The sequence below is a fragment of the Typopeltis vanoorti genome, chromosome 8 (assembly GCF_054136105.1).
Source record: "Typopeltis vanoorti isolate ZY-2024b chromosome 8, IOZ_Tvanoo_1.0, whole genome shotgun sequence".
Lineage (NCBI taxonomy): Eukaryota > Metazoa > Arthropoda > Arachnida > Uropygi > Thelyphonidae > Typopeltis > Typopeltis vanoorti.
In genome coordinates this window covers 104,792,680-104,936,858 of record NC_143556.1, presented here as the reverse complement: position 1 = coordinate 104,936,858, position 144,179 = coordinate 104,792,680, and the positions used below count along the sequence as shown (strand labels likewise).

The window sequence follows — 144,179 nt, the reverse complement described above, 5'->3', positions numbered from 1 at the left end:
TTCAGCTGTAATTCCTGTCACATGATGGGGAATAGCTTTTTTCAACATGGCCAATGACGTCGGTCGATCTCTGTACACCTGTGACTTCAAGTAGCTCCATAACCAAAAGTCACAAGGTGTAAGGTCTGGAGATCTTGGTGGCCATTCGTGCGGGAAAGAGCGACTGAGGACACGGTCATCGCCAAATGTCGATCGTAGCAGGTGCTGGACAGGATCTGTAATGTGCTGAGGTGCGCCATCCTGCATGAATGTTACACTATGGAGCGCTTGCCTCTCTTGCAAGGAGGGAATGATGCTGTCTCTTAAAAGCGTTGCATAACACTCGCCTGTGACAGAAACAGTTCGAAATGTACTGCTGTGGACTTCCTCAAAGAAAAAGGGGCTTATAATTAATGACGCAGTGAACCCACACCATGCTGTCATCTTTGTCTGATGCAAAGGGGTTTCCACAATCGCGTGTGGGTTCTCTCTCGCCCAGATGTGGAAATTGTACGCATTTACACTTAGGTTAAGTGAAAAGTGCGCCTCGTCAGTCCACAGGACATTTGACAGCCAGTCCGCATTGTTTTCCCATCTGTTGAAAAGCCCAATTTGCAAATTCATGACGTCTCTCGAAATCGGTTGGTTTCAGTTCCCGTACGTGTTGGATTTTGTAAGGATACCTCTTGAGGATGATCCTGAGTGATCGCCACACAGTCCCGTACGAAATGCCAGTTCGTCTTGAAATTTCACGCGCACTGCATTCCCCATGTGCAGAAGCTGTCGATTGTATGTCGGTCTCGTGCACAACTGCAATAGTTTACAGTAATGTCTTTGTAATGTCCTACAATATGGACATTACAAAGAAGAAGAAATCATTATAATCTAAGGTTCTACTGCCATTATCGATTTGATGTTTATAATTTTCAGGAAAATATTTGTAACTATCTCTGAGCACTAGCCGCTGTAATATTACAAACTAGGGAATGTTTATGACCATTTTTATAAGTCTTTATATTTTATGCTGAAATAAAGTTATATATAAAAACTCTATTAATTTTTTTTTCGTAGTGATGGCTTCGAAGTTATGATACTGAAAAGTGTTAAGTTGTTGTAAACTATTTATATTACCCGGGCATCCAGAGCTATAAACAACTGAAACTTAAACAGATGGAAAATCTGAGATGAAAGGCCCTTTTCCGATAATGATAGCAGTGCATTTTATCTTTATAGTCTCATATGAAAGGTGTCATTTTTCAGTATTAATATTTATATTTCAATAATCAATTTCCAAACTTGAAGGGGAAGTAATAAGTATGGACATCAGCATCTTGTAGCTCAAAAGTTTCGACTCTAGATAGTTTTCACCCCCACACACACTCCGTTTTTTTTTTCTATTTTTTTATATTATCATCAGTAAGGTTGCAAACCTATGTAGATTATTACTGCTAAAGGCTACATAGTCATGAAAATTTCCTAGAGACCAAACATGGAAGCCAGACGAATCTGACACGAGGGACAGAACTGATCTATATGCTAAAAAAAACATTCACAAAAAATATTTATATCCATTAACAGTGAAATTACAACCCACAACATGCTGAGTAGAGAGCGAAGGCACTATTCATTCGACCAGCAAGCATAGCGTAATTTAATTAAGTAATGCATTAACATGAAGTATTAATTCTTAATCCTTAACTCTTTACACAGATGAGATGGAAGAAGTATTAATACTTTTCCCAAGTTTAGAGAGGGAAAAAACCTGCTATTTCGATGTACAATTTATCTAACCGTGCCGAAATAAAATGTCTGACACATTTCTCCTCACCATACCATTAAGACAATAAAGCTATATCACTGTATCCTAAATAATGACTGAGGAGACCATAAATATTGTTCTTTTTTTTGGAAAGATGGAAATAACAGCTGAGAGTCCAGGAGTTAAAACTGTTTCACCCTCAATAACTGGATAACTCATATTCAACTGAAAAGCCTTTATAACAACTGCTTACATCTCAAACGGGATTCGAACTAAGGGCTTTTCAAATAAACGAAACCGTCTTTATCGGTTGTACTAATGCCAATCTGAGCCAAAGTTCTCTAACAGCGATGGTGATCTAAATACATATGCTTCACAGCTATTATAAGATTTAGAATTAGCTTAGTTTGGCATTATCAGAGTCGGTAATGAATGCATTTATGCCAATCCAATCTTCGACAACCGAAACTACTGTTTTCATATTCATGACAGGGAGAACATTTCTGAAGACCAAGCTAATAAGTTTCAAGATTTAGCTTCTTCATTTAGGGAAGAAGCCAACCAAAGAGCGAATAAAGAAAAAGACAAATTGAGGTGTGGGGCCTGGTGGCACTCCAAGTACAAAGTTTCTCTAAAGATATGCAATAGATAGGGGTAAATTTGAGAATTCACGTTTCCCAGTTATATGATAAATATAGCTTATTCTCTGAAAGCCTTGTGGATTCCAATTCACACTCTGTAGAATGGAGAGTGGAGACACTATCAGGGCCGGCGGAAGCGAGCATGCGGGCGCCGCTACGATGGGGGCGCCGCCGCCAGGGAACGGTTCATAAGTTAATTTTTAAGAAACAAAATTTTTATCATAAAAACAAAAAAATGAGGCCGTATACACTGAATAAAAATTTTAAAAAAATGTATATTGCCGCCTCTTTGATCAGCCGGCTGTTTACAATTTTGCAGCTAGAGTAGGCTAAATGCTTGCCTGCAGAATGTTGTGTCTACTGCAGTTTATCTAAAGTGAAACGGTGCACAGTTTTTATGCGCAGAAACGAATTTTCGTACAAAACATTTGTTGCTAGCTAACCAGTCATATGGTACGCATCTCAGTAGGCTACTGACAGTAGCGCAGTACGGACTATTATGTCGTCTCTGTGTCGTGTTGTGTAATAATTTCTTGTGGGTATAAAATAGAAATGGAATCAAAAATTAAAAAAAAAGTTATCCGGTGCACAAAATCATATGCGTCACGCTGCGAAAGAAGCAGATATTAAGAAACAAACTGGCACTCTTAATAAATTTGTTAAAATATTAAAATATTCTGATGCAGATTGTAACCAACTCGATACATCAGAAATCAGAGTTGAAGAACCGTGCACATCATCCAGTTTGCATGAAGGTACTATTGCAACTATTGAACAAGATAATTGAACATGATTTAAGTGAAAAATAGTTAGGATTTAGTCAACTACAACAAAATTTAGTTGTAGTTGACCACGAAACTAACACATTGTTAGTCTCTGTGAATTTTGAAGATCCAGGTGAACGGGGAAATATTGATGAAAAATTACGAGTTGTTTTAATTGAAATGGGTCCTGTTCAAAATAAAAATATAATATATCCCAGAGATACATATGGTCGTAAATTTGGAGACACGTATTGTAATGGAAAAATGGAAAACGGGAGCTCGTGCCAAGAACATGGCGCATTTATTCCGAAACTTTAAATTCTGTTTTTTGCTTTTGTTGCAAACTTGTCGCACCTACTGAATCAACGATATCACCACTGAGTCTTGTAGAAGGTTATAACGATTAGAGAAATGTAAGTACAACTTTACATAGACATGAGACTAGTTTAACTCACATGAAAAATTTCTTAAAATGGAAGGAACTTGATAAAAATTAAAAAAAAAAAAACTACTATTGATTTCCAGACTCAAAGCATGTATGAAATGGAAAAGAAACATTGGACGAGTGTTTTAGAACGCTTGATTGAAATTATAAAATTCCTTGGTAGCTGAAATTTAGATTTTCGCGGATCATCTGATAAATTATATGAAAGAAATTACGGCAATTTTTTAAAATTAGTCGAACTGTTTGGGAAGTTTGATCCCATTATGGAAAATCATGTTGAAAGGGTCTTACAACGAAACAATAGGGTACACTATTTGAGTAAAGACAGTCAAAATGAAATATTGGAAACTTTAAGTAACGCAATCAGGGATACAATTTTAGTATCAATTCGAAAATCTAAATATTATTCCATAATTTTAGACTGCACACCTGATGCAAGTAAAACAGAACAAATGACCATTATTATTCGCTTTGTTTCCTGTGACAATGGAATTGTCAAAATCAGGGAAAACGTTTTAGGTTTTGCAGATATATCAGATTCCACAGGACGTGGTTTATGTGCAACAATGATGGAACAACTGGAAAAATGGAACATTCCTATTGAAGACATGCGAGGTCAAGGGTATGACAATGGGGCAAACATGGGCTCCAAAATTTGCTTTTGAACAAAAATCCTGTAGCTTTTTACGTGCCATGTGCTACTCATACGCTAAATTTAATCATTAGCGATGCAGCCAAAGCGAATGCAGATGGAATTAGTTTCTTTGCAATTATTCAAGAAATATACAATTCTTTTCATTCTCAGAAACGCGATGGGAAAGTAAAATTAATGCAATCCGCCCTCTACGATATCAGTTAGGAGAAATTTATGATGCACTTTTTGAAATTTTAATTAATGAAAATTTTAATAAAGAAACTCAGCATGAAGCACAAACATTACGTGCTAAAATAAAGGACTACAAATTTATTTGCTCTCTTATAACTTAGTTTGATTTACTTAACAGAATAAACCCTGTGAGTAAAATGCTTCAAGACAAAAATATGAACATTACACTTGCTTTAGAATCTATAGAAAACTTAAAAATATTCTTACAAGAGTATCGATCAGATACAAATTTTAAAGAAGTTCTAAAAACGGCAAAATAACTGAGTGAAGAGGTGAATGGAGAACAAGAATTTAAAACTGGTACGGAAGTTCGACGATGAAAGAAGACACGACAATTTGACTACGAGCATCAATAATCAATTTCCAAACTTGTGACGATTTAGATTCTCTTGAAGGAATGCGATAATAAAAACGTAAATGCAATAGAACTATATGACGAGTTATGTGCTTTTCGGGATATTTTTCGGATCGATAATTTAAATATTCAAAAACCCTTTCGATATTCTTAATTTTATTGTATCCAATAATTTATCTTTCCCTAACTTTTCAATTGCTTTAAGAATACTAATAACTTTAACTGTTGTTAGTGTAGCGAGCGGTGAACGTTCCTTTTCCAAGTTGAAATTGATTAAAACCTACTTAAGAACAAGTATGTTACAAAAAAGGCTTATTAGTTTGGCGTTAATAGCTATTGAAAATGATATATGTGCGGAATTAGACGTTAAGACCATTATTTCTAATTTTGTGAATATGAAATGAAAAACATTTCATTTTTAGGAACAAGTCGAAGTTGCAAGGACTCATAGCCAGTGAATACGGAGGATGTTCCAATACTCCTCACTGCCACCTGTCCAACATCTTTATCACCAATTGCAACACATGACACTGTGTATTGTCGTGCAACAAACACGTGGAGAACCCATAAAAAATGTGGTTGCTTTCTCTTTAAGGTCCTACACAAATGATGCTCCAATATCTTCGATAGTACTGTGCGTACTATCCAAGATATTGGATAGTATGCACAGTACTATCCAATATAGTACTGTGCAATATACTACTATCCAATATAGTACGCACAGTACTTCGATAGTACATTCTTCATCATGCTTTGCCCTTAGGGCAAAGCATGATGAAGAATGACATCTTGAACGTCGTAAACGACTTTCAGCATCACTAACTTTGCTGGGTTCCTGGCGAAGTTTTTTCGGACGGGGTGATCCTGAATGGCGCCATTCGTTGGACTATCTCTTTAGTTTAGGCTCATAAGCCCCTTTCCCAAATTCCATCAATGGCTACGATACGATTCAGGAATTTATCCGTTCATTTACGTATCGTTCTAGATAGAAATCAGCAACCGCGTACCTGTGCCATTTTTGCATCTGTCAAGTCAAGGTTTTACATCTCACTTGACTGAGAGATGTGGAACCCAACGGATTAAAATTTTATACATACGAGCCTCTCTTTTAGGATGTGTCAAATACTTTAGTGGTTTATCCCAGTTTCCTGGGCCAACTGGTGTACAGCCCAGCACCGATCAACCGCGAGGAGTCCCCTAAAAAGTTCAACGTGTTCATCTGAAATGGTGGGTAGTGCTGCACGGTGATTATCATCCCCGTGATCTCTCCCTGTGCAAAATTCACTGACTCATCTGCGACAGTCCGGTATGGTAGGGCACTATCTCCACAGGCTTCCCTAAGGCCATGATAATAGTCGCTCGCAGTTTTACCTCGTGCAACCCGGACCTTAATTCTAATCTTGTGAACATACCTCAGAGCGTTGCACAGTGAGACGTTGACTTTAACTACTTCTCTACAAAATAACACTATCTGTCGAGAGTAATATTTGAGTTACCAACTCTCCTGACAGTGTTGCCACTACCTTATTTACAATCTTCGTGGTATTTTGCCGATCTAATCAGAAGTCGAATAGATTGTGATTGTATGAATACTGGATTAGGAAATTTTAGTAATTATTGCTTCGAATGAATATTGCTATTTTCTAATTTATTTCTAATTAATAATCTAATTTTTAATTTTTAATCTAATTAATAATAAATATGCGGAATAACACATTAGGTATAGAAATTTTTAAAAGATTATTATCAGATAATTACCATATAATTATTTTCTTCTTTATAATTTTCATCTCTAGATCAATTTTTGTGGGTTTAAGTATGTATTCGCTTCTTCCACTTCTGTTCCTTTTTCCAATCGTGATTACATTCTACACACTAAAAACCATGAATACAAATACACAGCACGTCCGTGTTCAGTAGTAAGAGTGGAAGGGACAAAATAGTTCCTTTGCATTAAGGAGGATCAAATACCGGTAGAAAATTATGAATCAATCACTATCTCGGAAGTGGTGGCAAAACTATTGAAAACGTCGATAGATAGAGAGCTGAAGTTCAGATGGTACATTGCTAAAGTGTCCAAAGTAGCTCATAAGATTACTTAATTATTGAAGAACACGTTGACATGCAGAGATAAAGAAGTTATCATTCCTCTTTATAACGCCTTGATACATCCATATCTGGATTTTTATGCTCAGGTTTGGTCGCCTGGATTTCTTGGAGGATGAGGAAGTGGTGGAGAAGATTCAAAAGGTAAGTGACCAACTTGGTGAGTAGACTATGGAATGCTCCCAATGATGAGAGACTAAGGGTTTGTGGGTTGCAAAAATTGGTTGATAGGCGGAAAAGAGGAGTTATGACAGAAACGTTAAGTTACTAAAAGGGTTTTATAGGATTAACGCACGGGAAATATTTCAGCAATTGTCTAGAGGTGGAAGAACAAGAGGTCATAATCAAAATTGAGTAATAGTAGTTAAGGGTGTGAGGACTACATTTTAGATGGAGAGTAGTGAAAGAGTGGAAGGCGTTGCCAGATTCAGTTGTGAGGGCTTCTTATATCAACAAGTTCAAGGAAAGGTATGATATATATTATGTGGATAGTTTGGGTCTCCCAAAAATGAGTCTTCGGACTACATGGAGGCGACCATATAATAATAATAATTATTATTATGTTACTTATTTACTTGTTTTAAAAGTGCCAGCATAACAATAACAATAATCTGGCCACATGATACAGGATATAACGTCACAAAAGCAAGGAAGTGATAAATTAACAGTTGTAGGACGGATACAGAATTTATTGGTTAAGGAAGGAAATCTCCTTGAAAAGTGAGAATCCCTGTTAAATGATATAAGAAGTATAATATAAGAAATAAATCAAAATTGTATTTTAATACTTTTTTTTAAAATCCCACTTAATAAAACTTTGAAACTTTAATTTTAATTTCTGAAAATTGAGATTGAGAGCTGGCCTCTACCTACGTTATCAGAGTTCGGTTCAATTTCAGCAACAATTTTAGCTCTACTGGAGACAAGAGTACAGAAAACAACTGTCCCAGCTCGTTTTTCCTAAATCCATATGACTATTCTACGATTAATTTTCCTGGGATGCAGAGTCAAAAAAAAAAAAAAAAAAAAAGAGTTTCCGAGAGAAAGAGGGAGAGAACTAATTTCCTTCGCCAGAGATCGACTAATTCGGGATCTCTGCTAAAAGGAGAGAGAGAGAGCAGAAGTACAGTCACTCGCGGTTGTTTACTGCGGTGGCGGTAAGTATACACAACCTAAGGTTGACTGCTATTGTTTTGTGAGAGTTTTATGGTTGATTTATTCCGAGTTGCAGAGTTAAACACCAGCTTCTGGAGGAAAATGCTACTTACCTACAAATGATCGGCTAACTTGGAGAACGACTGCAAAAAAGGCATAGAAAAAGTTCATCTGGGCGAGACAAATTCCAACTGTATCTTTTGGCTAATTACCACTATGAAAGGCACCATACGGCTACATAGTGGTCCATCCTACATCATTTGAAATCAATCAATAAAGCAAAATAACAGAAGTCGTAGCATATCCCTTTCAGAAAAAAAAAAAAAATCACCATTCATATGCAGTAAATAAAAGCAGAAAATATGCTTTTTAGTATTGTGTAAAAAGGAAAACATGAGCACGAGTGTGATTTTTAAAGTGAGAATGTTTTTTCTTAAAAATTCATAAAATCTAATGTCAGTTTCAATACTCATCAATTGTCCTTTCCTGAAAAATCCTTACAAATAAATGATGACGAAAGAAAGCAGATACACTTTTAAAATAAAGTATTACGTATATACATTAATCATTCAACTCAAAATTGCTGAAACTTGTCAATAGCCTGTCTCTTATCCAAACCGCTATTTCTTATCTATACCTAGTCGGACTAATTTAAATAGCAAGCTGCGCGATAACCCTAAATATTCTTGCAAACTCAACGTTAACACGGTAGACGCATCTCCTCTGAAAATGTAGCTGTCACCTTATTGTGAAATGTAAATAATTTACTAAAACATAACCCCTCTCCTTGATACAAACTTCTACAGTGAATCAATCCGATCCTTATCCTATCAAATCCGGAACTACCCACGCATGTAGTGTATACCGGTGAGTAACGAAACTGCGACGGCTCGTCACACGACTGGCATAAGTATTCATCGAGTACTTTGGACACACCTCACTTTCAATATAAGCCCTCTTGTGTGACTTTGCAGTACATTGTAGATTTGCTACTGAAACTAGTTATTAATTATGTGTATATCTTTAGCAACATTTTCTGGTGAAGTAGCATACAAAGCAGCTTCTGTGGAACCTGCTCCCAATGACTTCTACTATAAAAACCTCCCCCCTTTTCACACGGAGAAGAGGAGGGGAGTACTATACTGTATATGAGGTGGACTGAAAAGTTCTGATAAACACCTAGAACGAAAAGGACCGGTTTGTGCAACTAAGGAAAAACTTTTTCTCAGAGGATTGCAAATGATGTAGCAGCGTTGTAACAAGTGTGTAACACATCGTGGGGAATATGTAGAATAATATGTTAACATAGTTCTTCTACCTCAAAGTTCTACTACAATTTTTTCATGGTGATTATCACAACTTTTCAGCACACCCTCGTAGAGTTGACGGCAGCACTGCGAGCTTGAAGAGCAAATATCACGACATGTTTATTATTTCTCCTTCGGATGGAAAGCCCTATGTTCAAATCTCATGTAAGACATGCAACTATCGTCTCAGAGACAAAATCAACAGTTATAGTCCAAGTTTAAGGAAATATAATCATAACGCGAGTTATATCAACTTGCGAATCAAGTGCAACACCTCAAACACTGGAAATTGATGGCTTCCATTCACTATGACAAATTATCCTTCAGGAATCAAGTTAAAGGGTGTTAAAGATTTACCTCTGCATAGTCTTTTTTTCTCAAATTTTTATACTAATCAATATTAACACCAAAAAGTATCATCGTCGATTCTTCCTAACGTACACTCGTGTACGTTGGGAGTGTTCATGTCATCATCCCAAATTTTACATTACATGTTTGTATTTCTTAATTATGTACGCTCCGCCCCTCTTCTGCATAATTTTTAAATTGAATAAATAATGAAGTGCTATCCATGTGACTTCCATAACCTTGGATCAATTGAAGGAAGAGCTTTACAGATTCGGTTATAGTCACGAACTAGATGCTGTTGTTTTGGTTTACAATTACGGCCGAAGCAACTAAGGCTGGGAGAAGAATTTTCTGTCTGTAAATTGTGTGTGATCTTTAGGCCAGTGTGCTGTTTTCTTTTCCTTTAAAACTACACTTTCCGGGAAAAAAAAAAAAAAAAAAAAAACTTCCACGTCCTTTATGATACTGGCTAACTCACATTCAGATAGCTGCCAACTAGAGAATTTTTTAGGCCTTTTTTATCCGGTTTCGAGTTAGTCACTCTTCGGCGCAGGAAAATGATTTATTCCTTCCAGAAAGGCTGTTTTTAACAAGCAACAAAAAAAACCACAATAAATCTCACAGCATTACGCACATTAAAACGTGTTAGAATTATAAATACGAGATGATGGCAGCTGCTTAGCGATGATCTCATCACACTTAAGTATTATCTTACTAAGTATATTATTTCCACCTTGCTCAGTGGTCTATCACAGCCAAGTAACTTGGCTTCCTGAAATGTTCTGATAGGGCGGTTAATTTTATCTACCCAGGGTATTATTGCTGTCAATTATGTTTCTGACCGGCTTGCAGAGGACCAAAAAACTCGAGTTTCGAAAAGGAAAAACCTGCCATACCCGTATGACACCCAATAGCTCACCGACAACTGAAAAGACCTGATGAAGGTTTTTCGCGTCCTGGACGTTTTTTTTTTTTTTTTTTTTTTCATCCAAAGAGCATCAGTGAAACCGACTGAGCTACGGAGGCTCTTCTGAATCTATGAAATGAAATGAACTTCCCAACTGATTATAAGAAGAATGGAGGCTGGCTAGCTAATGATTTCCAAAAGTTAGTTCAAAAGAGTTCCACTTACTCCCTATGAAGAATGAAATGATGTTCAAAGATAAAAAAAATACAATATAATATAATAATATTATAACCAATATAATATAATAATATTATAACCAATATAATATAATATAATATAATAATAGACCGCGCGGTTAGCCTAGTGGCTTTGCGCCTCGCAACCATATGCCTGGGGAAGGAGTGTCCCAGTTTCGATTCCCGTTGTAGACGTGAGGAATTTGAGGATCTTCCTCAGGCATAGCCAAGTTAGCCGGTCTTGGGCGCGGTCAGTAGGGTTTTTTCCGCCAGTTTATCTGGCGTTTTTCATCTCTTTTAACCGGCCCCGTGAACATACACCTCTACAGTCAAAAATATATCCCCCCCCCCCAGCGGCAGACCAGGCGACGGGTCGGTTGGGAGTAGTACTAAAAAGAAGTCGCATCTAAAGTAACACGCGGACCCTGCATAGGAAGCGGGAATAACGCGTAGAAGAAGATAACCAATATAATATAATAATATTATAACCAATATAATATATATATATATAATTATTAGAAGTAAGACATCTTGCCCATCGTGTAAGATGTCTTGCTTCCACAGAAGAAGACCTTCAAACATAACTTCCTGAAAAACACCTTCTTAAATAATAGATATTCATCTCGTAACATCTGTAAACGTTTGAGAACACGCCAACAACCTCAACAAGAAGATGAATCCAACCTTACCCAAAAGTATCTAGGATTATGAAGATATTCAACATAAAGACCGACTATGCAACTCTGCCAAAACTTCGTTCTTTTCTGAGTCGACCAAAACACAACCAACTGCATTTTCCTGGTGTTATAAAGTTATGTGCGACTGTGGTCGACCTTTTTTTGGCGAGACAGATAAATCTATTTCACCTGAGGAACATAGACGTGACATCTCCTACAGTAGAACACGAGCGAGCGCCTTTTCCAGTCATGTTCTTTTCTCCGCCAGTTCTAACCTCGAAGAACGTCAACACCAAGTTGATTGGGACTGCACAACCAATTTATATATATGCAAGGATGAATTTGAAAGACGAATTATAGAATCCAAAGAAACAGTTCTGGACCCTTTACACATGAACAACAATCTGAGCTACAATTTGCCCCTGATTCCCATAGCGCAGTAATCCAGTACTGGCGCTCTAAAATTAGCTGTCACACACATTCAACTCATGCTAACAATAGCACGTGGTCACCTATTGAAATATGACTGTTACTATTCTTCTTCTTTTTATTAAGCTGGAAAATCCATGTTTTTTACCTTGTTAGTTTTTATAAGTTTTGTGTTATTTCTTACTCACCTGAAGAAGTCGGGACACATAAAACTAGTTGTGATTTATTAAAATTTGTGTTATACTTTCTCCGGTTCTAGTCAGTTAAATATTAATTTTATACATGTATACATCCCGAGTCAATCCTAATAACAATATATATATATATATATATATCAGAACTTTTTCAGCTTCCCTTCCCGTATATACACTACAATAATAAAAGTATTTGGACACCTTACTTGCCATGCAACTCTCGGATCTTACAATATGCAAATATTCAGGGAGTGTCTGTGCAAGTCTGCTAATAAAAAGGTGGGATGTACAGCATGTTTTGCACTATACTCGATATCAAAATGCCACGTGCAGCCAAAATTGCAGACTTCCAACGTGGGATGGTAGTTGGGTGTTACATCAGTGGTTTTTCTGTCTGTAATAACATTGCAACTCGTTTCAGTATACTAAAATCCCCTGTTGTTTATGTCATTCGTAGATGGAAAGTTGATAGTGCTACCACAGCAGAAAAATACCCTGGGAGGCCACCGACACTCACTGACCGAGATCGACGAGCTCTATCTCGGAATGTTCGAGCATCCCGCACATCACCAGCGCGGACCTCCAGTCAACATGGAAAATGCAGCAGGGACAACTGTCAGCGGTAGGATGCCCGCAGAGAGTAGCATGCCTTAGGTTACCACAGCAGAGCTGCTGCGAATAAGCCACACATAACCCCCACACCACCACCACCACTAGACGACAAACGACGTTTGGACTGGTATCTTTTACACCGTTCCTGGACCATAGATGACTGGAAAAGGAGTGTGGAGCGACGACGAATCGCGCTTCCAAATGTTTCACTGATGGTCGTGTTTGGATCTGGAGATTATCCAGGAACGGTTCCAGCAAGACTGCATCATTCCTACTGTCAGGTTTGGTGGAGGCTGGGTAATGATATGGGAATGTTTCAGTTGTATGGGGCTTGGTCCATTGGTAGACGTGCCAAAACCACAACGACTACCTGAACATCCTGGGCAACTTCATGCTTTCGATGCAGTGGAAGTACTTCGACAGTGATCCTTGCATGTTTCAGCACGACAGAGCTCCATGACATATTGCACTGCATGTCCGAGACTGGTTTCCACAAAACAACGTTGAAGTGTTTAACCCCCCCCCCCCATCAAATATCTTTGGGACGAATTAGAAGAATATTCCTGTTGCGACGTATAAGAAATTAGTTAAAAACATTTCCCAAAGGGTCGATGCTGTCATTCAGGCCAAAAGGTAGTCCCATTTGATACTAGAAATGTAATTAAAATACTTTTTTTTTCCTTTTACCACAACTAGGTGTCAGCATAGTGTATATAAGAGCGAGAGAGAGAGAGAGAATTTAGCTGCTATTCATAACTGGTGGCCATAACTTTCGGGACTTCATACCTGTCCTACAGTTAAATTGTAGGACAGGTATGAAGGTGTTAATTTTTTTTTTTTTCTACATTCGAATAGATATGTAATTATCGTCAACTAACTGGCATTTGTTTATATCAAATTCTTTTGATATCTCATCAAAATAATTTGAAAGATATCAGGAACTGAATCTGAATTTGGTTCAAATTGCAGTCGAAGCAACTAAAGATATTAGACCAAGGTGTGTGTGTCGAGATGAAACCTAGAGTTTACCTCCAAATGAGACCAGCTTACCTTCAGCCGAAAAACCGTGATTAAAGGTGCTGATTAAGACGAGAGTCTTAGAGGATTCGAATCTGTCTTTCTAAGCAAAGGGCATCGTAATGAAAGTTCCTGAAATTGCTCTCCAATCCTCAAAGATTATATTTCAGAATTAGAGGTCATAATATATGATAATCTTACAAATTCGATTTTAGTCAAAGTTTTTTAAGCTTGATACCTAGTTAGCCGATCTTTAATGGACCGTATGCTAACCAATTTCCAGAACAGGCTAGAAAGTGCTCCCTATTCATATGAAGAAATAAAGGAGTAGAGGATCTATTTTATATAGGTATTAAAACATTTTGCATTAAAATGTCTAAAATTTAACATAACATATTAAAACAATATATAGGTGCTAAATAATGTTCAGCACGTGTTAGCGAGATTTAAATTATGTCCTGATTTAGTGCTTTTGCTTCCAAAAATTTGAGAACCGCTCTATACAGCAGTCCCCAGCTTGATATGGGGACTGCTGTATAGAGCAGTTCCCTATACAGTTCTTGATAAAAGATATGGAAAATCAATATAAATTTCTTCAGGAATATCTTACCAGAAGGATAGGTAAAAATATCTGAAAATGGGAAGCTTCGCGTTTTTTTATTTTTTTTTTATTTCATATAATATAACGCCTATGTTAATATTTAAGCATGTCAAACAGGATAACAGTAATCCAGGGAGGACTGAAATGGGTCAAAACAGAATAGGTTTAATGGAGATCTGACCCCCCCCCTCCACCGTAAAGACCTCATATCTATTTTATGAATACTTAATATTAACACGACAAACGATAATGTATGATAATTTGTCGTTTTGGAGTTTCATAATGAAAGGAGATCGATGCAACATAATAATGGTGCATTTACGTACACTATTTGCCATGTTTAAAGTTAACTTAATATCAGTTTCGAAAACATTATTAAAAAAACTAGTGGGAAAAAAATATATTTCGCCCTTAGGTTAAAGCAACTTAACGTCCACTCTGAACATAATTCATAAAATGAGTAATGTCACTCAAGTTCACCTTTGTAAAATTAATAATATTTATTTAAGATTTATAAAAGTTAAACTACTTACGCGATTCTGGTTTTCTAATAAAGTATGTTGCGTCATTTCGTCTTCTTTCATTCCATTTACCATATTTCCTGAAAGGTAGTTGGGGCTTGTAGAAATCACTTCATCGTGCAATTTGTTCATATTGGCCACTTCCATTTATAAACTGTGCTAAATTTCCCACATTGTGCAACTGATAGCCTGAAGTTTAATTCAAGTCCAAGAACAAGTCGCACAACACTTTTATATATAACAGTACAAAATTGACAACACAACTGCGTTCGAGATGATCCGCCAACAAACACCGCACTATACGTTTGTTTTGTACGCTTTCTTATATGAGGGGTTCCCAGCAGGGCATGGTTTAGACGCGTCTGCTTAATGTTTACAGATACAAGCTTTACGCTACTGGTCGAGTGACCTGCAAGGGAACTCTTACGAGTCGCATTTACGGCGCTATATTCGTAGTAATAATTCCTGGTGTCGCAAACGCTGAGCACAGGGAAGCCAACTACTATCTGCTAAAAGGAAAGAGGGAAAACGTAGTTTCCAGTATTGCAAAACAACGGTTTCTTATATAACCCAAAAAACTGTACACACTTGTTATAGTTGTATTAACATATTTTCATGTTTTTATATTTAAAAAAATGTTGATAAAAATTATATTTCAAAAACTTTTCTAACACTTATGAAACCTGAATTAGGTTTGTTATAGCGTATTAGAAAAGCATAATCAATAATCTATGATGCCTATTTCTGATCTGTTACCTATAAAGGTTGGTCGATTGGTAAAAAAGTTAAGCAAGTTTGAGCGCGGTTAGTAGTTGGAAGGGTTTCAATCGTTCGATGCTGTTGACACACTTTCCCTCGATAAGTCGTTGGACTCCCTGGAGGGTCACATAATAATATTTTGAAAAGTTATCTACAGATTGGATGGTTTCAATTAAAATGGTGTAATTGAGATATTCATTATTTACACAGACATTGATATGTTTTCTAAAACACGGAATAAAGCGTTTAAAGTCCCTGATATTTCCTCCATTTTTTTTTTTTTTTTTTTTTTTTTTTTTTTTTTTTTGAAGCACTAGATGAAACTTCACCCTGAAAGCTGTAATTAAAAAAATCTACAGGCATATCAGGAGCATAGCGTACGAATTTACTACCTGTCACGAATGGCTGCCTAGAGAGCTTTCAGCACAACCTTTTCAATTACGTAGTAGAAGTTTGTTCTAGATAATGTATGATAATCAGCTATCATCCTTTAAATAATAATTTATTTATTTAATACTATTATTATATATTAATTAATATTATTCTTGAATCAAAGAATTCTCCAGAGAGAAATTTTATGCAAGAATTTTATGATATATAGTGACATGAATATCAGTGAAAACTAATGGAGGGACCTTGCCTTAAAAACTGAGCTTTCCTTACCTAATATTTAAAATGAATTGGAAGGCCAGTTTTCTTTTTGACCCATGATTAATCTCTGAGTGTAACTGGGTGTAGTAATAAGATTTATGCCATACTGATTTTCAACTTATAGGAGATATGGGTAAGGATATACTTGTTCTGTAAGTTTTTTTAAATGTGAGTAAATTACTAAAATAAGACTTTCCCTTAAGAAAGGCAGGATGTGCCCAGTAAGGTATTATAACCTGGCATAATACTCTAGTAACTTAGCTATAATTGCCCCTTCCATTCTTGCACCATCCTTATGCAAAAATAAAAATCATTCAATACATAATGATAAAGCAAGGGACCCAGATATGATAATGAGCAGGGAGTGAAGTTCAGGGCACAATGAGTTTAGGTGAAATATATATATATAGTAATTATCTACCACTGAAAGATAATCACAAACATCCTTACCAATGGCAGGATTACTATGATGCTAAGAAAGACACTAAAGAATATCAATAAAGAAAGCTTTCATACAAATCACTTTTATACTCAGGCAAACCAAATCTGTTATGAACAGATTTGGTTTGCCTGAGTTTCTGCACATAAGATGAAAAATGCAGAGAGATTACCAAGAAAATATTAGTACCGTGAGGAGCATTAACTATGCTATGCTCACATGAAAGGATGGCATATAATACCCCTCCCTCCCTCCTTCACTTAAGAATGTCACATATTTTTCTGCACACGAAATCCAAATACTAAAATGACAAATTATCACTGTTATTCTGTCAAAGTACAGCACTGTATTGAATCTTTTTTGCTACTGTGTTACTGCTGTGAAGATAGATTTAATGGCTGCAGTTTTCCAAATTTCACAAATAAGCAGAAAAGTAGAGATAACATAGAGACATATACATTAGTGAAGGATTTTTATAAAAAAAGAGAATTTTCAATATATGGCAGAAGGGAAAAAATTATCCCTGAAAGAGAAGTTAGTCCTGTAACCCCATAGAGTTACCTAAATAATGTCACACTCATCCTAAATTTATGAAATCAATCCTCACAATGAGATTGTTTCTTAAGAAAAAATTCATAACTGAACATTGAATGCTTGTTATGTCTTATGTAATTTCTTCTGATTAGTGCACAAGATTAAAACAATGTCTATTATAACTCATTTTGTTTAATTAAGATGGTGTTTACACATCAAAACAAGAAGTAAAATACTTCCAAAAGATAATGAGCAAATACTACTATAAAGTGAGAGCGAGTGGAATTTTGTACATCACTAATTCTGGTTACTGTTTTATCTATGCAAAATTTGCTTACACATGAAATGTTTTTTTGTTCATTCTACAAATGGTATGCTTTGTAAATTGAATTAAAACTACTTAGAAGATGGAGAGATGATATGATTGAGACTTTTAAATTGTTGAGAGGTAGTTACAGGATTGACACTGGTGAGTTCTTTCACTTAGTGGAATAGGAGGAAGGAGCAATGACAAGGGGCCATCCCTGGAAGTTGCAAAAGGATGCTGTGAGCAAGAGGGTAAGGAGTGGTTTCTTTACATGGAGGGTGGTTGAACCGTGGAATGTATTGCCTGATAGAGTGGTGAGAGCAAGAATGGTCAAGGAGTGGTATGATAGACTTTGTGTTTCCTAGGAAGGACCTCCCACGATGAGTCTTTTGACTCCATCAAGGCCTGAATAATAATAATAATTATTAAAAATATGTTTCATTTTAGTGAAAATTCCTAAATATGGACTTTGGGTATAGAAGAATATATGTAATAAATGTTACTCTAAAACATGGTTTAAATTTTTAATATTAAACAGTTTGGTAAGCAGTCTAATTTTTAAATTTACTCTGTTTTGATTCACTAACCTTTTTTTAAGATAACAGCTAATGCACATTCAATGGTTTAAATATGTATATATATATATATATATATATATATATATATATATATATATATATATATATATATATATAAACGGAATGGAGGCACAGTTTTGCTGTCTGCTTCAGAGGAATATCTTGTCACAAACCTTTTTTTTTAACCACCCGCAAAAATTTATAGATCTGTAGCACATCAGTATCATGAGTAGATAGAGGATATTTTGTTTGTTTCTACTTTTATTAATTTTATATACTTTTTTCGTGCTTTTTAACTTATTTTTTACTCTGCTTTAGAGACCAAATGTGGAACTTTTTTCAAGCCACTTTAGGCCAATAACTGCAGTGATGATCTCACATTAAATGGTGTGAGACCATTACCTGGTGGTCTCACATCATTTCACATTGCCTCTGTCATACCTAAAGACAATCGCAAACATCCATGTCCATGGCAGAATTCAAACCCACAGGCTAGTTATAGAGCAGATATGCTGACCACTTGGCCAACTAGGCCAGCCACTGTACACCCACAGATGCAAGACCCTTCGACAGGAATTGATTCTCCAGAAGAAGCAGAATCAATTCCGATAATAGGGTAATCAATGTGTTTTGTGGGATGAGTGTTTATTATTACATGTCAGAAAATTAACTTTTCTTTTATAAACATTGTAGTTTTTATAAAGTGGTAACTAATTTGCTTGTATAACAGTTGGAAAATTTTATGTATAAAGCAAGTGATTTCGCATGTTGGTGAACAATTCGTACATCCTTTATTTCTTTCTACCCTTCAGCATGAATTGACCCTTCTTGGCATGTTGCCAAACTAGGGTCTCGGATATGTGGTCAGAGTAATTATATTAGCTCTGCTTATTGTATTGTATATTACATACATACATCTTCAAGGCCCACCTTTCCTAATTGGGTTGTGGGGGGCAACAGCTGCAAGAGAAACTTCCAATGGTCATGATCCTCTGCCACCAAGCTCAGGTGTTCTGGTGGGATTCCCAAACGTGTCCACCCAAGGTTTTGGATATAATCTATCCAGTGAGTCCTTGGCCTTCCATGTGGCCTCCCACCCTCTGGCCTGGCAAAGAGGGCCTGCTGAGGGTCTCTCTTGTGGCATTCTGACCAGGTGCCCGTACCAACGTAACTGGGATCTCTCAACACGGAGAAGCAGCGGTTGAGTATTGAGGGTTTCCCGAATTGCAGAGCTTCTGACTCTGTCAAGTCTTGTCAGCCCCACAACCCCTCGAAGGAACCTCATTTCAGCTGCTTGGATTCGTGTCTGCATTCTTTCGGTCATTACCCAACTCTCATGACCATTGGTGAGGATAGGGATATAGACTGTATTGAAGACAGCCAGCTTTGCCTTCTGGCTTAACTCCCACTTCAATACTACTGAACGGCCAAGCTCCTGCAATATTGAGCTTGCTAAGCCAATTCGAGTATCTAGCTCTACATCCCATTTTCCATCATTCGTGAATATGGACCCAAGGTATTTAAACTTCTCCACCTGCCTCATTGGGACTCCACTTACATGTAGAGTGCACTGGGATGGTTGTCTTGAGACCACAAATGTTTAGTTTTGGCCACACTGATCTTCATTCCGATGTCTGCACAAACAGCTACAAACCTATCCAGGGTCTGCTGGAGGTCATCTGTGGAAGAGCTAAGCAGAACTAGGTCATCTGCAAAAAGCAGACGTCCAATGCTACATCTTCCAATTCTGACACACTCACTGCCTCGGCTGTGCCTATCAATCCAGTCCATAAATATTATGAAAAGGAGGGGTGACAGAACACACCCTTGGCAGAGGCCAACGAAGAGTGTGAAAGGTTCAGACTTTGTGCTGTTTACCCTGACACAAAACTCTGCGCATTCATACAGGGACTTGATGGCAGCTAATAGTTGGCCATCCACTCCATACTCCTGTACTACTTGCCAAAGCTTATCCTGAGGAACCAGGTCATATGCCTTCTCCAAGTCCACAAAACATGTGTAGACATTCTTGGCATATTCCCAAGATTTCTCAAAGACTTGCCTTAAAGTGAAGATTTGGTCAGTCGTGCTTTTACCAGGACAAAAGCCACATTGTTCTTCCTGGAACTTTGACTCAACTATGCTTTTGCAACGTCTTTCCAAGCACCTAGCATACACTTTCCCAGGCAGACTGAGCAGAGAGATGCTACGATAGTTACTGCAATCCTTCTGATCTTCCTTCTTGAAGACTGATATTATTATGCCTGTCTACCATTGCTTCGGTGCTCGCCCAGATAATCCAAGCAGCCTGACACACCCGAGTCAGCCAGAGAACACCGTCTCGATTTAAGGCTTTTAGCATTTCGGGCCAAATTTCATCATCGCCAGCAGCCTTGCCCGATTTTAGCGATTTTATTGCTAAATGGACCTCTTCTGCTGTGAGACTAGTCATTGCCCTGATCTGCACCTCTTGGATGTCCACAACTGCTGGGCCACCCAGGTTAAGAAGGCTCTCAAAGTATTGCCTCCATCTGTGGAGGATATCCTTCTCGGTTGTTAAAAGTGCACCATCAGAGGCCTTAATCACCCTTGCTGTGCACGCTTTCCTCCCTCGAAGGTGGTGGATGATCTGCCAGAATACTTTGTTTGTATTTGCATAGGATGAGTCTAATCTTTCTCTAAAGGATTCCCAAGCCTTCTGCTTTGCTGTCTTTACTGCCTCAGCAGCAGCTTTTCGTGCCTCAGCATACCGCAAACGCATCTCAGGTGACCTGACCCTAATCCATGTTAGGGTCAGGTCACCACTCCTTTTTTGCCCGGACAGTTTTTTGGACTTCTTGGTTCCACCAAGGTGTCCTTTTCTCACTGCCCGTTGCCATGCCGAGCCACTTTCTGCCACAGCATGAGAGTGCAGAGGCAGTGACAGCTGTTCTGAACAGCTTCCACTCCTCCCCAACATCTGCAGTATGCTGGGGAATCTCTTTGAAAACTTGGAGGAAATGTCATCTGCAAAATTCTTCCTCACAGCCTCATTTTCCAACGTCTCCCATTTCATGCAGTGTAGCTGCTTAGGCCTACCAGCATTGATGGTAGCATCTGGTTTCTGAAGCCGTAGAGTGCACACAACAAGGTGGTGGTCAGTTGACAATTCTGCCCCTCTTTTCACATGAATGTCCAACACTGAGGAAAATAGGTCTGCTGAGACTATAAAGAAGCCAATCAGAGACCTTTGTTCTAGTGTATCCCTATACCAGGTATACTTATGGACTTCTCGGTGATGGAAGAAGGTATTCATTATGGACAAGCTGTTAGTACAGCAGAAGTCCAATAATTTCAACCCATTCACATTAAGGTCAGGGGCGCCGTTCCTCCCAACCACACCCCTCCATGTTTGGTCATCTGTTCCAACATGTGCATTGAAGTCACCCATTAGCAGGACTGATTCCATGTCTGCCACCCTGTCAAAAGCAGCATCCACTTCCTCTAGGAAGTCAGAGTATTCTGACTCCAGATTAGGTGCATAGGCTTGCACCACAGCCAAATCGTGGTTTTTCATCTGAAGCCTTAACACACATACCTGTCCCCCCAATGGGATCCACTCAGCAACACAGTCTGACAGCTAGGGGCTTGTGAGTATCCCCACACCCACCTGAGCAGACATTGTTGGGCTCACACCAGAGTAGTAGAGCTTCCACCCCTTATCCAGGTCGACAGTTCCAGAGCCTCTCCGCTTGGTCGAAGAAAGCCCGACTATGTCTAGCTGGTAGCGCTTGGCTTCCTTAACCAGTTCCAACTCCTTCCCTGTCAGAGAAAAAATGTTCCAGTTGCCTAAAGCCATAGTCTGGTGCCATTGTCGTTGCCATTTCCATTCTTTTGCAGAACCATTTCTTTGTGCTGCCCTTAAACACCTCCCCAAATGGGTAGCAAACCCATTAATGGAGTTTCCTCTAGCAGAGTGCTGCTGAGGAGTTGTGTCTAAGGGAGACTTAACATATTTTTCGAACGGGTCCCTCTGCCTAAAACCCAAACGCGTCCCTTGGTAACCTGCGTGACAGACGATGCAGTATGAACATTTTTTGATGGCCTGATCATGTTACAGTGTTTGATAATGTCCTGTTAGCACAAGACGAAATGACAGAGCAAAATAGGAAAGATTCCCCTCGAATACTCTAATAGCATTCGGGGGAAGGAGCAAGAAGAGAAGAAAGAAAGAAGCAAGGGAGGAAGAGGAGGGACCAGTCTACAGATAATGTAACAGATGTATATTACATGAAGTAAGGCATGGTCCAACATCAGGTACCTCTGGTTTGCCACACCCATACTCACTAAAGTGAGCCCCTGAGGAAGTATTGTATTGTATATTTAATTTGACACCTTCACTAAAATAGTGCATAAACAGCTGAAATATTTTAGTTCTTCTATAGGTTCTCCATTCATGATGTAGTCGATACATTATGTCCCTTCCTATTTTCACAGTTTTTGTTTTTTTTATTACTGATTTTCATGCTATATTTCTTACAGCAGCATTCAGTTTAGCTAGGGAATTATGCAGACTTAAGAGTAAGAGTATATCATCATTAAGAATTATTTTAAACGTATATATTTCTCAATAAAATATATGTTATGTATAAATTCTCATACTCAAATTGTGATAACTGCTTCATAGTTCACAAAAATTCGCAGGTGAATTTTTGTGAACTATGCAATGAATGTACATTGCAAGCCTGCAACAACGCGAAGAGCATACGATAGTGACTAATTAATAAATAATTATATGAATCAGTGGTGCACTCAGGATTTAATCTTGGGGGGGGGGCTGAGTTGAGTAGACGATTTGAGAATACACACTATGCATTGCATTCGACCTATGACTGAGCATCTGCAATGACTGCTAATTCATAAGTAGTATAGAAATAGAAGACACGACACAGCATAAATAAATAAAAAATGAATTTTAATTAGGAAAAGATTCTTGGAAAATTTTCTAGTGTTTTTTCCTTTTTCTTTTGGAGGAGGCCAGGGCCCCTTTCCCCCCCCCCTGGGTGTGCCACTGATATGAATCATAGTAACAATAGTAGGAGTAAGATGGATGAATAGTATTATTAAGCAGGAGTTGCAGATGAAGTTAAGGTTGTGGAGGAAGTATAAAGAAAAAGGTGATCAACATACCCTGAGCAGTACAAGGTACAGGCAAGGAGGGTGATTTGTGTGGTAAGGAAGGACAAAGCTAATTATGAGAGAAAGCTAGCTGATGAGTCCAATATGGAAGGATGACTTTAAAAAATATCCAATGAGAGTCTAGAGATAGAAGAAATAGAGGTTCTTAGTATATTTAAATATATTCTGTAGTCCCCACAAAAACTTTTTTGAGGTAGTTTCTATTAAAAATAAAGCAATTCTTTTTGTTTACATGTACATCTAAATTCAAATAAGATAGACATTTACAATGAAACATGCTTTTTTATTTTATTGATTTATTTATTATTATTTTGATAAGGGGATACACGGATATCTGAAGTTTGAGAAACATTGCTGTAGAGGGTCCAGAGACAAGTTACTAGGACAATATCAGGACTGTGAACTGTTAGCTATGAAGAGATGTTGAAGGAATGTGGATTGCAGAGTTTGGTGGGTAGGAGAAAAAGAGGTGATTATGATAGAGATGTTTAAGTTGGTGAGAGGATTTTATCAGATTAAGTAGGGGATTATAAAAAGAGTAGAAGGCGAGAGGAGAATAACCAGAAGTTATCCTTGGAAGTTGTGTAAGAGTGTGGTAAGAAAGGTGTGAGAAACCAAATTTTTACATGGAGAATTGTGAGTGAATGAAATGCATTATTAGAATATGTTGTTAATTTCTGCCATAGGAAATGTTAAGGATTTTAAGATTCAGCACAATAAATATGTTGTCAGTTGAATGAACCTCCCACGATGAGTCTTCTGGCTCCATGGAGGGCGTAGTAATTAATAATAATAATATAGACTATATATATTCTTTGTATAATGTTCCATTTATACAATATAACACTATAATTTTTAACATCTTTTCCAGATCTACAAGACTTAAACAGATGCTTATTATATTATCAAGATTTTTCTGAATTTGTCTTAAAGTCGAAATCTGATCTTGACAACTATTATGTAGCTTGAACAAAAGTTTTTCTGTCTTTCTCTTTCACAAGTTTTCTTACCTCCTCTTCTCAGATATGCTTGCATACATCTCACCTGGAACACTTAGTAGGGGAAATTCCTCTATAATTCTCATATTCAGTTTTATATCTCATATTAGATATAGGTACTATGAAAACCTTCATATTACTTATCTGTAAGTTTCTCATCTCCCCAAAATTAAGCCAAGCTATGCAGATTTAGTTTACTGCATTTTCTTATGTATCACAATTCACATCAAAACTGCTCCTTAAATCCTTTTACTGTTTCCACATCCTCATGTAATTGACTCACACACCACTCTTCAAAAAAAAAAAAAAAAAGTCAATTACTTCTCCCTCATTCAACCATCTGAGATGCTTTCTTATTTTCTCTCTCTCTCCACTCTATAAATAATCCCTTTCAGATTAATTTCTGTTAATATTTATGTATAACTTCTTTTCTTCCTGTCTAGTATTACTAGACAGGAAGAAAATACTAGACCTAGTATTACTCAATCACAGCTGTTCACTTTGAACAGCTGTGATTGAATCTGCATACTGTAATTCATATATTCATATGCAGACTGCTTATCACTGCAGAGTGGGAAATAACCTCCTCATTTCTACTCATCATTGCTGTAATCCATTATGTTCCTCACAATTCTTGCAATATATCCTTCCATCATTTCTCTTCCATCACATTCAGTACATTTCTGCCATTTGAATATGTTACATTCCATCCTTTCATTATGAACTATAAAATCTTACATCCTGGTAACATTGAATTAGTACCCTATCCATCTCTATTCACATAAAATTTATTCAGTCTCCTCTTGAGACAATGAACTGGTACTCCTTTCCTCTTTACTCACAGAAACAATCTATGTAATAACCTCCTGGAGTGCAATAATATAAGTTTGACACCTTATAATAGCTTATTCCATTAAACTTGCCAATAAATTATATTCTTGTTTAATACTTTATCCAAATGTAAGCAAACAAAGTTTGTGCTTGAAGTATCTTCACAGACATGAAGATACTTCATGTGCAATTAAAGATACTTTTATTATTATTACGGGCAACTCCAAGGAGTCCTTAGACTCATCGAGGGAGGTCCTAAACATCATGTCAAGAACTATTCAGCATTCATTCCCCATTCTCAAAGTAAAAAACCTAGTTCTAACACCCTTCCTAACTACACTCTTGCTCAGTTTCCATGGATGGTCCCTAGTTCTCCCAGCACCAGACCTGTTTGGAAAAATATCCGCTGAATTAATCTTGTATAAACCAGTAAGTATTTTGAATGCCTCAATCGTATCACTCTGCTTCCACCTGTCAACCAATTTCTGCAACCCACAATTCTTCAACCTGTTCTTGTAAGGTTCATTCCATAGACCAGCTATCATCTTGGTCACTCACCTCTGGATCCTCTACCTCCTCACCATCACGAAGAAATCATGGCACCCAGAGATACGCACAGTAGTCAAGATGAGGTCTTATCAAGGCTCAATAAAGAGGGAACAATAACTTGCTTGTCTCTGCTCATCAAAGTATTCTTCAGTAACCAAGTGATTTAATGAGCTGATTTAGCCACTTTTGCTATGTGCCCCCTAAACTTTAACTTCCAATCCACCAGCACTCCCAAATCTCAGGCTTCATCAATCTCCTGGAGTATGGTTCCACCAATGTGGTATACTACTGATAATCTTTTCACCCCAAAATGCATAGCCTTACACTTTGCCACATTAAACTGACATTCATTCTTCTTAGCCCAGTCTGCCAATCTATCCAAATCATTCTGCAAAATTTTGACATCATGTGTATTCACTATTGCTCTACCCAACTTGGCATCATAAGCAAACAAGTGAACACTTCCTCTCAGATCCTTTCCTATATCATTAATGAACAAATTAAATAGCAGTGGTCCAAGAACAGAACCCTGTGGTACACCACTAGTCACAGTCCTTCTTTTGGACTCTACTCCCGAATAAATTACTCTCTGATATCTCTTCATCAACTACCCGCCTATCCATTTCACCAACAGTATCCATCCCCATGTGCTGCATCTTACTGATTAGAATGCCATGCAGTATCCTGTCAAAGGCGTTTACAAAGTCCAGCATATCACTGTAAACTGTAAACTCTTATCCAATTCAGCCATCAGTGTATTATAAAACGTGAGCAAGTTACTGAGGCCGATCGACCCTTCACAAAACCATGTTGCCCCCCCCCTTCCTATACAGTATCCAATTTCCATCCATCCATTCCTGTATTTTGCTCTTGACCAATTTCTCCAACACCTTGACAACACCTTGAACACCTGATCAGTCGGTAATTTGCAGCAGCAGTCTTGGAGCCTCCTTTATTCAATGGAACTATTTTCCCCTCTGTCCACCCCCCTCAGAACTAACTCAGAGCTGAGACTTAAATTAAACAATATGGTCAAGGGCACTGACAATTCCTTTGCAGCTTCATGTAAGACTTGAGCTGGTATACCATCCAATCCCATACATGTATTCACATGTTCTATAATATGCTGTTCACCTTAATTTCATTCACATCAGTTCCTGTATAAGCCACTGGTTCCCTGATTCCTGCAATATCACTGCCTGGATGATATACTCTTGCAAAGTGTTCACTTAGTAATTCTACTATTTCAACTGATTTAGTTACCTCTCTACCATCAGCATTCCTTAAAATCATTCTGCAGTATGCATTTTTCTTTTACTTGCTGCATATTGAAAGAACTATGGGATTCTCTTTAGCCTGCATTGCTAACTTCCTTTCATAATTTGCTTTTCTTACTATGCTAGTTACCCTCTGGCCTGTGCCTTGTACTGTTCATCTGCCTACAGGTTACCTTTCTCCTTAAATTCCCTCCACAATATTTTCTTTTTTTGCAGCTCAAGCTTAATAGTGTTATTCATCCATTTAACTCCCACTTGATTTACTCTCCTGACTCTAGGTATGCAGTCAGCCATTACCTCTCTCAAACACTCCTTTACCACCTCCTGTTCACTATCATCATCATCCACCTCTTGCAGTTTTACATGCTATGGCACTGATCCAAGCAATCTCCTATGCTTGTCATACTTAACAGCCTGGTAATTCTACATATACCCTTCCTTAACTGAAATTTCACACATTTAGCCACCTTCTCATCACTCTCACCAATTGGTGGCAACATGGTCATATTCATTATAGTCAAATTCTCAGATGCAATTACTACATTCCACACTCTCGAACCCCTGGTATATTCCATTACATGCTGTCTCAGGTAATTATCCCTTAGTAAAGACCCACTTTAGACCTTATTCGAACTGAATTTGATCCGGATATCTCAATCCTATTCAAGTTTACCATGAACTCAAGCTATTTCATTTGCCAAGGAAGAGTCTATAATCAAATAGAGGGAACAGCCATGTGCTCTCTGCTTTCTCCCCCTCCACTCCCTGACTAACCACTTCAAGGAGACCTTTGAAGAGAAAGCCTTAAATGCTGCCCCACAAAGACCCCACTGTTTGGCTATGCTTTGATGATGATGTGTTCTCCATTTGACTACATGGCTTGAATGTTGTCAACATTTTTATAACACATCTAAACAATCTATATCCTAGGATCCATGTGTTGAGGCTAAAGTGCTGTGAAGAATTCATGTTGGAGGTTTAATGGAATATTATCAGCACTGAGAAAGGATTAAAATTAATTTTAATACTTCCAATATTTCATCTCCATCACAAAGACATCTTCAGGGATTACAAAAAAACTTTTGGTAACAACACACACACACACACACACACAAATATAATACAATAGTGAGTGACACTGAAGTCCTATCTAGGTGGTGTGCCCTCTATGGGCATTTGCAGGTGGCCTAGGATGTAAAGAGGGATCTCTGATAATTAATGTTTCCCGAATTTTGGGAAGTATAATGCAACCGTATTTGTTTAAATTCGGTTGATTCCTGAGTGCAGATGCAGATTCAAAGAATAGTCTTTCTTTCTTGAATTTACTATGGTGGAACATGGTGGTTTTTTTCCAGGAGATCCTGTGGGTTGTATCCAAAACATTGTCTGCAAGGCTAGATTGACCATAATTGTGATTGCAGTTGTATGACTTGTGTTCTAACCGGATGGTTGCTGATCTGCCTATCTGTCCGAAGTAAGCCAGTTTACAGGCACAAGGTACTCTATATACTCCAGGCACTGAGAGAGGAGGCAGCTGGTCTTTGGTGGAACGGATAAGGGTAGCAAGTTAACGGTAAGGCTAAAAAACTGTATAAAGGTTGTACTTTTTAATGATCTGGCTAATAAAGCCCTCCGGATGTACAAACGTGGTAGTCTGGCACTATTACGAGAACAGATTACCGCAACTCGTGCCAGCCTCGCTACGACAAACGCCACCATTGGCTCGTTACAATCAGAGCTCTCCGCTATTCTCAATCCTGAACTTTGGTCCATTCTCTTTGGCATCTCAGAAGCTTCCTCTCAGAAAGAATTCCAAAAAATAAGCACATCAAAAAGTTTAATGACCTTTGTAAATCTAAACCGCTACCTCAAGTTCAACCGCTCCATATAGTAGTCAACCTATCATCTAAAAGACTCAGCGAAGACACCGTTAGTGCCCTAAGCCTCGGACACAATTTTACCGTCGCGCCTAAAGAAGTTCCGGTATTGGATATTATGTACAACATCGAATGCAGAATCTGTCACTTCACTCCAGAAACATCAGACTTGATGTAGCTAACATCCTCTCCTGGTCATCACCTCCAAAAATTATTTTATCCTCCAGACAACTCTCTGCCCTCAGAAAATTACGGAAAGAAAAAAGTATTGTCATCACCAGAGCTGATAAGGGTAATGCCACAGTTGTTCTTAACACCTCAGAATATAATCAGAAAATGGATATTATGCTCCATGATTGTGCTACCTACATACCACTTGAACATGATCCCACAAAAACTCAGGTTAAAAAATTAAAAAACCTACTTAAAAAAAGTGTCCTCCTTGCCTCCTGACATTAATGATATTTGCTACACTTGTAACAAATATGCTTTTGCAACCTGCTGACATTAGCATCATATTTGTCCATATGGCTAAAATAACTAAACAGAGTGTATTAAGTTGGAATGGACTAGAGTACTGTTGCATTGAAAGATTTTTCACTTGGTTATACTATTAATTAAAGATACCAAGAAATTATATACTTGATTGAATCCTTTATCCAAGCGTAAGCAAACAAAGTTTGTGGCTGAAGTATTTTCAGGACTGGGGAAACTCATATAAGGAAGCTAAGGCTTCACATCACTTGCCTTAGTATTATCCCATAATGCAAAACACATCTCCTTGCAGACATTTATAATGCTATGCATTGTGGGAAGGGTCACTACCCAGATTGATTTCAACCTTTATTGAGGTCTCTTCAGTGGGAGCTAGACCCAAAGGTGATACTAAGGTTGAGGTAATGCAGAAGTAATATTTTCATATATGAGTTTAATTTATAGCAATATTTCAGTAGAGACATTGTCACATTGGAGATATTACTAAATAAAATAAGTGACAAGTATGATTTGTGGTATAATTTGTTTTTACGGTACATTCAAAATTATTGACTGTAAATTTGCTGGCCAAGTGGTTAGCGTGTCGGCTTTCCAGTCAAAAGGCTGTGGGCATGGATGTTTGTGATTGTCCTAAGAAATACTAGTAGTGGTGGCCGGCAGTAGATGGCGTTGGTGTAGTTGCAGTCAGTTGGTGGATTGAGTGGCGGAGATAAAGCTGTAGAGCCCTCTCTCGATGAGTCTTTGGCCTCCCTTGAGGTGTCTAATAATAATAATAATTAAAAATTCTGACCACAAAAATTTTCTGCATGCATTTACTAGGCACATGCGCTCCCTTTATGACCAGAATTTGTGCACACTCCCCACTGAACTTGAACACATTCACAAAAGCTTCTTAGTCAATGGCTACAATTCCCACCATATCCAAAAAATATTTTAAAGCACACACCCTTCCCCCCCCCTCCAGAACAAAGACTACACCAAAGCTATCACCATTCTATATATCTAGGACACATCTGAAAGACTATCTAAATTCCAAATAAATAAAAAAAAATACAGCCTTACAACTACTTACAGACAATATAAAAAATTGACATCCCTTATCTGCTCCACCAATAACCAGCAACAATCCTTAGATCTGCCAAGTTCCTTGCAGTTCTTATTATCCTTATGGCTAAACAGGCAGGACAGCCAACATCAGAATCATAAGGACTATTCCATTTCCACCACTACAACTACTTGGGACCTGCTAACCATGCTTTGGACAACAGCCACAGGATATGCTAGAAGAAGGCAACTCTACCCCCCCACACACCCCCACCCCCACAGCAAATAAAAATACAAAAGACTATTCCTTGAATCTACTTCTGCCTTAAGAAATTACCCTAACCTCAACAAATTTGGGAAGCTCTCATCCTCCATACTTCAGCCCAACACTCAAGGGCACCATTTTAGCCCACTAAGGACTTCAGGCTTATGTTTAGTTTCCATGATTCAGCATCATTATTCAGTGTAGTGCCTACATGCACATATCATGTTGCATTGTGTTCCCTGATGATGGAAATTTGACTTGCTGAAAATAGTGAAAATATTAATTAAATTTATTATAGTTAATATTAGTCTATATCAGTGGCAGCCAGTGAAAATTTTAAGTGAGGTGCTGCATATACAAAATTTTTTAAAAAAAATTATTTTTTTCCTAATCAGTAACCAATTTATTAATAAATAAATTTACATATTAAAAATTGCTTTATTAAAAATATTTCATCCTCACCACGAACACACACCAATAATAAAAGTTTCGCATCCCACAGAAATAACATGCACAAGCATACAATTTATCTGTAGCGACACTGCTCAGAGAGCAGTGTCAGATTCACTTATTACGTGCAGTGACAAGTGCAAACGAATATCGACGAGTCTAGCTGCAATTGGCTGAACGCGATAATTCCGACACTGCCTTAGATCGCGTGCATTTGTTTCATGTAATGATAATTTTTCATGTAACGATAATTGAAAAAATATAATTCTTTTCATATTTTCAACAGTGACTCTCATCATAATTCAGCCTTGTATCCATAATAAATAAATAATTATATGACAGAATAAAATAAGATTTAGTCAAAATATTTCACCCTCACCACACACCCACCAATGATGAAAGTTTCGTATCGCACATAAAATTTATCTGTAGCGATACCGCTCAGAGAGCAGTGTCGGATTCACTTGTTACATGCAGTGACAAGTGCAAACAAATATCGGCGAGTCTAGCTGCAATTGGCCGAACGTGATATTTCTGACATTGAGTTAGATCGCAGTGCGTTTGTTTCGTAATCTAAAGCATAAATCGAACAAATCCAATTATTAACTATTCAATCAATGTCGAAACATAAGCTGTAACCTTTAACATGTATTGTGTTTATATAATGTTGTAAGCATTGTAATTATTTATTAACACAAACAAAATTTAATTTTTTCATTTTTTCCTTGGGGGTGCTGCAGTATTGCAGTGCTTATGCACAAGCCGCCATTGGGCTATATTGTAATTTTCTTAAAAACTAGTTATGAATAGCCAGTGTATAAATCTTACCGCCGGACTCTCTGAATAGCACCAGCAAGTTGGTGTATGATGGAGAATTGTCTGAAAAAAAGAGTGAACCAGTGGTGTACATTTGGGTCCTGTTCTTGGTTCCACTGCTGTGTAACTTATTTGTTAGTGATATTTCTTGTTATAAGGAGCACTTCTGATATCAGTTCCCTCCAGGTAGATTTCAATAGGCTTTTAACTTGGACAAATGAGTAGGGTTATGGTTTTAATATTAATGGCTGTCAGATGTCTGGAGCACAGAGATCTGAGGCTATATTAATGGAGCTGTACAGGAAGTGGATGGGTTCAAGATCTGGAGCTGATAGTTGACAGTAGACTGAAGTTTAGAAGGCATGTTGCAAATGTTGCAAACACCGCATGTCAATTGATGGAACTGCACTCCAGGAAGTTGTTGAAGCTAGAGATTTAGGGGTGGTGGCAGACAAAGAGCTAAAATTTAGAGGACATATTGCTAAGGTTGCTCATTAGATTACTTGGCTATTGAAGAACACATTAACAAGCAGAGATAAAGAGTTGTTTTTCCTCTTTATAGAGCCTTAATACATCTACACTTGGATTACTGTGCTCAGGTATCTCCTGCATTTCTTGGGGATAAGGAAGCAGTGGAGAAGATGCAGAGATGAGTAACCAAGATGATCAGTGGTCTGTAGAATGTTCCATATGAGGACAAATGTGTGTTGATTACAGAAGTTGATTGATAGAAGAGACTCTTGGGGGGGGGGGGGACCCTGTAACCTCTAGAGAGCACGTCCCCTGGGTGGTGGATAGGGAAGCCCACCATGTGTGTGTGTGGTGGGGTAGTCCAAACATACTGAATAAGGACTTGCAGACAAACAGGGCCATAAGGGGCAATCATCTTGATTGTAAGGGAAGTGGCACTCCCATGGACCCCTAGCTGGATCTATCCTCTTCTTCTTCTACTACTTTGAGTAAGATCCACATACTTTAATCTTTCCTATAAGACCTTATCAGCCAACTCTTCTTATTTTATGATCCTTATGCTATTAGAGTACTCGAGGGCCATGGGGTCTTGTGATTTCTGGCCTTACAACTATGCCCTCTCTATAATCCTTACTATAATTCTTCTATAATCTACTCTTCCCCCCGTTTCAATATACCCTATTCCTCCTATGGGTTTGAATTTGGAAGAAGGCTAGTTCAGAAGCCTTCTGTGGTAGCAGCCCTACCACTGAACTATTCCATTGTCAGGCTAGTCCCCTGACATGGAGAACATAATTCTACTTGTAAGCTGACAGAAAAAGATAATCGGATTGAAGCTATGGAAAATGATCCTGGAATGGAAAAGGTAAAACAAAAATGGAAATGACAAAATATAATACACATAGCAAATTGGAATGTAAAAGGAATAGCATATAAAGAAATAGAATTAGACCAACTATTAAATGAAAGAAATTTTAAAATAGCAGTAATCACTGAAACAAAAAAGAAATTAAAAGGAACTATGAGAACCGAAAACTTTAATGTGTATACAGTGGAGTCGGCAGAGACCAAAGAGCACAAGCAGGAGTCATGATTTGTATTCATAACTCCCTTTCAAAACAGTTAAAACATTATAAATTATGGAATGAAAGAATAATAGAAGCTAGAATAAAAATAGAGGCTATTTAACAATAATTGGTTTATATGCCCCAGAAGAAGGAAGAGAACAGGATAATATTGATTTTTATAATCAGCTACAAAACATATATAATAAAATAAATAAAATGATTATGTAATTTTAGCAGGAGACTTAAATGCAAGAATTGGAAACATGAAAATTAATAATAATATAGGAATACATGGAGAACATGCTCTAAACAGGAATGGTAAAAAATTGATTGACTTTGTGGTTTATAATAACCTAAAAATAATGAATTCCTTCTATAAACATAAAGACATACATAAATATACTTGGGCAGCAAGAGAATGGAAATCAATATTAGATTATTTTATATTAAATTAAAAGACATCAAAATTTTCACTAGATGTTAGAGTTCACAGAGGATATGAAATAAGCAGTGACCACTTCCTTGTTAAAATAAAATTAAGATTACCACCAAATGGCTACAAGTAACAAGGACAGAAAGAAAATTTGAAACATTTGTTTATAAAACTAGACTATTGAATCACACAAATGAACAATGGCTACATGAACAAAGAATTAACCAATATCTAGATAAAACAAAACAAAATGAAGAAATAGAAATAGAAAGGCTTAATATAAAAACGATACTAAATGCAGCAGCAAATGAAAGCTTAGGAAAGACCAAAAAATTCAATAAAAGGAAAAAACTGAAGAACTGGGATGATACAATCAAAGTCAAAGTTAATAATCAAAAAGAAAAAAGAAGCCTATCACAAATGGTTAAGCAGTAAAAGATCAGAAGATGAGATAGAATATAAAAGAATAAGAGGCATAGCTAAAAGAGAAGTCCAAAAAAGACATAGAGAATCATGGGACAAATTTGTTTCTAATTTAGAACATGATTTATATAAAATAAGACCCAATGTATATAAGATTTTGAAACACTACACTTAACTGCAGATACCAAAGAAAACAAAATTAAACACCGAATTGAAATTATAAGAATTTCTAAATTACTACACAGAATTGTGGACAGACAAATAATTTAAAAAAGATAACTGGCAAACAATTAAAGAAAATGTAAAGGAAATAACTAAAGAAGAATTAGAAATCAGCCTGAAATAAACAACAAACGGAAAATCACCTGGAGAAGATAAACTAGGTTCAGAACTATACAAATACGCAGGAACAAGATTCAATGAAAGGCTCTTATTATTTTTAAATAAAATGTATTCAACTGGTATCCCCTCAATAGAATGGAAAAAAGCAATTGTGATTCCTATCTTTAAAAAAGATAATAGAGATGATCCTAAAAACTATAGAGGTATCAGTATACTAAATTCCTGTTACAAAATATATAGCAGAATCTGAAATAGCAAACTAATGAAATATTTCGAAAACTTTATTTTAGAAGTACAGAATGGATTTAGAAAAGGACGATCATGTATAGACCAGACCTTTTGCCTAAAATTAATAATAGAGAAAAGAAGAGAATACAATTTAGAAACACATATTGCATTTATTGACTTTAAAGAAAAGCATTTGACAAAGTTAAAAGAAACATATTATTTAACATATTAAAAGAAAGACAAATACCAAATAATATCCTAAAAGCTAACACAAATATATATGAAAATAATCAAATACAAATAAGATTAAATCACGAGCTATCATATACGAGAGATATAAACCAAGACGTCCGACAGGGATGTCCCCTCTCAGCAACTCTTTTTAATATCTGCTTAAATGAAATAATAATAAAATGGAATAAAAATTTACATCAAGGAATTAAACTTTCTCCTACAGCAAACTTAAACACTCTCCTCTTTGCCGACGACCAAATAATAATTACAAATTCTGAAGATAACTTACAGAAAGCTATTTTAGATCTAAATGAGATAGCCAAAGATTATGGTATGATAATATCAACAGAAAAATCAAAATCTATGGCCTTTAAAGGATAAGATCCAGCAAGAACTAAAATAGTAATAGATAACCTTAGAACAGGTGAATTCAACTACCTAAGATGTATGATCACATATGAAAATGAAAAAGATATAAACGTAAAAATTACAAAATATTTAAAAGTAACAGGTGTAATTAACTCTATATTTAAACCAAACCTAGTTCAAAAACAAACCAGACTAAAAGTATACAATACATTAGCCCTACCAATCTTAATGTATGGAAGTGAAATCTGGACAATAAAACAAAAAGACAAACAAAGATTAACAACAGCAGAAATGACGTTTATGAGAAAAACTGCAAAGTATACCCTATTTGATCACAAAAGAAATGAAGAAATTGTGAAAGAATTAAACCAAGAACTACTAATAGAAAAAATTTAAAAAATATAAACATAAACAATCGATGGAACACGTTCAAAGAATGAAAACAGAAGGATTACCAAAACATGCCTTAAAGTACAAGCCATTAGGAAAAAGAAAACCAGGAAGTTCTTTTAAACGATTCAACGATGACTGCTAAGGCTGGAACAGGCCACATTAGGCCTAAATCCTTGATACGCATGATGATGATGATGATTGATAGAAGAACAAGAGAGGATATTATAGAAACATTTAAGTTGCTTAAAAGATAATATTAGGGGATTGATGCAAAGGACATGTTTTAACACTTGGCTAGAGGTGCCAGAATAAGGGGTCATCCCTGGAAGTCGAATAAAGGTGTGGTTAGTGGGTTAATGTTAAAGTGGTTAATGTGAGCGCTATTTTTTATTTATTTTTTTTTTTTTGCTTGGAGAGTTATGAATGAGTGGAATGGGTGAGTGCCTTGTCTGTTAAGCTTGCTTTAACCTCGGTATCACTTCTGGCTCTGGCTCCCACTAATAAGACCTCAATAAAGGTTGAAACAGATCTGGATAGTGGCCTTTCCCATAATGCATGCCTGTAAGGATATGTGCCTTGCATTATAGGATACTAAAGCAAATGATGTGAAGTCATTAGCCTCTATATACAAGTAATCCAGTCTTGAAGTTACCTCACATGCAAACTTTGTTTGCTTACACCTGGATGAAGGATTAAACCAAGAATATAATTTTTTTGGTATCTTTAATTTATATTAAAAGCTTAGATTAGGGCTGGTTGTCTCTGCCTATCCTTGTTGAGAAATTAAGAAACTCAGATATATCACTTTGGATTGCAAAAGTGTTGCTTAGCGGAAGTCCGCGCAGTTAGCCTAGTGGCTTTGCTCTTCGCAACCATATGCCTGGGGAAGGAGTGTCCTAGGTTCGATTCCCGTTGGAGACGTGAGGAGCTGAAGGATCTTCCTCAGCCATAGCCAAGTTAGCCAGTCTTGGGCGCGGCAGTAGGGTTTTTTCCACCAGTTTGTCTGATGTTTTTCATCCTGCAAGCAGGCAAACTGGCCCCGTGAACACCACAGGGATACAGCCAAGAATACCTTGAGGCATAGGAGTGACCATTCTATCCTCGTATTTCGGTTACGAAATCCAAGCATGCTTGGAAGGTTGTGGGCCTTAAAGGCCTATTAAAATCAGTGGGATAGATAGATAGATATATCACTTTGGATCACAAAAGTGTTGCTCAGCGGAAGTGGCACTTGGTTGCTCGAAGTCAGACTTGAACTTAAGTCTGAAGGAACTTTTTGTAAGCCTCTCTTCGACCGATTCCCTAGTTAGTCGATCTCTGGCACAGGCAAGCAGGTTTATCCTCCTGGAAACTCGGGTTTTTTATCCCGTAAACTCAAGAAAATTGACTGTAGTACTCACATTATTTCAGACAGTAACATATCTTGTTAGGGTTAGGTGCCAATAGATGGTAGCACTTGTTGCCAGCCTCTTCATCGGTGGCTCTATAATTAATTAGTGATAGATGTGGGCCAGCTATCTCTGATTGGCTACCGGTGGAGATTGAACTGCCCACTCAATCTCCAAAAGCTAGATAGGGTATAAAGGCCTCGCCTACTCCCTATAAGGGAATAAAAGACATTAGCGGATTTTTTTTTATTTATGAGTGCCAGAGGTCAATAATTTTTTTTCTCATAGGCAAAGATTATTTAAATAAAATTGGTTATATGGTTGATGAATTTTACATACCCCTCACAAGCAAGTCCAAATAAATTTGTTTTCGACAGTTACCATGGAGTTTTCTTTCTTCTGGATATCTGTACTGTTTTTGTGGGATGAGGTTATTTCCAAGAGGCATAGTTATTTTGACTAGGATATCACTATTATTAGTGATTGTGAGTTCAAGGACTCATTCAGGAAGGGCACCCCACTACACACAATCCACCATTTCTACTAATTAATATTGAAATCGATTTTTTAATCGGTGTTTACTAACACTGGTTAACGAATTTACTTCGCTAATGTTTATACCACTCCTGCTTCATAGTATATAGGAAGAACTTTGAGGTGGCGAAGAAGTATCTAATTCAGGGGTCGCAAATTGGCATGACAGGTGGGATAACAACCTGCGAAGGCTTCGTATTTGGCCCGCGATCTTAATGATTTCTTTTCTAAAAATCAATGTTTCTATCATCCTGTGGGGATTAAAACAGAAAATATTCAAACTTCTAGATGTTTTATGACAGTTTTAAACAAAAGTAAAACTTATTACTACAATTCTTTGTACCATGTTGCTATCATCGAATGTTGACAACACTGAATGAAAGTTACTTGTCATGCAGCCATTTTAAGCCATGTGTTACAATGTTGATAAGTTACAGGTTACCATTGTAATATGATAGTGTGTTCATAAAAAGTTACCTCAATAACTTATATTTTTTTGCCCATAACAATGTCTGAATTTAAAATTAAAAAAAAAAAAAAATAGATCAAGAAGGCAGAACTTTTCAAGAAAAATTGGAGAAGGTACATTTCTTTGTGGAAGTAAAAAATATTTCAGCATGTTTAATATGTAGACGAAGTGTTGCCGTGGTGAAAGAATATAACCTAAAACGGCATTATGAAACAAACCATAAGAACTGTGATAAATATACAGAAAACATGCGTGATGACAAACTTAAGGATTTAAAAAATGAACTGAAGTTTCAACAGAGGATATTTTCGAATGTTATCGCAACAAGTGATGCTGCTGTTAAATGTAGTGACATCATAAGTGAAAAAATTGCTCAGGCTTCGAAACCTTTTACTGATGGGGAATTTATTAAAAATTGTATTTTAAATAGTCGAAATCATATGTCTGGAAAAAAGCAAGCATTTCAAAGTATAAGCCTATCAGGAAATACAGTTGCGGATCGTCTTGAAGATATAGCAGAGAACGTCCAACATCTGTTGCGTGAAAAAATAAAGTGTTTTGTAGCGTTTTCTTTTCCGTTGCAGTTGACGAATGTCCAGACATTATTAATACTTCCCAGTTAGCAATACTTATTCGTGGCGTTGATGACGATATGAGTGTGACTGAAGAACTATTGGATATAGCCTATGTCAGGAACAGCAACAGGAAATGACTTATATTTGTGTATTGAGAAAAGTCTTGAAAATGCTCATGCGGACTGGTCAAAATTAGTAAGTGTGACTACAGATCTTCTGCTATGGTTGGTGTTAACGTCAGACTTGTTACAAAATTTCAAATGAAAAACGAAATGTTGCGCAAGGACAAACTTATATCGTTTCATTGCATAATACACCAGGAGTCAGTTTGTGCTCAAAAACCAAAGATGAAACACGTCATGAGTTTAGTAATTAAAACAGTAAACTGGATTCGCTCTCAGGCCTTGAATTATTGACAATTCGATGCTTTGTTCGATGAATTGGATTCACAATAAAGCAGTTTGCTATATTATACTGAGGTTAGGCAGCTTAGTCGTGTTTTAAAAATATTTTTTGAACTCTTAAAAGAAATTGACATGTTTCCTTCATCCAAAGGAAAATTGATTCCTCAACTCACCAATGAAGATTGGTTAGTTGACATAACAAGCCACTTAAACACGTTGAATACTGCTCTGCAAGGACGTGAACAGTTGATATGTCAAATGTAGGATTCGTTGTTTCAAGGATACTTGCGACATAAGACTGAATGATATAATCACGTAATCACAAGAAGGATATTTATTTAACCAAATATTTCGGTCTGGAAATAGCAGACCATCGTCAGTGGTATTACAAGAACAGTTTAAAAAATACAAGCTAGAATACTAACAATAGATCGTTAAAATTAGAACACGCCGCGTGATGTTATATCACTAAGTATGAAACGGAATATTTTGAAGTAGAAACACGATTGAATTTGCAATTAAAAAAAAAAAAACAGCATCCTTTGGTCCAGGACTCGCCTTTTACATAGATCCCGTTATAGGTTCGAACGTTTGTTCAAGGAAAGCGTGGAGGCCTTGCTCCATCGCCCCAACCTGAATCGTAATGATTATAATCCAACCAACAGACAACTAAAGAAATTAAATTCTCTCCTTGATGAAGTCATCAGTTTGGATAAAGACACAATTGAATGACTTAAAACTCATTTTGCAAGACCTCCTAGATTTTATGGCCTTCCAAAAATCCATAAGTTTGACTATCCTCTTCGTCCAATAGTAGATTGTATTGATTCTCCTACTTACCGTATAGCCAAATATCTAGCTAAATTATTGAAATCTTACATTGGCAACTCTAATTCTTTTTTAAAAAACTCAGATTTCTTAGAAAAATTAAAAAATGTCTCATTACAACCTATGGATCATATGGTTGGTTAGTTTTGATTTAGAATCTTTATATACCAATGTACCTCTCAAGGAAACTTTAAAATTAATTGCTGACATCTTTCCTCAAGATATTATAAAACTATTCGATTTCGTAATACATTCTGGATATTTCGTATGTCAAAACAAATTTTATAGCCAAGTAGAAGGAACGGCCATGGGAAGTCCTCTTTCTCCGGCTTTAGCCAACTTTTATTTAGAGCATTTAGAAAAAAGTCCTCTTCGCATCTATTTTCCCTCAACCATCTTTTTGGGTAAGATATATAGATGACATATTTACTATTTGGCCTCACAGCAAAAACGCTTTACCTTCCTTTTTAAACAGTATTAATTCCTTGCATCATCGCATAAAGTTTACTATGGAATTAGAAGAAAACAACCAGTTATCTTTTTTAGACGTTCTCCTCATCCGATCACCTACAAATATTCTTACAACTACAGTATACAGGAAACCAACATTCACAGGTCGTTATATTCTTAAAGAATCAGCCCATCATCCATGTCAAAAAACAGGAATTATAAAATGCCTCATCAGAAGAGCCAAAACTAATTGTTCTACTTTTGATTATCTACAGAAAGAACTTTCTACTATCCCAACAACACATGAAACTCAATGGCTTTTCTGAAAAAAGTACTCAAAGTCTTCTCAATTCTTATAATCCTCCACAAAACAACAAAGTTTCAATACGTCGAGTGCCTATTCCTTATATCTCCGGTATTTCAGAACCTATCCCAAGAATTTTAAAGAAATATGATTTAACAACTACGTATTCACCTATTCACAAATTGTCTTCTCATTTTCCTTCTCCTAAAGACAAACGCTCAACTTTATCTCTCCCTGGAGTTTATCAAATTCCGTGCAACTGTGATCTCTCTTATTTTGGACAAACTGGACGTTCTCTTCAAAAAAGAATCCAAGAACATCAATCCTCCATTCTTCACAACAAACCTGAAAAGTCTGGATTGGTTCAACACGGGATTGAAACTGACCACAGCATCCTTTGCTCCAGGACTCGCCTCTTACATAGATCCCGTTATAGGTTCGAACGTTTGTTCAAGGAAAGCGTAGAGGCCTTGCTCCATCGCCCAACCTGAATCGTAATGACTGTATATCTATATCAAAAATCTGGGAAAGTCTAATCAAGATTACTCATTAATTAATTTTTTTTTAATAGCAAATTCATCATGTTCCTATTTCAAAATATTCCGTTTCATACTTAGTGATATAACATCATGCGGCGTGTTCTAATTTTAACGATCTATTGTTAGTATTCTAGCTTGTATTTTTTTAAACTGTTCTTGTAATACCACTGACGATGGTCTGCTATTTCCAGACCGAAATATTTGGTTAAATAAATATCTTTCTTGTGATTACGTGATTATATCATTCAAATGTAGGATTCAATTATGTCATTTCTGGCAAAACTCTATCTTTGGCAAACCCAGTTGGCAAAGAATAATTTAGCCCACTTTCTTACACTTAAATCGATTTCTGGAAATAATAATGATGCTGAAAATTACATTTCTCAAATTGAAGAATTGGAAATTGAATTTGAAAAAAAGATTTTCTGATTTCAACCAGTTTGAAAATGAATTATATTATTCAGTTCACCTTTTTTAATTAATATTGAAAATGTTGACGAGGAACTACAAATGGAAGTTATTGAACTCCAGTGCAATAATGAACTAAAAAAATAAATATAACGAAGTTGGCATACCAAATTTTTATAAGTACCTCTGCAGTAAATAGCATAAATATAAAATTTGTTGTGCAGAAATGTTGTCAATCTTTGGAATCACCTATGTATGTGAGCAATTATTCTCAATTGTGCACTTAATAAGTTAAAGTTCCGCTCAGGGGATAAAATATTCTATATTAAATGCAATACTTCATACTGCAACACGAAACGAAAAACAGATATTAACATGTATATAGAGGAAAAGATGTCAGGTTTCAGGATCAAAACAAATTATAAAAAGGACTCGTAGATGAAATCTTTATTTTTGTAAGCCAAAATGATGTGTTTAAATAAGCCTCTGTAGCTCAGTGGATGTGGCGTTTGCATACCACGGTGCTGGGCCGCACGAAGGAAGACTTAATTTCGAGTCTAGTCGGAGACTACAGGAACTTTTTCTAAGCCTTTTTTCGACCGGTTCCCGAGTTTGTCGATATCTGGCACAGGTAAGCGGGTTTTTTCTCCAAGAAACTCGGTTTTGTTGTCCCATAAACTCAAGAAAATCGACCCTAGAACCCACACTATTTCAGACATTAAATATATTGTTAGGGTTAGGGACCGCGAGATGGCGGCACTTGTTGAACCGTCTCTCTTCACTGCGTGCCGCTTAATTAGTGACAGCCTTGGGCAAGCTATCTCTGATTGGGTACCAGTGGAGATTGAACAGCCTACTCAGTCTCCGAAAGTTAGACATGGCTAAAAACGACCTCGCCTACTCCCTATATATACGTGAATAAAAAGGCGTTAGCTGAAGTACGAATAAAATGTAATTGAACTTATATCTTCTAAACTCGTTATATTTAATTTTTTTTAAATTTAAAAATAAAAATGGTTATAAATTTAAAATTTAAATGGTGGTGGAACTGTTACGTAAGTCATAAAGGCCCAGTAACAAAAGGGCCTTTTTTAGAACCTTTCTTTTTTTTAGTTTATGTTGTGGTTCACAGAATAATATTAAATACGTCCCGCGTCTGATACATCTAATTAACTGGCTCTTTGCTGCGTTTGAGTTTGAGAGCCCTGATCTTATTTATGCCTGCATTATAAAACACGATTTGTCTTTTCACATAAGCATGAAAAAAAAATACTGTATTCATTACGAAATATGTTAAAAATTATGTTATTATATTCAACTATTCAATTTTATATTCAGTTATATTCAGAACACACGCAATTTACAGACATAGAATACCAGTTGTGGTGGAGGTGGGTGGGAGATGGCGTTAATTATTATTATTATTATTATTCCTGATACCTCCAAGGAGTCCGAAGACTCATCGCGGGAGGACACCTACAACTGTCTCTACACCTAACCTCTACTACAAATCATCTCCATCAACCGCCCACCTGCAATACCACCACAACTAGTAATTTTTTTTGTCTGTAATTTGCGTGTGTTCTGAAGGGCCGATTTGTATGTATGCGGGATGAAAAACCCGAGTTTCCGGGAGAAAAAACCCTGCTACCTCCGTATGAGATCGGCTAACTCACCTTCGATTGAAATCGACCAGATAAAGATTCCTCCCGTCGCGACGAGAATCGAACTTAGGCCTATTCCAATCGAAGGGCGCAATGTACCGTCGTTCTTCCAATTGCGCTACGGAGGCGCTTAGTAGATAGTAGTAGATGTTCGGTGTAGTGGTTGAGACAGTTGTAGGTGTCCTCCCGCGATGAGTCTTCGGACTCCTTGGAGGTGTCAGAAATAATAATCTTCTTCTTCTTCTACGCGTTATTCCCGCTTCCCATGCAGGGTCAGAATGTTACTTTAGATGCGACTTCTTTGTTAGTACTACTCCCAACCGACCCGTCGCCTGGTCTGCCGCTGGGGGGGGATATATTTTTGACTGTAGAGGCGTATGTTCACGGGCCGGTTTGCCTGCTTGCGGGATAAAAAACGCCAGATAAACTGGCGGAAAAAACCCTACTGACCGCGCCCAAGACCGGCTAACTTGGCTATGCCCGAGGAAGATACTCAAATTCCTCACGTCTACAACGGGAATCGAACCTGGGACACTCCTTCCCCAAGCATATGGTTGCGAAGCGCAAAGCCACTAGGCTAACCGCGCGGTCGTCAGAAATAATAATAATAATTTTCTCATGTGTGTATGCGTGTTTTAAATAAAACAGTAAAATGACATAAATTCGGAAGTAAACTTTCACGTAATAATAGATGGCGGTGTTGTCTTGCATCACAAAATATAGCGGTTATTTTAACATGGAGGGAACATGCAGTTCCGTACAGAATTCTATTACTTTAAAAGGATCAGCCGATATTGTCACTGAATTTTTCGGTAAGTATAGTCTAAAAAGTGAGTTATCACAGGGTGAGCTTTATTTGTTATAATGTAAATTTTTCACTTAGGCAGAGAAGCAAGTAATAGATAAACCGATATTGATAAAAGTTCAAATTTGGAAGTCAACTCGTTTTAGAAAAGGTAATTAATGACTGATTTTTGAACTGCTACATAATATTCATAAAATGTTTTAAACGGTAATATTGACTGTAAGAGAGGAGATTGGCCTGGAATAATTATTATGCACACCTATTGTAGATAGTCGATAAAGCATTTCACTTCACGGACGTCATGAAATACCAACAGTTATTACTCTTTGTTGTGGAACGTAATTAATCATTGTAGCATCACAAAGTTGAGAAATGTTTCACATAAAAATTGTGAATATTTGTATGAAAAAAAAATAGAACTTTGAATTTGACAAATGTTAAAAGGGATGTTACTCAAAGATTACTCATGAGATGCATTGTAAGAAATTGCTGGAGTCCAGTGTCGATCACTATTCTTGTTGCGAAAAGTCGTTTCTTTGCTCCATTGATGGCCATACACCCATGATGTGGCCTGTTTTCATTGGGTGAAATATCTCTTTGTCGTGTATGCGTCATGTAATTCCCAGTTTCAGAGCCACAAACCAGTGAAAAATCATATACATGCTTGAATTGATATCATATACTACGTTATTAGAACTGAGACAGTAGGTTCAAACAGACAATATACTTTCATTGGTTGTCATGTCATAAGTTGACAACTTCCATAACTGCAATCACTTGATTTCCTATATACTTTGGTTTACATCCAGCTGCCTGAACAGGCAATTGAGCATAGCTACTCTATGCAGATTGTATAAATTTGGCAAGAACCAAATATTAAAAGTAAATATTGATATTATAAAATAATACATTAATTTTGTGGCAAGGCCTATGTGTAAATCCCCCTTTTTTTTTATTAAACCAGCACTTCACTAGTTTGCATTTCAAATTTAATCAATAGAGAGGATCCAAAGATGAATAACCAAAGTGATATCGGGACTGTGGAGTGTTGGTTATAGAAAGCATTTGAGGGAAGGTGAATTATAGAGTTTGGTGGATAGGAGGAAAAGAGGAGGTGTGATAGAGACCTTCAGGTTGATTATAGGATCCTGCCAAATTAATACAGAAGGAATTATAAAAAGAGTGGATGGAAAGAATGAGAGGCCATCTCAGGAAGCTGTATAAAGATGTGATGAATGGTGTGAGGAGTATGTTTTTTACATGGAGAGCTATTGATGAATGGAATGCATTGCTGAAGTACATTATGAATGAAAGTGTAAAAGAGTTCAAGGTTCGATATGATAGACATGTTTGCTGATTGAGTGAGATTTCCATTATGAGTCTACCGATGCCATCGAGGTTATTAATAAAAATATTTAAAAGATGGTTATAGTAATCATACGTTTTGACTTGGTTTAGTCTTTCTATTTCAGCCTTTATCCTGTGGTTCATTTTGATATGTAGACATCATATGTGATCCCATAGGACATTGATACTGGACTTCTGATTTCTCTCATCTGGATTCCTTTCAGAAAAGTTTCACTGTTGATATTGTAGTGTAATACTGAATATGATCAATTATGATCACTGGATACAGTGATATGCTTAAATCTATTCCAATATATATACAGTGAGGAGGAATTTGAGGTCAAAGAAGCAAAGGCACCACAACTAAATAGAGTGAGATTAATTTATTGAATGAAAGAAGAGTTAAAAAACAGAAAATTGGGTGGGGGGGATAGAAAAGATCAAAATGATATTTAAAAAGAAAAATGGGTGAAGGTCATTGTGCATTACTGAGACTGATATTACGTATCTAGCAGATTAACCCCATTTTAGGGTCATCCCTATGTTCTGAATATAGGAAAACAAAGCAGCAATCAAAATATGGGTTACACCATTCATTCACATGGCATTTCTTTTTTTATTGATTGTGCTCTGTTACTGTGTGTAGTTTTCTGTGGTTGCATATGCTGGCATATTGTTTGTTTTATTTTATTTTTTATGCAGAGGTTATTGAATAGGTGAGAAATAAAACTTGGCAATCCCTATAATTCTTGTGAACAGAGATTTTATTGAAGTACTGTATACGGGAACTTGCATCTAGCATGGTTGACCAAGTGGATAGGCTCCACCCTACCCATCCCTGCAGCCTCTAGGCATGAATGTTTTGTGAAATTAATGTGTTAAATATTTTTCATCACCTGATAAGAAACCGTCAGTTATTTTGCTTATTAAAGACCAGAAGTTGATGGAGAAATATAGAGAGATGCAAGTGGATCTGTACATGGTGTTTATAGATCTGGAAAAGGCATACGACAGAGTGGCCAGGCAGGAGGTATGGAAGTGTATGAGGAAGAAGGGGATGTCGGAGAAGTACGTGAGGTTGGTGAAGGAGATGTATGAGGGAACAGAAACTCAGGTCAGTTCTAGTGTCAGCATGACAGACCTATTCTCGTAAGGCTACATCAAGGGTCAGCTCTGAGTCCATACCTCTTTGACCTGGTCATGGATGTACTAGTGGAGGATGTCAAGAAGGAGGCACCATGGAGCATGCTGTTTACCGATGACATTGTTCTATGCGAATCATCCCGAGAGAAGCTTGAAAATACCCTGGAAGAGTGGAGAAAGACATTGGAGGAGAGCGGCATGAGAATTAACCAGGTGAAGACTGAATATATGTCAGCGGGGAGTGACGAGGATATCGTCATACGACTCCAGGGTGAAAGGCTAATTTCAGGGAAGAAATTCAAATACCTTGAGTCGGTTGTCGAGAGGAATGGTGACCTGGATGAGAAAATACAGCACCGAATAACATGCGGTTGGATGAATTGGAGGAAGATGAGCAGGGTCCTGTGCGACGAGAGTGAGTTGTAAGAGGAAAGGAAAGCTCTATAAGATGGTGGTGAGGCCGGCTATGCTGCATGGTGCGGAGACGTGGCCTATAACCAAGGCACAGGAGAGGAAGATGGAGGTAACGGAGATGCGGATGTTGAGATGGATGAGTAGTGTGACAAAGAAGGACAGGATAAGGAATGACTACATCAGAGGGACGGTTAAGGTGGGACCAATTGGCAAGAAGATACAAGAAAGTAGGCTGAGGTGGTTTGGACATGTTGAGAGGAAGGGTGAGGAGTATATTGGTAAACGAGTGGAGTATATGGAGTTGGAGGGAAGGAGGAAAAGAGGCAGGATCTTAGAGAGAAAGGATGGAGTCCGAAGGATGCCCTGGACCGGAGAACTTGAAAGAGGAAGGTTAAAGATTTGTGCGCTGACCCCGTTTAACATGAGATAAGGCAGAGTGAAAGAAGAAGAAAGACCAGAAGTTGCTTGAAAAATCTGATGGTTGAGTAGTATGTCATTACCTACAGTATAAAAGTCATTACATGTTTTATATTCTCATGACTGGGTATACAATCTAATACTGCTTTTTACAAACATCTCTTGACCATCTCTCATGCACTGCTTACATTTCTCCTCCAAATTTTTGTGCCATGGCACTGCTCAAAGTTGACTCCTCCATTTAATTAATTTAAAGTTTGCTCAAAGTAGCTACCTGTATATAGATGCTAGTGACTTCATATTAATTGCCTTATTAGTATCCCATAATGCAAAGCACACATCCTTTAAGTTATGCACGATTATGGGCTGAAAAGTTCTCGGCCTAACAATGAAAAAATGAATTTATAATTTCAAAATTATTTTTATTTTTCAACATAATCTCCCTTAAGACTAATACATTTACTCCAGCGATGCTCCAGTGCCATTATCCTGTCCTTGTAGTGGTTCTCAGTAAGATCTGCAAAATACCCCTCTACAGCTGCAATCACCTTTTGATTCAAAGAAAAATGCTGATCAGCGAGGAAGAGTTTGTTTTGGGAAGAGATAGAAGTCAGAGGGAGCTAAATCTGGGAATAGAGTGGATGTTCCAACAATTTATACTGCAGATCCCTTAATTTTCCTATTGCCAAAACACCTTTGTGGGCAGGTGCATTGTCCTGATGAAAGATGAATTTTTTTCCTTTTGTAAAACCAGATTTTTTCTCACAAATTTTTTCATCTAGTCTGGTTAAAAGATCAGAATAATATTCCTCGGTTATTGTTTTACCCTTTTCAAGATAATTAATAAACAGAATGCCTTTAGCATCCCAAAACACCGATGCCATGACTTTTTCTGCTGATGGAACTGACTGCTTCTTTCGTTGAATAACCAGCTTCTGTCCATTGTTTTGACTGCTGTTTGGAATATGGCGTGTAATGGTGAATCCAGGTCTCATCCATAGTAATAAATCGATGCATGAAATCAGTTTTATTCTTGTTAAAACGCTCCAAGCACTGTTCAGAAATTTTCTTACGAGTGTGTTTTTGATCTGCTATGAGCAAGCACAGCAGATCGTACATTGTGCATCTTGTGCAAAGTTTTTTCATTTGCAATTCTTCATGCAAAATATATCCTACATGTTCTTTCGAAATGTCTTAGCAATTTCATGCACTTTGGACTCACCAGTCATCTAATACCATATTGTGCACTTGATCAATGATTTCTGGTGGTAGTATACTTTTTGGACGTCCTTCGCGTGGATCATCTTCAATGCTGGCACAGCAATGTTTACACTCGGCAGCCCATTTCTTAATTGTTGAAAACGAATGAGAAGAGTTCCCATAAACTTTTATGAACTTCGAATGAATTTCTTTTGGCATTAAACCTTCTTTTACAAAGAATTTTATAACCACACAATACTCAATTTTATTAATTTCAAGGGATACAGACAACACTTGATGAATGACTTGCAATTTTACATGGATGCTTATGACAGATGTACCAACTTTGAAAAAAAATCTTGCCGATAGTGTTGCCATCTATGGTCAAGGCCGAGAACTTTTCAGACCACCCTTGTATAATGCTATGCATTATGGGAAGGGCCACGACCCAGCATGGCTTCAACCTTTATTCAGGTCTCATCAGTAGGAACTAGACCCGGAAGTAATGCAGAAGTCATATTTCTCATATACAAGAAGTGAAAAGGTGTCGCTCTTTATTTTTAAAATACTCTGGAGTAGAACTAGATGTTGAAAGTTTTTCAGTTCTTGTAATCATGGTCTACTATACCACCTTCCCTGACTAGGCTGTTTTAATGATTACACCTCATTTCTTGGAAGGTGCCTAAGGTGTGGAAAGAGGACAAAATAGTTCCACTACATAGGAAGCTCCAAGATAGTAGCAAATTATAGGCTAGTCATTTTTTTTTTTTAGATACTTACACCATTGTAATGAGAGCTATGTACATGTAGACAGTAATATATAATTGAAACACATAAAGTAGAAACTTTTATTTGCCTAATTTTTCAACCTGAGATATGTAACAGAGCTTCAGTGGCAGATTAATATGATGTAGAACATTAACAGCAGATTATTTAAAAAACAATGTAAGCCACATGATAGTATTAAGAGCAATGTGTGATGCATATGAGATGTAGTGTTTAATATGTAGATGTGTGCTGGGGAACTATTGATGGCTGATGAGAATGAGGCTTTCCTTGACTTTTGGCAAGTAGAGGCAGTTATTGCAATTCGGATTAGTTAAAGAACAAAGTGCTAAATAGGGTCTTAAACGTAACCTCAAAAAGACAAAAGTTGGTTATGGCAACATGTGAACTTAATGATTTTGAAATAGATGGGGAGAAAACAGAAGCAGTTAACAATTTTGTGCTCCTAGGATCCCCAATTGATCAAGATGGTTATTGCAATGAAGAAGTTAGAAGATTATTACTCGGAAAGAAATTTAAGCAAGATCGTTAAAGATATTAGCCTCGCAACAAAAATCAGAATTGTGAAAACAATGGTATTTCCCTGTGGTACTGTATGGATGTGAAAGTTGGACTCTGAGAAAGAGTGAAAGAAAGTAGATAGATGCATTTGAATTATGGGTTTGGAGATGCTTACTAAGAATACCATGGACTGCAAAGCAATCAATAAATCAGCGATAGACAGAATAAAGCCAGATTGCTCCCTCGAAGCTATGATCATCGAGCAAAAATTGTCATACTTCGGACATATTATACGAGCAAATGACAGTCTGGAGAAGACGATGATGCTTGCTAAAGTTGATGGAAGCAAGAGAAGAGGAGGACCAAGAATTAAATGGGTGGATGGAGTTAAAGAAGCAACTGGAATTACTATTACTATTATATCGCACCTCCAGGGAGTCCAAATACTCATCGAGGAAGGGCATCAACTCTACAACTCATCGGCTCACTACTCCACCAACCTTCATCATCTAACACCAATGCCGACTACCACCACCACCACTAGTGCTTTCACAGACAATCACAAACATCCATGCCCATGGTGGGATTCGAACCCACAGCCTTTTGCTGGAGAGTGGATAAGCCAACCAGGCTGGCAAAAAAATTTGTCAGAAGTGGGATTTGAACCCATGCCCAGAAGACTGGACTGCGACCTGCGGAATGTGCTTGGAAATTCTGAAAGGTATGGCCAGGGACAGATCTGAATGGAGAATGTATGTTCCTAGAATCACCAGGAGTCGAAAACGACTCGATGGAACATAACAACAACAAACAAAGAAGAAATCACTGCCTTATATAACATGGGGTATGCAAAAGGGCAAAAGTCTTGAAATTGATTACATTATAATGAATAGAGAAATCATGTCAGAAAAAATTATTCACATAAGAGTTCTAATATCAGCAGACATAACATTTTCTTCTAGGTTAGATATGTGGCATTGTTGAAGTAGCTAAACCTTTGCTATTATTTTACACTAAAATGAATGGGCATGTTCCCTGAATGATTTAAGTTTGTAACAGTTGTCTTGCAAATGATTTATAAAATAAGTTCTCTGAAATAGGTGCAGATTGATTAGGTCTATATCCTCCTCCTTCTCCTCCCCCCCAAAAAAAAAGATTATGAAATCATATGCACCTTTTCTTTTAAAATAATTCAAATCCTCTTTTTCAAGATAATTGTATCAAATAATTTATAATTTTTCGATAATAAAAGTGAAACTGTTTATTATAAATTAAGAAATTATTTTGGCATAAATAACATATCCGCATGTAAAAGAAATGTCAGTATTTCTGTAGGATATCTACTAATCAACAATTGAAAAGGAAACATGACATTCTTGATGTATTCTGCATTACAACTTGAGGCACTTTAGTTTTTCTCTCTTCTTTCTCAATAGCAGTGAGAGTAATAAGACTTTAGCTTTTCCTCCAGCTAAGAGGATGTTATCAAGTATTTCTAAGATGTAGATTATTTCAGAAATAGCAACCAGCAGTAGAAGTAATAATATTTAGATTTTTTTAAGAAAAACAAACAAATAATACTATTGAACGTTCTTTTGTATGGTATGCATATAAACAGTTTTGCATGGAAAATATAGCATATATTGTTTCTGAAATTTCAAATAATTTCAGCGGACAGTAGAACAACTGATTTTAGATTGCAAAGAAATACTACAGAATTAGCTTCATGTTATATCAATCTTATTGCTATATTTCTTTTGTCAAAACGGTAAAATTAAGTAATAGATTTTGAATACCGTCGAGAAAAGCTTTCAAACCTGTAGAAATATTGTAGTTATGCAATTGAGTTCCAGAAGAGGATTAAGGGGAGAGGAGTAAACATTAAAAAATCTTCAAAATGAGCAAAAATTTTGAATCATTCCGTATATGATATCTTGCATATTATTATATTTTCAACATATCTATGAGGATGTGCACTGGATATTATCGTAATATGCATAATACGGAAAAAAAAAAGACTAAGGCGAAGAATCACTGCTAAAATATCATTGGATATAAATTTTTTGATACCAAAAATTCTCACAATCGGAAACAGAGTAATGCAATTTAACATTTGTTCATAAAGACAAAACAAATCGTTTCTAATGCTGAAATGTGATGATCCATATAATGGTATTTTGCTAGGAAAGAAAGCAAAAGGTCATAATTATTTCAATAAATATTTGATATAATATTTTCAAAGCAAACATTTGAAAATTCTCAAAAAAAATTGTTTCTATGTTATAAGTAAAGTGAAAGAACAATCACTGCAACTCTTCCTGTGAACTGATTTGAAGAATAAAATTAATTAAATTTACTACCTGGTGTATAGCAGGTCCCTTGCAGCTGCAAATTGTCCTACTTTGGCCAAACAGGCAGAACAACAAATATCAGGATTTCAGAACACCAAGACTACATCCGGTTTCACCAGTACAGCCGCTCTGGGCTGGCAGACCATGCCTTAGATACCCACCATAAAATTCGTTGGAAGAAAACAAAAATAATTCATCGCAGCAAGTTTAAATACGAAAGATTATTCAAAGAATCTTCAGCAGCTCTAAAAAACGTTCCTAACCTCAACAAATTTGGGTGCATGAAACTACCCCAAATTTGGGAGACTTACATTATGAGAACTTCAGCGCAACTGCCAAGACTACCAAATTAGCCCACAAGAGGGCACCATTAGGACTTTAGGAACAATATTAGTTTCTTGCTTTCTTCCTTATTTGCTTTGTGTTAGTGCCTGCGTGCACATACCATATCTTTATGTTCCTGAAGATGGCAATGTGACGTTGCCGAAATATAGAAGTTATTCATTAAAGTTACCTTTAATTAATATACTTTATATGCGTTGTTAATTCCGTAAACTAATTACCAGTTATGTCTGACCAACGTATAAGCCTTGCTACTAGTATCACTAAATAGATTCATTGCAATGGCTGATCCGTGGTCATTTCAGGATTGATTATTTTTACACGTGAAATTTGTTTCAATTTTTGGGAAGAGACACAATAAATCATTTTAGAGGCAAAAAAGGTCAAATATCTTAAGACGGTAAAGGAAATTCCAAGTAACACAATAGACGTAAATACAGGTGACACAAATGTCACTCACCAACAGTTAATGCACTAATAGCTCTAGAATAACCGTAATGGGATTAACGGCAGAGGAAGGTAATGGCATGATAAAAGGTAGAATGCCGATGAAGTTTTGATCCATGAAAAAAGCTAGGGAGGTCTGGCTATTTCATCCACCTCAGCTGGTTGGGGGTTAATGTACTATAGGTTTACAGAAAAGCCTTTCATGAGCGGAAGCTACATTTAAAAAAAAAAAAAAAAAAAAAGTTGAATGAAGAAAATCCTACTGATTAAGACAGTAAAGGAAATTACAAGTAACACAATAGACGTAAATACAGGTGACACAAAGGTCACTCACCAACAGTTAATAATCCACTAATGGCTCTAGAACAGTGCTTCCCAAACTTCTGGACGTCAGAGCCCCCTTTGCAAAAATTAAAATATTTCAAGGCCCCCCCCCCCCTCGAAAAAAAATCGTAATAGAGAGATATATTATTATAATATTTATTGTATTTATATTCAATACAAAACATACACGGCGAATATTGCAAAAATCAAATGCATATATTACATTTTTTGCCTTTTACCATTTGGTTCTGAAGACGATGCGGGCTGTTCTGGTAAAATATGAAATACTGTCATTTTTTTTGAGTCTGTTTCTGCTTCTTCTAATTGTTTGCAGGATTTTTTTTTTATTTTTTATCAGCCCCTTATCCATCTCAGGGTTAAATTTTTTAACATAGAATAGATCAAATAATATCACCACTTACCAATACTGGCACACCACAAACTGATAACATGAAATTAGTGAATATTACCTGAATAAGGGAATCTCCGGATCAGGAACATTTTTCTCTTTTGTGACTTTTCTCCCTTTACGGTTATTAAGCCTAATGCGAAACAGACAGCAAAGGCAGGTTATGAAAACGTGCATATGATTAGTGCGGTATTAACAAAAGATCGCGCAACCGAAAGATAAAAGCATAGCTAACAATTGAGTTGAAATGCTCTCTTCAACCGAATTCCATATGTGAAACTTCCATAACGTTCATTATATATATATATATATATATATATATATATATTACTTAGTTTTAACACTTTTATGAATTTTAACACGTTCGGTTGAATTTTATTGCTGCCTTGGGAAATCGAACTCTCACGCATCTAATTAATAATAATACTTTTTAGTTACTGTGTTTGTCCATGCAACGTATGGTTTTGTTTCAGTCTATACAGCATAGTTTCTGTATGAGGGACATGTGATTCATTAATTAGTGTTTTTATCCCAGTTGTCTCTAATTGCACTATTTGTTGAGAAATATATTACACAGACTCCTCATACCTTATTCTAGCATAATAAGAGTACTTGTTTTTATTGCCTCTGCAGTATAGTGGCTGTTAGGGAGGGCATGTTGTTTACCACTGCAAGGGAGTTACTATCTTCCCACATGAACTTGTTTAAGCTTTTTTTCATGTGTGAAGTATATGCGAAACTTTTATTGGTAACAGAAAACTAGCTCGGATGACAGTGATAATATAAAACGAGTTTTGATATGTATATAAAGTCAATATTAACAGTACCTGATTACAAACACGTGATGAAAGAGAGAGGAAGATTTGGAGTTTTCCTGGAGAGCATTCGAAGTAAATACAATACCACTGCTTTGAAATGAAACATATGAATAAGCAATATTTACTAATATTCATTAAGCGCCGAAATACGCAGGAAGCAAAGTTTGTGAACCAACACCAATGTGTGAATTTTTCCATTAAAATATAAAAAATAACAAAAAAGAAATAATAAAAGTTAAATATGTTATTTTTAAAATAAAAAAAAACTACTTAGTCTTAAAACATTTTAAATTTATTTTCATTATTTCACGATCCCCAGTTTGGGAAGCGCTACTCTAGAATAACCATAATGGGATTAACGGCAGAGGAAGCTAATGGCATGATAAAAGGTAGAATGCTGATGAAGTTTTGATCCATGAAAAAAGCTTGGGAGGTCTGGCTATTTCATCCACCTCAGCTGGTTGGGGGGTTAATGTACTATAGGTTTACAGAAAAGCCTTTCATGAGTGGAAGCTACATAAAAGAAAAAAGTTGAAGAAAATGGCTACTGACTGATATTACCGGACTCTTCAAAGACACTTGAACAGGTACTTACATGAAATTTTGTTGCATAATATAGAAAATGGGGATAGATATTAAGCTGCAACCGCACATCTGCATTCTCCCTGTCTTTTCAAGTTCTCTTGCAAACTAACTACATATCATCATTCATACATTTCTTGATATCAGTAACATAAAAATTAAACGGTAACACCCCCAAAAGAGACTACCACTAGCGACTTCCCACAATGCCTATCAGACAGCTAGTCTCCAATAAAGCACACTGATCTTCTATTTAACTGATCCATTCAGATTTCATTATCACTTGTCATGTGGCAATCTGCCAAATTTGCAAAATCTAAACCACTGTGTATGTATTTCCCTCGTCCAGTTCATTTGTCACCTTGTTATAATAAGTAGATTACTAAAATGTGATCTTCCTTTAGTAAACCAGTGCAATCCATTGAAGAAATGCTGCTGTTGTCAACCCAGTTCTGAATTTTATCCTAATTACTAACTTCTATTAACACTTCTAGCCACAACTCCAGACAGATTTTCTTGGAATTCAAAGCCTTAGCCCTATCGTTTATTTTATGAAGCTGAACAGTTTTTCTCTCTTTCCACTCCTTTGGAGTTTGGCCCAATGTGAGATATAAAAAGGTATGCCAAAGCTGTTGTTAACACCGTGATATATCATCAAGCCCCTATAGCATTATTAACATCAAGTTTACTCTATTCGTGATATACTTCCTACTCACTCACCATCAGTGCCTCTTCCTCAGTTCTCACAGCAGTCAAGTTCTGTCTGATGTCACATTCACGAGAATGAAATACCTTTATGAATTGCTCTTTTGATATCGCAATTGTATTCTCCCTGGAGGTTATCATTACACCATTTTTACTAAACAGTATCATACTTTCTCCTGTTAGCCATGTATCAAAAGAACTGCCTGCAATTTTTTTGCCTATTAGCTAACTGCTGCTTATCCTGTACTTTTGCTACTCCTTACTAAGCTAGTCGCCTTCTCTTTGCAACTGATTATGCAACTCATCTTATGATATTTCCATAATGCCTTCTTCCAGATTGCATGCCTCATCTCTTCATCTATTTCACGCTTTTATTTAACCTCCTAGCCTTTGGAATACATTCAAACATTGTCTTTGCCAGATAATTTTTGAGTAGGATGCAGGCAGCATTGACCTCCTTTCCACTCAATTCCTCATTCCATAATACAGCTGCAAGCTGTCTCCTTGGTCACACTACTAGTCTTGTTGTACTACATATATCCTTTCCTCACAGAAGTCCTCAACATGACTGGCCTCCACCAAAGTGATTGCTTATTTCATCGTCACTCTTACCAACAGGAGATGAGGTTGACACCTGATTTCTAATATCATCTGATAAAATGATCAAATCCAAGACCCCTTGATCCTCGTGTGCCCTCTGTGTGTTTTCTCAGAACTTGAGAAATTCATTCTCTTTGCTTCCAAATGCCATCTTTTCATTCTGGTCTCTATTACCATAATTAAAATCACCCTTTCCTTATTTGCTAGGCTAATTTGCCTTATACATTAATACTCTCCCACTCCTTACAATGCTTCACTTTACCACAATCTGCTCATATAGTATTTTTCAATTATGAATAATCTCATAATTGAAAAATCATAATTCTGCATAATCTCATACAACTCTTTTCAGTTATGATCAATGCCCATTTATGCGATGCTGCATTTCTTCATATGATGGTTTTAGCAATGTGATGCTCCAGTGAATCAACTGATGCATAGTTTTTGCGAACTGTTTATGACGTTGATATTCACTGCATCTCTATATGATGCTGTGGATTATGAACTGCTTATAATTATTTTATTGTTATTAATAATGGCAGATAAAATTCAAAGTGAAGGTGCTGTTGCTTTGACTGAAAAGATGATAACATGTTAACCTTATTACATTAAAATTATTAAATTTAATAACAATGGTGTAACAAATACTGAGACACAAAGATAAATGAAAAGTGATACTAGTTAATATTACAGTTGTCTGTAAACGTGACAGTCTTATTGCTGAATTGGAAAAACTTTTAATGGTGTAGGTTGACAACTAAACTGGCTGGTGTAGTCCCTTAAATGAAGTTATTCAGAATAACTTTCACATTTGTGAAAATTGGTCTAAATTTTTCATTTGCATCTATGAGGGGGTAGAGAGGATGTCTCTACCTCTAACTCATTATACTGCTTGAAAACAGCTGTCACAATATGTCCCTTACACCCTACCTTGGATGAGCATAAGTCCTCTGCAATCATTGGTAGCCTTCTTCCTCCCCTCCCATCTGCCTTTACGAAAAACATCTCCTCTTCCATTTGTGTTCCTGTCATGATGTCATCCTCAAACATCCATGTCTCACTTATTCTGCCATTTTAGGGCAAATGAAACTCTACTAATTTCACAATTTCATTTCCCTTATTTTGGATACTGCTGGCATTCGTAAACAAATACGACTCATTTCTGGTTCTATAGCAAATCTTGACTGACACTGCTTCTCAGATATGACTCCTGCATTCCTCTCTCTCTCTCTCTCTCTCTCTCTCTCTCTCTCTCTCTCTTGCATTCAGTGGCCTCAATTCTCATGCATTATCTCTGAACCCCCCCTCTCCCCTCCCCTCCCTGCTTTTGAGATGCGAGGCAAAAAGATTGTAATTGATGAATGTATAGAAAATTTTTAAAGGGAAGTTTGAATGTTTAAAATAGGTAGACTATATATGAATGGATTTTGTGTTGGAAATGTGAAGTGATTGCTGTTAGGTGTGAGAAAGAAGGCAGATGCTGCTAGATATAGTGAGTAGGGGCAAGGATCATAGTGAGACAGACAACATGAGAATCATGTTGTGCAAGGACAGGTGAATATAAGAGCAGTGAATATGGCAGAGTAGAGTAATCGAGGTAGTAAGATTAAGTAAGAGGCAATACTTAATAAATTATTCGTACCAAACTTTCCATCCCAAAAAAAAAGTGCTCGCCCGATATCACCCTCATTTTTTTTAAAATGATATATCCAATTAAGTCAATATTACAGTTGACCTTCCAGATGAGTCTCTGACTCCATGAGGTCTTGGGGTGGTAATAATAATAATAAGTCAAGAGTTCCATAAAGTGATTATTTGTTCTGCATCTGTGTTTTCTTAAAAAGATTTATTTGGAAATTTTTTATTAAATAAAAAATATTCTTTGTCAGTGTAGTTGGCCAAATCTACTTGCTACGTGTGAGTGGACAAGCATATTTGTTAAGCCCTAGTAATAGGGATATGGGAGTGGACAGAAAGAAGTATCACATAGTCTTTTGTGACTGGAGCGATAAGAAAATTAGTGAATTGTGAGATAGTATAATAAGCATGCTTTCTGGAATTTTGCCACAGACTATTATGTTTCTATACTAATGCAAGGGATTTCAGAAATAAGGATGCTGAGTATTTTGCATTGGTGTTGGCATCCCCAAGGATTGTTAGGTTATGTTCAAGGATTATTCAACTAATAATATACAGATGGAAATAGAAATATTATTATTAACACTAGACATTTTCATGAGAAGATACATTACAGGAGACTCCATTAACCATTATTCACATAATGCCTATCACCTCTCTTGTCCAGTCTTTCATTTCAGGTCATGGTGAATGGTTTATTTTCATCAGATTTTTTTAATCAATGCTGGTATACCCCAGGTTTCTGTACTTTCTCTTGTACAGCATTGATCTTCTCTCTCTCTCTTTCTCTCTGACGTGCAATCCTATTTATAGTTTGGTGATGATAGTACCTTCCACTCTTTCATTTCTGAAACCTTGTAGTGCTCAGGTAATTAACACTTCAAGATCCATGTTAACAACGACTGTTGTTAACATGGATCATCTCCCCATTCTCAAATGGGGGTGAGGATAACCAGGTGACGTTAATGCCACCAAAACACAATCAGTCTCATTCTCCTTAATTGTGACAAAGGATGCCTTCCAACCAGGATCAGTTTTCTCTTCTCGGGTTAAATTTCATATCTAACTTATCCTGGCATAATCATATCAGGTCCATAGCCTCTGCAGCCTTCAAAAATCTGTTTTTTCCTTGACAGTTCATAAAGCTGAAATCCACCTGACATTAGAATACTGTTCCCAACTTTGGGGTGTGCTCCTAAGACCTCCCTCAGAATGCTTGATTGTATTCAGAAGTGAGCAATTCACTTAATTGATGACCCCTTCCCAATGACTGCCAGAATTTTGCTTCTCTCTCTCTCCCCCCATCTCCCCTAAGTAAAACTTCATTGAAAATTTGATTTTTAATCAAAAACAAAAACCATTTCTACAAATTCACCTCACAACAGTAAAATATAAGATGCAATTGCGCTAACCTAGAAACCTGTTTTTTTTGGGATGGTACAGTGAGATGTCTAGTGTTCTAAAAATTCACCATTGCTTAACTGAAAATGATAGAAATGCAGAAGAAATATTATTGATGAAATCTAATAGGTAATCTAATAGACAAAGATGTAACAAGATACTCATCTAAAAATAAAGATAAGGAGGAAATATGTTTGTTGTTATAAAGACCATTATAATGCTATAGAGAAAGAATAAGAGACAATATATTCAGGATGGTTTCTTACACTGTCTATTCATTTTGCAATCTATCTAATTAGCAAAGATTTTAGATAAGATTCTTGATATGGGATTTTTTTCAGTTGAAATTGAGTTAGCCAGTCTCATATGGAGATAGTAGAGATTTTCTTCTGGAAAACTATGGTTTTCATCCAGTGTACAGCACATTTGCAAAATAACATGCAATTAACAGAAAAAATACTAGTGAGTCACAGTTGACATACCTGTATAGATGGCAATCAGTGGTGTAGACTGTCCTCTTGCTATGTGTTCTTGTACTTGTGGAAGGATGTCACATTATAATAAATATGCTTAAATACATCTTGTTTTCATTATGTGTTTAAATTTGACTGGATTTAGATGCAGAATGCTGAGTACAGAACTTAACTATACCACATTTATCTCCAAAATATCAATTTATTTTATATTTCTAAGTCCCTAATAATTGATTTAGAAAAAAGATATAAATTTCTATATAAATAAACAGTAAATAAACACAAAGATGAAGTAAATCTGTCTTATAAGTTATTAGTGTTAAATCATTATTATTATTATGGGCAACTCCAGGGAGTCATTGGACTCATCGAGGGAGGCCCTAAATCATGTTCATCACAACTATTCGACATTCATACAGTATCTATCATACCTTTTCTTAAACTCATTCACTGCCACAGCACCCACCACAGACTCTGGCAGCCCATTCCACTCATTCACCGCTCTAAAAGTAAAGAACCCAGCTTCCATGAATATCTCCTAGTCCTCCCACAACCAGCCCTGTTCTCAAAAATATCTTCTGAATTAATTTTATAGAAACCCTTCAGTAATTTGAATGTCTCAATCATATCTCCCCTCCTCTGCCTATCAACCAATTTTTGCAACCCACAAATCGTCAACCTGTTCTCATAAGGTTCATTCCACAGACCTGCTATCATCTTGGTCACTTGTCTCTGGATCCTCTCAACGTCCTCCCCATCATGAAGAAACCTAAGTGACCAAATCTGGACACAGTAGTCGAGATGGGATCTTATCAAGGTTCGATAGAGAGGAACAATAACATGCTTGTCTCTGCTTGTCAACGTATTCTTCAGCAACCAAGTGATTTGATGAGCTGATTTGGTCACTTTTGCAATGTGCCCCCTAAACTTCAACTCCTTATCCACCAACACTCCTAAATCTCGTGCCTCATCAATTTCCTGGAGTAGAGTCCCACCAATGTAGTAAACTGCTGCTAATCTTTTCACCCCAAAATGTATAACCTTACATTTTGCCACATTAAATTGACATCCATTCTCCTTAGCCCAGACCTCCAATCTATCCAAATCATCCTGCAAAATTTTGACATCATCTGCATTCACTATTGCCCTACCCAACTTTGCATCATCTGCAAACAAATGAACTGTTCCTCTCAGATCCTTTCCTACATCATTAATGAACAAATTAAACAGCAGTGGTCCAAGAACAGATCCTTGTGGCACACCACTAGTCACGGGCCGTCTTGTGGACTCTACTCCTGAATAAACCACTCTGTGATATCTCTTCGTCAACCACCCTCCTATCCATCTCACCAACCCTATATCCATCCCCATATGCTGCATTTTACTGAATAGAATTCCATGTGGTATCCTGTCAAAGGCCTTAGCAAGGTCCAGTAGAATCATTGTAAACCCATTACCCTTATCCAGTTCAGCCATCACTGTGTTATAATACATGAGCAAGTTACTGAGGCATGACACCTTCACAAAACCATGCTGTCCCCGATACAGTATCCCATTTTCATCTATCCAATCTTGTATTTTCCTCTTGACTATTTTCTCCAAGACCTTGATAACGATTCCTGTTATGCTGATTGGCCGGTAATTTTCAACAGCAGCCTTGGAACCACCTTTATGCAGCGGAACTATTTTCCCCTCTTTCCTCCCCCTTGGGACTGACTCAAGGGGGTGGAAAGAGGGGAATGTCTGACTACATCATCCAAAATAGTATATGTGATCTAAGTAAGCTGATAATGAAATAAAAAGGAACAAATATTTTTCTCTATCAACCAAGTTCTTCATAAAATGTCTTGCTCCTATATATTTGAGTAAAACTATTTAAATAATTATATATATATATATATATGTTAAGAATACCAAGTAATTTTTTTAAACCTGGTTTTACTCCTTTTATAAAAAAATTACTTGGTATTCTTAACATTTATTATACCCAAGGTAAAATACTTTCTACATATACAGGGTGTTCGGGATAAATTTGACAGTTTTGTAAGGAAAAAGAAAATCTTCTTTGTATCTATTAAATTTAATGAATTGACAAAAAAACATTACAGGCAGAGTTAATTACAATACTATCAACAAGATTTACTCAAAATAACCACCATTAGCATCGATCACAGCTTCAATTCTGCTTCGGAACCTCGAACAAGCTGATGCTACAGTCTCCCTGGGAAGGGCCGCAAAAACTGTTTTAATTTTATCCATTAACTGGGCTTTTGTATTACTGGAAGTGCGATTGGTGTCTTTTTCAACTGCGCCCCATACAAAATAATCCATGGGGTTAAGGTCTGGGGAGTTTGGAGGCCAAACATTTGGACTGGTGAAGTCGTAGAAATTTTCAGACAACCATTTTTGACTTTTCCCAGAGGTGTGGCAAGGGGCCGAATCCTGCTGCCATACATACGGCCTACCATTGGCTACCCTTGTTATCCAGGGCTTGACTACAGTTAGCAACTCCACGAACAAAGCCCGAATTCCAATGCCAGGGTTCTTCAACACCTGTTCCTGCAGATTTGCGAGGAATTCTGCTGTACGAACGCAATCAGATCGTCTGCTAGGGATCTTTCTTCTTGCTACATCCTCGTAGTCACCATTGCAAGTCTCTAGTTCATGCCTGATTGTTTTTACTGTATTCAGGGAGCATTGGGCAGCAGTCGTAATATCCTTATTTTGATGGCGGGCACGAATCATCATGATACAAGTTATTCTCTTCCATGATTCAGGTGGGTTCCAGCTATCCATCCTTTCTGACATCTTGTATATGAATGAAGAAGGGTCCAAACTTTTAAATGAAGAGAAGTGTGTGTTAATACATGTAACTTACGGAAAAATATAATTAATTATAAATATGTCAAATTTATCCCGAACACCCTGTATATATATATATATATATCATCATCAAATTCCTGATATACCCTCAGTTTACAAGGGGTGTGCGAGATATGATAGTACTACATGAAAACTTACATCATTACCAACTTTCTATCAACAATTTTCCTCCAATCAGTCTGTTACCTGTCAAGACTCCAGCATTATCAGATCTTATATTTCTATCTTCTAAGGCACTTCTTACTATATCAATCCACCTATATCTTGGTTTTTCACTGGGTCTTTTTCCTCCCAACCTGGCAGAGAACAGTTGTTTTGCTAATCTTTCCTCTCCCATTCTGTTTAAGCGACCATACCACTGAGATTAGTTCTGCTAACACATTCCTGGATGCTAATAATGTCAAGTTCTGAACAGTGTTCCAATGACTGTGCGTCGGCAGATGTGGTTCCAAAACGACGGGGCTCCAGTCCATTTTGGCATTTCTGTGTGTCAGTATTTGGACAGGTCCTTTGGGGCTCAATGGATTGGGCGTGTTGGACCCATCGCATGGCCCATGCTTACCTGATTTATCGAACATTGATTTCTTTCTGTGGGGACCTTTAAAGCCATGGTGTATGAAACACCTGTTGCCTCTTATATGGAACTCGTGGCAAGAATCTACATCGCCACTGCTAATATCCTGGAAACTCCAGGTATTTTCGAAAATATACGGCAATCAATGAGTTGTTGGTGTTGGGCATGCATCACTGCTAATGGTCGTAACTTTGAGCACCTGATGTAAAACCATATTATGTATCCTACTATTATTGAACTGTTTAGTTAAGCCTAATAAAGTTTTTTACACTATTTACTGCCTTGTGTTATTTCTGTATCTTTTGTGTCCCTGTTAGTACCTTCCTGTGGCATTTCTGGTCATGCTTTCTGTGTGAATAAGGTTTATTTTGATTTTATCTACCTCCCCTCAAAGTTTGTATGTGGAATTTTGAACCACCCTGTGTGTGTGTGTGTGTGTGTGTGTGTGTGTGTGTGTGTGTGTGTGTGTGTGTGTGTGTATTAGAGGCGAATATTAAGGGTGTGCTAGGTGTGCTGTGCTCATCCACCGATATTATATTTTTGCATTTATTCCCGTTAAAGACTCCCCCAGTTGTTTCCATACTTCATGATTCCTAAAAGTAAACACGATATCCTAATGCTTCATGAAAAGGACACTTACCGACACGTAAGCAGTGCATCACATTCGCATTAATAGCCAAGGTGTGCATACAAATAAATACACCTTTGAAAAGATGGTGCCATCTATACAAAGGAACATCTTTGTATAGATGGTGCAACAGGTTTATATATATATATATATATATATATATATATATATTTACAGAGATGAATATTCAGGATGTATAATGCTCATCCACCGAATAATATCACTGATATTATATTTTTTCATTCATTCACGTTAAAAACTCCCCTGATTGTTTCCAGACTTCGCATGATTCCTAAAAGTAAACAAATATACTAATCTTCATGAAAAGGACACTTCTCGACACACAAACATTGCATCACGTTCGTGTTAATAACCCGGGCATGTGTCGTTCAAAATAAATACACCTTTGAGCCCTTTGAAAAGATGTACAAATGGTGCAGCGGGACAAAATTCATAGCTCTACAAGTTTTAAACCACTTAGGACACAAGGCAGGGTGAGCTCTGAGACAGTATCACCTAGAGGCTGTGATTGGTTATTGTGTCAACCAATCCAATTGAATGTTGTCATTTTTCATGAGTTTCATCTGTTTTGTGTGCATGAAGTGTGAACTGACATGGTAAGCAAGTTTTAATATATATAATATAGACAAGTTTTTAATATATAATTCTCGATAAATGTGTAGCTTTTTTGCCCATATTTACAATTGGAAACTATATTGTAGTTGAATGAGGTATGCCTTGTCCTCCTTCCAAATTTTACATCTTTTGAGTAATTCAAATATACCATCCAAATATAGCATTCTCCTTCATTATTATTTTCTAATATACAGTATCTTAAAACAAACACATTATCCTCACTCTGCACAAATTTGGCTACAATTAATTGATAAAGTATTCAAAGTTATCCTACAGTTAACTGCATTATACCAATTAAGATGAGCACTGATGCGCTATACATTCTTAGAACTTCCATACATCAATAAAAATGCCATCATACGATCAAACTAACATGAATTTTGTAGCATGGGTTGTATAAGCTATGACAGTACACTCAACTAAAATGGGCACGCAATGCCACTAGTGTGTGTGTTGTTTTATTTTTGGTTTTGTTGAAGTATGTAGCATGTTTCATCATGGAACAGTCTAGTTTTAATGGAAATGATAGTGTTTTGTGATTAGAGATTGGCCCTATAAAGATTGTTTTTATACTCCAAGTGTGAGTATTCACAAGGATTCAATTTTGATTTGTGTAATGACTTTTAATTGTTTCTTTTAGAATCCAGAAAATCACTGACTCAAGACCAAATACAAAAAAAATACATATTCAATAAAACTAAAACAGTATATACACTTTAAATAAAATTACATAACTACAAAATACTGGATCCAAGGCCTTCTAAAAGAAATCTATGCTTTAGAGATTTTCTTATCCAAGAATATTAGACACCCATTCTCTGATTCATTCTATTACTGGATTGTTTAACATATACTTAAGTAGACATATAGACATAGTCTGGTAGACATGATATGTCTACCAGACTAAATATCTTGTTTTCACAATAACAAAATGTTCATAGTCTGTTAAAGCCTTTTTCCGAAAATATAAAATTTTCTTCTTTTCTGTAGAATACTTCTTTTTCCCTCATTTAGCACACAATATTATTTCTCCTGTCTCACTGATGTATAAATATTGTTACCTCTTGCAGTTTAATTTGACACACAATTTACTAATTTTTGTATGAGAAAAAAAGTTTCTTTTACTATATAAACATCTAAGTTAAGCTAATTCTGTCGCCTTTTCCATTACAAATAACAAACAGATCGGGCGTCTTTAAGACGGATGAAACTTTCCAATCAGCGTTTCCTCGAACATCCAATTAGAACATTGACTGCGATATCTTCTTTTATTTACTAAATATTCATTGACGGTCTCAGCTCCTCCAGTTTAAAGACGCACAGTTCTGTGATTCCTTTTCAGCATCTTCTATTAATATTCTTCCAACTGTCAGTAAAAATTTAAACTGCCTAAGAACGAAATTTCTGCGGTCTGCGTTCTTAAACTTCCATTAGCTCTCTCTTGTTTTTCCCCTCACTTCAGTACCGAATGCTCTCTCTCTGTCAGCTGTCAATCACCCATCAAACTCCTTGGCAAGCATGCACGCTCCATGTAAAATGGAAAGTGAGAAGTTACTTATAATGGCTGACATGTCTCCGTTAGCATGTTATTGTAATTTAAAATTTAAATAATTTTAAATTACAATAACAAAAAACTCAAATTATTACAAATTATCAGATTCTAGTAAGTACATAAATTTCAAATGGTTTGCATTTCATTTTGACAATAATATCAAAAATGGTACATTGCAAGTGTCAATATACGTGTTACGAAACCAAAATTAATGATTACAGAATAGAGAAACAATTGTAAAAAGATTCATAATGATAAATTACGATTATTTTTACTATATGTAATATGAATATATAAGAAGTTGGAACATCGCTGGGATCATAATGCGCTCTGAGTAGTCTTCTGTTTGACATATTATTTTGTAAATTATAAATTTATGAAGATATGAAATGTAAATTATATTTTCTGCAATAGTTTCTTAGTAAGGAAGAAGTTACAAGATGTCACGTTTTATCAGAATTGCTTATTATGCATAGGGTTTCTGAAAAATCCTTATGCTATCCAGTTCCCTCTAAAATATTTTTTTGGAATCAGATTTTGAAAACATAAGTTATTTGCATTTAGCTTTATTCAGTAAGTTTAAATTTGTTAGTCTGTTATCAGCAATCTTGCCTATCAATATTCATTCTTCTCTCTTAGTTACTGATTATTTGAAAATAATTTCGCTTTCACTACTAAAAGGAATGGCATTTCTAGCTTTAGAGATTTCTTCTACTTCTTATTATTCTAATCATCACCACCCCAAGACTCCTGTGGAGTCTGACTGATCGCTAAAGATCTGTCATACACAGAGCTCATCATACCATGTCTTAATTACCTTCCAATTCTCTGAAGATACCACACTGTTAGGCAATGCATTCCAATCATTCACAACTTTCCACGAAATAAAAACCTGCTTCTTACTCACATGCACACATGCTCCTTATACAGCTTCCAGGGATGACCTTCTGTTCTCCAACCATTTTAAGTAAATTTTTTGACCATTATGAATCAAATACGCATCCTCATACATTCTCATATGCATCGTATCCATCATGTATTTCAATGAAATATCAATGGTATATTACAATTTTAACATGCACTTCACATCCATGATAACCTTGACGTCTATAGATGTCTTGGCTGGTAGCATGGTTAATACTATAACAGTTCCTTACGAACTTGTACATCTCTCTTATCACCTTTTCTCCTATCCATTAGACTATAAATTGCATCTTCTCCATCTTTCTTGATACTTAACATTCCAGAAACCACCTTATTTGATCATCTCTGGACCTTTTCCAATATCTCTTCATCTTTTTAAAACCAGTGACCAAATCTGTCATAGTAGTCCATATGTGGCCTTACAATGGAACAAGAATCTCCTTACTTCTACAAGTCATATCCTCTGCATCATTGCCAAAATTCATTGTGTTGTCCTCTAAATTTTAATTTCTTATCCACCATCACTCCAAGATCTCTTATTTCCTCCACCTTCAACAATATATCCCTTCCAGGAGTAAATTCTATGTAAATTCAGGAGTAAAATGGTGCAGGTGTGTGTAGCTGGTTCGAGAGCAAGAGTGAAAGCAGAAGGTGACTTGTCGGACTCGTTTCAAGTACAGACCGGTGTGAAGCAAGGTGATGGGCTTTCTCTGATTCTCTTCAATCTAGTGCTGGAAAAAGTAATTAGAAATGTACAGCAAGTGGCAGATGGAGTCAATATGGGGGTGCAGTTTAGGATTCTTGGCTATGCAGATGACCTGAATGTCATGGCACTCCAGCTGGATGATGCAGTGGCACTGGTTACTGCTGTTGAGGAAGCTACGGAAGACGTCTTGAAGATAAACACCGAGAAGACGAAGTACCTTTTCATGAGTTTCCATGCTGCTCAAGATCTAGAGGGAGCTGCTCAGTTTGAGAGGGTGGCAGAATTCAGGTATCTGGGGTCTATTGTGACTTGAAGACAAAGTCGAAGCTGATGTCCAGAGTCAGGTGAATGCTATCAATGTAGCCTACTACCAAGTGCTTCCCCTTTTTGCCTCGTGTTACTGCCTTGGACTACAAAGGTGGGACTATACAAGACTTTGATCAGACCTGTTCTCCTCTATGGTGCCGAAGCGTGGACTCTCATGGTGAAGCAAGCCGACCACGTGAGAGTATTCGAGGATAGTGCGAGGACCTCTGTGAGAAAAGGGTATATGTGGAACTACAAGGGAGGGGGTGATTATGAAGAGCTCAGGAGACAGCTTGCGGGTGTAGCGTGGAATGAGGAGTTAGTTGGAAAAGAGATCAGTGCAGCTTGGGAAATTTTCGAAAACCGTTTAGTAGATGCAATGTCTAAATGTATTCCAAGGGTGAGAAGGTTAAATAAGGTGGGTATGAGATGAATGAATAAAGAGATTAATCATACGATACAGAGAAAAGGAGCATTGTGGAGCATAAGAGAAGTGGAAATAACCAGTTCCATGAGGTCTACAAAGACCAAGCAAGGAGGGCGACTTGGTTGGTGAGGGTAGCTAAAGAGAGGTATGAACAGCAGTTGGCTAATGAAGTCAAAAAGAATCCTAAGGAGTTCTTTCAATATGTAGCAAGCAAAAGAAAGAATAATTATGGAAGGATGACATTGATTGGAGAAAATGGTATAAAGACAGCTGATGCAGAATGTGTGGTGGAGATACTTAATGAGCAGTTCATAAAGATCTTTCAATCTTGTGAATGTGACTTCATGGAGGGATTGAGAGCAGTTGATGATGGGGAGGAGAGACTGACTGTTGATGAGCAAGAGGTGTATGGGGGAGTTGAGTAAACTAGACGTTAATAAGGATGTTGGACTTGATAATATATCACCACGTATTCTGAAAGAATGTTCCAGGGAGTTGACACCTGCCTTGACATATTTTTTTAATGAGTCTTGCGTTCGGTCAAGTTCCTAAGGAGGGCAAGATTGTGCCACTTCGTAAAGGAGGTGATCGAACTCAAGCATCAAACTATAGGCCTATCTGTGTGTCAGGTGTTCTGATTAAGTTGTTGGAGAAGCTTGTGAGAACTAGGAATCCAGAGTTTGGTTGATAACAATGGTATCATCTATGATGGATGGCATGGATTTGCTAAAGGGAGGTCATGTTTTAGTAATCTACTTACTTATTACAATAAAGTGACTGCTTCCTTGGACAGAGGAGAAGGATACACAGTATCCTTCTCCTCTGGATTTCGCAAAGGCTTGATAGAGTACCTCATAAGTTGACAGTCAAACTAGAGCAGATGGGGATGGATATTAGATTAGTGCATTGGATTGGAGACTGGCTATCTGATAGGTATCAACAAGTTTTGTAGAGGGGTGCGATATCCAGGGAAAGAAAAGTCACTAGTGGAGTGCCTCAGGCGGTCTGTTTTAGGGCCATTACTGTTTAACTTGTATATTAATGATATTGGCGATGATTTGGATGGATATATTCAGTTGTTTGCAGATGATGCAAAGTTGTTACGAACCATGAAGAGTAGTGAAGATGTTGTGACCTTGCAAGAAGACTTGAATAAATTGTGTGATTGGGCACGGAAATGGGGATGTGAGTTCAATGTTGCAAAATGTAAGGTTTTAAAATTTGAAAAACAAAGATGGGCTGTAGAATTTATGCTTGGTGAGAATATATTGTTGGAGGTAGAGGAAATAAGAGATCTGGGGGTTAGTGGATAAGGATCTAAAATTTAGGGGACACATTGCCAAAATTGTGAAGACAACACAAAGGCATCTGGGAATGATGTGGAGGACACTGACGTGTAGAAGTAGGGAGATTCTTGTTCCGTTGTATAAGGCTTTGATTAGGCCACACATGGACTATTGTGCCCAGATTTAATCACCGGGTTTTCAAAAGGATGAAGAGACGTTGGAAAGGGTCCAAAGGAGACTGATTAAGGTAGTTTCTGACCTCTGGAATGTCGAGTATGAGGAAAGATTGAGAAGATGTAATTTGCAGAGTCTGGTGGAGGGGAGAAATGATAGAAACCTACAAGTTGGTAAGGGGTTGTTATAGGATCAATGTTGGAGAAGTTTTACAGAGAATAGTTTATATTCTCTGTAAAATATATTAAACAACAGTTACCCTAAAATTAGACCCCTGAGAGACGATATTAATGACATTCCCCTTCTAGGGTATTGCTACCCCCCCCCCCCCCATACATACCTATTCAGATAGCCAATCTCTAATCCAGTGCACTAGTCCAATATCCAATCCCATTTGCTCTAGTTTGACTATAATGTGGTAATCTATCAAAAGCCTTTGTAAAATCTAAATATATCACTGTGTATCCATCTCCCTCATCCAATGCAGCTGACACCTTATTTATTGTAATAAGTAGATTACTAAAACATGACCTCCCTTTAGCAAATTTGTGCTGTCCATCAAAGATAATACCGCTGTTGTCAACCCGATTCTGGCTCTCACCAGCCTCTCTGACACTTTAACCATAACACCTGACACCCAGGTTGCCTATAATAACTTGAGTTTTGTTGCCTTCCTTTCACTCCTTTAATATGAGTCAGACTTTATCCAGTCTGACTCATATTAAACAAATGTGCCAAGGCAGATGTCAACTCTGGCACATTCCTTCAAAATACGTGGTGATATATATCAACTCCCACAGCCTTATTAACACAAAATTTGCTCAGATCCCTGTATACATCTTACTCACTTAGTCAGTTTCTCCTCATCGTCTACTACTCTCAAACTCTCTCCATGATGCTACATTCACAAAGATGAAAGACCTTTATGAACTGCTCATTAAATATCTCAACTATATCCTTTGCAGCAGTTGTACTTGCACCATTTTTTCAATCAGTGTCATTCTACCTAATCATTCTTTTTTTGTCTACGTATCAAAAGAACTACCTAGGTTTTTTTTTTTTTTTTTTTTTGCTTCATTAACTGTTGGTCATACTGCACCTACACATTTGATATCCTTACCAACCGAGTAATCCTTGCCTGTTCTTTGTACTCCTCATGGAATTCATTATTACTACTCATCTTGGATTTGGTTTCATATTGCGAGTGGTCGTATAAGCACTCTTGTGAAATTAGCGGTTTTTATCTGTTTTGTTGTGAAATTTCATCGGAAATTTAGAGTATTATAGTGTATTAGTGTAAATTTCCGTGTTTTTAGAGTATTAGTATATTTATACAATTTTTATTGTGATATTGTCAGTATGGCACCAACATGACAAACAATGGCTGCAAAGATCACGTTGTCTAGCTATTTGAATTTTTATTCAGTTTTTTATTCAGTGCAGAGTATTGTGAAATATATGCATCAAGAAAATTAAAGAATATGTGGAAGGAAATTGAAACTGGAGGGAGAGTATGTATTAAGTATTTTGAAAGCGAGTCTGTTACGTGACTAGAATGCAACAAATACCGACGACAAGACGGAAATGATTTTTATAAAGTAGGACATGCAGTCATGGAAATAGAGGAGAACGAAATGGATAGCAATAAAGAAATAGCGTGCTTAAATGTTATCTTTTATAGAACAAAGCATGAAATTGAAAAACTGCAGAAGTGGGAAGAGTTAAGGACTGAAAAAAGAGAGAAGCAGGTGATCTGAAAGAATAGTAAAGATTGATCGAACAAACAAGAAAAACAAGTTAAGGAGAAAATTATGTATGGAGACTTGATAATCAGGGGAGTACTGAAAATATGAAAAAATCATGTTTCCTGGGGGCAAAAATTCACAATATTAGCCACACCATCCAAATGCAAAAAAAGGTTAGTTTGAAGGAAATGACTGTCTTGGTTGGTGCCAATGATTTGAGAGGCGAAGTATTCTATGAGAGAGGATGTAAAGGAGTTGTTAGAAGAGGCAAAACTGAAGAGTGAGAAGGTTAAAATTGTAAGTCTCCTACCATGCTATGATAGAGGTGACAGAAGAGGAGAGCATGATTGCCAATGATTATACATAAATTGTGCAAAAGGAGTGATGTAGAATTTGTACAATATGAATGGACTGCATCTAATAGTTTTGGTGTTATATGTCTGGAGAGAGCTTTGTTCACTGAGCATGCTGATGTTCAAATTCAGGGAAACTTAAGCAATTAGGGTGGAAGCAGGTGAATGTGAGAATGACCAAATGAGGAACTAATCTCTCAGCCAAAAATATTGAATAGGGTAGTCAATTCAGAAAGTAAATGTGGGTGGAAGAATAAAGGGATGTTGCCATTTCTATGTACTAATGCCAGTAGTATTAGGAACAAGGAAGAGGAATTTTTGGCATTGGTTAGTGCAACCTCATCATAAGTTATAGGCATTAGTGAAACTTAGCTAACAGCAAATGATGTAGTTATATTGATTGAATGTGAAGGGTTTAGTATTTTCAGTGAAGATTGAGAAAGTACTAGATATTGTCAGCATGAATTGCAACCAAAAAGAATAGGAGACAGGCAGGATGATGGCTGTTCATTTGAAGCAATCTGGTATGAGATTAAGACCAATAAGATAAAATATACAGTTGGTTGTTGCTATGGGCTAGGGAATTCCACAGATGATCTGTAAGACATGCATTGCCAAATTAGTACAATGCTTACAGATTGAGTGATTATTATGAAGGACTTCAACTATGGAGATGTAGACTGGAAGGAAGAAAGATCACATGACAGGAAGGAAACAGAATTTATACACCTGCTGAAGAATAATTACTTAAGGCAGCATGCGATGGAGGGGACGAGGTGTGGGAGAGTATTGTACCTGGTCATAGAATCAGAAGAGCTATCCATAACCAGGGTGACAACATTGCCTCCAATGGTGAAAGTGATCATGCGGTCTTGACTTGAGAGATTGTAAAACATGAGGAATATTCTATCAAGAAGGGGTATTTGTGAGACTACAAGGCAGGTGATGCTTAGAAGAAAGTTTAAATCTACACCATGACATAAAGACTGCAGAGTAAGGATAAGTGATGGAATATATTAAGGGTCATCTAGAGGAAGTAGTATTAAATTATATACTTAGGGTGAGGAGGGTTAATCAGTTAGGAGTTAGATGAATGAATAATATCATTAAGCATGAGCTGCAGAAGAAGAAAATGCTCTGGAGGGTATATAAAGAGAAAGGTGACCAGCATGGCAAGGAAGGCCAAATCAGATTATGAGAAGAATTTAGCCAAGCATGCCAAAGGAAATCCCAAAGAGTTCTTTCATTATGCAGCAAGTAAGAGGGAAAATAACCATGGAAGATTAACCTTAATGAGGGAATGATGGTCATGAGGAGATGGAAGCAGGTAAAATAGTTGATTTACTGAGTGACCACTTTGCAAGCATATATCTTCCTAGTGAAGTTACTGCTTTAACATATGTGACAGTCAAATGTGTGAACAAAGGTGGATGAATTGGAGGTTCTTAGAATATCGCAGAATCTCAATGTAAATACAGCTGTGGGATTAGATGGGATATCAGCTACGGTTTTGTGAGAATGTGCAAGGGAACTGGCAATGCCTTTGACTAAGTTGTTTAATTTAAGTCTCAGCTCTGGTAGAGTTCCAAGGGAGTAGAAAGGGTGAAAAATTATTCCTTTGCATAAGGGAGGTTCTAAGACTACAGTAGCAAATCATTATCTCGGGTGTGGTCGGTCATAAAAGTACATACTAGAAAACTTGGTAAAAAAAGAGAATTCAAGAATGGGTAGATAAAAATATGATACTGTATGAGAGTCAATATGGCTTTGTGAAGGGTCAGTCATGCCTTAGTAATTTACTAACTTTTTATAATAGAGTAACAGCTGAGTTGGGTAAAGGGAATGGCTACATGATGATTTTGCTGGATTTTGCAAAGGCATTTGACACAGTACCATGTGGAACACTGCTATGCAGCGTGTGGACAGACTTATGTGTTCGTCGAACATGTTGTTTATTATTTTAACGGTATAATAGAACACAGAAACTAAGTAAATAATTGATTTATTAACTTGATGCTGATATTTCGCTGGTATTATAACCAGCATCTTCAGAGCACAAAAACACTGTTTGTCACAATACGCGAGACTAAATCAACATGGTGTACATTAACAAAATTGTAACAGCAACACAAAGACTAGAGTCCTGATTTTGGCACCCTCTATCTGAAAAAAAAAAAAAAAAAAAAAAAAAAAAAAAAAAAAAACCGCTATCATATATTGCTAGAGTCCTAGAAAAGTGCTAGTTTTTCCTTAATATGACTGTCTCCCAGATCTTCGGCAAGTTAATACAGCCATATTTGTTGAGATTTGGAGTGTGTTTTAGGGCTTCTGTCGCCTCTAAGAACAATCTCTCTGATTTATATGGGTTTCTGTGTAGTACTTTTGTGTTTTTCCAGTTGATCCTGTGTGCAGGGGTATCCAGAGAATGGTCTGCTAGGCCCGACTTCCCATAATGATATTTCCGGACGTATCGTTTATGTTCGCTGATGCGGATATTCACAGTTCTTCCTGTTTGACCGTAGTAGGCTTGATTGCATGAGCAGGGTACTTGGTAGACTCCTGGATGTGATAAAGGAGGAATGCTGTCCTTGGGTGAGCGGATGAGGGTGGCTAATTTGCTACATGGTCTGAATGTAGTGCGTAGTTTATGTTTAATGAGAATTCTTGAGATCTTTTCGGATGTGCCTTTAATGTAAGGGATGGTGACTGTTTTGTTGTAGTTCTCTGTGGTGGATGGTGGGAGGGGTTTCTTAGGAGTGTTTAGTATTTTGTTTATTTTTTGTGGATTGTAGCCGTTGGCCAAGAAGGTGTGGCGTAAGTGAGTCAGTTCAGCAGTAAGAGCCTTGTCATTTGAACAGATTGCTCTCGCTCTATGGGTTAGTGTTTTTAATATGCCATATTGTTGAGAAGGATGATGGTGTGATTGTTTGTGTAAGTATCTGCCTGTATGTGTAGGTTTTCTGAAAACTGAAAATGATAAGGAACCATCTGGGAGACGTGTGATGAGTGTATCCAGGAAGGGCAGACAGTTGTTTTACTATGGAACCGGAAGCCAACAACTGTCTGCCCTTCCTGGATACACTCATCACACGTCTCCCAGATGGTTCCTTATCATTTTCAGTTTTCAGAAAACCCACACATACAGGCAGATACATATATATATATATATATATATATATATATATATATATGAATACATATGGAAACATAATTAATTAAATTGGAAGTAAATGATTAAAAGTGTATCATCATTGAACAAAGTTTTAATTTTTATTAAACAAATAAATAAGATGATATAATTATGTTACTACTTACTTTTAATGAGACGGTTGAGTTTCTCGGCCCTTACAGAGTTGCTGGATATCTGGCTCGATATTGGTCAACTTCAGTCAAAGATCGGCACACACGCTTAGACTATTTCTGTATTTTGTTTTTATTTGAAGGAGCAAGGAAAATCCTTTCTCATAAAGATAGGTTGTAGAACACTGCAAGACGATTTTCAATGCTGCTTCAGATAATTCCGGAAATTCGCTTCTCACTGAAGACGAGATTCAAAAGCGAGCAAAACCAAGATCATGGAATTGCATTTTAAGCCCACTGTCACTTGAAAGCTCAATTAACTGTTATTTTTTCGATAACGAAAGGTCGTTCTCATGACTGCAAGCCTGAAATGGATCACGAACCCACAGAAATTTCTTATAAAAGTTATTTGGAAAATATGTTTCAAAATTCTGTTTCAGATTTTTGAGGTGGTCACAAACCCTTTCCACAAACTCAGAATGAACAAAAATATTATTTTCCAATAAAAAGGATTCCAATGTTCGAAAAGGTGCAAATTGTTTGTCTTTTACATAATTAATCCATAAACCGTTTTTTTTTCTCGAATGCCTTTATTTTGTCATAGGCATCAAGAACAGTTAAAAAAATTTCCCTGAAGGGAGAGATTTAGTTCATTTTATTTAGAAAAAATGTCTGAAAGATAGGATAGTGTTGATAACCATGCTTCATCAATAAGTGATGCAAAATCAGAATAATGTTCATTTACAAATAATAAAACTTCTTGCCTTAATTGAAATAACCTTGTTAGTACTTTGCTCCTGGAAAATCCAGCGAATTTCAGAATGAAGCAAAAGTTGCTTCATTCTGAAATTCGCTGCCCATTACATCGCCGAGTACTGAAAATAACCTTTATAAAATTAACTAGCTCGACAGCGTTGTATAGCACAGTTTTAAATTCTGGTGGCATTCCTTTGGAGGCTAATGCTTCTCTATCTATGAAACAATGCCCAATTCATATCCAGAGCTACTTCTTTGACCTTAGAAACAACCCCACTATGCCTGCCTGTAAGAGTGTGAGGTCCATCCGAACAGAAGCCTATACATTTTTCCCACTGGATTCCTTTGTGTATTATGTAACTATTGAGAGTGTGAAATATTTCTTCTCCAGTGTTCGGGATGACAAAGTTCTACAAAACAGAATATTATCATGAATGTTGTTATCATGCTCATATCTTACGTAAGCATATTAACTGTGCATCATTTATAACATCAGTAGTCTCTTCTATTTGTAACGCATAATAAGGGCTCTTCTTAACTCTTTCGATTAACTGAGATTCTATGTCACCTGCCATATCATTAATTCTGTAGACCAACAGTGTCATTTTAAAGAGGAATCAAATCAACATCTTTTAGTAACTTGTTGCCAAACATCGTTTTTACCACATCTTTTTTTTTTAATATAGCTGGAAGTAGTAAATTTTCCCCTATAGAAAGAGGTTTCCCTGTTTTCTCTATGTGCAGACTTAAGAGATAGGATGCTTCCAGTGCCTTGCTATTAATCAAACCCATGGCAAAACTATCTTTCCCATGATTTAATGTCCCTAAGCATCGCTGAAAAAAATTCAGTTGGTTTATTTTTCACATCACAATGTTTAGTTTCTAAATGTCGTTGGAGTTTCACAGGTTTCATGCACTTGTTCGACAACACTTCATAACCCAAAACACATTGAGGTTTCTGTTCGTTTTCATCTCCACACCAAGTAAATCCGAATTCCAAATATGAACTGTTATATTTCCTATTTTATTTTTTCTTTGAACTGCTTGTTTCTTCTACTTTAATAGTATCAGATTTACTGGTCGTTACAACACGTTTATTACAATTAGGGTTAGCATTACCTGTTTCATTTGCTCTTCTTTTCAAATTCCTAGTTCTAAGCCACTTTTCCATTATTAAAAAAACGTTTCCAAAAAATATATAAATACTGGGGTTAACTCATGACACACTTTGTCCAAGTCTCACTTAGCACTTCTCAAGATATACTGAGTCTTGATTCTCGTAGACAGGCTTATACGTTGGTTATGCATTATTAAAACACTTAAGGAATTGAACAACGTAGTTAAGGATATAAATTAAATTAAACTTTAATAAATATTTTCCGATATTTCGGCAACGTCACGTTGCCATCTTCTAAAGGAACTTACAAAAAAAGTTACGTGCACGTAGGCACTACAACACAGAAACTGGGAATGAAGAGATGAAGCTATTGTTCTCCTAACAGTCCTGATGGTGCCCTCTAGCGGGCTAAGTAGGTGTTCTTGGCCGTTGGGCTGAAGGTCTGCTGATGTAGGCCTCCCAAATTTGGGGCAGTCGCATACAACCAAATTTGTTGAGGTTTGGAGAATTTCTTAGGGCTGAGGCTGATTCCATAAAGAGTCTTTCAAATTTGTATTTGCTATGGTGTATCACTGTAGCTTTCTTCTACCGTATTCTGTGGCGTGTATCCAGAACATCCGTAAGTCCAGAATGACTGTATTTGTGAAAACGGATGTAGTCCTTGTGTTCCGAAATTCTGATATTTGCTGTCCTGCCTGTTTGGCCAAAGTAAGACAGTTTACAACTGCAAGGGACTTGGTAAACACCAGGTAGGTCTAGGGGAAGTGGTTGGTCTTTAGTGGAGCGGATAAGGGATGCCAATTTTCTGTAAGGTTTGTAACAAGAGGTCAGGTCATGTTTTTTTAAGATTTTGGTAATCTTTTCTGAGGTGCCTCGGATGTAGGGAATGGTGATGGATTTAGAGTAATGCTTGTTGTGGATTATCTTAATCTAAAGCAAAATCTTAAAAAAACATGACCTGACCTCCTGTTACAAACCTTACAGAAAATTGGCATGCTTTATCCGCTCCACTAAAGACCAACCACTTCCCCTAGACCTACCTGGTGTTTACCAGGTCCCTTGCAGTTGTAAACTGTCTTACTTTGGCCAAACAGGCAGGACAGCAAATATCAGAATTTCGGAACACAAGGACTACATCCGTTTTCACAAATACAGTCATTCTGGACTTGCGGACCATGCTCTGGATACATGCCACAGAATACGGTGGAAGAAAGCTACAGTGATACACCGTAGCAAATTTGAAAGACTCTTTATGGAATCAACCTCAGCCCTAAGAAATTCTCCAAACCTCAATAAATTTGGTTGTATGCGACTGCCCCAAATTTGGGAGGCCTACATCAGCAGACCTTCAGCCCAACGGCCAAGAACACCTACTTAGCCCGCTAGAGGGCACCATCAGGACTGTTAGGAGAACAATAGCTTCATCTCTTCATTCCCAGTTTCTGTGTTGTAGTGCCTACGTGCACTTAACTTTTTTTGTAAGTTCCTTAAGAAGATGGCAACGTGACGTTGCCGAAATATCGGAAAATATTTATTAAAGTTTAATTTAATTTATATCCTTAACTACGTTGTTCAATTCCTTAAGTGTTTTAATAATACTGAGTCTTGGTTGAAGGAAGGAAACCTTCAATAATAAAAATCAATAAACAAGAAGCCATCGGTTGAAATGTGGATAACACATGTTCACTTCAAATCTGACAAAACAAAACTTTACCTCTCTTTTATTATTCGTCATTCTGCATCAAATTTAGCGGCAGAATGACGAATAATAAAAGAGGGGTGAAGAGAAAAAGATTATAGTTTAATTGCTTCCGCCTTTGAACATTCTGACGCTATTTGTTGGTTTTTTAAGGCTCCATTTGATTTCAATAATTTTTACTTACTTATTCAATTTTAATTTGTTTTGTTTGGATAATTAAAAAAAAAAATATTTAATTAATTTAAGTCTGCCTGCGGACCACATGTCCCATTGTCGCAGACCACACATTGAGAAACACTGAGGTAGAGTAATAGTTAATCCAGGCAGTGTGGAGAGTTGCAGGAAGATTTAAATATGCTGTTAGCATGGGTAAAAGTTAATGGGTTTCAGTTTAATATCGAGAAATGTAAAGTTATGCATTTTGGGATAAATAGATTACAAGCTGTGTATCAAATAGGTGACACTATACTCCAGTACTTCAGGAAATAGATGAAGCTAGAGATTTTAGGGGTGGTGGTAGACAGAGTTAAAAGTTTAGAGCACATATTAACAAGGTTAGTTTGGTAGCCCATAAGATTATTTGGCTATTGAAGAGCACTTCCTTATCTCTAACAAGTAGAGATAAGGAAGTTGTTATTCCTCTTTATAAGGCCTCGATACATCCAAATCTGGATAACTGTTCTCAAGTCTGGTTCCCTGGGTTTCTTGGGGATGAAGAAGTGGTGGAGAAGATTCAGAGGCAAGTGGCCTGTGGAATGTTCCCTATGAGGATAGATTAAAGATGTGTGGATTGCAGAAGTTGGTTAATAGGAGAAAAAGAAGGGATATGATAGAAGCATTTAAGTTGCTTAAAGGATTTTATAGGATAGATGCAGTGGAAATGTTTCAGCACTTGGTTATAGGAACCAGATCAAGGGATCATCACTGGAAGTTGAATAAAGGTGTTGTCAGTAGGGATGTGAGGACTAGATTTTTTGCTCGGAGAGGTAAATGAGTGGAATGGGTTGCCAGACTGAGTTGTGAGTGCTTTGTCTGTTAATGGGTTCAAGGAGAGGTATGAATAGATTGGATCTCCTGCAATGAGTCTTCGGACTCCATGTAGGTGCCCATATAATAATAATCTTATGCTGCCTCCATAATGCCTTCTTTCTCTGTATATTGCATGCTTAATCTCTTCATTCATTTCACACCTACCTTGCCTTCTGACCCTTGGAATACATTTAAACATTGCTTCTACTATATAGTTCTTAAACTGCACCCAAGCAGCATTAATCTCTATTCTACCCAACTACTTATATACTTGGCTAGAGGAACCAGAACAAAGGGGTCATCCCTGGAAGTTGAATAAAGGTATGGTCAGTAGGGGTGTGAGGACTAGATATTGGAATATCGATAATGGAATATTCTCTCTTCTCAATATGTATTAGTTTTGCACTTGTTTACTGTTACAGATTTTAGATATTTGTTCTAAAACCTGAAGTCCAAACCCTGAACTACTAATAAATAAGCTTATAAAAATAAGTATGATGGGTTTTTTTTGTCATTTGCTATGATAACAGTGCTATTAGATAGTGCTGATCTCCTAGGTATAAAGTACTAGGGGTGAGTGTCCTTGTCACTCACCCCCTAGCAGGATATCCCCATATTTGTAGTCTGTAGTGTTTGTTGAGAGCTCCTGATAAGATAAGTGTTATTTTAAGTTATCATTGACAAATTTACTTGAATATTACATAGTTTTTGCTTTGCGTATCTTAGTGTGTCTGTTTGTGTGTTTTTGGTGTTTCAAATATTAATTTGATAAAATACAATAGAAGTGAGTATGGCTCCCGTAAGAAGGAAAATGGTGGCTAGTAATAATGGTTCGCCATCTATAAAGGAGATTATTCAGTGTACTATCTGCGAAATGTACGCTTTGCGGAGTGCGGTTGGAGTGTGGTTAGATGATAATAAAGGAGTGAATGTGTGTGGAAAATGAGGAATTAAAGTGTGTTTCAGGTCGTGAGTGTGATATTTTTGTCAAACTTCAGAATGAAGAAAATAGTGATATGACAAAAAATGGTGAGGTTGTACCAGAGAACTGTGAAGGCATGAATGTAGAAAGTGTGAATGATGGTATTAATACAGAGCAAATTAATAGCGTAACAGAAAATAAAAAAGATAGATGCAATGAGTGAGATCGCGTTGTTGAGCGGAGCGATACAAAGAGCAAAGTGGCAGCCAGAGCATATGAACAAAAGTCTACTGAGTGTACCAGCCAATAATAAAGAGTATGATAGGAAAAATAAGAGGATGAGTGTGAACGTAAACAAAATGGAGAGAGGGAGTGCTGTATGGCGATTCGTTAGTACGAGGAGAGTTAGTAGAGGATTTGACAAAATCGTACCAACCTGGTGCGACCATCAAGGACGTAACTGAGTCTATTAGAGAGCAAAAGGAAAGGGTGAAAGAAATGATTGTTGTGGCAGTTACGAATGATTTGAGAGGAGATAAAATGGAAATGATAGGAGACCTGAATGATGAATTGTTTGAGGTAGCAAAAGAAAAGAGTGAGAGAGTTAGGATGATTAGTCTTTTGCCACTGTATGACAGTGAAGTGTTTAAAAGGAGGGCCATAACTGCAAATGACTTTATGCGTGGGTTATGTATGACGAGGGTGTGGAGTGAGTTCGATGGGCTAAAGGATCTATATGAGATGGATGGGTTGCATTTGAATGGATTCGGTGTAAGGAGACTTGAAAAAGTGTTGTTGAATGAAGTGGATGTCCAGAATCAGGGAAACTAGATTTATTAAAGTGGGGGGGGGGGGTAGATATGAAGACCTTAGGGAGGCAGTTGAGTGTATGAATGAGTATAATACATACACTCAACTGCCCAAGCGAATAAGGGCAACAAATCAGAGTGGGATAGTTAGTATAAGGCATCAAGGTAGGGATGAGGCTAATGGGGGTCTGAAATTCATGTACACTAATGCTAGGAGTATTAGGAACAAGAAGGAAGAATTTTTGGCCATGATTGGTACTTTCAGAAAACATGTTATTGACATTAGTGAAACATTGCTGACTGTAGATGATATAGCTAGTGCGATTGAATGTGATGGCTATATTTGTTCAGGAATGACAGGGAAAATAAAATGGGGGAAAGAGTATTGTTGATGATAGCTAATGAGCTGCAGCCAAGGAGAATAGAAGTTGAATTGCAGGATAGAGAAAAGAGCACATTTGAGGCCATTTGGTGTGAGGTTGTGGCTAGCAGAACAAAATATACAATTGTGTGCTGCTATAGACCAGGTGATGAAAAAGATGGTGGAGATAGTATGCACAAGCAAATAGAAGAAATGAGTGGAAGGAGGGTAATTATTATGGAAGATTTCAACTATGGTAACATTGCTTGGAGTGAGAAGAGGACACATGGGAGGAAGGAATTGGATTTTATGCGATTATTAAGGGATAACTATCTGCTACAGCATGTAATGGAAAATACTAGGGGTCAGAGTGCTTGACCTAATAATTGCATCTGAGAATTTGGCTGTAACAAATATGACCACATTGCCACCAATTGGTATGAGTGATCATAGGGTCTTGACTTGGGTGGTGGCTAAAGGTGTGGAATTTGCAATTAAGACAGGGTACGTGTGGAATTATCGGGCTGTAAGTATGACAAGCTTAGGAGTTCGATTGCTTCAGTGCCATGGCATGTAAAACTGCAAAGGCTAGATGTTGATAGTGTATGGGACGCTGTTAGGAAGTGTTTGCATGAGGCAGTGGCTGACTGTAAACCTAGAGTCCGAATAATAAATCAAGTAGGAGTTAAATGGATGAATAACACCATTAAGTTTGAGCTGCAAAAAAAGAAACAACCATGGAAGGAATTTAAGGAGAAAGGTGACTGGCAGGAACATGAACGCTATAAAGCACAGGCCAGAAGGGTAACGAGTGTGGTAAGAAAAGCAAAAATGGATTATGAAAGAACATTAGCCATGCAGGCTAAAGAGAATCCCAAACATTTTTTTTTCAATATGTTGCAAGTAAAAGAAAAAATGTATATAGCAGAATGATTTTAAAGATTGCTGATGGTAAGGAGGTAACCGAATCAGTTGATATAGTTGAATTACTGAGCAAGCACTTTGCAAGAATATATCATCCAGGTGGTGACATTGCAGGAATGAATGAACCAATAGATTATACAGGAATTGTGGTGAATGAAGTGGAGGTGAGTAGTGTATTACAAAACCTCAATGTCAATACATCTGTGAGATTGGATGGTATACCAGCTCGTGTCATACATGAAGCGGCTAAAGAATTGTCTGTACCCTTGACCATCTTGCTTAATTTGAGTCTCGGGTCCGGGTTAGTCCCGAGGGGGGGTGGAAAGAGGAGAAAATAGTTCCACTGCATAAAGGAGGTTCCAAGACTGCTGTTGCAAATTACCGACCGATTAGCATATCGGGAATCGTTGTCAAGGTCTTGGAGAAATTAGTCAAGAGAAAAATACAGGATTGGATAGATGAAAATGGGATACTGAATGGGGGACAACATGGTTTTGTGAAGGGTAGATCATGCTCAGTAACTTGCTCACGTTTTATAACACAGTGACGGCTGAACTGGATAACAGTAATGGGTTTACAGTAATTTTACAGGATCTTGCTAAGGCCTTTGACAGGATACCACATGGAATTCTAATCAGTAAACTGCAGCATATGGGGATGGATATAGGGTTGGTGAGATGGATAGGAGGGTGGTTGATGGAGAGATACCAGAGAGTGGTTTATTCGGAAGTTGAGTCCAAAAGATGGCTTGGGACAAGTGGTGTGGTGCAGGGCTCTGTTCTTGGACCACTACTTTTCAATTTGTTCATCAATGATATAGGAAAGGATCTGAGAGGAAGTGTTCACTTGTTTGCTGATGATGCAAAGTTGGGTAGAGCAATTGTGAGTGCACTGAATGTCAAAATTTTACAGGTGATTTGGATAGTTTGGAAGACTGGGCTAGGGAAAATGGATGGCAATTTAATGTAGCAAAGTATAAGGTTATGCATTTTGGGGTGAAAAGAATAGCAGCAGTATATCACACTGGTGGAACCGTACTCCAGGAGATTGAGGCCATGGATTTGGGAGTGTTGGTGGATAGGGAATTCAAACGGTGTATGGGGGGGCACATTGTAAATGTGGCTAAATCAGCTCATCAAATCATTTGGCTTCTGAAAAATACTTTAACAAGCAGAGACAAACAAGTTATTGTTCCTCTGTATCGAGCCTTGATAAAACCCCGTCTAGACTACTGTGCCCAGATATGGGTGCCAGGGTTTCTTCTTGATGGGGAGGAGGTGGATAGGATACAGGGACGAATCACCAAGATGATAGTAGGTCTGTGGAATGAACCTTATGAGAACAGGTTGAAGATTTGTGGGTTGCAAAAATTGGTCGATAGGCAGAAAAGGGGTGATATGATTAAGACATTCAAATTACTGAAGGGTTTCTATAAGATAAATCCAGAAGATATTTTTGAGAATAGGACTGGTGCTGGGAGGACTAGGGGCCATACATGGAAGCTGGGCAAGAATGCGGTTAGCAGGGGTGTTAGAGCTAGGTTTTTTTACTTGGAGAGTGGTTAATGAGTGGAATAAGCTGCAAGAGCCTGTTGTGCGTGCTACGGCCGTGAATGAGTTCAAGGTGAGGTATGATAGATACTGTGTGAATGTCGAATAGTTCTTGACATGATGTTAGGGCCTCCCTCGATGAGTCTGTCAACTCCTTGCAGTTGCCTGGAATAATAATATTAAACATATATTCAGTTTGGCATTGACAGGGTTAAAATAAATAAAAATCTGTGGACCTCTTGCATTTTATTAAATTAATAAAATGCTTAAATGGCAACATTTCACTTAATTGAGAAGTTCACGTAGAAATGTAAATAACTAACAGTATATTGAAATTTTTCTCAATTATAGAGACAATCCTTTCTTTTCCCTTTCTTATAGTGCTTTATTTGGTCTTTCATTGGATACTATTTGATCTTCAGTTTTCTGATTTTCATGATAAAGCTTTCTCTTATGTTTTGTTATATACTATAGCAAAAGTATTATGTTTATATTTTAAATTCTTCCATGATTGTACTGTTGCCTTCTTGTCATGACACTAACAGTACTGCTGTCATGAATAGTGTCCTTCCTTTAATTCTGTTCTTTTTTTTCATCCTTTAAAATAAAATAGCAATTATATTTTGTCTACTGAACATTCTTGCTATTTTATGTTATCTTTTTACTCTGTTGACTCACATCTTAACAAGAACAAAATAAATATAATGTATTGAGCTGCTGATATTTTGTTGGATTTCAAATCAGCATCCTGCCAGAAAACATATGGCACTTATAATCAAGTAGTTCCAAAATGATGATTAAAGGAAAGAACAAAAAAGAAGACCAAACTGAGAATGGGGAGATGACATTGTCAAATGGTACGGAAACTCTATACACAAATTGAGTCATCTTGCACAAAATAGAATGCAATGGAAGAATCATATCAAGATGGCATCAGATACCTACGGGCATTGGACCCATGGTTGTTGATGATGAGTTCCAAAATATAATTGACATAACTTACGACTGATATCCTATTATTGTTCCCTCCCTGTTGGACTGAATTAGTGTACAGCTTTGGTCTTATGGTGGTTTTAAAATGATTCTCAGAAATTTTAAAATTAATACATTCACATAGCTGTTGGCATTTGGATACTACTTCATTGCTCCTGTTGACTTAAAAAATAGTTTCGAAAACTTGTAACAGTTTTTGTGTTGTACTGTAGTGTTACAAGAATCAAACCTGGCATAAAGCAGGTAAAGACCATACCACTAAATGCATTTCTGGATGTATTCCAAGAATAGAATTTCATCCTTAGGAGAATGGATAAAGATTATATATTACTTATGTTTAAAATTGATGCGAAAAATATTTATTTTACACTCTTTCATATCTTTTCAGACATACACTAGATATAATAAATGGAAATGGAATGGGAATTTTATCTTGCATCTCATGAAGATTTGGAGAGCCTGTGATATTTTTGTTGATTTGTAGGGATTGTATTCATTAGCTTAAAGTATCATGTAGGTTATTGAGTTCTGTGTCAAGAGATATGTCATTGAAAAACACTGGCTTTTTAATGATACCATATTTTTAGGTAATGATGCAACCGTTTATGGGTGTGTGTGTTGTTCTATATGCATAATACATATGAAAGACAATCTAAGAAGGGCAGAGAGTTCATTCTTTTTTTTTGTTCTTTTTTTTTTTTATATATGTATAGCAAAGTGAATACTTGGATGGCAGTTTAGATATATTTTCAGTGAATTTAATGTGTTTGCACCACCATTCAGATACTAGGCACATGATCAATGTAGAGTAACTAGACTAAGGTTAGAGTAGTGTTGTAGCTTAAATCTGGTGTTGAGTGTGTCACGATAGAATGTTAGTTCTATTGAGCATTACAGTTTTGAATTGTTTCCACAATTACTTGATAGTAGTGTTCTGTGATAAGGGTTTATTTTCTTATACAATGAAATATCAGTATTATAATAAATTAGAATGCTTGTTTTTACTTGTGGTTTCAAGTCAACATCATAAAAAAAGTTAATATGAATATTTAACAAATACTTAAGCTTCCTACATGCAAATCTTACTGATGCTTACAATTTTTGATTAATTCCTCTCCCATATTTCTGAAGCTTCTGATTTTTACTCTATATGCATTCAATATCTGTTAAATCCCTAAGTATCTTTGTAGTTTGATAATCCCAGTGCAATGAATATAAGATACTTCAGTGTGTTAAATCTGGAATGAAAGGTTTAATTTATTATTGGGCATTTCATTCGGGATTTAACTAAGATACAAAAACTTCCCAAAAGAAATGCTTGTACATAGGTGTAAGTGATTTTTGTAAATAATGTAATAATACTTTCTTAATGAAATTTTGTATGTGTTATATTGTAAACTGTCCTGTAAATAACAGACAAGAATCATAAGTCTTTGTAAAGGTTACATTGGAACAAGAAAGTTAGAGCAAAGTTCATTAGCTTAATCGGCTTATAAATGTAACCCCAGACAATCGCAATGCGAAGTCCGAGGCACGTGCAAGACACCCATGTGGGAGACATATCGGAGAGAAGATAGCACACGAGTGCTATCTTCTCTCCGATAGCACGGAGTGCAAGACGGTTAGGTACTATCAGCAATCAGTGACATAGTAGGGAGAGGGCAGCCATGAGTGATATAAAAGATTTGGCAGTGCAAACTTGGGGCTTTTTTCTTGGTTGCCTCTCTCCCCTTGGCTTCGGGTTCCGGTAGAAGTCGTTCATGCGGATGGGAAGAACGATAGTCAACGACTGCCACGCAGTCAGGTAGCGGTCCGGTCCAGGCATAGCAGCGGCTCAGCCAACCTGCCAGTGAAGACTGCAGCTTTATGCAGAACCACTCTCACCTATCTGTCAGAGTAGTATCGCAATCATCGGCACAGGAGTGATTCGTGAACGTAATCACTAGTTGGAAAAAATCTGAGAACAACAGGTAGCAGATCGAGGAAACTAGCCGAGGAGAGTCAGCAAGGATTGATCGAGAGGAAATTCCTGTTTAATCCATATGGTCAGTAACGTAAAACTTTTATTGTCCATTGAACTGTGAATGGAGCTAGGAAGAGTTAATGTGCTAATGTAATAAGTGATGGGACTTGCTAATATATGACAGGACTCTAGTACTTTAACTTGTGGTAAATTGTTGTAATTCTAGAAGTATATTGTAACAGATATTGTCCTTGAATCATTTTCGGTGTGTTATAATCTAATCTTTGGATATTGAGTAGTTATTCACTTGCATATTTATGATAAGTGAACGAGAATAGGACAGTTTGATTTGCTGATGTCTTTCAGTGTAACACTTTAATTGTAATTAGATCTTGTCTGATAGATTGGTGTTACCTGCATGAACAAAATTTTTTTATTTAGAATAACTTTGATTACTATGTACAATACCATAGAATGAATAAACATTCTTGTTTTCTTATCTAAGTAAATTGCCTGATTTCTCAAACCAATGCATCGCTTGCTTAAATTAGAACCTGTATAAAAAAAATTCAACCGTTGGGGGGAACTGGTTAAGACTGCTAATTGAAGAAAGTAATTTAAGGACTTTTTTGACTACTAGATTCCAAGATCGTGTTAACTCTCTGATAAGGAGATTTCTCTTGTATAGGAATTAAGATGGTGCAGCTTCAAAAAATAAATTTTTCTTAATTCTGAAAAGGAGTTAACTCCAGAATTGCAAACAAGGAAAATTGGCCCTAGCCTAAGGCATTCTTTTTGTTTGTAGGATTTGCACACGTGATCTATTGGAATGATAGGCCACTGAAGGAATAGGTTTTAGCTAAGATACAAGGCTAAGTAAAGGGATGAGAGATAATATCATAACAAGTGTATAACAAAATAGGAATTAAGATAAAACATAAAATAAATAAATATACACTTAAGAGAAAGAAAAGATATAACAGTGGCCATCCTCATCTTTCTCACCTGGCAGCACACATTCACCTGTTTCTACTCCAAAAGCTCTGGATTCTCCGATAGCACTTTCTCCAGACACAGCTTCATATTCATTGAGGTGTAGGTCATCATTCATATGCAGACTGGAAATTGTGTAGCTGGATATCATATAGTTGGTTACTGTATGATATTCAGCTTATTTGTAACTGTAGTCAATAGTTAAGAATGTGATTCCACAATTGGTGAAACTGTACACATATGGAAAAAAATGGTACTGATTAACTTTTCTATAAGTATACTGATAGTGATGCTCAGTTAAGTGAACTGTGTATTAATCAATGGAATAAGAGTAGATTTTTGCATGGAAAGTATATAGCACTACAAGATTGGATGATTGATATGTTTGTATGTATGCATACATACCTTAGATAATAATGATTGGATTTTATTTTTAGAATTAATGAACACTTTTTGGGTAGATGGGAGATGAATTTTATTTCCTAGTGAGTCTTTACCTATTGGAGGCCTGAAGTGACTTGAAAAAGTTCCATGTTTGATCTCTAGAGCAGGGTTTCCAGACTATATTAAAAATAAAAAATACCAAAAATATATGAAATTAATAATAGTAAATAAATAAAAATCCTTATTCCCACCCACTGTACAAATTTATTATAGGTTTACAGGAAAACCTTTTATTTTTTCATTAATAAAATAAATTATATTTTTGTTTCTTTTTTTAGACTACGGTATCAACAGCATTTTATATCAGAGAGGCATTTATCCCTCTGAAAACTTTACACGTATGGAAAAATATGGTTTAAGTATTCTGGTTACTGTGGATGAAAAGCTGAAGGCATTTATTAAAGAAATATTGAAAAAATTACATGGTAAATATGATGTACATTTTATGATTTTTAAAGAAATTATCTCGCTTGTGTAATTTAGATAATTATTTGTTAAGTAAGTTATGAAAAAGGCAATTATCCTTTTAAAAACTTCATACATGATATCAGCCTTGGATTGCTGTGGATGAAAAGTTGACAGGACTTATTGAAGAATTAACAATATTTCACTTAAGGATAATATTGTAGGTCAGTGCTAGATAACTGATTCTTTCACATAGCCTTTTAAGGAATGCATAGAACCAACTGGTCTTTTGACATCGGCCACCACTCCTCACGGAGTGAGTGGTGACTGACAGGAGTACATATCAATACTAGAGGTAGGAAAAAAGTCATGAAAACTTGAAATGTAGATAGGCAGTTGGAGTAAATATTGACACCAGACCTCCATGGGTTACGACCCATCACATGCTGTTACGCATGAAGCCCATCACTCCATGCTTTAAACTTTATTAATATGTCTGCAATCTCCTATAATGTCAGGGTTCTACTCACCAACCACTCTCCATGCAAAGAACCTGCTCACAGCCTCCGTATACAGCTTCCAGGATTTTCTCCTTGTTCTACTTCATTCTATGAAAACTTTCTTCCACATTAACCTGGTAACAACCCTTTACCAACTGAAATGTCTCGGTCATATCATCCTCTCTCTTCCTCCTATTCATATAGCTTTGCAAACTGTATTCACTGTATTCAGTCTGTCTTCATAGCCCACATCCAAATAACCAGTTACCATCATAGTCAGTCTTCTCTGGATCCTTTCCAATTTATCCTCATCACCATGAAAACCGGGAGACCAAATGTGTGCACAATACTCCATAAGAAGCCTGATCAAGGCATTATTCGAATGTAGTGGAAGTGGATGTGCAGAATCAGGGAAGCTAGTTATTAGGGGGGGGGTAGGTAGATATGCAGACTTTAGAAAGACAGTTGAGTGTGTAATATGCCCAAGCAAGTACGAAAGACTACGAATCAGAATGGGATAGTTAGAATAAGGCATAAAAATAGGGATGGGATAAATGGGCTTCTGCAATTCATGTATACTAATGCCAGAAGTATTAGGAACAAGAAGGAAGAATTTTTGGCCTTGGTTAGCACTTCCAGGCCATAGATTATTGGCATTAGTGAAACATGGCTGACAGAAGATGATATAGCTAGTGGGATTGAATGTGAGGGGGTATGGTGTGTTCAGGAGTGACAGGGAGAATAAAATGGGGGGAGGAGTGTTATTGATGATAGCTGATGAGCTACAGCCAAGGAGAATAGAAGTGGAACTGCAGGATAGAGAAAAGAGCACATTTGAGGCTATTTGGTGTGAGATTGAAACTAGCAGAACAAAATATACAGTTGGGTGCTGCTATAGAGCAGGTGATGGAATAGATGGTGGAGATAGTATGCATAAGCAAATAGAAGAAATGAGTGGAAGGAGAGTAATTATTATGGGTGATTTCAACTATGGTAACATTGATTGGAAGGAGGAGAGGTCACATGGGAGGAAGGAATTGGATTTTATGCGATTATTAAGGGATAACTATCTGCGACAGCATGTAATGGAAAATACTAGGGGTCAGAGAGTGCTTGACCTAGTAATTGCATCTGAGAATTTGGCTGTAACAAATATGACCACATTGCCACCAATTGGTGCGAGTGATCATAGGGTCTTGACTTGGGAGGTGGCTAAAGGTGTAGAATTTAAAATTAAGACAGGGTACATGTGGAATTATTGGGCTAGTAAGTATGACAAGCTTAGGAGTTCGATTGCTTCAGTGCCATGGCATGTAAAACTGCAAAGGCTAGATGTTGATAGTGCATGAGGCAGTGGCTGACTGTAAACCTAGAGTCCGAATAATAAATCAAGTAGGAGTTAAATGGATGAATAACACCATTAAGTTTGAGCTGCAAAAAAAGAAACAACCATGGAGGGAATTTAAGGAGAAAGGTGACTGGCAGGAACATGAACACTATAAAGCGCAGGCCAGAAGTGTAACGAGTGTGGTAAGAAAAGCAAAAATGGATTATGAAAGAACATTAGCCATGCAGGCTAAAGAGAATCCCAAACAGTTTTTTTTTTCGATATGTTGCAAGTAAAAGAAAAAATGTATATAGCAGAATGATTTTAAAGAATGCTGATGGTAAGGAGGTAACCGAATCAGTTGATATAGTTGAATTACTGAGCAAGCACTTTGCAAGAATATATCATCCAGGTGGTGACATTGCAGGAATGAATGAACCAATAGATTATACAGAAATTGTGGTGAATGAAGTGGAGGTGAGTAGTGTATTACAAAACCTCAATGTCAATACATCTGTGGGATTGGATGATATACCAGCTCGTGTCATACATGAAGCGGCTAAAGAATTGTCTGTACCCTTGACCATCTTGCTTAATTTGAGTCTCGGGTCCGGGTTAGTCCCGAGGGGGGCGGAAAGAGGAGAAAATAGTTCCACTGCATAAAGGAGGTTCCAAGACTGCTGTTGCAAATTACCGACCGATTAGCATATCGGGAATCGTTGTCAAGGTCTTGGAGAAATTAGTCAAGAGAAAAATACAGGATTGGATAGATGAAAATGGGATACTGTATGGGGGACAACATGGTTTTTGTAGATCATGCCTCAGTAACTTGTTCACGTTTTATAACACAGTGACGGCTGAACTGGATAAGAGTAATGGGTTTACAGTAATTTTACTGGATCTTGCTAATGCAGTATCCTTTGACAGGATACCACATGGAATTCTAATCAGTAAACTGCAGCATATGGGGGATGGATATAGGGTTGGTGAGATGGATAGGAGGGTGGTTGATGGAGAGATACCAGAGAGTGGTTTATTCAGAAGTAGAGTCCAAAAGACTCTACTTCTTAAATAATAATATATTTTTGTTTACCGATCAAGTGTTGATCAATTTTATTAACTGAACCAACTAGTTTCGCCACACTTATCTGTTGGCATCTTCAGGGCTTACATAGAGGTGTAAACAATCTCACAATTATGCGTAACTGTAAAAAACTGACTAGAATAATTACAAATGAAATAGTATCGAATGTGAGTGAAACACGTATCGCGTGTACAAGATCAGCTAGCTGTTACTGAGGAACTTTCTGTAGTTTGTATTAAAGTTCATTTCTTCCGTTTTTAAGGTTCTGATTAGGGTTTTCCATATCTCTGGGAGTATTAGGCCTTGATTTCTGTTAAGGTTGACAGTAGAACAGGCGACTGTGGCTGCCTCTTTGAAATTTGTGAGATTGTTTGAACCTCTATGTAAGCCCTGAAGATGCCAACAGATAAGTGTGGCGAAACTAGTTGGTTCAGTTAATAAAATTGATCAACACTTGATTGGTAAACCAAAAAATATTATTATTTACTAATTTGTGATCAAGAAAATAACCTTCAAGACTCTACTTCTTGTACTTGGCTTGTGACTAGTGGTGTGCCGCAGGGTTCTGTTCTTGGACCACTACTTTTTAATTTGTTCATTAATGATATAGGAAAGTATCTGAGAGGAAGTGTTCACTTGTTTGCTGATGATGCAAAGTTGGGGAGAGCAATTGTGAGCACACAGGATGTCAAAGTTTTGCAAGATGATTTGGATAGTTTGGAGGACTGGGCTAAGGAAAACGGATGTTGATTTAATGTGGCAAAGTGTAAGGTTATGCATTTTGGGGTGAAAAGAATAGCAGCAGTATATCACATTGGTGGAACCGTATACTCCAGGAGATTGAGGCCATGGATTTAGGAGTGTTGGTGGATAGGGAATTCAAACAGTGTATGGGGGGGGGGGCACATTGCAAATGTGGCTAAATCAGCTCATCAAATCACTTGGTTTCTGAAAAATACTTTAACAAGTAGAGACAAACAAGTTATTGTTCCTCTGTATCGAGCCTTGATAAGACTCCATCTAGACTATTGTGCCCAGATATGGGCACCAGGGTTTCTTCTTGATGGGGAGGAGGTGGAGGGGAGTGACCAAGATAATAGCAGGTCTATGGAACGAACCTTATGAGAACAGGTTGAAATTTTTGGGTTGCAAAAATTGGTTGATAGGCGGAAAAGGGGTGATATGATTGAGACTTTCAAATTACTGAATGGTTTCTATAAAATTAATTCAGAAGATATTTTTGAGAATAGGACTGGTGGTGGGAGGACTAGGGGCCATACATGGAAGCCGGGCAAGAATGTGGTTAGCAAGGGTGTTAGAGCTAGGTTTTTTACTTGGAGAGTGGTGAATGAGTGGAATAAGCTGCCAGAGTCTGTTGTGGGTGCTATGACTGTGAATGAGTTCAAGGTAAGGTATGAGAGATACTGTGTGAATGTTGAATTGTTGTTCTTGAAATGATGTTAGGTCCTCCCTCGATGAGTCTGTCGACTCCTTGGAGTTGCTCAAAATAATAATTATGTAGTGTAACCGTAACCTCTATTTCTGCAGAGTAAGGTTCTCTGCACCATTGCCATAATCTGACTTCACAACTTGTGCAGTGTGACATCTGAACTTCACATCCTTGTCCACAACTACTCCAAGGTTTCTTGTCTTCTCAACTTCCCCACCAAGTGTATACTTCATCCCATTGTTGCCTATCAAATTTCAGAACCTTGCACTTTGTAACATTCAACTGACAATTCCATACTTTCCCCATTCATATATTTTATTCATCATCATCACTCTCCTCAGTTTTACATCATCTCTAAATAGTTGTATTATATCACCAGTTAATCCAATTCTGGTATCATTAACACACAAATTAAATAACAGTGGTACCTACACATCACACTGAAATTTCCACTTTCAGGAGACATCCCCCCCCCCCCCCCATGCACAACTTGTGGATACCTATCTGAGCCACTTGCCTATCCAACTCTGACTAATCTATTATCCAATCCCATCTGCTCCAATTTGGTTACCAACTAGTATGACAATCTAAAAACCTTTGCAAAATCCAAGTATATCACTGTATATGCATCTCCCTTGTCCAATACATTCATCACCTTGTTATAGTACATAAGCAAGTTGGTAAACCATAACCTCCCTTTTACAAACCATGCTGACAAACACAGAGAATAACTGCTGTTATCAACCCACTCTTATATCCTAGCTCTCACTAACCTCTCCAGTACCCAAACTGCAATCAGAGGTGCAGTATGCTGGTGGAACCATGAGGCTTGTTTAAATGTGAGTAGGGAACATGGCATCATAAATGAAATGGCTGTTGAGGAAGATTGTGTGACTTAGGAAAGCGTGTGGAAGTGATAGCAAGGAAAAGAGTTCTATTGATGATAAGGCTTGCAATAATGACATTGATAAACAGAGTGCAATTAATGTTAAGATGGTGAGTGGGATTGATGGCGAACAAGCTTATGACAGGTGATAAGATAGCAATAGTGAATGATAGCAAAAAAATGACTCAATTTGAAAGCTGAATTGATGAAGATGAAGCAAGAGATAAAGCAGATGTGAAGTGAAATGAAGAGAATTGTAGATATGTATGTAAGGGTAAAGAAGGTGGAGATGAAAAATGTTGGTATGAAAGAGGTAATGAAAGACGTGAATGGCATTGTATGGGGATTAGATTATTAGAGGTGTGGTAAATGAGAAGATATAAAATATTTGTTTTTCTCTGAGGTAATATGAATAGAGCAATTAAGGTATTGGATATGAGAGTAAGCAAACAAAAAGAGGTGGTAGTAGGGAAAAAATGCTATACTGATAATAAGGAGAATGCAACACTGGTTATCAATAGTGTGATAGGAAAAGTAGTCGGTGTGTTGCCCAGTGATGAGATGAGGTGGAGAGTAAGGATTATGAATGATATGTTAGCAGAAAAGTGTAAAAAAGAAAGTAGTGCAGTTCATTAATGTGTGGAATGAGTTTGAAGTGCAAACTGAACTGTATAAGAGTGATGGATTGCATTTGAATGGTTTTCTTGTGAAACCGTTTGGAGAGGCTGCTGTAAGTGAGTAATGAGTGCAGGGAATGAATCGGAGCAAGTAAGAAGTTATGGGAAAAAGTGGAAAAGTGAGGAAGAAGGGATTGAGGTGGTGTTTATGAATAGAGAAGTGAGTAATTTAGTGTAGAGAATGAGAGAACAGGTGTTCAAGACAAGGAAATGGAGAGACGGGGTGGGGGACACAGCATGAGAAAGGTCAATACTCAAAGAGGAAGTGAATGTGGATGTAGGCAAAGGAATAGGATGGTTTGGGATATGGGGGAGAGAACTGTTGGTGTTGAAGGTTCTGGGTAAGTAAGGATAAAAAGAAATGGTTCTAGGAAGGAGAAGTTGCATATAATAAATGGTATCAGTGAAATTTATTATAGATCCAGCAATGTGCTGTTGTGTGTATACTAATGTTAGAAGTATCAGAAACAAAGGAAATGGAATGGTTGCATTGATTGACTTCATTCACCTAAAAATTGTTGAAATAAGTGAGATATGGTTGGGTGAGGATGACATCCTGAAGAAATAGAGATGGAAGGTATATTTTTCATAGAGATAAGAGGGAAATATGGACAGTGGTTTTGAGGCAGTATGGTGCGAGATGGTGGTAAACAGAATGAAATACTTAAGCAGATGTTGCTATAAACTTGGTAATGTGGCAGTTAATTACCATAAAATGTATTAGCAAATTAGCCAAGTAGGTAGGAAAGAGTGATCATTATGGATAATTTTAATTATGGTAATATAGATTGGGATGATGAGATAGTAACTGGAAGTAAAGAAAATTTATTTCTCATGTTTTTGAGTGACAACTACCTCAGACAGTAATGTAACAGAGGTTGCACAAAGATTAAAGGTCTTGGATTTTATCATCTTATCAGAGGATATTGATATTATAAATGAGGTGTCAAATCTCCCTCCAGTTGATGAATGCCATAAAGTGATTACCTAGGTAGTTTCAAACCATCTGAGGACTTGAATACACTGAGTGAATGTTTAACTTATGTTGATGATATTGGGAAAGATTTGAATGGAGATGGCCTTACAAGAAGACTTGAATAGACGGAGTGGAAGGGCATGGGAGTGGGGATGCTAGTTCAATGTTACAAAATATAAGGTTTTAAAATTTGAAAAACAGATAGGATGTAGAATTTACTCCTGGCAGGGGTATGTTGTTAGAGGTGGAGGAAATGAGAGATCTAAAATTTAAATGACACATTGCCAAAAGTTTGAGGACTATACAATGAATTCTGATAATGATGCAGAGGACACTGACTTGTAGAAGTAAGGTGATTCTGTTTACATTGTATAAGGCCTTGATTAGGCCACATGAACTGCTGTGCACAGATTTGATCACCTGGTTTTCAAAAGGATGAAGAAATATTGCAAAGAGTCCAGAGGTGATTGACTAAAGTAGTTCTGGAATGTTAAGTATAAAGAAAATTGAGAAGATGCAATTTATAAAATCTAGTGGAGGAGAAGGAAGAGGTGTGATATGATAGAGACATAAGACTTGGTAAGGGATTGTTATAAGATTTACTTTGAAGAGGTTTTTCATAAAATGCTGAGAGAAAACAAGAAGTCATTCCTGGAATGTGTGAGCAAGGAAGTGAAAAGCAAGTTTTTTGCATGGAAAGTTGTGAATGATTGGGATGCATTTTTTGAGAGTGTGGTGCCTGCTGAGAATTTGAATGTATTAAATATATTTTAAGGCACAGTATTACGAACTGTGTATGTGTGTGTATGACAAAGAGATCCCTTACCACAATGAGTTTTTGACTCCATGGGGGTCTTGCAATGATAATAATTACCAGCCTTGTAATTCCACATGTATCCTTTTCTCTCAGAAGTCTTCATGTGAAAAATATGAAGACTTCTACAACACAGACGATCACCTCATGATCACTATCACCAACTGGAGGGAAGTGCAAAACCTCACTTACATTCATATCCTCTGAGATGAAATGATAAGATCTAAAATTCTAGATTCTCTCATGCTCTCCTTTACATACTGCCTAAGATATTTGTTTCTCAAGAATTCAAGAAATTCATTTTCCTTATTTGCAAATGTTATATCTTCATTCCATTCTGTGCTGTTATGATTAAAACATAACACAGAATGGAATGAAGAATCCCTTAACTAACCCAATTTGCTTATACATGTCTTCATCACCACTCTCCATGTTCCCTGGCCTTATAGCATCATCGATCTAAATATCTCTTCCCTTCCTATCAACCTCCACATCACATCACATTATCAAAACCACTTACTCTTTCACATGTACCTTAAATGGACATGGCTCGCAAAAAGTTAAGGAAGTTTGAGCACGGTTAGTTGTTGGAAGGGGTCAGTCGTTCGATGCTGTTGGCACACTCTCCCTCGATGAGTCTTTGGACTCCCTGGAGGTGTTGCATAATAATAATAATTCCCCTTCTGTCATCGGTTGCACTCCCCTCCCTTCTTTTACTCTCTCTCTCCTTGCAAAAGCATTGTACCATTCCATTTCTATTCCTCATCAGGATATCCTCATTCAACCAAGTATCACTTACTCTAACAATTTTTGGTGGGGATAAACTCAGTCAGTGAAACAATATTCATCTCCCTTATTTCTGATTCTCATCAAACACAGTATTTCACTTTTAAGTCTATAACCAGTCCTACCCAAACCACCTGTTGGTTGTGATTTCCTCATCACACCTGCTCTTTCCTGGTCACCTTCATCACTGCTTATCCTCATGTATCTCCTCAGTCTCAACCATTTGCCTCACATCCCATTCCATTTTCCTATGCTGATCTCCTGTATACACATTCTTCATCACCATATCATTACTACTTCCAACATCCACTCTCCTTATGCTGTCTCCCCCATCCACTCCTGACTCCTCCATTTTCCTATTCCTCTTGCATTCCCATTCTCTCATCATCTCTCATACTACCACTGTTTCCATTGCCAAACACTTCAGTCTCATCTGTTCCACTCTTTATCTTTCACTGCACCTCTTAATTCCTCTGATCTCTTGCTTGCATCACTCACTGCACTTCCTTCTAGCAACAGTTTCTCCAGTTCACTCACTACAAAGCTATTCAATCCATCACTTTTGTACAAATGTATTCTTCCTTGAAATATATGCTGCATATCTACAAACTGTACTTCCTTCTCCTCACATAACTCTGCCAGCATTCTATTCATGATTCTTGCTCTGTCTCAACTCGTTGTCATACCTTGGCATCACACTGACAGTTTCATCCACTATACTGTTATCTTTCACTCTCTTCAGTAACCTTCTGATATCCATCCTTACATTCTCCTTATGTCTGACTTAATCATTGGCTCATACAACACCACTAACTCTCCACCTCATTTCCTCCTCATATCTAAAGCAAGAATTATCTTGTTCATTCTCCCTCCCTATGGACTCTTTCATTAATGAAACCTGTATTAATAAATCTTCATACACTTCTATTCTTGCATCATTCATCACTTTTTTTTTCTTACTAAACATCTAATATTGCTTTGCATATTCCTCATTTCATTTTTCATTTTGAGCTGTGCTTTCTTCAATTTCACTCTTTGTTGCTCCTGTTGTCTTGCTCCCTCTCATTCTGCCATACCTTTCTTCTGTTTCCTCATTCCTACTTCCTTTCACTTCCATATCACTTGCTGTATGCCCACAGATGCGAGACCCTTCGACATCTGCGCACGTGAAAAGGAGAATCCATTCCGATATTAGGGTAATCAATGCATTTCGTGAGACGGTTGTTTATTATACGTTGGAAAATTTGCTTTTCTTTTATGAAAATTGTAGTTCTTAAAGTGGTAATATTTTGTTTGTACAACTTTAAAAATTTACTTGTAAAGCACGTGATTTCACGTGTTGGTGACCAATTCATACATCCTTTATTTCTCTCTCTCTCTCCCCTTCAGTATGATTTGGTTATTCTTGGCACATTGCCAAGGTCAGCTCTACGAAGTTTGGGCGTTACAATACTTTCATTTCTTCATTCTCTCTAGTTTCGTTAGCTTTTGTTCTGCTATTCACGCAATCTTTTGCACTTGCATTTACACTAATTTTCATCCTTAAGTCTCACAGCATTGAACCATTTTTGAAAAGGCTACATTGTTAATAGCATTGATCTTCATGCTGCACTATATGCAGATCTTGTTTGTACTGCCATTTTGTTCTGTTCAAGACAAGATTCAGAATTTCAGTAAAAAAAAAAAAGTGAGTAACAAAGTCCAACACACATGTTTACACTAAACTATTAAAAATAAACAATAAATAAACTAAAATGCAAGCAAAATAGCACTTATCTTTTTTAGAATTCTTTACCGATGAACAGGCTGTTCATTGGTAAAGACCGTTTTAGCATTATTCAAATAGAAATGCTCAAACATCAAGCAGAGTTTTACAGTGACTGCACTGAATAATCAGAGGACATGGTCTGAAAGACAAATTCTAGTTTGTTGGAGTAAAATTCTCATAGTATCCATAAAAATAGAAATTAAAACAGTGAGAATTACAGAGGAATTTTCCTCCTGAGTGTTCTGGGAAAGATTTATGCAAACATGCTTCAGAAGGGATTAAGAAAATTTTTCTAAGAGAAAGAAAAGAACAAGTTAGGTTAAAGCCAAAGCACTGCTGTTCAGAATCAAATTTTCCTTTGGAGGGCAAAGCTGGATTCAGGCCATATACATTTCTCAACTATTTAACACAAATAGTTGAGAAATCACAGGAATATAATGAGAATCTGTATTTAAGCTTTGTTGGTCAGAAAAAGGCATATGATATGGTGCCAAGAAAAAGCTGTTCAAAATGCTATAGTTGTATAGTGGAATTGGAACATTATAGCAAACAGTCCTTAGTCTGTATTTGAGTTGTAAGTTAGCAGTCAGAATTGAAGGAGGTACAGAAAGATGGTTTGATGTTAAATCAAGTGTGAGACAATGGTACACATTATCTCCACTGTTATCCATTATCAATATGGATCACATTATGAAAAGTGGTATTACCAAATTGAAGATGTTAATCCCAGCTCTTTACTTTATGTTGATGAATATGATACTATTAAATAAATCCAGTACAAGTTTGCGCTCTGACTAAATTGAACATCTGCCGTAATAAATTTCCTATGAAAATCAGTAATAAAAAGACAATGAAAATAGGCAAAAACTTTGAAAACATGAGCTGCATCCTGAATGAAGAATTCATAGAACAATTTTAATTTTTAGTGGAGATGCAAATTAAATATGGAAATAGACAGCAGAATTAGCAAAGCTGGTAAGGTTGGGAGCCAGCTGAATAAATTTATGTGGAATAAGAGAGAAATTATCCAAAACACTAAACTAGCAGTAGAACAAGACAGTATTTGAACTAGTTTAGAGACCAAAAATATGAGAGTTCTGGGAAAAGTAAGGGACCTGTGTATGAATGGCAGAATCATATTAAAAATGAAGACATTTAACAGGAATCTGACATAGTTAGCGTTCGAGAATATGTAAGCTAGGGTAATCTAATGTGGTTTTTTGTTACATTGGAGAGGAAAGGTTATCAAGACAGGTGTTTGATGCCAAGATTGAAAAAGATCCAGAAGAAGATCAAGTTCAAGGTTGATTGATTGATTCAGTCAGAAGTGCCATAGAAGAGAAAAATATAAAATCTGATAATATTGGAGTCTTGATAGATAACAGATTAATTTGGAGAGAAGTTATGAATAGGAAGTCAGTAATGATGTAACTTTTATTTAGCATTATCGTAATATCTTGTTGTACACCCTCTGAGAGTATATTTCAGTAATTTGATGATGACGTGGTTAAGAAATCATAAAAAAGCAGTTAGAATTGAAAGAGATACTGGTTTGAGTAAAATCAGGTATAAGACACGAGTGCACTGTCTTCACTGTTATTCACCATCTGCAGTATGTGAATCACATTATGAAGGAAAGTGGTCCTAACCTTATATTCAAATTGGAAATGTTAATTTCAGCTCTTTGTTGCAATGATTTTATACTCTTAAATAAATCCAGCATGAGTCTGCAGAATTCCTTAACTAAATGAATGACTGCTGTATCAAATTTGGCATGAAAATCAGCAATAGAAATATATATTCAATGTTCTGTGAAAACAAAATAAGCAAGGCTGGTAAGGTTGGGGAGTTATTTAAATAAATTTACATAGAATAAATTGGTCCAAGCACTAGACTAGCTATATACAAGAGTGTTTGAACCAATTTTAACTTATGGATCTTAAAGCTGAGTTAGAAATAAAATAGTTAATTGAAGACCAGACCACAGATATGAGAGTTCTGAGAAAAATTAGGGGAGTGAACTGATGGCATGTCTGTTGGAATTATATTAATAAAATAAGCTATTAGGAAGGAACTTGACTTTGTTTAGCATTTACCTGTGAGCAATTTTTGAATGATAGGGTTGTATGGTTATTAAAACAAGGTGGAATAAGAAGAAAGGGTGGTAAAGTAGATGTTTTAGATAGAGAGCAGGAAAATGACCAAGCAGAAGAGAAATATCTAAGTGGATTAATGCAGTGGACATTGTTTTTTTGAGAGCATTCTTTTTGAAATGCCCTGGAAGACTAAAATATAAGATCTGACAATATTGGTGTCCTGACAAATAATAGGGTTACTTTAGAGGAAAATTGTTGATATGAAGTTAGTAATAATGTAAACTTATCATAAAGTACTCTCATAGTATCTTACATACTGCTTGAGGGTAAATATCAGGAATGTGAGGAAGATGGGAGTATTATATAATTTTTTTTTAATGTAGAAATAACTGTGAGGAATCTATAGAAATAAAACCTGTAACCAGAGTAAAGCTGTTTTACTAAAATTAAACACCTAAATTGTTTTGGTTTGTATAGGAATCAACAATGAACAGTTTCAATGCAACAAATTAAAACTGCATGTTATAAATAATGATTTTCTTCTTGTGCACAACGAGGATTCCATGTTGTAAGTTGTTACCCAATTAGGATCCAGAAATTTATGAAGGACAGTGCTAATAACAATTATCCAAATTTTGGTCATGGATAATTCATTTTGGGTTATGGTTAAGAAAACATAGAATGACCTCAGCATTCTTTTTGAAAAGGTGTTTGTACACTGGTGTCCAAAATCTAACGAACTACATTTTTTACCTGTATATGAAAAAATTTTCGTGACTATAGCCAAATGTGAACATAAATTTATTGCCAGCATACTAATAAATTATATTACACAAAAAAAAGTGTTATAAATTTCATACAAATTAAATTGCAATTTTTTGGCAGAAGTTACAAATTTCCTAAGGATGTAGTTAAGGAAATAATGTATAGTGCTTACAGAAAACTATGCAGAAAGGCATTTCAGTATGGAATATGTCCACCTCGAGCTTTGATGCAGCTCTCGCATCTTACTATGCTTAGCACCAAGTGATTAAGGAGTTCTTGAAACAAACTGGCCCACTCCTTCAGAGCAAGGATAGGTTGTTGGTTTTCTGGAGCGAATTTTGAGCAGTAATGCATCTCCCATTGTGTCCCAAACGTGTTCTGGGATAGATTTGGGGAGCATGCTGGCCACTTGATTCGATTAATATCCTCAGTCTCCAGAAGTATCTCTACTGCTTATGAATGGCGTGACACTCTCATCCATAAAAATGAATTCTTCATCTACAGCACCACGGAACATTCAAAAATAATTTTGAAGAGCTTTGTTGCAATATTGTTCATTAGTCATGGTCCCATTTTCCAGTAGTTGTAATTGGAAAGCACTGCCATATTCCATCCCTTTCTAGAACATTTTTGGATAGTAAGCAGTATTACCACTTTTTTCACCAGAAAATTGACTTTGATGAACTTGTTGCCGCACATGAACGCCCACAGTGTTCTCATTAAGTTGTGTTACATGTTAAAAAAAAAAAAAAAAAAAAAAAAAAAAAAAAAAAAAAAAAACAGAAATATGTAATTAAATTTAATTTAAAACCTTATATTTAAATCAATCGAGTATTTCATGTTGTTCTCCCAGTAGTAAAATGATTTAACAAATATAGTAATTCAATACATATGACTATTGCCTTGAAAAAAAAGCAGAGTTTATTTTTATTTAAGTTCTGTCTAAAGGTGTGCAGCCTATGACGCTACCACTCATCATATATTGACCTTCGTATAAAATGAGGTTGGCCATGTCTGATCTAGATGATGCATTTGAGACAATACAAGACATCCAGGTTTGCAGTTTTATTCCTTCATGAAAAGAACTTCCATCAAACCCAATTCATTTATTACAACCTTTTACTCTGAGTGCTACCCCCATGATTCCTTTTGTTTGAGATTTGAAAATTTTAATGTGTACCTTTCTACTCGAAATCATCAGTTATACAAATTGCCACAAACTGATTCATCTGAATTTGCTGTTGTAATATTCAGAAATAGTGTTTGTCCTTAGGTTTTTGACACCAGTGTGTTACATATATTATAGTTTGTACATCAAACTAACTTCAGTATAGAAGAATAATCAATAAAAAATTAAAATACAACTAATTAAAACCAAGTGCCAATGGTTAACTTATGTGGAGCTCTGGGGGTGCCACTTAACTATTACGCTATCAGGATCCTAAACACACCACATTTTATATATATACATACACTTCTTCAAACTTTCCAATAATTATTCCCTACAAAAATGTAAATATATATACATTTATATGGAATAAGAAAGAAATTAGTCAAAGCACTAAATTAATTGTATGCAAGACTGTGTTCAAACCAATTTTAACTTTCGAATCTCAGCTGAGTTAGAAATAAAGCACTTCATCTAAGACTGGAGGCCTCTGATATGAGTGTTCTGAAAAAGATTAGTGGAGTGAACAGATGGCATTAATGGCAGTATCACATTAAAAATGAGGATATTAAGTAAGAATTTGCCATTGTTAGCATTCAGGAATGTGTTAATAGAACACATCTCAGGTGGTATGATCACTTAAATAGAATGGGAGAGGAAAGATTAGCAAAAGAAGTGTTTTTTGACAAGTTGGCAGGATAAAGACCCAGAGGAAGACTAAGATGTAGATGGATTGACATAGCAAAAAGTGCCTTAAAAGATGGAAATATAAGAGCTGATGTTATTGGAGTCTTGACAGATAACAGATTAATTTGGAGGGAAATTGTTAATTGGAAGTAAGCAAGGTGTAATTTATTCATATAGTACTATCATAATTATCCTGTACATCCCCTGAGGATACATATCAAGAATTTTGATAATGATGATTCCCAGAGAAACTAATGTTTTCAGGGAAAAAAAAAAAAAAAAATATATCACAGCATCTGCACTGCATATAGACCACATAGTAAGTTCACCCTTCAGTTTTTCTCCTAAATATGCCTATCTCGTCTTAGGATAAGTAGTCTCTGCCAGCTGGTATGTTTCATCCATGCTTGCAAAACAGTTAGCACTAAGAGAAAAGAAAATCGAAAAAAGCATCTGACACCATTATGACTGTTCTGACTTCATTGTTATAAAAAAAATGAATACAAATTTGAAATAACTCTGCCTCATAAGAAGTTGTCAAAGATTTAAGAGATCCTAGGCCTCTCTTTCCATCATTGACATTACTGTTATAATCTCCAGCTTCTTATATACCTACACAACCACACCTCAGTTATAGCCTGTGACTTCACAAGACCAGCAATATCCAGGAACACTTAAAAATAAGATTTTGAGAAGATATCACTTAAAATTCAGTGATCTCTCAATCTTTTTTACATTCTATTTTGTATTACCTGTTTTTTAATGGCAGCTTTGGAAGCATCGTTCAAGAAAACAAGCCTGCTTTATTGGAGCCTTGGCATGTTTTTTCAAGCCACTTCAGGCCTCAAACAAGAAAGCAAGCTGGAGGTCTTATAGCATGTTATAGAAACTGTCTGCCATCTAAATCTTTTTTTGTGGCACATTATTTAGCTGATTGATAATACTTTCATAATGGCATTATTATGAATTGGGGTTGTTGATTCCTTAACAGTGCCTTTATGGGAAAAGGCACAGTATTAAAAGTTCAGTAATCAGATTAGCTTTAATTATTTTTAGACATCCATTGCATTCCATTGGGCTATAAAGATTATTAAGGTGAATGTCCAAGCTTAAATACACAGTCATATTAAATTCTAAATTGTGTAGGTTACTATTATCTGATATTGAATTAATCTGGTTTCCCTGTTAGTAATTAGATAACAAAAAAAAAAAATGAATTGGGATAATCTATGAAAAAAAGTGAAATTCTGTTATATAAAATAACATGAACTTTTTTTTCCTCCATAGAATTGTTGTTAACTAGACAAGTTAGTCGTTTAGTGCTTGTAATAAGTAGTACTGAGACTAAAAAAACTTTGGAAAGGTGGGAATTCAAAATTGAATGTGAGGATCACAAAGAGGGGTGAGTGAATTTTTATTTTACTAATTTTTTGCAAGTAGTCCTCTTTTTTTTTTTTTTCCCCATCTTTAGTTTATATAACTCAAAGTTTGTATTCAAATCACAATATTTCATAATGTCACAGAATACATATAAGGCAATTTTATTAATGGACACAACTTTCATGAATTATATAAATTTCATATATATTTTCTCATTATGTTAAGGTGTTGTATGATTTTCTTCTTATGGTGCTATCTTCTATCAAAGGTCAGCGACCATCTTGGCAAACAAACTGCATTCTTGCATTAATCTGAGCAGTTGTATGCTGCTCCTTCCTGTCCACGTCTTGATGTTGTATCTTATCATATAAAATATCATAGAAAAACATCATATCTTGGCCACATCATGAGAATGATGTGGCCAAGATATGATGTTTTTCGTTTCTTGATTATTTGTACAAGATCTTTAGCTTTGCCAATGGATTTTAAGACATCTTCATTGGTAATTTTTTCTGTCCGAGATATCTTTAGCATTCTTCTGTATAGCCACATCTCAAAGGCTTCAATTTTCTTGATGGTTGTCACCTTCAGTGTTCATGTTTCAACTCCATAGAGCAGAATAGACCAGACATAGCATTTCAGCATTTGGCATCTGACTTCCATGTTTAGTTCTTTATTGTAGAATCTTCTTCTTCTGTAGCTTCTCCCACTTAAGTGGGGTCACTGTTGATGATGAGTCTCCTCCACATCCTCCTGTTTTGGGCTGTCACCACATTCAAGTTCTTCATCCTCAAGTCCTCTTCTACCAGCTCCCTCCATCTCTTCTTTGGCCATCCACGCTTCCTCCTTCCTTGCACATCCATCTGCATGACCCTTCTTCCCACATATTCGTCCTCCCTCCTCATCACAAGACCAAACCATCTCAACCTTGCCTCCTGTATCTTCGCTCCTAAGTTCGTAACTTTAACTGTTCCCCTCACATAGTCATTTCTCAGATCCACATCTCTGCTACTTCCATCCTGCTGATGTTATTTTTCCTCAGGACCACAGTTTCTATAGCATATAGAAACTATAGATAGAAACTTTCTATATAGCTGGCCTCACTACTGTCCTATAGATTTTGCTTTTCAGATTGATCGGCACCTTCTTATCGCATAACACTCCAGCCATCTCCCTCCAGTACCTCCAATCCGCTTGTATCCTGCATACCACTTCCTTCTCAGCTCCTCCATCTTCTTCCACTGTTGAACCTAAGTATCTAAAGTCCCTCACCTTCCTGATGACATTGTAGAATAATGTTCTCATTTTCATGAAGGACTGCCATGCAACTTCAATCCTTGTCTTTATAGCTATTTCAGGATCCCACTTTTCATTAAGCCAGCAACCAAGATTTTTTATACCTTGACACTTAATTGATATTTTTCCCATTCAGTGTCACTTTCATTGATGAGGCTGGATGTTTGCTGATGAACATGTATTTTGTCTTGTTGATGTTTATATTTATTCCCATTCTTTGGCTTTCTATGTATACTCTATCAATGAGTTTTTGGAGATCCGTGATGTTATCTGTAATTAGCATGGTGTCATCTGCATATCATAGGTTGTTAACAATCTTTCCATTTATTGTGATTCCCTCTGAACATTCTTCCAATGCCTTTTTAAAAATTACCTCTGAGTATATGTTGAACAAGAGTGTTGAGTGCACGCATCCTTATCTCACTCTTTTGATGTTAATATCACTGGTGGTAATATTGTCTAACTGAATGGTAGCTGAATGATTCTAATAGATTTCTTATTAGTCTTATGTCTTGTTCTTCTAGCCTTATTTGTTGAAGGACTTCTATTAAGTTAGTGTTGTAATTTAAGTCATTTAAATGTTGTTGACTAAATATGTCACTCATGTCAACTGTTTTGTGTAATTGTTTTCTGTAGTTGTACTGAACATCATATCTGCAGCATGAAGTTTGTAGATATTTCTATATGCTTGTTAATGTATCTGCTTATATAGTAAATTTGTTGGCATTCGGACTCCAGACAGCTGCCTCACGTGAACTGGTCATAAGTTGTTTTTTTTTCTCTCCCTGATAAAGACTTATAGATAAGGTGGCAAGAGAGGAGCTCTTCAAAATACTAGAGTTGTATGATGTAAGTCTAGGTATATTCTATACTTAAATTGCAGTCAATAGTTATAATCAGAGCTCCAGAAATACAACTTAAATTTACTAGCCACAAAAAAATTTTACTTGCTCAAGTTATCGGTTTGCTTTTTATAATATTAAAATGAACATATTTTAAAATAAAAAAATGTTTTGATGACAAAACATGGTAATACATTTTTTGATTCTCATTATATGTTACATGTAATGATACAGAAATATGCTTTCCTTTATATGAGTTGAAAATGTATCACAGCACAGCTCATCAGAACTCACTTTGTGTTTTCTTTTGTTTATTGTTCATAATGAAGGATGAATTTATATAAATTCTCCATAAACAATAATTTAGTAGGAAAGACAAAATTCACAAAAACAATATACTTAGTACTTAATGTGGAGCTAGACGTATTTTTCAAGATGCACTCATTCACGTCACTCCAGTCTTTGACTTCTCCTTGCAAGATAATTGTATTTTTTTACATGTATTAAAAATTATTTTCATTGTGTAAAATTTTCAAACATTTAATTACACTAAGTTAATTCATGTTTTTGCTTATTTTTGTATTTTCATTGTTGATTTGGACAAACCAAATTCATTATAGCAGGTATTGGAGTGTATAACATGTGCAGAGGTACAGACCCTAAGTACAAGTTATTCACATCAGGGTATTCACTTAGCATCAGAGTGGATAAATGGATTAATACATATTAAAGGAGAAGGGTCTCAACAGTGCCAACAAAAGCAACTCAAAGAAAATTTACAAACATAGAGATACCAAATCTCACAAAAGTGTAGAAGCAATTATTAGGAGTAAAAGTGAAGAGAGAAGATGTGCCTTGGACATTATTGTATGCGGATGACATTGTGCTGTGTGCAGAATCAAGAGAAGAGGTGGCAGCTAAACTGGAAAGATGGAAGAAAGTTCTGGAAGATAAGGGTATGAGACTGAGCAAGACAGAATATATATGTTGCAAAGTGGATAGCAGCCAGGAGACAGATCTGGAGCTGGAAGGAAATGTCATCAGGAAGACTTTAGATACCTAGGTTCAACAGTGGAAGAGGATGGAGAGGCTGAGAAGGAAGTGGGATGTAGGATACAAGCTGCATGGAGAAACTGGAGAGAGAGAGAGATGGCTAGAGTGCTGTGCAATAAGAGGGTGCCGATCAATCTAAAAGGTAAAATCTACAGTTTATATAATACAGTTTCCATAACTGTATGTTATGGAAACTGTGGCCCTGAGGAAAAATAACATCAGCAGGATGGAGATAGCAGATATGAGAATGCTTAGGTGGATGTGCAGCATGACCAGAAAGGATCGTCTGAGAAATTACTATGTAAGGGGAATGGTGAAAGTTACGAACTGAGAAGCAAAGATACAGGAGGCAAGGTTGAGATGGTTTGATAATGTGATAAGGAGGAAGGACGAGTATATGGGAAGAAAGGTCATGGAGATGGATGTGCAGGGGAGGAGGAAGCACGGGTGGCCAAAGAGATGGATGGAGCTGGTGGAGGAGGACTTGAGGATGAAGAACGTGGATGTTGTTACAGCCCAAGACAGGAGGATGTGGAGGAGATGCACTAAAAACAGCAACCCTACTTAAATGGGACAAGCTGCAGAAGAAGTAGTATGCTAGTGAGCCAGTTGAATAAATTTATATGGAATAAGAAATAAGAGAGAGTTGAGCTAAAATTTGAAACTAGTGGTATACAAGAGCATTCAAGAATAATGTAATCTAATGATTTGCACTTCCTCCACCAATCCTTTCATATCTTCTCTCACACTGTATTTATTGCTAGTTAAATTGTTTTGTACCTATGAGAACTGCTATCCCTTTTACTTTTCTTTTTCTGTGTTTCAATCACATTTATTACAATTTTGACTTTAATTGTTGGAAAACTAAGTAACATCAGTGTTATGTTTTATAAGTGAATTGCATTGGAAGATTACTTATTTATTTAATTTTGCTATTTCTTGATTATACTTATGTGTTTTTAAGTGGTATCTTGATTATTACATCATAAACATGCTTCAAAAATGCTGTTTAAAATTAGCCTTTGTGTTATTTTTCATTTTAAGCTAAGGCAAATCAGGTACTTATCTTGGGTAGTCAGGTTTCAAACATTATGAATTTCTTCAAATTCATAATGTTTGAACATTCTTAGTAACATTCAAATAATGTTATTAAATGCCACAATATCAAGTGATAGCAGGATTCAGATACAATCCTTAAATAAAATGCTAAATAAGTTAAGTACTCTGATCAGAAATATCCAGACATCTGCTCATCTCATCTCTCTCTCTCTACTAGATTTTAGTACATTTGGTAATTCCCTTGATTCTTCCAGAAGAGCATTAGTATTTTCATTCCTAATGTAGGGCAATCCAGCCTGGCTTGCAATCAGCATTACATTTCATCTCACAGATGTTCAATGGGTTTGAGATCAAACCCTGCACTGACCTTGCCTTGTGGAGGGGAGTATTGTTGTATTGATACACGAAAGGGTTTCACCAAACTGCTGCCATAAAGTTGGAAGCACAGAATTGTCTAGAATGCCATTATAGGGCATGGCATTAAATTTTCCTGTTGCCAGAATTAGGTAGCCCCTACTCAAACCATGAAAAACATCCCCAGGCCTCCTCTACCAAACTTCAGAATTGCCATGGCACATTCCATCATGTAGCACCAAACTCAGACTTTTCTGTCAGACTGCCAAATGGTGAAGTGTGATTCATCACTCCAGTGAATGGTTCCACTGATCCAGAGTCCAATGGCCGGAAGCTTCATACCTCTCAACCCAATTCATAGTATTGCTCTTGTTGATGTTAGGCTTGTGTCCAACTGTGTAGCCATGGAAACCCATGTTCCTCAACTTCCATTGAACGATTTTGGTGCTGGCATTGCTTGCTGAGACATTTTGAAACTTGGTAGAAAGTGTTTCAGCTATGCAGTTCAGTACTTGGCAGTGCTGCATCATGATTTTACATTGCCTGTCAGGTCACAATTGTGATGTTATTGCTCTTAGGCATTTCCACTTTACAATAACATCAATTACAGTTGATTGGAGCAGCTGCAGCAGCACAGAAATTTCCTGAACTGAGTTGTTGCAATGGTAGCATCCTGTCATAGTGCTATGTCAGAAGTCACTCAGCTTTTCAATATAGGCCATTTTACTCTTAATGTTTGTCTGTGGAGATTACAAGTCCATTTGCTTTCTTTTATGTCTATATGAGCCATGCTTGTTTATATAGCGATATCTATTACTACAAAGAGTTGTCTAGATATTTTTGATGATCAGATAGTGTATTTAAGAGAAACAACTGTATAATAGTAGCAGCAGTGTTATTGTAATAACCAAGTGATTAAGTTGACAACTTTCCTAACAGATTTAGTTTGGACAGTTTTTTTAACTAAATATCTGAAATACTTGTTAATTGTCTAAGCATTTTTGTGTTTAGTTTGAACAGATAATTCTGTAAATTATATTTTTTGTTTCCATTTATGAAAATAGAACAACCAAGGAGAAGGATATAAAGACTATTCAAAGGGAAATAAGGGATGTGATACGACAAATTACTGGCAGTGTCACATTCTTACCACTCTTAGAAGATGCATGTAAGTTACATTTTCTCTCCTTTTGAAAGTACTTAGAAGTTTTAGCATTTACTGCAGCTGCTGCTGCTACTACTACTACTACTAATTAAAAACAATCATTATAAAATCATTGATGCTATTTATCTTTCTTACCTTTCCTAGAAAATTGATTCTATATTAACAGAATGGATGATTCATTCTGATAAATAGCATTCTTTTGATAGTTACTATGACAAAGAGTTGTGATTTCATGTATTTTGCAGCGAATATCTGACCAGGGATGCTCAGATATTGAGATATAAAAGATTTATAATGGGTTTAGTGCATAATTTGAATTCAGAAGGATCGGAATAAAGCTCTTACAGTAACAATCTATAAAAAGGAAAATAAAACTAATTTCCTAATGAGTGTTCCAGGTAAGATTAATACAGGCATACTTGACGTGACTAAGAAAAATTTTGGGAGGAAAACTTGGGAAGAATAAGTTAGGTTCTCTATAACAAGGATCTGCATTCAAGTTTTGTAGATTTGGCAAAGGCTTAAAACAATGGCAGGCATATAATAAGTCCAATAATATGATATCAAACTGCTTCTTCAGCTGATCTACGAAAATTAAGCACCTCACTTCTAAATATCCAGTTAGTTCCAAGAATTCATAGAGCTCTAAGGATATACAAAAACAGATGTGCCTCTAAGACCTATTAACACTAGAGATTTACCAACATCCAGTTTCTCCAAGCATTTTTCACAGCTGTAGTGGCACAGATAGAAAAAATGAAGCACTTAATTAAAACAGTGTCATATATGTGTAGATGCAAGAAAGTTTATTACCATTTATTACTAATCTGAATAGTCAGATAGTTCAGTCATCAAAATCTTTAAAGTACATCCTCACTATAACTGACATTTCAAAAAGGGTAGAATAACAATCATAAGCAAGAAATATGAGCTGCATGCTAAAGTGGTACAGTCACAGTACTTATGATATTGATACATTTAAAAAAAAAATTGTTTACAATAAATAAGAATATAAGACTAAATTTTTATAGGAAAATAGTCATTAGAGTTCAAGTCAGTGATGCCTCAGCAGTTTTGAAATAAGTGCTTATTCAAAGAGTGCTATTCTTATTAACTGTAAATGATCATTCCTCCCCCCTTTCCTTTTTTTTTTATTGTATTGATTTCATGTGCACTGTACTGTGATTACTCCAGCATATAGTTCACTTCTCACTTATGAATCAATTGTTGTTATTCTACCTTTTTCAAGTCGAAATATCTGGTTAGTTATTTAATAAATAAACTTTCTTGCAGTGGGCTGACCATTTGATCTCCTTTTAGCCAATTTATGTATGGAGTCATTTGTAATGAGGTCCCTGGGCAGCTACCACCTTAGATTCAAGTATGGTTATGCTATATTGATGACATATTCATCTTGCTAGATTCAGCAAAACAACTAGAATTGACAAGCTGCCTGAACAGCTTGCATCTGTGCCTATATTTTATTCTTGAACATGAAAATACTACCATTTCTTGGCACACTGAGGTTCTCCAAAGAGAAGAAATGCATTTATTCAGTATATAGAAAACCTGTCTATGCAGGAAGATACCTTCATGCTATATCTCAGCACCATTCTACACAAAAGTTAGGAATAATTCAATCACAGTATATATCTGTAATGACATACAAAAGAGGAATCAAGAGGATTCATCAAATAACTATGAAAATCTCGCACGTGAAGACCCTTCAATATGATGCACATTATGTTTTAAATGTAATAATTCCTTCTAAGTACATGTGCAGTTATATATGTAATTATAAATCCATTGTTAAACTGCTTTCAGCTGTTGATTCCAGATAATACAGCAAATGTCTCTCTTATCTAACTTATTTTCACAAACTACTCCAAAGAAGTTTCCAGACAAGTATACGAAATTTCTAATATAAACCAATATTCAAGATGAATGGGTGATCTTGGCAAGAAAGTCTAGGAGTTCAGATACAGGACCTTGCTAAGTAGCAAAATATCATTCACGTATCTGTAATATTGAAGGCTTAGAATGAATAGAAGACGTAATTCAAAATGCTCCACAAAATAACTACCAGCTTATGGGAAAGTGGACTCCTTATAGTGATATCTTCTGTTTGCTGGTATGAGCTCAGTCTCGCCATCATCCTTGTCAAAAAAATCTGGCCATAATGATTTCCATGCTACTACAGAAAAGAGCTTACTACCATTATTTCACTGAAATAATAATTATTATTATTAATACTTAACACCTCCAGGGAGTCCAAAGACACATAGAGGGTGGTACCTACTTTACAACTCTCCGTTCCCAACTCAAATTCCTTCATCTACACCAACAACATGTACCACCACCACCACTAGTGTTTTCACAGACAATCACAAGCATCCATGCCCACTGCGGGATTCAAACCCGCAGCCTTTTGGCTGGAGAGCAGATATGCTAACCATGCCGGCGAAATGTTACAGAAAGGACAAATACAGTGTCATATTCACAGCGCCTATTTTTTTTTCATCAGTATCACTGAGACATTTGCCATCACTAAGACATTATCAAATTGTTCACATGCCCACCAGAATATCAGATAACACTAACAATTTCCTAAACACTCTAGATCAGGGGTTGGCAACCTGCGGGTTGCATGCAACACAAGCATGCATTTTTTGGCAGCCCATAAAAGGTTGACCATACTTACGTGGCATGTGGTCCATATGTTGAATTATTTAAATAATACATTGTATAATATGAATAATAAATTAAAAATAATTATAATTATTTTTGATATTGCATGGTGATATACTTCGATATGTCGCAGTGCAGCTTGGCGCAAGTCTGCTGTGTGAATCATGAGTGGGGATAACAAAGGCGACTTCTTCCGACGATAACAGAGATTTTGGTGCACTTTTGCAGTCGCTTTCCCTGGTCTGTCTTTTATTGTAATTCAATAACATTGACTATTATTTTCAGAGGATATATATTTGTTAAAAATAATTTCAAAAATAGGTTCAAGAAAACATAAAATTGCAGATGAAGGAAGAAGGTTTTTATTATTATTATTATTATTATTATTATTATTATTATTATTGTTCTGGGCAACTCCAAGGAGTCAACAGACTCATCGAGGGAGGCCCTAGCATCATGTCAAGAACAACTATTCGACATTGACACAGTATCTATCATACCTTGCCTTGAACTCATTCACGGTCGTAGCACCCACAACAGACTCTGGAAGCTTATTCCACTCATTCACCACTCTCCAAGTAAAAAACCTACCTCTAACTCCCTTGTCAACCATGCTCTTGCCCAGCTTCAATGCATGGCCCCTAGTCCTCCCGCCACCAGTCATATTTTCAAAAATATCTTCTGGATCAATCTTATAGAAACCCTTCAGTAATTTGGTTTCAATCATATCACCCCTCCTTCGCCTATCGTCCAATCTCTGCAACCCACAAATCTTCAACCTATTCTCATAAGGTTCATTCCACAGACCTTCTGTCATCTTGGTCACTCGTCTCTGGATCCTCTCCACTTCCTCCCCATCACGAAGAAACCCTGGTGCCCATAACTGGGCACAGTAGTCCAGATGGGGTCTTATCGAGGCTCGATACAGAGGAACAACAACTTGTTTGTCTCTGCATGTTAAAGTATTTTTCAGAAGCCAAGTGATTTGATGAGCTGATTTAGTCACTTTTGCGATGTGCCCCCCTATACACCGTTTGAATTCCCTATCCACCAACACTACCAAATCCCTGGCCTCATCAATCTCCTGGAGTACAGTTCCACCAATGCGATATACTGCTGCTATTTTTTTCACCCCAAAGTGCAGAACTTTACCCTTTGCCACATTAAATTGACATCTATTTTTCCTAGCCCAGTCCTCCAAACTATCCAAATCATCCTGTGAAATTTTGACATTCTGTGCATTCACAATTGCTCTACCCAACTTTGCATCATTAGCAAACAAGTGAACACTTCCTCTCAAATCCTTTCCTATATCATTGATGAACAAATTGAAAAGCAGTGGTCCAAGAACAGAGCCCTGCAGCACACCACTAGTCACAAGCCGTCTTTTAGACTCCACTCCTGCATAAACCACTCTCTGGTATCTCTCCTTCAATCACCCTCCTATCCATCTCACCAACCCTATATCTATCCCCATCTGCTCCAGTTTACTGATTAGGGTGCCATGTGGTATCCTGTCAAAGGCCTTTGCAAGGTCCAGTAGTATCACTGTAAACCCTTTACCCCTATCCAGTTCAACCGTCACTGTGTTATAAAACATGAGCAAGTTACTGAGGCATGATCTACCCTTCACAAAACCATGTTGTCCTCCATACAATATCCCATTTTCATCTATTCAGTCCTGTATTCTTTTCTTGACTAACTTCTCTAAGACCTTGACAATGATTCCTGATATGCTAATCGGTCGGTAATTTACAACAGCAGTCTTGGAACCACCTTTATGCAGTGGAACTATTTTCCCCTCTTTCCACCCCCTCGGGACTAACCCAGACCAGAGACTCAAATTAAACAAAATGGTCAAGGGTACTGACAGTTCTTTAGCTGCTTCTCGTACGACATGAGATGGTATACCATCCAATCATACGGATGTATTGACATTGAGGTTATGCAATAGACTACTCACCTCCACTTCATTCACCACAATTCCCGTATAATCTACTGGTTTATTCATTTCTGCAGTGTCACCACCTGGATGATATATACTTGCAAAGTGCTCACTCAGTAACTCAACTATATCAACTGATTCAGTTACCTCCCTACCATCGGCATTCTTTAAAATCATTCTGCCATGTACATTTTTCCTTTTACTTGCTACATATCTAAAAAATTGTTTAGGATTCTCTTTAGCCTGCATGGCCAATGTTCTTTCGTAATCCTTTTTTGCTTTCCTTACCACACTCGTTACCCTTCTGGCCTGTGCTTTATACCGTTCATGTTGCTGCCGGTCACCTTTCTCTTTAAATTCCTTGTCATAAAAGTGTTGCTGTTATAAAAAACTTAAATATTTCTGTATTTTTTAAGATTGATATAATAAAAATTGATAACTTATGTATTTTTTTCACTCACTATTTTCTCTTAAATGCTTGCTGACCAATTATTAAAAATAAAAGTTGAATGTGGCCCGCCCGTGAATCTGAAAAGGTTGCCCAACCCTGCTCTAGATCACTTCCATAGTTATCCTTCCATCTACACTGAGTGTTATGTTTCCTAGGGTAATTCAGACCACAAGTGATTTAAAACAATGAAATAGAGAGCTGATTAAATCGACAGTTCTGAGAATAAGTTAATGGGAAGAAAATTGTTCATCGAAAGCAGTTATGAAATATATTGTGCTCATAAATACAGGTGTGTATACATTTCTTAATATACTCCAGGAAGTGTGTGTGTGCATGCTTGCCCTTCTTTCCACTGTCATAACTTTTATATCATTGAAGTAATAATTAGGAAATTTGACCGAAGTTAAGTTTTAATCCATTCAGATATTAAATTTCTCCCTTTTGAAATATCAGTATAACATCTAAACAAAAGACATACAGATTTTGCCCATTGGAGTGCTACTAAATGTGCTGTATGTTTTTTCCAACTTTTCATGGTAATCTTGCTATATAAAAATTATAATAATCAACCTTCTTTTGTAGCATATTTCTTTTATCACACCATTACATTTATTATTCTGTTGATGTCAATAGCAAAAAGCTGTCATATGTAGAACATTAATAGTTTTTTGAGCATATATAAAGATATGAAATAAAACTTTGAAAATTTAAATGCAAATTATTAAATTGATAAATTTTAATCTCATTCCTTTTGAAACTGATGATATATTAATGCATATTAATCAACTGGAACATTCAGTTGAAGTGAAATGATATTCCCACATCATTAAATAGTAAAATGTACTATTGAATTTGAAAGCATCAGTAAGTCAATTGATATAAGGGAAAACCAGAAAGGTAGTTTATTTCTAGAAATCTATAGGGAAAAAAAAAGCTGCTATCTCTATGCAAAATCTTCTCACCAACTAAAACATTCTTTATCCTCCATACGTTCAAGAATAGTGTACTGAAAAATTAAAAGAAAACAGTTCTCTATCTGATCAAATTGCTGTAATGATTACTCTAAAAGAGTCATTTATAAATTGATTATATTATATATAAACAAACCACTATATCAAAGCATAAATACTGGATACAAGTATTTCTTTCTCTTTAGAGAGTAGTTATGCCATACTGCACTTGTAGAATTTCCCTGGGACCTTCCATAGGGTACACTCCCTGCAAGGATGCTAACGGACCTCTGTGAAGAACAACGGACAAATCAGTGGAAGAGGATTCGTATCCCAACAGTGAAATGTGTGGAAGAATCTTCAGAGGAGCAGACCTCTATAAACAACCCGGGCTCAGCTAGCTCCGGATGTCAGTACCCGGTTAGGGCCCCTACCTAGGGTTAAAAGAAAAAATAAAGGATTCAATCCTTTGACAAAGGGAAGCAGCTTTGTCAGTACTGACATAAGGTCAGTACTCTTTCCAGACTAACCACCATGGCAAGCAAATCTACACAAATGGGCCCCGAGTTACCTACATCCCTTAAATGGGACAGGGGTGCGAAGAATCCCGGGCTCAACATGGTGTGCTCAGTAAAACTAGGAACCTGGAATGTCAGAACCTTGTATGAAGCAGGTAAGCTAAGAAATGCTATTCAAGAAATGAAAAGACTTGAAATTGGAATTTTAGGAATGAGTGAAGTTAGGTGGCCAGGATCAGGCAAAACTCAAGTCGGTGACATGACAATGTATCACTCTGGAAGTTGTGAAAACAACCATCAAAACGGAGTTGGAATAATAATAAGCAAAGATATCAAAAAGTCACTGTTGAGCTTCATCCCTTACTCAGATAGGATGATGTTATTAAAACTGAAAGGACAACCACTAGATGTTAATCTTATACAGGTCTATGCCCCTACTGCTGACAAGAGTGATACCGAGATTGAAGAATTTTATGATCAATTAAAAGAACTAATGAAAAACATAAAAAAGCATGATTTAACATAGTCATGGGTGATTTCAATGCTAAAATTGGGAAAGGTAGAAGTGGAGTTGTAGTTGGCGAACAGGGACTGGGCACAAGAAATGAGAGAGGTGACTATCTTTTTCAATTCTGCCAGGAAGAGGAGCTAATAATCACAAACGCATGGTTTAAGCTACCACCTCAAAGATTGTATACTTGGCGATCACCACAGGATAATAATGGGAATATAGTCAGAAACCAAATTGATTACTTGCTAATTAATCAACGATTTCGAAGTTCTAAAGAGTAAAAACCTTTCCTAGTGCAGATATTGCTTCTGATCATAACCTACTGGTGGCAGAGTTACAACTTAGACTGAAAGCTATACTTAAGAAACATCAACAAAAAAGGTTTGATTTGGAAAAATTAAAAAACACAGAGATAAGAAGCAAATTGAGTTAAGCTCTGAATCAAGAGCTAGCACTTATCAAGAATGATGATCATGAGGGTTGATGAATCGTGGGACAAATTGAAATCTGTCTTCATAGAGAAATGTACCAATACCTTATGTCCTAATAGAGCAGTAAAAAAGAAAGATTGGATGACTGATGAAATTCTTTCTCTCATGGATCAATGCAGATCATATAAAAATCATAATCCAACAAAATATACAGAGGTTCAGAAAATTATTAAACACAAGATCAAAGAAGCAAAAGAAATCTGGATGAATGAAAAATGTAAAGAAATAGAAATTCTACAAGAAAAGCATGACAATTTTAATCTACACCAAAAGATGAAAGAGACCTCAGGTATATGTAAGAAAAAACAATTCTGTATCCTTCGAAACAAAAAGGGAGAAATTATATCCAAAAAGGATGACAAAATACAAGAATAGGTGAAATATATAGAAGAACTCTTTACTGGTGCACTAACTCAGCTAAAAATGGTAAAGCCCTAAGACCAGATAGAATACCAGCAGAAATAGTAAAGTTATTAGAAGGTGACAACATTAACATATTAGTAAAGCTATTTAATAAGATCTACGATACAGGCATAATCCCTCAAGACTGGTTACAGTCGACCTTCATCATGCACCTAAAAAAGTAAATGCGAAAACTTGTAATGACTATAGAATGATCAGCCTAATGAGTCACGTTTTCAAAATGTTTCTGAAAATAATTCAAAAAAGAATATACAGAAAATGTGAAGACACCATCAGTGATACCCAGTTCGGCTTTAGAAATGGCTTGGGAACAAGAGAGGCCCTTTTCTGTTCTCAGATCTTATTTCAAAAATGTATTGACCAAAACAAGGTAATATTCATTTGCTTCATCGACTTCGAGAAAGCATTTGACAAAGTCCAACATGCTAAAATGATTGTACTATTAAAAAGAATTGGATTAGATGGTAAAGACATCAAGATCATTGAAAACTTGTATTGGAACCAAAAGGCATCTGTTCAAGTTGATGACATTATTACAGACTCCATTAACATCAAACGAGGAGTAAGGCAAGGATGTGTGTGTATTGGAACCAAAAGGCATCTGTTCAAGTTGATGACATTATTACAGACTCCATTAACATCAAACGAGGAGTAAGGCAAGGATGTGTGCTGTCACTTCTTCTTTTTAACATCTACTCAGAAGCCATATTTCAAAAAGTCTTGGAAGGAAGAAAGGAAGAGATTAGTGTAAATGGTGAAATCATCAGTAACATCTGATATGCCGATGATACAGCTCTTCTGGCTGACAATATTCAGGATCTTCAAAATTTTTTGGAACTAATAAATGAAGAGAGTGAAAAAATGGGATTAAAAATAAATATCACCAAAACTAAATTCATGGTCATAAGTAAGAAACCAATTCTTAATTTAGCTTTCTTTAAATAGGAAACAAATAGAAAGAGTGGCAAAGTTTAAATATCTCGGATGCTGGTTAAATGAAGATTGCAATCCAGAAATGGAAATAAAAGTTAGAATTGAAATGGCAAGAAAAAATTTTCGCTTGCTGAAATCAACACCGTGTGACCGCAGTTTAAACTTAGAGCTTAGAGTACACATGGTTAAATGCTATGTATGGTCTGTACTGCTGTACGGTGCAGAAACTTGGACCTTAAAAACAACATCAATAAAAAGACTTGAAGCCTATGAGATGTGGTTATCCAGACGAATGTTAAAAATCCCATGGACAGCAAAAACGTCCAGTCAGGAAGTACTGGAACAAATGGGGAAATCACGTGAACTTTTAGATACCATAAGAAGAAGGAAAACTGTATATCTTGGTCACCCACTTCGTAATGAAAAATATAAGATTTAGATACCATAAGAAGAAGGAAAACTGTATATCTTGGTCACCCACTTCGTAATGAAAAATATAAGATACGTCAACTGATTATAAAAGGGAAGATAAATGGAAGAAGAGGACAAGGAAGACAAAGAAAATCTGGGCTGGCAGACATCAGACAGTGGACTGGTATGAACTCTGAGAGACTGCTCAGAGTAGCTGAGAATCGCTCAAAATTTGCCAAGGTGGTCGCCGACCTCCGATAGGAGATGGCACTCAAAGAAGAAGAAGAATTACTTCTTTATTTAAAAAAAAATAAGTATTAAATGGTGATGAATTATTAAAGTTCATTGCAAAGTAATTCAAACATTACAGTGATCCTGATATTATTATTAGTACTATTATTGTTGTTGTTATGTGACACCTCCGAGGAGTCCAAAGACTCATCCCTTCCAACTACTAACTGCGCTCAAACTTGCTGAACTTTTTGTGAGTCATTAGTAGCAGAGGCTCTACCAATCGACCAACCTTTGTTGGTATTCCTAAATATAACTTCTTTTTTTTTTCTTTCAAAAATACCTAGGTGTTTGTACTTTACTCTTCCATTAGCAAACTTTGCTTCACAAAGTTTGAAATTATGAAATACACAAAAGTTTGGGAAAAAAAGCATAGTAATATGACATGATTTTTTTTCTGTGCATGTTCTCTCAACAATTCCATAGTCTAGTTCATAGATGGCGAACCTATGGCACGTCAACGATTTACAGGTGATATCCTTTTATACGCTTATAAATTATTCATTCTTTTTTTTAATTGTTACAATACGTACAAGTTAAATTTTGTTTTACACCAGAAAGCAGCTATGAAGATGTGCATATGATTGGTGCGGTATTAACAAAAGGTAGTGCGACCCAAAGACAATCTACAATTGTTGAGTTGAAATGCTAATTCTCTTCAACCGAATTCACATAACATGTGAAACTGTCATAACAACATTTGCTATATACTTCTTAGTTTTAACACATTCATGACGGGTTGTCATTTATCGTTCTGATGGAACTTCTCTTTATCAGTGGGCTTATCTCACACAAAGTTTCAACCTTTGGTTGAATTTTATTGCTGCTTGTTTGCGTTTGAGCTGGCACAGGAACTCACACATGCATTATATGGCATATTTCAATTCGTGGTAGAATTTTATTTGAAGTTAGCCTTTGTGATCTGTCATAATAACATTGAGAATTTCAAATGCAATAAAATTGGACAAGACTTTTTAGTCAGATACTGTGTTTCCGGTGCAACATATGGTTTTGCTTGAGTCTTCTATACAGCGTAGTTTCTGTGAGAGGGGACATGTGATTCATTTGTTAGTGCAGCTTTTATTCCAGCTGTTTCTAATTGCACTATTTGTTGAGAAATATATTACACAGACTGCAAAAGCCTCAATACCTTAATCAGGGATATAATAAAACTACTTGTTTTTCTTGCATCTGCAGTATAATGGCTTTGGGGAGGGCATGTTTTTAACCGAGGGGAGGGAGCGAGTTACTGTCGCCTTGACGTGAACATCTTTAAACATTTTTCTTGCGCAAGATAATGTGCAAAACTTTTTTATGTCTTTTTTCATAAAGTAAAATCAGGGGTGCCAGTTATACGCGAAGCTGAGTTATTTTCGAGTAAATATGGTAAGCATTTCGTCGACAAGTTGACATTCTTCTGCTGCTTCCCTTGCTCAGCTAACTTCGATGGTGAGTTACAATGAATAAATATTTTTCTCACTACTGTTTTTTTTTTAAACCCAACATAATGAAAATCAATTTAATAATAGAATAATCAATTTTACACTGAATAACATTATAAATTTATATAAATAAAATAAAATATTATTTATGAAATTATAAATAATTATAAAATATTATAAATAAATATATATTATAAATTTATCAATAAATAAATTAAGTTAGATTAATTTTCTATTAATTTTTTCCCTATTAAAAAAAACTGCCTGGCACGTCAGCAATTTGATTTATAAATTTTTGGCACGCTCACATAAAAAGTTCGCCACCACTGGTCTAGTTTATGACTGTAATGCCTTAGAAAATTTGTCAAATAATTTTAAAGAATTTAGTCTGCTTATTCACTCACATTAAACCTTTCACCACATTAATATCAATTATGGGAAAGTGTAATATGCATTAAATATATCACTGCTTGTGTACTTCATATCCATGGAAACTTTGACATGCCAACACATCAAGGGGCTGGGTTGGTAAATAAAAATTCTCATAATTTAATAATTATAATAAAAAGTTGTACATGATTTGTGAAAATAAGTAACTAGATCCTATAGGAAACATGTAAACTTGATACCTGAACTGTCCATTAATCACCAACAGGCAGTGAAAACTACTGACAACTGATATAATGCATGCAACCATGAACAAGACTAATTATACTGTATCTTCTTTGCATTTGTATAATTTTTTCCTGCTTATCCTGTGTCTACCCTCAAAAGGGGTATTGATTATGAGAATGTAACACTATTATGCTTTCATGACTAGTTTCTGATCATCTTCCTTGGTCTGTTATGTCTCTGATTTGATCAGTCCTTGAATCTAGACTTTCTAAAGCAACATTCTTCACTTCAACTTATTCATATCTTAACATTCCTCTAGGTGTTTTTCCTTCATGTTTTGCTTCAAATCACTTCATCACATATTGATTACCATGTCAACCCTAAGATTAGCTCTGCCTGCACATTCTAATTCGTGTGTAGAGGCTTAAGTGCTGTGAGCATTTAAGCCTCTAGACATGAATTCTAATCATTCATAGGGAAGATTTAGCATGCAAATCCAAGCAATACAGTAAGTCAAAACTACGACTATCTAGGCAACTAAATAGGCTGGCCTTTTTAAAAAGATGTCGGGATACAAGAGTGATACCGAACTGCGTTAATATGAAGATCAATTTCCATTCCAAAAAAGCACTCCGTATATATAACCATGCCAGCCTGGCATCACTACGTGAGCAAATCGCCTCTACTCGTGCCACCCTCTCAGTGACGAACACCGCCATTGGCTCCTTACATTCAGAGCTCTCCACCGTTCTTAACCCTAAACTTTGGTCGATTCTCTCTGGCATTTCGCAAACTTCCGCACAGAGAGAATTTCAAAAAATAAAAAATAAACACGTCAAGAAATATAGCAACCTGGTTAAAGACAAACCACAACCACAAATTCAACCGCTCCAGACAGTAGTAAACCTCTCTTCCAAAAGGATCAACGACAATGCCGTCAGCGCCCTTTGCCTCGGCCGTAATTTTGCCGTCGCTCCGAAGGAAGTGCTGGTGTTTGATGTAATGGTTAACATCGAACAGGGGATTGGTCGCTTACCGTCGGAAATAGCCAACAACATCAGACTTGACGTAGCCAACATCCTCGCTCATTCTTCGCCTCCAAAGAGTAATTTATCGTATGCCCAACGCACGGCTCTCCTGAAACTACGGAAAGAAAAAAGTATCATCACCAGAGCGGATAAGGGTAATGCCACAGTCGTTCTTAATACCAGTGAATACAATCGTAAAATGAACATTATCCTCTGCGATCGTGCTACCTACATCCCGCTAGAACACGACCCCCACAAAAACACAAGTTAAGAAATTAAGAATCTTACTTAAAAAAGTATCTTCCTTGCCCCCTGACATCAGAAAAAAACTTTTCGCTTCCCCCCCCGTATATACGGTTTACCAAAAATCCACAAACCCAATTCCCCACTCAGGCCTATAGTAGATGCCACCAATGCACCTTGCTACTGACTGTCTAAACAGCTGGCCAACTCTCTGACCCCCCCCCCCCCTCACCGGAAGGTCCACTTCCTATATAAAAAAACTTGACCCACTTTAAAGCCCTCACAGAAAATTTAACCTTGAATAATGCAGACATATTGGTAAGCTTTGATATCTCCTCTTGGTTTACCAATATTCCCTTAACTGACATCTTATCTCTCTTAGAAAACGTTTTTCCCTCTGACATCTTAGATCTCCTTTCCTTTGCCATTAACTCTGGGTATTTCTCTTGGAAGAACAAAATCTACAAGCAGATAGAGGGAACCACCATGGGTCCCCCCCCTCTCACCCCCCTTGCCAATTTGTATATGGAAGATTTCGAAAAATGAACATGTTAGACTCCTTCCTCAGTCATCTCAATAGCCTATATCCAAGAATCCAGTTTACTATGGAAAAGGAAAAGAACAATTGTTTACCCTTCCTAGACACCTTAGTCACACACCTGCCTAATGATACACTTGCCTTCACTGTATACAGAAAACCCACACACAGGCAGATACGTTCACAAACTCTCCCACCACCACCCCTCTCAACAATATGGCATTATTAAAACTCTTACCAAGAGAGCCCACAATCTTTGTTCCAGTGGAACCGCCCTCACTACTGAGCTTAACCACATACACAGCATTTCCTCTCCAATGGCTACAGCGATCACAGTATCAAAAAAATAATCAGTTCCTCCCCCATTCCCTGTCCTTCTCGTCAACAAGATTTTAAAAATGCCATCACCATACCCTACATTTGTGGCACATCCGAAAAAATAGCAAAGATACTTAAAAAGTACAACCTACACACAGCATATAAGTCCCACCGTAAACTTGCTACCCTTATCTGTTCTACAAAAGATCAGTTCCCTTCTCTCTCTCTCTGCCTGGAGTTTATAAAGTACCCTGTTCCTGTAAGCTGGCGTACTTTGGACAGACAGGCAGATCAGCATCCATCCGCCTGGAAGAACACAAGTCTTACATCTGTAAACACAACTATGGCCATTCAGGCTTGGCTGACCATGTTTTGGACACCACCCACAGGGTATCGTGGAAGAAAACCACCATGCTCCACCACAGCAAATTCAAGAAAGAGAGACTTTTCTTAGAAGCAGCAGCTTCCAAAGATTTGGGAAACACTCATCACCAGAGGTCCCACTTTACATTCCAGGCCACCTACTACCGCCCTTAGAGGACGCTCCACCTAGATAGGACTTTAGTGTCACCCACGTGGTTGAGCTTAGTATTGTATGATATTTGTGTGCATATTACATTAATTGTTTTTGTAATCCCCGTAGGTGTCATAGTGACTAGGACGAAATATAGGAAGTATTAAATTCTATTTTAATTCTTTTTGAGTGTTGTAAAAAATCCATTAAGCCTCCAACATGATGCACATTCTAAAACATTAATAATGACAATTTTTTTCTTATAAGTTATCTTTGTTTTTACTGTAATTCTGCTATATCAGTGCCATCTATTCATTCTTCTAATTCTCCTCAAAACTTTCATTTTTTAATTCATTTCTCCAGTTAGTAATTTAATATTAGTTTGAACTGTCTTCTGCAGAAGACAGTTTGAACTGTCTTCTGCATGTTAACTTGGTGCTTTGGCTGATAAATTTTACTCCTCTCTCACCACCATATAAGCCTTGCTTATTCTATCATTTTTGTATTTACTTTCCTTTCCTTCACACAAAAAAAAAAAAAAAGATATATATAACCTGTTACATATTTTCATTTCTGAGGTACCGTACAATACTAAATAACAATAGAGGCAGCATACACAATCTATTGATTTTAACATCAAACCATTTCTTATTGTAACTGTTAATATTTGGTCCCTTGACACTAAGTATGAGAAATTTTCTTTTTGGGTTTATTAGTGGACCATAGTGCTTTATAAATATATACAATCGTCGTATATATTTATACAAAATGGGTACACTAACATTAAATGCTAAAAAAGAATGGATTAACAACCGTTAAATTAATTAAGGGGTGCTTAAGGGTCAAAGCTGTATAACTGAGAGGAGACCTCCACATAGCCTTTAAAGGAATGCGGAGAACCGACCAGGGCTTCTGACCTAATGTCCAATCCTCACCTTCTCGTGATGCACCCTGTTGGGTATCTACTTGGATACTGAACGGACGAGGATGGGCTGGCAATTTGGGATTTAGCCGACCAAATTGTATTCTTATTGGTTAAACCAAAATATAGAATGATGGTACAACATGACAAAATTTCATGCCGGCTGGGGCGTCGCCCGGTTAAACAAGGCCCCCGTTGTTTTCTCCAGGGAACCAGGGTGAACAGCGAAAAGTCAGCTACTGGAACAAATCTGAAAATAAACCCCAACTCAACATCACCAGAGTTAAAGATCGGTACTATCAACGTAAGAAGCCTGAATGGCAAAGAAATGGAGCAAGCTGAGGAATTAGATAAGTACCAGATCGACATAATAGGGGTGACTGAAACAAAAAAGACCAAAACTGGTGAGATCTTTCTGAGCAATAAATACAAAATGTTATATTCAGGCAATGACAATCAAGGAAAAGAAGGAGTATCAATAGTATTCAACACAAAATACGAGGCTAATCTTCTTGAATGGCAGTCAGTCTCAAGTAGAGTAATGTGGGCAAATATGAGAATGGACAACTGGACAATGAGACTTATTTGTGCCTATGGTCCCACAGAAGGTTCTACTAAGGTAGAAGTGGAGGAATTTTTTGAGGTTTTAGAAAAAGCAACTGACACAATGAAAAATGGAAAGTTGGTCCTTGTTGGGGATCTAAATAGCAGAGTAGGAAATGATTGTGAGACATACAAAAATATTTTGGGAAAATTTGGAGAAAAGAGCAAAGCTAATAATAATGGCAAATATCTGTTGGATTTCTGCTCAGGACATGGACTGGTTATTACTAACACTATGTTCCAACATAAAAATGTGCACAAATTCACATGGAGTGAAGAGACTAGGAATAAGAAAAGTCTCATTGACTATGTTATTGTTGATAGTGATGTTTTCTCCCTGGTGCAGGACACCAGAGTGTACAGAGGATTTGAAATTGGAAGTGATCACTATTTAGTCTTGAGCAGGATAAAATTGAATTTCTTATTGAAAAGAATAACATGTAAGAAAGTTTTAAAGCGAATAAAAGTTGAGCAGCTCTCAGATGTGAACTGTAGGCTAAAATACACAAAGATTATTGAAGAAAAAATGAAAGAGTTTGAGAACAGGAATCAAACCTTGGAGATTCAGTGGCAAACTCTGAAGAAAACATTAATTGATTCAGCTAGAGAGGCATGGTTTTGAGGTTGTCTGCAGGGGTTATAAAATCAGAACTCCTTGGTGAACACAGGAAGTTAAAGAGGCAGTGAAGGAAAAGAAGAAAGCTTATCAAAAGTTTCTGTCAAATAAGTCAGCTTGTGCTCTTAGAGAATATAGAGACAAATGCAAGAATGCTAAACACTGTGTAAAACTAGCTAAACAAAAGTCATGGGAGGACTTCGGCAAGAATATAGAAAATAAATATCAAGAAGGTGGCAAAATATTCTGGATGTTGTTGAAGAAGCTTAAGAATGGAGGAAAGAGTGCTGTAAAAGGAATTAGAGATGATAAAGGTGACATGAAAATGGGAGAAAAAGATATCCTTGAAGTATGGAGTAATTACTTTGAAAAACTGCTAAATGAAACAAGCAGTGATGACAGCACAGTGGTAAAAAACACTGACCAGGCATGCAGTCAGGAATACATATCCATACTAGAAGTAGAAAAAGCCATCAAAGGCTTGAAATGTGGAAAGGCAGCAGGAGTAGATGATATTCGACCAGAAATGCTGAAATATGGTGGTATAAGAGTTTTACAGTGGCTGCACTGCATAGTTCAGAAAGCCTGGACAGAGGGACGAATTCCCGATGATTGGAGTAGAGCTCTCATAGTACCCATATATAAAAAGGGAAATAAAACTGCATGTGAGAATTACAGAGGTATTTCCCTACTGAGTGTTCCTGGCAAGATCTATGCAAGTATACTTGAGAAACGGTTGAGAAGAATTGTGGAAGAAAAGCTTGGTGAAGAACAAGCTGGATTCAGGCCAAATAGAGGCTGTCAGGATCAGATCTTCACTTTACGACAAATAGTCGAGAAATCATGGGAATATAACAAAGATCTGTATTTAAGTTTTGTCTATCTGGAAAAGGCATATGACAAGGTGCCAAGAGAGAAGCTATTCAATACGCTGCAGTTATATGGTGTCAATGGGGCATTATATCAAGCAATACTTAGTCTTTATTTGAGTTGTAAGTCAGCAGTTAGAATTGAAGGAAGTACAGGAAGATGGTTTAATGTTAAATCTGGTGTGAGATAAGGATGTACATTATCCCCTCTGTTATTCATTATATGAATCACATTATGAAGGAAAGTGGTATTAAACATGATATGAAAATTGGAGATGTTAATGTTAGCTCTTTGCTTTATGCGGATGATGTTATACTTCTAAATAAATCTGCTACAAGTCTGCAAGACTCTCTGGCTAAATTGAATAACTGTTGTAATAGGTATGGTATGAAGGTCAGCAATAAAAAGACTAAGACAATGAAAGTAGGTGGAATCATTGAAAATGTCAGCTGTGTGGTGAATGGAGAACTTGTGGAACAAGTAAAACATTTCAGCTATTTAGGCACGATTTTTACTGAAGATGGTAAATTAAATATAGAAATAGACAACAGAATCAGCAAAGCTGGTATGGTATGAAGTCAATTGAATAAATTCATATGGAATAAGAGAGAAATTAGTCGGAACACTAATTAGCTGTGTACAAGACAGTGTTCAAACCAGTTTTAACTTATGGATCTGAGAGCTGAGTCAGAAGTAAAACACTTGACCAAAGACTGGAGACTACAGATATGAGAGTCCTGAGAAAGATTATAGACGTGAACAGATGGCATCAATGGCAATATCATATTAAAAACGAGAATATTAGGAAAGAACTTGACATTGTCAGCATCCAGGAATGCGTTAGCAGAGCTAATCTCAGGTGGTATGGTCACTGAAACAGAATGGGTGAGGAAAGATTAGCAAAACAAGTGTTCTCTGCCAGGTTGGCAGCAAAACGACCCAGAGGAAGACCAAGATATAGGTGGATTGATACGGTACAAAGTGCTTCAGACGATAGAAATATAAGATCTGATAATGTTGGAGTCTTGACAAGTAACAGACTGATTTGGAGGATAATTGTAGGTAGGAAATTAATAATGATGTAATTTTTTTCATGTAGTACTATCATATCCTGTACACCCCTTGAGGGTACATGGCAGGAATTTGATGATGATGATGATGATAAATTAATTGAAATGACGCACAACATCAAGAGCATGGAGCTTGGAGTCTTAGTCATTGTTAGTTGATCGTGTTTTATAGTTTTTCACGAACTTGAGTTTTGCTAAGCATAGTGAATTTATTAAGCTTTTCCAAATGTCTTTTAGTATCATGCCTTGATTTCTGTTGAGATTGTCTCCTGTCCTCAGTACCACTGCAGCTTCTTTAAAGTTTCTACATCTGAAATCTTCTTTGACGTATGCCATGGAGCTTCTGTCCCAATCAATGGAGTGGTTCAAAATCGAGAAATGATGGGCTAATCCTGAGGTATATGTTTTTGGATTTCTGTTCTTGATGTTTGGTCTATATAATTCAGTCCACAGGAACGTGGGATGTTATACACACCTGCATACTTGTAGAAAGTGATGCTGTCCTTAGGAGATTTTAACATGTGTCATGCATTTTGAATAGGTTTGAAGGCAACCCTGATGTTGAATGACCTCATGATTTTTGCTGTTTTTATTGAAATTGAGCCGGCATAAGGTATGACAATGGATGATGTATACTGCATGACTTGAGGTCACTGTGGGTTGTTTCTATTAAAAATCGTTTGGGTTATATTTTTTAGGTAACCATTTCTGACTAGTGTTTGAGATATGAGTGAGAGTTCATCAAGCAGATCTTTTTCTTCTGATGATATCTGTTGCTCTATTTTTATGCATATGTATAATGCTAAGTTTTTGTGCATGATGGTGAGTAGATTTGAAGTGACAATAGCAGCCAGTGTCTCTGTAGGTTTGTGGTAGATTGTGAGCTTGATTTGTCCATTCTGTTGTTTTTTTATTAGTGTGTCCAGAAAAGTTAATTGATTGTTATTTTCCAACTCTAACGTGAGCTTGATTTTTTGGTGGAAAGAATTTATTTTTTGAAGGAACTCATGTAAGGCATTTTCTGTGTCTTTCCAAATAATGAAGACATCGTCTATGTATCTCCACCAGACTAATGGTTTCAGATTTATTTTGGATAGGATGTCAGCTTCTAATTTTTCCATGAGCAGATCTGCACAAGGTGGTGACAAGGGACTGCCCATGGTTAAACCATCAAGTTGTTCATACATTATATTATTTACTTTAAAGTAGTTTGATTTGAGACAATGGTGGAAAAGCTGAGCAATGTCGTGTGGATAGAGATTTTCTATTATCTAGGCTTGCAAGTATGTGTCTGTATTTAGATGTTGATCCCTTTTTAATCTTTCATTGAAATGCTTAGAATTCTTTATAAAACAGTCCGATTTCTTTATCTTCTCTTTCAACAGACCAACTAGGTGTTTGGCCAGTAGGTATGTTGAAGAATTTCTACCGTCCATGATCGGGCAGAGCAGAACTCCAACTTTATGAACTTTTGGTGCACCATATAAGCGTGGTGATAATGGGTGTAGAGATTTTAGATTTCGCTGAATTCCGGAGGCCATCTAGTCATATTACGTATTAAGAGGTTACCCAAAAAATATAATCCGAAAGATTCTCAATAGAAACAACCCACAGCGACAACCTCAAGTCACGCAGTATACATTGTCATATGTTATGCTGGCTCAGTTTCAACAAAAATAACAAAAATCATGAGATCTTTCAACATCAGGGTTGCCTTCAAACCTATTCAAACTACACGACACATGTTAAGATCTCCTAAGGACAGCATTGTTTTCTGCAAGTACGCAGGTGTATATAACATCCCATGTTCCTGTGTTATATAGCAGGGGTGGCCAGAGGTTTTGCAGCAAGAGCCCTAGTTACCTACCAGAAATTGTTAAGAGCCACATCCCAAAGGTCTATGTCAGTCATATACCTACACATATAAATACAATATCATTTATAAGGAATAAGGAAAAAAAAGTTTTTGAAACATTATATTTATTATTACATATTTTTTTTACATGTATTTACATTTTTTTATTTACTCTGTACTAGTAGGTTTATGGATTTCTTCTTAATTCTTTCAAATGTTGGTTTGTTAATTGAGAACAATACTTGGATTTTACAATTTTCATCGTTGAGTACAATGATTCAACATCATACGTCGATCCAAAAATTGATAATAAATGATATGCTGCATTTTTTAAATGGTTATACTTTATGGTAGGTACACATTTCCAAAATTCATTGATTGAATGTACTGATTTATGTAACATTTTAAGACCTTCGTCTTCTTGCATTTCTGTTAACTCCATTTCTCCTGATGCCGTTCCAGTAAGTAAGCTTTTTAAAATTGGGAAACTGTTGTTAATTACATCAATTTCAAATGGATTTAATAGAAATGCAATAGATGGTTTTAATTCTTGTAAGTCTACAAATCGTTCTTCAAAATCTTCCAACAGGTTGTTTAATTTTGCTCGATAGTTACTGATGGCTGTAGGAAGAATATCGCATGCTGAAGTCACTTTTTTCAAACGTGGAAAGTGATTAAATGTCTTTTCACTTATATTTTTTTTTAAAAAGTTGTATTTTTTAAAAAAAAAACTAAAAATGCTCTGACTCAATTCTGAAATATTCTTGACCTTTCCCTGCAGCGACACATTGAAAGTTTGTAAATGTTCCATTATATCGGAAAAAACATTAAGTCCTGGATCCAGTCATTGTTTTTTAATTACAGATATGATTGCTTTTTTATATCTAGGAATTTGATAATAGATTCCAATAAAGCTACAAATTTGTTCAATACATCATATATAGATAACCATCTCACTATGCAGTACAACGATAATTCATTTATTTGTTCATCAATAAAATTTTGAAACTGACAGTGTTTTTTTTTTTTTTGCATTGGTCCGAATGAAATTTACAATTTTTAAGAGTGGTGTAAACGCATGTTCAAAATTAAAGTGCTTTGCAACAAGATGTTCTCGATGCAAAATACAATGAATTAGAATGAAATCAGGAATGCTTTCATCTTTTTTTAAAAGTCCAATTAATCCTACATTCTTACCCACCATTGCTGCTGCTCCATCAGTAGCTACACTTACTAATTTACTTTTTGGAACATTTTTAAGGGCATCAAAAGCTTCCTTAATATCAATGCCACGAGTACTATCTTTTAATGCTATTAAATCTAATAATTCTTCTCGTGTCACTCCATCCTCAAGAACGAAACGAATAAAAATTGCTATTGGTGGTTGGTCTGTAATGTCAGTTGATTCATCAAGTGCCAAGCTAAATGCTACACAATCTTTTATATAATTTTCTAATTTTGATAGTAAATCCATGTTTATTTCTGAAATTAGACCTTCAATTGTATGTCATGAGGTAGGAATGTCGGTAATTAACTTTAAAAGTTTTGAATTATTAGGGTCCAGTGACTCAATTGTATCAAGAATGTTTTGCTTAATAAATTCCCCTTCGGTATGAGGCCGTTTTGCACATGCGATGTTCCATGATATTTTAAAACTAGCCTCTATTACAGTTTTAGATTCTTCAGTAAATTTTGTCATGAAGTTAATTTGGTTATTAACTGAAGATTTCAACGATTTAAGCTTTTTAATTCCTATTTCAGATTTTTCTGGATATTGAGACGAAAACTTGCAATGCAATTTTTCATAATGACATTTTAAATTCCCTACTTTGAAATTGCTCACTGTTGAACTACAGATGAGGCAAAAAGCTTTACCATTTTTCTCAATAAACACATAGTCTTCTTCCCATTCTTCCTTAAAATTTCTATGTTCGTCGATATACTTCCACTTCTGTTTATTTTCAAGTCATGCTGCAAAATATTCTATAAGAAAATTTTAAAAATAAAATATTAATATTTAAATCATTTAGAATTTAAATTATTACCTTTTTATTAATATAAGAAGTATAAAATTCAGTATTGTATCTTTTTAAATTTTCTGACAAGGTAATATAAATATAACTACATTTAGTTATATGTAGTTAATAACGAACAGCATATGAACAGCAACTTTCATCAAGACACTCAAAAACATAGACCATTCGAGCAGCAAAACAGCTTATTAGGGATGGCAAACAAACATCGATGATTTTTAGAGAAAAACATCGCTTTTTTACTTCGAGTTTTTTTAAATTATCATCATTCAGAAAAACTTGATTAGGTGATTGCCCCATGTCTGCTAGAAAATTAAGAAAAATTATAAATATTTTTTATTTGTTAGTTGAGCTGCTGTGAAACTTGAAAAGAGCCACATGCGGCTTGCGAGCCGCAGTTTGGCCACTGTGGTTATATAGGAACATGAATCTGAATTATATAGGCCAAACATCAAGAAGCTTAAAAATCCAAAAAAAAAAAAAAAAAAAAAACATATAGGGAATGTCAACAGAACAGATACCTCAGGATTAGCCCATCATTTCTCGATTTTGAACCACTCCATTGCTTGGGACAACAGCTCCATGGCATACATCGAAGAAGATTTCAGATGTATAAACTTTAAGAAGCTGCAGTGGTACTCCGGACAGGAGACAATCTCAACAGAAATCAAGGCATGATACTAAAAGACATTTGGAAAAGCTTAATAAATTCACTATGCTTAGCAAAACTCAACTTCGTAACAAACTATAAAACACGATCAACTAACAATGACTAAGACTCCAAGCTCCATGCTCTCGATGTTATGCGTCATTTCAATTTTAATTAATTTAAACTGTTGTTACTCCATTCTTTTTTTAGCATTTAACGTTAGTGTACCCATTTCTTGTCCTGAAGGAGTCAGAGAGACTTAGCTGACACAACTTGTCGACGATGGTATATATTTATAAAGAACTATGGTCTACTAATAAATCCAAAAAGAAAATATCTCATAATCAAACCATTTTCTTTTACATCCTCGGTTTAGACTGTTAGTTTACCTCACTATATAAGGTTATGTTCATATTATAAAGATTTCGTGTTTTGAACAGTCATCCCCTTAGTATTTTCCTTCTGATTTCTTAATTTGTTTGTCAGATAAAAATCTGCTCTTATGAGCTGTAGTTTGACTTATACCCATCTTGTTCTTCATCAATTTTTGCTTCAGCAAGTTGGCTAGCAATGTTATTACTCTGAAAATGCTACCTGTCTTAATTCGGTAGTAATGAGATCCAAGTTAGTTCAAATGTATTTGTTTGGAAATTATTTTCTTTCTCATTTTAATTTTGCGGTGTAGTCACTGCAAAATTTTTATACCTCCATACTTATGCATTTATGGTCAAATATCTTCTACTCCAGCTGTGTTTCCATATTTCAAGTTTTTGATACCTTTTCTAGTTCAGGTATTGATATGTACTCCTCTGTCTTTTTCTTGAAAAATTTTCTGCTGTTGTTCTGTCATGGCTTGTTTCATTTAAGTCTTTCAAAGTAATTACTCCAGATATCTATGATATCCTTATTTTCATGTCACCTTAATCATCTTTGATTCCTTTTACAGTACTCTTTCCTCCATTTCTGAGCTTTTTCAATAGTCTCCAGAACATTTTGCCATCTTCTTGATATTTATTTTCTATATTCTTACCAAAGTCTTCCTATGACGTTTTTAATTTAGCTACTTTTATCTCTCTTACATTTTTCTCTATTCTTTTAGAACATCTACCAACATATCTTGATAGGAACATTTGGTATGCTTTCTTCTTTACCATGACTGTTTCTTTAGCTTCTGTTCATTATGGAGGTTCTTATTTTCTATCCTTGCTGGATAAATTCGCTCAATGTCTTCTTCAGAGTTTGCCACTGAAACTCTTAAGGCTTGTTTTGTTTTCAATCTGTTTCATTTTTTTCTTCAATGTTTGCATAGTCAAGTCTACAATTTACCTGTAAAAGCTGATCAACTTAAATCTACTTAAAACTTTCTTACATACTGTTCTTTTCATTGTGATATTCATTTTCATCACACTTAGCAATAAGTAATGGTCACTTCCAATTTCAAATCTTCTGTACACAGTTGTATCCTGAATTTTGTAGGAATTGTCGACATGAAGATATCATTATCAACACTGACAATGTCAGTGAGGCCTTTCTTATTTCTTGTGTCTTCTCTCCATGTGAACTTGTGCACATCTTTGTTGGAACATGGTGTTAATGACTAATCCATGTTCTCAGCAGGTCTAGCAAATACTTACCATTATTATTTGTCCTTTTTGCCAAATTTCCCAAAAGTTCCTATATGCCTGGTGGAATTCATTTCCTCTGCTGTTCAGATCTCCCCAGCAAGGACCACTTTTTTTCATATTCTTTGTCAGTTGCCTGTTCTATTGACTTGAAAAATTTCTCCACTTCTTCCTTAGAAGAATCAAATATTTTGATTTGAAAATAACAGATCTTCAGTGAGCAGACAATTCAGAGGTGGAATATCAACTATGGATTTCTTAACCAAAATTAACAACCTATGCCTCTGTATTAACTTCACTATGGTGACAGAAGAGCAGAATGAATTAGCTTTTTTTTACACCCTCCTCTCCCTGCTGTCCTTCTGACATATTACCTTTGTTTTATTACACAAATTCATTGGTCATCATACACATCATGATTCAGCACAATATCTCTCTCAGAAAATGAGCATCATCAAAACTTAGCTAAATTTAACTCACGTGGTTTTCTCCAATTCTAATGATCTAACACTAGAACTTAACAACATTCAACATATTATGCAACAGAATTCTACTAAAGTCACATGTTGACACACTTGAAAAAATTATTTAAGATAGATTAACTACAGATATTTTGATTAACATGGATCATCATTAGTGTAATACAGAAGGAAATTAAAAAAAATTAAACAGTAGTAAAGGTATATGGAGAATGGAATCTCTCCTTATATGCATTCACGAGACACCGAGGAAGAAACTAACATTGTTAGGATCATATGAAGTGTGTGTGTGCATGTGATTAAAAAACTAGTTCTTAATAATTTCCCATATTTTTGGCATGGAGAGTCAGTTCATGGTTGAAATTTGGATCTGTGGAAAGTACTTTGGAACTTTCTTTAAAGAGAGACTCATATTCATGGGAACATCTATGTAGCAATTTGGTGTTGTTCCAAAGGATCCAGCTAGTATTAGTAATCCCACATTCTGTTAAACCTAATTCATTGCATTTCTTGGAGATAATGTAGAACTGATATTCATAAAAGTCTTTTAGAAACAGGTGGGCCCATTTGTCCAAAGTAGAATAGCTTGCAGTTGCATAGTACTAAATAGACTCCTGTAACAGTAGTGATGGAATTTTATCTTTTGAATATGGTATCGTAGAAATCATTGAATTAATAGGTTTGAGAGTTGCGGAAATATTAAACTTCTTTAAGGTACAACATGCGCCTTTAATATATATATATATATATATATATATATATATATATAGCAATTATTCTTGTTGAGAGGCTTATACGCTGGTTATACATGATAACTAATAATTAAGGAATTGACAGCGTACACTAGAAATATAAATTAAATAAACTTTAATATATGCTTTCCGATATTTCGGCAAACGTCATGTTGCCATCTTCTTGGGAACCTATTAAAAAGACAAGTGCACACAACTACTACATAACAGCAAATGAGAACAGAAGCTAGGAAGTTAACGTTTTTCCTAGTCCTGATGATGCCCCCTGGCAGGCTATATTGGTAGTTCTTGGCCTTTGGGCTGAAGTTCTTCTGATAAATGTTTCCCAAATTTGGGGCAGTCTCATGCATCCAAATTTGTTGAGGTCTGGCATGTTCCTAAGGGCTGAGGCTGATTCCATGAATAGTCTTTCATATTTGAACTTGCTGCGGTGTATTACTGTGGCTTTCTTCCATCTTATTCTGTGGAGAGTATCCAGAGCGTGGTCTGCAAGCCCAGAGTGGCTGTACTTGTGAAATCGGATGTAATCCTTCTGTTCTGAGATTCTGATATTTGCTGTTTGGCCAAAGTAGGACAGTTTACAGCTGCAAGGGACCTGGTACACACCAGGTAGGTCTAGGGGAAGTGGTTGGTCTTTAGTGGAGCGTATAAGGGATGCCAATTTTCTATGTGGTCTGTAACAAGTGGTCAAGTCATGTTTTTTTAAGATTTTGTTGATTTTTTCTGAGGTGCCTCAGATATAGGGAATGGTGATGGATCTAGAGTAATCTTTTTTGTGAAGGGGAGGGGGTGGTGGGTTGTGGATAACTGGGTTAAGTATTTTTTGGATTCTTTTGGGGGGTAGCCATTGGCTAAGAAAGTGTCACGAATGTGATTTAGTTCAGTAGTTAGGGCTTGCTCATTAGAACAGATTATTTTTGCCCTGTTGAATAGTGTCTTAATAACTCCATCTTGTTGTGAGGGGCGGGGGGGGTGATGGGATTGTTGGTGAATGTATCTACCTGTATGGGTGGGTTTTCTATAAACTGAGAAAACCAAGGTTCCATCAGGTTGGCGGGTGACTAGTGTGTCTAGGAAGGGGAGGTTATTGTTTGCCTCTTTTTCCAGGGTGAACTTGATTCTAGGGTGTTGGTTGTTTAAGTGTGTTAGGAAGGAGAGGAGTGAATCTGGACCATGTGGCAAAATAGCAAACACATCATCAATAGCAAAGCCATATGGTAGGTTTTTGTGACGCTGAGTTTAAGGCTTTCCTCTTCAAAAGTCTCCATAAAGAAGTTAGCCAAGGGTGGGGAAAGTGGTGAACCCATGGCTGTCCCCTCTATTTGTTTGTAGAATTTTTCCTGCCAAACGAAATAGCCTGAGTTCATTGTAAACTGAAATAGGGCTGAGATATCGGGAGGAAATTTAGCTTGGATTAGCTCTAAGGTTTCTTTGAGGGGGACATTCGTGAATAAGGAGGAGACGTTAAAACTGACCATTATGTCATTATGTTGGAGTGTGAGGTTTTCTATACTGGCTTTGAAGTGGGCTGAGTTTTTTATGTGTGTTGGTGTGTTGCCAGTATAGTGTGAGAGTGCTTTGGCTAAATGCTTGACTAGTTTGTAAGTGGGGGAATCAATGGCATCCACTATGGGACGTAATGGCACATTATCTTTATGTATTTTTGGGAGCCCATATATGCAGGGAGGTCTAGAGTTATAGGGTTTCAGTCTGTTGGTAATCTCCACAGGCCAAGAAGTGACCTTCTTAAAGAGCCTATGGAGTTTTCTAATTTGAGAGTATATGAATATATACGCCAGTATATGAATATATATAAAGCCAGTATAGAAAACCTCGCACTCCAACATAATGACATAATGGTCAGTTTTGATGTCTCCTCCTTATTCACAAATGTCCCCCTATGGAGTTTTCTAATTTGAATATAATCCCACCAACTCTCAAATTAGAAAACGCCATAGGCTCCTTAAGAAGGTCACTTCTTGGCCTGTGGAGATTACCAACAGACTGAAACCCTATAACTCTAGACCCCCCCCTGCATATATGGGCTCCCAAAAATACATAAAGATAATGTGCCATTACGTCCCATAGTGGATGGCATTGATTCTCCCACTTACAAACTAGCCAAGCATTTAGCCAAAGCACTCTCACACTATACTGGCAACACACCATCACACATAAAAAACTCGGCCCACTTCAAAGCCAGTATAGAAAACCTCACACTCCAACATAATGGTCAGTTTTGACGTCTCCTCCTTATTCACGAATGTCCCCCTCAAAGAAACCTTAGAGCTAATTTAAGCTAAATTTCCTCCCGATATCTCAGCCCTATTTCAGTTTACAATGAACTCGGGCTATTTTAGTTTGGCAGGAAAAATTCTACAAATAAATAGAGGGGACAGCCATGGGTTCACCACTTTCTCCACCCTTGGCTAACTCCTTTATGGAGACTTTTGAAGAGAAAGCCTTAAACTCAGCCCCACAAAAACCTACTATATGGCTTCGCTACGTTGATGATGCGTTCACTATTTGGCCACATGGCCCAGATTCACTCCTGTCCTTCCTAACACACTTAAACAACCAACGCCCTAGAATCAATTCACCCTGGAAAAAGAGGCAAACAACAACCTCCCTTCCTAGACACACTAGTCACCCGCCAACCTGATGGAACCTTGGTTTTCTCCGTTTATAGAAAACCCACCCATACAGGTAGATACATTCACCAACAATCCCATCACTCCCCCCCCCACCCCTCACAACAAGATGGAGTTATTAAGACACTATTCAACAGGGCAAAAATAATCTGTTCTAATGAGCAAGCCCTAACTACTGAACTAAATCACATTCGTGACACTTTCTTAGCCAATGGCTACTCCCCCAAAAGAATCCAAAAAATACTTAACCCAGTTATCCACAACCCACCACCCCCTCCCCTTCACAAAAAATCACAGCAAATCTCAGAACAGAAGGATTACATCCGATTTCACAAGTACAGCCACTCTGGGCTTGCAGACCACGCTCTGGATACTCTCCACAGAATAAGATGGAAGAAAGCCACAGTAATACACCGCAGCAAGTTCAAATATGAAAGACTATTCATGGAATCAGCCTCAGCCCTTAGGAACATGCCAGACCTCAACAAATTTGGATGCATGAGACTGCCCCAAATTTGGGAAACATTTATCAGAAGAACTTCAGCCCAAAGGCCAAGAACTACCAATATAGCCCACCAGGGGGTACCATCAGGACTTTAGGAAAACATTAACCTATCATACATATTGCAATTCTATGAAAGCATTCTCTTTTAATAGAGGATAGAGAAAAATGGTTGTTAATCTCTTGTTTTGGAGTTATAACAACTGAGAATGACTGTTCTTTGTAGGGATTTCTTTTTGAAGTAGATCAGACAAAGAACAAATAATATGCACTCTTGAAAGAAACCATTTACTAATGCCATATTTCTGTGAGGAATGGTGAGCCCAAAGTGTGATGAATATACCAACCAGAGAAGGAAGGTTTTGTGAAAAACAGATGTTGATAAGGAACTATCCAATTCTGTTTTTCATAAGGACATCAAGGAAAGGTATAGTCCCATTTGATTCAATTTTCATAGTGAAATTGATTGTGATGAAGGTTATTTTTTTGAAAGGCCTCTAGTTGCTCACATAAATTATCCCAAATATCAAAAATATCATCCACATTGCAAAGCCATATTGAAAGTTTTAAATCAAAAAAACATAGACATCTTTTTCTTCCAGGTATTAGAAGTTACAAGAAGGTTATTGTGATGGAGAACCCATCACAATAACCATCAGTTTGTTGATAAAGAATTCTGGATATTTCATTCCAGCTGTAATATCCAGAATTCATGATGAATTTGGAGAAATATAAAATATCCAATGGAAACTTAGACATTAAAAATTCCTAAGCATCAGTTAGAAGAACATTTGTAAAAAGTGAAGCTATGTCAAATCTTACTAGTACATCTTTGAGTGAAGTTTCAAATCTTTAAATTTTGATATAACGTTGCTTGTATTTTTAATAGAAAAGGAATGGCCAGTTAAGGGAAAGAGGAGATTTGAAAGGGGATATTTTCTATGTAGGACTACCTGTGCATTCAACGATTTGTCAAAGAGGATACCCTGCTTTATGTATCTTGGGTAAGCCATAAATTCTAGGTGGTCTTGCCCAATGAAATTTTAGTTTTTGAACTGTTATCTGGATTAAGTGAAAATACATTATCCAATAAAGAGTTAAGTTTGTTTAGTTGATTCTTGGATGGATCTCTGCTGATTACTGCATAGATTTTATGATCTGGTAGCAGTATATCTATTGTATCAGAAGAGTTAGAAATAACCATGAGATTGCCTTTGGTTATAATGGGTTCTTCAACGATACGTAATGCTCTCAATTCTGTAAATTGGATATTTAGAGGTACAAGCTTAAGATTATGAATAATTTTAGCGTCTTCCAAACGTAATTGATTTTTGTCATCATACACATGTACACACTCACTTCATTTGATCCTAATAGTATTAGTTTTTACTTGGGTGCCTTGAGACTCCATATAAGGAGAGATTCCATTCACCATATGCCTTCATTGTTCTGTAATTTTTTTAATTCCTAACTGTACTACACTGATGATGATCCACAACCCATGAATTGAAATATTTGTAGTTAATATACCTTAAATTATTTTTTCAACAGTGTAACATTAGTGTAATAATGCTCATTTATGCCTTAATTAACATATGCAACAGAATGATGTCTCCCCTTAGATTTGTCTCATTCTTAACTCTTACAGGCCTGTTTCCAAGAATATTTATATGGAGAGTTCCAGTTCCTTACATTGCTAGCTCTCAACCAGTTTTTAAAGCCTTTGAGAAATATAATATGGTGTCCACATTTTTTCCAGTCAGCAGACTCTTTGTTACCTTCCAAGAATAAACAGTCTCCTCTATCCCTCCCAGGTGTTTACCAAGTTCCTTGTGATTGCTGTCTCTTTCTACTTTGGTCAGAACAGTATGGTCTGTTGAGAAAATTGGAATACCAATATTATATCATTTAAAATAAGTCCTGATTTAGCACAGCTTAGACTTGACACTGATTGCAGAGCCTCCTGGTCTATAACTGATCCACAACATCTTTGCCACTTCAAATTTCAGTGCTTGTTCAAAGACAGTAGCAAATCAGTAAAAGTTTTATTCTAGTTATGAACAGTAGTTGCTTCTTTTTTTTAAAATCACATCTCGCAATCTAATACTGTCACACTAGTGCGTGACTTGTCTTTTGAAATCCATTATTTTATTCTATATTGTTTGAATTGCCTGCTCACTGATGATGATCTGTTATATTCTGATCAAAATATTTGATTTAGTAGTGATATTAAACTTTTTATCTCTGCCTGTTTGAAGTTAAGGCTCTTTAGATCTGTTACAAATAATCTTTATATCCCCGTGTTATTCATTTACTTATAACCTTTAAATCTAGGGTTGCTCCCATCCTAGTATGTAAAATTTGGCATTCAAAAATACATTTGTGAACTGGAAATAGGCAGATATTTTGTCTGGCTGTGAAAATGTTCACACTGTGCTAAATATTTTTATTAGCCAATTAATAAAATTAATTGTTAATGTTATAATAATGTTTATTCATGCATTTTTATATTTATATCATGTATTTTAAATTATATATATCTGTGTTCACTATTAATTAGTAAATTCAACAACATAAAGTGCATTTTGTGACTTATTAATTGCTTTTCAGTTTATGAAAACTTAAGAGTATAACTGCCATTCTGTTTGTGCAAGTGTGCATAAAGTATTTGAGATGAATGTTATTATTCTATTTATTTTATTTTTGATTTCTTTTGTAAGGTTCTTTTGATGTGCTGCTTTATACAAGTAAAAATGTACAGATTCCTAAAGAATGGGCTGAATCACCAGCCTGCTTAATTCCAAATTGCGAGCAAGTGCAGTTGCGGAGTTTTTCAACGTCAGTCCATAAAGTAAATACTGCAGTTCATTATCGAGCTGGAGAGTGAACAGTATTTGTACTTTAATTTTATAAACTTGTATTCTGAAGTTGCTCATCTGTAAGCTGCTAGTTTTAGTGAGGATTGCTTCAGTTAAATTCTTATGTACATATTTTTTTATTTTTTGTGGTAATAATTGTGCTTTGTATATTACTGAAATTAAACCTACTTTGAGCAATGTATTATTTTCTTTCAACATCCATGGTCATTGCTACCATAGTCATTTATTAAGCATGCACATATGAATGATGCAGTGATTCCATTCAATTCAAAGGACACACATGAGATGGTGGAAGATAGTGAAAGGCGTGAATATTGATACTGAAAGACAAGTTCTTTCTGGACATTTTTGGTGACAAGTCATTATTTTTGCATTATTAGTCATTTTTTTTAGCTGAGCTGAGACAGAGAGATGATCGTGAATGAGTCAGTGTGCAGATTGTGCAGGAAGAATGGTGTGGAGTATGTTTATCTGGAAGGAAGGGAAAGAGTTATATAGGGTGAATGGCTTGCATATAAATGGATTTGGTGTCGGGAGTCTTGAGAAAATATTGTTCGGTGA

The 144,179-nt window shown here is 36.5% G+C and overlaps 2 protein-coding genes across 9 annotated transcripts in view; one reads left to right on the top strand and one right to left on the bottom strand.

The window, feature by feature from the left end:
- Window positions 1–15,002, bottom strand: part of LOC150104251 (uncharacterized) — a 1,804,220-nt gene extending 1,789,218 nt beyond the window's left edge. For all 8 annotated transcript variants that reach the window (XM_090396244.1, XM_090396248.1, XM_090396245.1 and 5 more), the window contains exon 1: window positions 14,952–15,002. In XM_090396244.1, the coding sequence (XP_090252370.1) occupies window positions 14,952–15,002 (51 nt within the window). The remainder of the gene's footprint in view (window positions 1–14,951) is intronic.
- Window positions 15,003–44,245: 29,243 nt separating this feature from the next.
- On the top strand, window positions 44,246–143,793 carry mad2 (mitotic arrest deficient 2). Its single transcript, XM_090396867.1, has 5 exons — window positions 44,246–44,322; window positions 89,546–89,692; window positions 105,944–106,058; window positions 111,705–111,808; window positions 143,460–143,793. Exons 1-5 carry the CDS (start codon window positions 44,247–44,249, stop codon window positions 143,624–143,626), a joined length of 609 nt encoding a protein of 202 aa, XP_090252993.1. The 5' UTR covers window position 44,246; the 3' UTR covers window positions 143,627–143,793.
- The last annotated feature ends 386 nt before the right edge of the window (window positions 143,794–144,179 follow it).

Bases quoted from the DNA above. Each gene is read 5' to 3' on its own strand.
- mad2 (XM_090396867.1), top strand. From the start codon at position 44,247: ATGGAGGGAACATGCAGTTCCGTACAGAATTCTATTACTTTAAAAGGA. The intron at 89,693-105,943 runs GTAAATATGATG...TTTCCTCCATAG, and splicing joins AATATTGAAAAAATTACATG to AATTGTTGTTAACTAGACAA. The intron at 111,809-143,459 runs GTAAGTTACATT...TTCTTTTGTAAG, and splicing joins ACCACTCTTAGAAGATGCAT to GTTCTTTTGATGTGCTGCTT.